At 34.3% G+C, this 144,179-nt stretch overlaps 1 protein-coding gene across 9 annotated transcripts; it reads left to right on the forward strand.

Annotated features, from left to right (window-relative positions):
- Positions 1–3,351: 3,351 nt before the first annotated feature.
- LOC131028643 (uncharacterized) lies at positions 3,352–102,211 on the forward strand. Of its 9 annotated transcripts, none has more exons than XM_059220060.1 (21): positions 3,352–3,840; positions 7,428–7,663; positions 7,917–8,736; positions 8,835–8,957; positions 22,565–22,894; positions 23,037–23,354; positions 23,463–23,927; positions 24,870–25,460; positions 25,639–26,335; positions 26,442–26,875; positions 26,965–27,087; positions 27,309–27,389; positions 28,563–28,616; positions 28,874–28,946; positions 38,653–38,695; positions 38,815–38,905; positions 39,233–39,350; positions 67,191–67,290; positions 97,625–97,680; positions 101,611–101,812; positions 101,976–102,211. In XM_059220060.1, exons 1-14 carry the CDS (start codon positions 3,706–3,708, stop codon positions 28,883–28,885), a joined length of 4,419 nt encoding a protein of 1,472 aa, XP_059076043.1. In that variant the 5' UTR covers positions 3,352–3,705; the 3' UTR covers positions 28,886–28,946; positions 38,653–38,695; positions 38,815–38,905; positions 39,233–39,350; positions 67,191–67,290; positions 97,625–97,680; positions 101,611–101,812; positions 101,976–102,211. The 9 variants fall into 9 exon arrangements, with proteins under 9 accessions (XP_059076043.1, XP_057814954.2, XP_059076042.1 ...); XM_057958971.2 differs by having other exon boundaries at positions 3,353–3,840; positions 28,795–28,946; XM_059220059.1 differs by having other exon boundaries at positions 3,353–3,840; positions 28,795–28,946; positions 101,611–101,780.
- The last annotated feature ends 41,968 nt before the right edge of the window (positions 102,212–144,179 follow it).

Consider the following 144,179-nt stretch of genomic DNA (forward strand, 5'->3'; position numbering starts at 1 on the left):
AATTTGAACCAAAGAAATTTGCTTCTCAATTGGATCATTTTCTTGGGAGATATATGGTGAGTGTCTTGGAGGCGAATTCTTCCCCACCCTTGCATTATGATATACAAATGTTTGGATAACTGACTCAGTTTGGCCTCTATATTTAAGGTTCATAGTAAGGGTTCCATTCGATGCGTCAATGATAGGCTCTCTCAAGAGGCTTCCCAACCTTTAGAATACATGCTTTACGTATCTCAAGGATACCGAGGGAAGGCTATCAATGCACACTACCGTTGGATGTGATTTTCATCATAATCCACATTTGATTATAGTGGGTTGGAATACTTGATGTTAGCCATTCCCCACTTAGGTCGTTCCCCTCTCACCGACCTTATGGGCTTCTCAAGAGGGTAGGCTTGCTAAAGAATTTATCCTAATTTGCAAAAAATGAAAGTGAGTCTGACGTTTTGATCACCCAATTAAGGGGAGAGCATAAGCCTATCACAAGACAAAGAAGACATGGTTTTTTTTTAATCCCTTCATTGCAATGTGATCTAATTGCTACTTGGAGATGTTGCTCCAACAAACATGGTGTTCTTTTTAACCAAGATAGCAAAATGAAGTGTTATTTTTAAGCCAAAAATTACAATAAATTGTCTTGAGAATTTTGGAAACCTTTGTAAGAAAATAAAATGTCGTAGCAAATGGAAATGTGGCTTGTTCGTTTTTACCTTGCAAAAACTGAATTATGGCTTGTCCTTTTTATCCCTCCATAACAAGAAAAATAAAATTTGTCTTGTTCTTTTTAATTTGCACCAAAGGACAATGTGAGCTACTTTGTAGAATGGAAATGTTTGTTTGTAGTTTTTTTTATCCTTTGCAAAATGAAAATGAAGTTCCTTTTATTTGCACCAAAGGAAATGTTGGATTCTTTTTAACTTGCACCAAAATAAAATGTGAGATTCTTTTTAGTCTTGCAATAAAGAAAACTTTTTTTGTAGCTCTTTTCAATCCTTGGCAATAAAGAAAAGGTGAAGTCCTTTTTATAGCACCAAAGAAAATGAAGTTCCTTTTACTTGCACCCAATGAAGTGTAGAATTCTTTTTAACCTTTTGTAAAATGATAACTTGATAAAGTAAAGTGAAAACCTAATCTAATTCCATTGTGCCTGCAAGAAACGTTAGCACATGCAAAACCCTTTGAAATATCAGTCCATATTGTGGGCTCACAAGCCTAAAATTTTCCTGTGTTACAAAAATGTGGTTGAAAGTGTAGTTCTATTGCTATGCAAATGCACAAACTAGAATTGCTATGAGAAAGCTAAGTGAAATGCTTATGCAACTATAGTAACATTGCTCAAATGATTTCTCCTTTGCTTGAGGATGATGATTCCTTTTATAGGCAAAATGGTTGATTGAAGGGTCAAGATTGATCTAGCTTAGCAAGAGCTAGGATTGTATGAGAGAGGCATGATCCTCAATCCATGCTTGCAACTTCCACCAATGCAATGGTGACAAGTGGCATCACGAGAGGGCTTGAGAGGAGAGGGAAGAGGCATTAAATGCTTGAAGAGACATGAGGGTAACCTCATGTGGTTAAGTTATTGGACAAAGTTATTATCCAATGGTAAAGTTATTACCCAATGGGTAAACTCTTGTGCAAGGTTTACTCATGGTTAGGCCTTGACTAAAGGGACAAGATCCATGTGGGGTTAGTGTGTTGAAGAAGGAAAGCTTTTAAGATTTTGTAAGAGTCTTAAATGAGTGAGATGATGGGTTGGGGGTTAATCCACGATTAGGATTGTGCAAGTGACTAGATGGGGGTTTAGGCTAATTTAGAAGGGCTTAAAAGAATCTATAAGAAGGTTAGTGAGCAAGTGGGCTTTGCAAGCGGGTGAGGATTTAGGGATTTTTAAATAAAGAAATAATTTATTTATTCAAAATAATGGTGCAACTTGCATTACAAATGCAAGTGGATGGCAGGATTAAATTAAATAAATATTTATTTATTTAAATAGGGTTTTGATTGAGGATTTTTAAATAAATGCTTAATTTATTTAAATGAGAGGAAAGGGGAACTAAATAAATTTATTAATTTATTTAATAGCTAGATTATAGTTAGTAATTTTAATTTAAATAAATTTATTTAATTAAATTAGAAGAATAGGATTAAAATGAATTAATTAAATGTAAATTGAATTAATAGAATAAAATTAGTTAATTAAAGAAATATTAAATATTTATTTAGTTTAGTGGACAAATTTATATGTCTACAATTATCATTCTCAGGAAAGACTGTATGATCTAATTACTAAAAACAATGCATCTAAATTGCTATTTTCAAAATAAATGAACCAAAAAGAAGTTTTTGAAGCTTTTTTTGTTGTTGTGAAAACCATTATGTCCTTAAATGGTCTAGCTTGTATATGTAGTATCTTCTCCTTTTCTAGCCTTCAGGTACTCTATTTAGGAGAAATGAGAGATTGTGATTAATGAGGAAGATATAATAAGCCTCTTATGATATGTAAGCATTAGGAAGATATTGTTAGCTTCTTAGTACAACTAAACAAAAGGGTTTATGACTGAGGCTATTAAGAGGCATGTATTTTTCTAAGAGTGATCTAGTGCAGATTGGATGAGGGCCTATAACAAAGTATTGTAGAGGCAACCTAATACTTTTATTTTATGGAGGGTGAAAACACTTCTTCAAAATACTCAACAAAGAATCTTCTTCAAAGCTACTCAATTCTTTTCTTGATGAGAGAATGGAGGTTAGACATGCAAAGAAAAAAGCTCCCCAAGGGAAAAATAGGATAACAAGTGAAAGAAAGCTTTCAAGTAGAAAACAAAGTAGGCAATAAAATGTGCTATATCCCATTGAAAACGTTAAGTTTTGGGATGGAAAATGGAGAAAAACAAGAAAATCCAAATGATAAAAGGACACCCTTGTTGGGTTATAGGTCACCCCTATTACCAATGTTGATCACTTGAGCACTCTTGTAGCTTAAGGGATGTATAGAACCTTCAAATGATGTGAACATTAGGAGGACTAGAAACATGAAAAACAAAGAGAAATAATACTTGAAAATAAGAAAGTGAAAAAAAAGTGATTAAAAATGAACATGTTAGGAATCATACATTAGACCACCAAATCATTATTAGACTTACATATTAGCTCATCCAAATTTAAATAATTAAAACAATAACAAAAACTAATCACAAGACAATACTTTGTCTATATTCTGCAATTTCCGGAGACTTTCCCCTCTAAAATCCACATCAAGGAGAACAAATCAAACTCTAGTCAATGTATTTTACCTACGGAAACCCAACTCTTAACAACAATAAACATCCTCAGAGACTAAAAAGATATACGACAGGCTAAAAAACGACTATAAATAGAGCAGAAGACTCAACGAGCATGCGTAATTTCTCTCCTTAGATCTAAGGGAGAACCGGCAGCTTGGTTAGATCTAAGGGAGAAACGATTCTACATTCTTTTTTAGAGTTTGAATTTAAAGTGTTTGTCTTGAGACCCGGGTGTAAATTTGAAGGGTTTCGTTAGAATTCTTCTCGCATTTGCAGAAATACGCAAAGAGAAATTATGATGAATTTATTTTCTCGTTAGGGTTTCGAATCGTGCAAAGAAAGAAACACAAATTGTGTCATGATGGCTGCTGGTTACTTTTTAGGGTTTTGAGTCTTGAAAAGAACCACGAATTATGTGATGATGACCGCAAATTGTATTTCAATGCCGGCCATGGCTGATCGAGTGGCAGGACAATCGTATTATGTTCCGCCATTGATAAGCAATCCCATGACGGAAACTAACGGGGCTTCGTACTCAGAATATTATCCTCAGGTGAAAATTTTAATTCTACTTACTGAATTCTTAATCGAATTGGGTTTTCTTTATGTGGATTTGGTCTACCTTAGGGTTTCGAGCTTCCAGGGTATTTTTTCTAATGAGAATTGTTAGGTGAAATTTAACTGAGATAGTACGATATGTTTTCTTGGAAAATACTTTTAAGATTAAATGAGTAAATGATCTTTTGGTATCGGTTATCAGACAATTAAAGTGACATTCCTTTAAAATATACTAAGGAGATGATCTAGAAAACTTAATATAACAGCTTTTTTTTTTCGGTTGTGGACGATGGAAAGTAAAAGGCTTACATATATAATGTATTTTGATGCTAGCCTTCTGTATAATATTCTACACTTGTAATGAATTACTTTATATTCTGTGCTTGAAACATAATTTCCCGTGGTTGGGAGTTTTAGATCGTGATCCAGTTTGCAGTTTGTACTTTCTGTTAGTAATGTCATTAATTTGAACTGTTAACCAGAATCACTATCATCTACAAATAGGAGCTAGTTTCGCAGTCCCAAACTGAGCAACCTGCAGTGAGTTTTGCTTTTTAGGGCAGGATTTTTGAGTCTGTCATTATCGTTAATAAATTTGCTTGCAACCTTTAATGCTTTCATGGATATATATTTTTGGCTTTTCTTTTAGTGTCATTCTTTTATATTTATTCTAGCAAGATTCTAGCTCCATGGTCGTTAGGCAGCATTGAATGTTTATGTTTTATAAGATAAGACGGCTATTTCTCAAAGAATTTTTTTAATTTAAAAATTCAAACAAGTTTTCATTTTGAACTTGCTTAAATTTACTAAAAAAGACTGAAAATAATAGCACGTTGTTAATAGCCATACAAATTCTCTCAACTTGTAAGGGTGTATGTTTTTAATTGAACTTTACAAATGGAGGTAATGAAAATTGCAGTTTATTGGTCAGCATGTTTTTTTGTGTTGTTCAGGCATTGATATGAACTATCCTTACAGAAATTGTTTTAACAAGATTTTTAAAAACATGAAATGTAGTAACATTCTGTTACAGCAATAAAATGGAGAAATTCGTGGCAGTTTCACACATGCTAAATTCTATACTATTAAATGATTTATCATAACGTTATATCCAACTGTTAACACGTGCAGATATTGAGCCATTTTAGAATCAGTACATAATTCAGTGGAATGAAGTTTATGCCAATCATTAATCTTTTATAAAGACTTTATAGAACTACGCTGAATACTTTTTTTGCATTGTGATCATTGATAGAATGGGCACTGAGATCAAATGGGATCACTCATGGTGTTTCCTTTCTTTAATGTGGTGTGCCACAAGGCATACAGAGATTAGGATTACTAAGATGACAAACATGCAAACTTCTCAAGAGACAATAATTTACAATGACTGAAATGGGAATCTGAGTCTATTAAATCATTAGTTTTGAACTGCAATTAGAAAACAATTAGAAAACAAGCCCATGTCTCTTTCCCATCAGACACATAAGGAATTATTGTTTTACTTTAAATGATCTATACTTAAATAACTGCCTGATATCATTTGCATAAACTTTCCTAGTGGTCTGTGGAGAATGAATCTCTTTGTGAGGCTGAACATTGCCTTGTGCACAAGCATTTGTGGTAATTCAATGGTTGCTAGTTTCTGGAGGGTTCATGATTAATGGACACCAACAATATAAAATGTGCTTTATCACCATTGCAGGGTCAGACCCACTAGTGCTCATGGCATGCATCAATTATTAAGTAAAACGTGTAAGTACTTGTTAAAAGCCATTTTACAACCTGAGGGTCTGAAGCAGGAGGTTTGACGTCATCTAAGTTTAAGTTACATATTTTCAAAATGTTTGCCTGCACTTCCTAAGAAAAATTTGTGAAACTAAAAATTATTTACAACTCATATTGCAACATCAGGGGACGAAGAATATGGCTTAACATCATCCCAAGTTGCTGCTTACAATATTGGACTGCATTACTGTAGTCTTCTTCTTTATAGATGACATGTATATAAACTGAGTTTCATGCATTCCTTGTAAAAGTTTGTGTGAGTTGATTCTTTCAAGACACTAGAAATGTTAACACCATCCTGATATAAGAGAGTAGACGTGGTATCTCAAATCACTGATTTGGAGACATAGTGTATGTCAAAATTAATAGGAAAGTAATTCTTTTTTTGATTTTTGCTAATCTAAAAGCCATTAAAGTTGTTGAAAAATCCTTTCCATCCTCATTTAAAATATTCTTAAAAATGGTTAGGAATACAACTTCTTTTCTCCACATTGAAACATAGATGCCTACAAAGTTAAATAGAATTCCTATTTCAAGATTTCTAAGTTTCAAAAAAGACAAGATTGTGGACGTTATCTAAGTTGTTACTGAACCTCTACTATAAGTCAATATCACTAGCTGAAATTTTCAGGAGCTTTCAAATTAAGAAGCTTATTGTGATGTTTCCCTTGGTCTGCTCTTGGTTTTAGCACTTAGCTGATGCTGACTGCATCTTTTAATGAAACTCATTTTTAAAATGTCAACATGAAATACAGATATTCTCTTTTTTGTCTTATTCATTTTAGATTTTTTTATCTAGTTGATCTAAATCAACAATCTTGAATATGATTTTTTGTTCCCTTTTTCTGCTTTAGACTCTTCCATTTGTATACAAACCTCTCAAATAGCACTTCCAAACGCTAAATATTGTGATCTCTTTTGGGAAATAGATCCAAACACCTTGAGCACTATACCTGTGTGTTTGTATGCACGTAATTCATAATGTCAATGTTTGTTGGATATAGTAAAACTTCTAATGAAGAAGTTATATGCTAAGTTCTATGTATTTATGAAGTTATAGTGGGAGCTTTTTAGTCTATAATATAGGAAATCCACTGGCTTGTTACTGTTGTGAATCATCTTTAAATTTACATGATCAGCTTTTTGCATGTTTTCCATCATAATTAGCTTGTAATACTTGCTTAATGTTTCATGTGTTTTATTTTTAAGAAATATGCATGTTGCAAACCTATTTTAGATTCCTAAATTTTGATTTGACAAATTTATAAAACAAATTAATTTATGCGGTATAAAATATGTGAAAGATATAACTATTATAAGTGGTGCACTGCCCAGAATTGGCATGAAGATAATTTTTTTCAATAATTCATCCAATCAGTAGATATACCTGTAATTTCTTGTACAATGTTCTGTCTTAAATCACTTAATTTATACTATATTAAAATCTTTTGTAAACAAGTAATTTTTTGATGTGTTTCTTCTTGTATGATAAATAGTATACAGAAACTATTTGTCAATAAAATTGTTTAGGAAGTTGTGTGTGCTACGTTATTTCCTATTGGAAAGGTGACACACCTTTCGTATGCCTTTTCCAGTGGAATGGTGATGCCATGTAGTATCTGCAATATATGTCAGTCAATGCCTATTATTTTTGATTGAAATCTGTAACATATTTCAGTCCTGGATTGACCACATGCAAAGCTGTATGATTACAAAGACAGTCTCTGTTTAGCCATAACTTGTTCTCTGTATGATTTGGAACATTTATTCATTTCTATTGTTTTTTTTTTTCAGTTCACATATCAGATTGCAAACAGAGGCGCAAGAGAGGTAAATGCAACTAAGGAAGGTTCTATGGGCTTGAATGCTATTATTAATAGAAGACAAACTGATATAGAACGTTATGGAGATTCATTTGAGGTCAGAAAAAAACAGAAAATGTTAAATGGTCAGGGTCAGTCTTCTACTATTGACACAGCAGGTGTGGGAGATGGTACTACATACACAAATAATCACCATGAAAGCAAGCAGTAAGTGTCTTTATCAATTTTATCCTTACCTTTTTTCTGATGCTTTTGAATTTTCTTTGCTTTTGTTCTTGATTATGGCTTTGGGATGGTAAAATTTGTGCCCAAACAATTTTCTTGAACTCTATTTATTTCACTCTTATCTATTTTGTTTGTCCCGGAAATTTCTTTCTGTTCTGTCAGTTCTTTTTAGCATATGTGCTGGCTATTTATGTTTAGAATATTTAGTTTAAACTTGTTATCATTTTTATTTCAGATATCCCACAAGTGCACATTGGGTTCCATACAAATGTGATACATCTGGAACAACAGATGTGAACTCCTTGCAGGATTCAAAAAGTACATTTGAAAGTGCTGGATGTACCGGACCAGAAGTTTATTCAAATGAAGAAGATAGTAATAAGAAAGACGCACAGTTGGTGACTTCAAGGGGCTGGATGTATGTTAATGATCGAGGACAGATGTGTGGACCCTATACGAAAGAGCAGCTATTCGAAGGCCTTTCAACTCATTTTCTTCCTGCAGAACTTCCTGTTTACATAGTTTTGGATGGAGTACTTGGTGAAAGTGTACAATTGAAGTCCCTATTTCATTCAGATTTTGAAATTGGAAGAACAATAGGCTGGAGCACAGATGCAGTTCAGGGTGTTCATTTCCAAAATTCATCTATACTGTCAACTGCTTCATGTAGTGAAACCATTAAGTCTACGAAGTTGATAGGGGATGTATTGCATGGCAATTATTTTTCTCAAACTGCTCCATCAGAAATTAAATCACAGACAGATATAACTGCTTTTGCTAGCCATGAATTGTTAACTGCATCATATAGCGAAGCCATAAAGTCTACCAAGTTGGTGGGGGATGAATTGCACAGCAATTATTTTTCTCAAACTGCTCCATTAGAAACTAAATCACAGACAAATACAACTGCTTTTGCTAGCCACAAATCTTATACCAATCCACAGGAAGGCTTTGATGTAGAACGTAGTCATGACTTTTCATTGGTGACCCTAATGCAAGAGAAGCAGCAGTACATGCAAGATGCAACTAAAGAAGAAAATACAAGTTTTATTCAGGTGTGTTTTTAGCTTGTTATTAGTTGTTTAGATCCAATCATTTCCTGTTGTGATGTAATGATTTTAATTTAAAGAAAATGACAATTTTCCTTCTGTAGGTTTGTTCTTTTGATGAACCATGCTGGGAAGTTAAAGACATGGATGGAAAATTGAATGGGCCATTTACTATTTCACAACTTTCGAATCAGCACTGCATGGGCTATGTTTCAGGATTATTAGAGGTTGGCTTTGTACTATATAAATATATCATGTGTAAAATGCTTTTTGATGCAAAATTTTTAATCAATGAAAAATAAATGTGGTTAAAGTGACATCAGAATGTAATTTTTTTGTTGTAATTTGAGTAAACATAGATATATGCGTACAAATTGTTTTTTAATAAGTGTTAATATAGTTAGTAGACTCTAATCCCTGTAGGTAGGTATGTATAATACTTTGAATGGCAATTGCTTTCCGCTATTGGGAGAGTGATTTGGAGATCTGTTTGATTAGTTCTTGATGTTGAAGTATTGCACATTTTGAACTTACATAATCATATAAATATAGGGATTTTATCAATTACAATGTCTTGTGTTTGATTTTGTTTACGACTTATGAGTGATTTTAGACCTCATGAGCTGATTATACATTAATATTAATGTTTTTATATATTTTTCTTTGTATTTTTTAATATTAATCACATTGACATTTTTCTGCTCTCTCATATCCGGGGTTCCTGAAAATTGATGTTCGCTGTTCCTGTATTCAGGCAGCTTAGTCTAAGACTGATAATTGAAACATGTTGCATCTTCTAATGTAGATCTAGGTTCTTCCAACAAGGACTCTTTTTGTTAATTGATTGCTTAACCTAGAGTACAATAGATTTCTTAATTGTATTCAAATTTTGTTTGTTGGTAAAGATTTATTTGTTTAGTATAGAGTGCTTCAGGATTCAATTGTGCAATTTTACATTGACGTTATGGATCACATTCATTGGTCAATCTTACTCAAGATTAGTGTGATCTGATCTGTTCAGAGGAGATTGGTTGCCGAGTCTGATCTGAAATGTTGATGCAAAAATACATACAGTTGAATCCAGAAGCAAACAATATTAAACTAATGGAGTGTGGAAAACTCAGGCCTGCTATTAATTTGTTTGTTTGTTGATTGTTTATAAAGTGTGAAATGTATATGCCAGCTGTAGGATATCATGCAGCTCCTAATAGAAGGAAATACTGTAACTTATAGTTTTGGTATTGATCAAGGTTAGAGAACACTCTGTGTGTGTTGCTTGCTAGTTCCTATCATCCAACATTTTCAAGACTAAACAAAATAGGCATCAAAAGTATTGGAAATTTTCCCATAATATTAGACATGATAATTCAGCTATAAAATGTATTAAGGCATATAGAAGAATAAAAAGAGGGACATGGATGGTTTTCTTTGATGGATTTGAGTGATTTTGAGCTTAGTTGTATAAATTATTATTAGTTAAGAATTGAAGATCTCTTTAGGGATGGCTTCATGCAAATAACCACTAAATGCAGTGAATCTCTTTTTGAATTGAAGCTATAGTTTTTCTGCAAGGATAATAATATGGAATCTTAGTTAAAAGCAGCAGAGTGTTCCATACGATATGATAGAATGGAGAGAAGGAAATGTGCATTCTTATTAAGTCACATGAATTTGACTACAGCATCACTGCACTGTGGACTTGCATATTTCTTACCTCTAAATGCACTTTTCAAATTGGCTTCATGAGTAGTTCTTATAGAGTTCTTAATTACTTAAGAAGAATACTAAAATTTAGTTACAAAAATATTAGTTGCCCCCTAGTTAAGACTGTCTTTGGATTACTCTGCTTTATGTTGTAATGGTCTTTGGCGATTTAGTGATATTTCTCTTCTTTGACGGCATGTCAGTTACCTCACAAATGCCTTCTTCAAGCCAACTTCATCAGCAGTGCTTATAGAATTCTAAATTACTTAAGGAAAACATTATATAATACTTACAAAAATTCATTTCCCATCATATGGGTTGGTCTTTGGATTACCCTGATTTTTGTTGTAATGGTTTGTGGCAATCTAGCTTTTGCACAGGAATCATAATAATTTATTAACTTTTTTTTGTGGGCACTACATCTTTGTGAGGGTTCTTCTCTTTCCATTACCCATTTTCTTCTGCAATATGAGTCTTGCTATATGAGGTACATTACATGCCTTGGAGTGGTTGTGACATAGTTGTATGAAGTCATTTTTATAGAATATACTCTTATTTTGTTGTGGGTGTCCAACATCTCCAGCCCAAGTTGGGGTGGCATTTTCTGTGTTCTTCTGGTGAATACAATATTTATTTGTATACTTACATGCTTGTTTATAAATTTTCTAGAATGACACCTTCTTATTGGTGTTATATCCTTTCCTGATTGTTGATCTTCAACACTCCCTCTGCTCTTCTGAAAATGTGCTTATTGGTTGCTTGTGACTGAGAAATGGAAATAGCAACTATGTTGGCTTGTTGGTCAGGCATGTAAGCATTCTTGATGCATCAAATGACCAGCATTGAAACACTGCTATTAATACCAGTCAGTATACTAGTATATATGCCTTACATGCCCAACCTTCTAATATAATTACCAGCTATATAGAGTAACATGAGTCCGCTGCAAATACGGTCCAGAAGCTGTGCCGGGTACAATAACAATTAAAAATGAAGAATCCTCATCTCAATCTTGCTGCAACAGCTCAAAGTGTGTGTGTGTGTGTATATATATATATATATATATATATATGCACAATTATTCTTTATGCGGAGTCATATAGTCTTAATATCCACGTAAGATATCCCTCTCTTCATCACATCTGGAGTCAACAATAATTCCAACCAAGAGGAAAATTGCCCTTTACAATATTTTCGCCATTCAATACCTCTGAACGAGGCATCAAGGGAAATCACAGGAATGTCCACGGGTGGCAATAGAAAAATGGCTCTGCTAAATGCGTGCCCTTGAATGGAAGTACTGCATCTTTATTTTGTCTCATATCATACAATATGTGCCACGCAAATCAGGAGGAAGCCCAGAAAATTAATATAAAATATTAATTTATAAATCATACTCCACTAATATTTTATTCGTGCCAACAATTATATTCGCTGATTTATCTTTGTTTTCCATGATATAGAGTGAAGGTCAGCTTAAAGGATGTCCACGGCAATATGGCTTCGATTTCTCTCTTTGAGATTGGCAAATAAAACAATACCCCAGTATACTGAATATTAAAACATAAACCTTCACATGCTTATGAGAAATAAGTCGAGCACCTTAAGTAATTTTTATGACAATATGAAATGTAATCACCAGTGTCTGCCTTCAAATAATCTCACTACCATACACATGAATATGCAGGAACATAATCTTTGATTCCTTATTTATTCCGCAAATAATAATAACCCCCAGTAAAGCTTACACCAAATATAAATTTGAATACTTAGAATAATATAGTCTTATTTCCAAACTTAGAATATTTACTCTCCCAAGTAGACACACTATTAATATTAAACCTGGCAATAGAACTTATCTGCAAATTTGTCTCCAATGGAGACTTCACAAATTTGGCCCAGCTGCGACCTCTGTCACGAATCTACCCTTTACGAAGAGCTAGGTTTTTTGTCCAACCCTTTTGGCAAACTTCTGAAGGTTTCCATCCTCAGAAATCAGCATCATATAAATTGTTTCATATCAAAAACCATAAATTGAGTCTGCTGCAGAAACCAAACCTCGTTCGCAAAAAAACGGTCAAAATAGACATGCTTCACATTCTCAGGAATTCTATAGATAGGACATATGTTCTCACTTGGGTTAGAGGGAGACATGTTAAAGGGCCATTCAAGGTTGCATGGAGACGGGGGTGCTTGAAGACTCCGGATACTGGTACTGGTACTGGTATGGTTATTTTTGAAAAATAGGAGACGGGGTACTTGGAGACATCATAATTTAAAATAATAATATAATATTATAAATACATAATACATAATAAAATAATGTTAAAAATAAAATATAATAAATATTGTATAAATTAGAAATATTAATATATGAATATAATGTATTTATATTTTATACAGTAAAATATGTGATGGTTTTTTTATGATTTTGTTTATACCATACTGATATTTTAGACTATTTATCTTTCACACAAACTTACAAGCAGAATGAATACTTATAGATAAGGGACTATACGGTGTGCGATATTAAATGTTGTTGTGTATATAATCCTTGTAATATATATTTCTATTTTGATTGGTAATTTCCAATTGGTTCCTCGTTCACTTTTGTTAGAGTTACGAACTAGTGGGTTCACAGTGGGGGACCCCATCCCCGTGGTTACATCTATTTTTTGGTCTGCTGAGGCATTAACACCTCCTTAGTTTGTCTTGTGCTGGACTCGACACTCCTTGATTACTTGCGTGGCTCTGTTGCGCTCCTTATCCCTCCATTCCTCTCCTAATTACTCCGTGCTTCTCCCTATCCTTCCCTCCCTTATGACTCCACATGGCAACCTTATCTCTCTGTTGCACTCCTCCGTACTACCATCTCCTCCTAGCCTCCATGCCATCACCTCCTTCACCATTACTGTTGGCACCTCCTAATGTCCGCTTTGTGTCTTACTCCTCCAACGCGCCATCTTCTCTGCTCGAATTTTTGCCCTTCCGGGTCTACGCTCATTCCCTCCTATCGCCTTCCACTGTTCGATGCAGCCATAGGACTAGTCTGCGCCACAGCCTCGTTAGCCTTGATGGGGATATTAACACCCCCCTTTCGTTGGTCAGTGTGTCACCTTGCCTGGTCAAACATCACTTGCACGAGCTAATAGAACCTGCATCGAACCCTCTGTCCTTCAACAAGCGAGTATGAACATTCGAACCGAGGACCTCCATAATAACATGGAGTTGCAACTTCTGTTGCACTGTGGGGTCATCCCCATCCTTGTAATATATTGTGCATATAGTCCTTGCGATATTAAATATTCCTTCACCTTGTAATTTTTAATATCGACTCAACAAAGCATCAGCAAATCGGGACTATAAGGTGCGTGTAGATTGCAGAGTGTATGAAACTACTAATCACGTTTTTTAAAGATTTTTCAGGTATGCGATATTAAAGAGGAGTTTGCTGGTGTTTTTTCCTTATTTCTGTGTGTTGTGTCGCGTTTTTCCTCTTTCACGTATTTTTACTTTTTTTTTTTGTTGCTTTTGTAGGGGACAATGTTTTAAGGGTTTTTTTCCTGCTTTTGCTGGAGACGGAGGGAGATGGGCGGATATGTTGGCAGGACGTCTCCTCTCTGCAGGGACGTTTCCCACCACGAATTCAGTGTGGGATACATGAGACGCATCCCAGGGGGCTGTGTACGTGTACTCGTGCAACCTTGGGGCCATTTCTTCAGCAGTAACATCCATTTAAAGAAAGTCTATTATGCTCTACAACATTGGAGCATAAGTGTTTAAAAACTTTAGACCACTGGTTAAAACATAGGTTCAAATTCGAACACACTTTTAGATGCCTGGCCACATCTTGGGACTAAGCAAGAGTGCTATATATCTTTTTTGAACTCTGTGCAAATCTGTGCCATCACACCATTTAGCATTGCCAATCATATCAGAATCAAGTCCAGTTTGAACAGGAAAGTGAAATATCTGCATGCATCCCTAAGGACATAGTAAGTACTCTAATGAGAACGAGAAAGATCAAATTCTGCATTTAGGAGGCTCGAGATTTCCACTGCTTATTCCAAAAGATGTTATTAATTCATAATGCCTTTCCTTCTCCAAGATTTAGCAGAGCACCATTGCAGCAAGGCAAGAAGTTTATTTTTATTATGAAGATTCCATTGTATAGATCTTGAAAAGAAGACCTTATTGTCTTTCTTCTTATAATATTCACAACTTATAACGAAGTCCTTGATATGGTCCCAAGCTCTCCAAATGCTTTTAAAAACATTAGAACCAAAGGGGTTGACATTGGAATTACCAAACAAGGAGTCATAGAGGTGAAAACTTTTCAAAGAGTTGGCATGCTTTGGAGTTGCCATCATAATGTTGTGCCTCACTAGAATGTTCCATGGCTCATTGCCACTCAAAACTTTTAGGATCCACTTAACAGCCAAAGAAATGCCATGAAGCTTCAGGTCTTTCAAACCCAGCCCACCTTTAGCTTTGTCCAAACAGCACCGCTCCCACTTCACTGCATCTGTCTTTTTCATATCCTAACTATCTGATTAGAGAAACTATCTAATCCTCTTCTGAATATCATTGATTTGGTAGCTACAAAAAGGCCACGCAAAGTAGTAGTATGGGTTGTAAGAAGAGAGGATTTCCTGACAAACTTGAATCCTCCTTGCCAAATACAGGTACTGTCTATTCCACTAAGCTATTTTTTTTCTCAATTTTGTCCTTAACCCAGTTCCACATTCTTTCACAGATGGGTTTACAGGAAAGGGGTTTCCAACGTACCTAATTCGCCTGTTAGGTCTTCCACACTGAATTTCAAGTTTTGTAAACCAATCTGGAGAACTCTCGCTGTTAAGCATCACTGATTTAGCAGTGGAAAGTTTAGCACCTAAGTCTTTACAGAAAACATCGTTTGTTCATCAAGTTAGTAAAGTTATCTTCTTCAAGACTCACAAAAATTTCAGTATCATTAACAAAATGAATTTTGAGGAGGTCTTCTTTATTTGGCAATGTACTTTAACCCTAGGGCCCATGCTTAGTGCTAGAATATCAATAAGCCTTAGGGCTAGAATTTTTGCTAAAATCTTGTATGAAACATTGAGAAGAGTAATAGGTCTCCAATTTTTAACCAAAGCTTTGTCCCCATCCTTAGGTAGGAGCTATATAATATCCCTGGTGTTATTCCAAGTGATCTTAGTGAGATAGCCTCAGAATACAGTTGTAGGTCTTCATTGATCCACTTTATGTTCCTCTTATAAAATTCTGTAGGTAAACCATTGGCCTGTAGTGATTTGTCATTTTTAAGGGCTTGAATAGCTTTTATAATTATAACCTTAGAAATATCTCTTGCTAACCACTCAGAGTCTTCCCTACTGATTTTTCTTGGAACGATTCTTTTACAAAAGCTACTAGCATTATCACATTCCTCATTAACATCTTCAGAAGAGAAAAGATTCTCTTAAAATGAGTAGAATCACTCTTGACATCTTCTTTGTCACTCAACAAAGCCCATCTACCCACACACAGTCCACGTTTTCTTTAATTTTCTTTTTAATGTATCTAAAGAAAAAATTGCAACCTTTATCACCTTTACAAATACAATTCTTTTTAGCTCTTATTCTTTAGGCCTTCTGTTTTCTTAGTTTGAAAACTTAATCTATACTTAATAGAGATTAACTCATCATCCCTTCCTCATTGAAGGGGTCAGTCTGCAATTCAGCTTCCAAGTTGAAAACTTGTCTTGAACCTCACTCTCAGTTCTCCTACTATTGATAGCTCTCTTCTTCCCAATAGTTTGGAATAGATTAGCCCAACTTCTAACTTTGTGTACCATCTATCAAATGAAAAGAGGTCTTTTAGTAAAAGTCTATCGACCTCTCTGAGAGTAAAAATGTTCTCATTAGAGTAGTCATCTTATACCAAAAAGATTAAGTTCGTTCATCATCTTATACCAGAAATATTTTTCATTACCCTTCCACACCATGTCAAGACCACCCACTTTTTCTTCACTATTCTCAATCATATCTAAGTCTCCTCTCACAATCAAGGGGTGTTTTGCAGATCATAGAGCCATTTCCACAACTCAATTCTTTCTCTATAATTATTGGGAGCATGGACTGAGCATATACCGAATTTCTTATTATCCCTTCTAAAGATAATACACACATCCCTATTGCAAGGAAAAATTTCTTAATTAGTGACAAATTGGAACCATTTATTACTTAGTAAAATAGTAGTATCCTCTTCACCCTTGTCATGATTAGTACAGAATTGGGCAGAATCTTTCTAGATTAATTTAATACTTGTTTGAAGGATAAAGCTAACAACTTTAAGCTCGTGAAGATAAACGATATCAATTTTTCCTATTTTGATTAAAGAATGTTTTAACGATGTATTTTCTAGTCAGGGGATTCCAGTCCCTTGACATTCCAACCAATGCGGTTCAAGATCATCATCAATCAGGGGTTGGTTCACACCTTTACAATTCCTAAACTTATCAAAACATTTAGGCATTTTATCATCTTTCCCTTTCTTTTTTGGGTTAGGCTTACAATCTTGTTTACTCACTTCCATTTCTTTTTTCCACCTTTCTTCCTCAAGCAATTAAGGAGAGTCAACCTCCCTTGAGCAATTTTTCATCTCTTGTGAATGGAGAGCTATCAATTACTAAATTCACGTGTTTCCCCTCTATGACATCTTCATGTGGCAAAGGCCCTCAAGAAGTCCTTTTGGTTCAATAACTTTCTCCAAATCTTGCATAGTTCAATTTCTAGCTTCAAAAATTCTATGTTTAATCTTGTCTAAGATCAATTTTTGGACATTTTTGATTTTTCTTATGTCTAGGGTTGGAATTAGGCAAGATAGACAAGTTTTTCATTCAAATTTATAGATAGACAAATTTATCATTCAAATCCATGGAATCAATTTTATATTTATCTAACATATCAATATCCATTGACTCACAGACATTAGGGTTAGCAGTAGGCAAACTATCTTTTTCAGAATCATTAGTGTTAAGGTCGTTCACTTCTAAGTGAAGTTTTGGGTCACCCACAAGTTTATTTTGAAGATTAGGATAGTTCTTTCTTTGGTGACCTTTTTTGTACAAAAAACAAGCACTCAAGACTCCCCCTAACTTCATTCTTACAAATTAATAGATTACCCCCATATCAACATTAGATTGGTCAAGGATTTCCACCCTTGTGGAGAGGGAGATCAACATTCTAACATTCATGTGTGGAAGAGTAGCCCTTGTCACTTCAACTTGGACCACTTTCTCTATAGAAGACATTAATTGAGTCAAAAAGGCCCACAATTTTGGCGGAACTTTTTTCACACAAAAAAGCCAAGATTTCGTCATTTAAAACATTTGGAGACCATGCAAGAACTTTAAATATTGGAATTCTCTTACATGTCATGGTTAAAAAGAAAACACAACAAATAAACCCTTTTGCACCATTTTACAGATTGAAATCTCCTTGTATGGAGCCTATCACTGTTAAGAGCTGCAAAGAACACAACCACATTTTTTAGTTTATTCTCTTCCTTTCTCAAGGCAATTGACATATCTTCATTAGGTTCAACAACCAAGTTTCTAGGGCTAAAGGGAGGCAGCTTACCTTCTTTTCCTTTGACATGTTGAATTCCATAGATCCCTCCATTCCCTCATTCCTGCAGTTCAAATCTCATCGACTTTAGAACTTTCTCAGGCTCAACTCTTGTCACAACTTCTTTGAAAGGCTTACAAACATCCTTAGGGCCCATAAATCCACCTCTATCCTCCGGTTCCTCAAGCGGCCCACCCGAGGACTCATCTCCCCCGAGCATTGAACCCAAGCAGTTGGGGGAGAAAACTACCAATTCAAAAATTCAAAAATTCGATCTAATTATCAAGTAGATTTAAAAGAAATAATTACAGTTGATTTAAAGTATATATTGAACAAGATGGTAACTGTGAGGGTTAAAAATATGCCTTTGAATGGAAAGTCCCCATCTAACTAAAGATCACAAAGTTATTATTCCCCTCTGTAATGTCCCTACTTTGAAATATAATTTAATATAAATAATAATAAAATTAAAATACAAAAGAATAAATATAAAAATTAAAATTAAAATATAAAATAAAATAAGATAATTAAAATTTGATTAAAGTTAATGAAAGGTCAATGTTGGTGTTGGAAATAAGCCACACCCGGACCGACGATGGACTGGTCCAAGAGGGGCCAGTAGCTCAGTGGTAGAGCACTTCAGCAGCGTATGGAAGGTCCTAGGTTTGAGTCCTAGCTGGTCCATGTCTCAACATGGTATCAGAGCCAGGTCCAGGCTAGGAGCTCCAAGCACACAAGAGGTGTTGCTTAAGGGGGGGTGTTAGTGTTGGAAATAAGCCACACCCGGACCGACGATGGACTGGTCCAAGAGGGGCCAGTAGCTCAGTGGTAGAGCACTCCGGCAGCGTATGGAAGGTCCTAGGTTCGAGTCCTAGCTGGTCCATGTCTCAACAGTCAAAAGGAATGAAATGATAAATTGTGACTCTATCAAATATGAGGTATAAAAGGGAGGAGAGAACTCATTTGAAGAGGGGATAATTTGGGAATGAGAAGTGCAGATCTGATTTAAATAAGAAGTGCAGATCTGATTGTGAAAGGTTGTGTCCCTTTCAAAGGGCAGAAATAATGAAGAGTTGCACTCTTTCAAAGGGTGTGTCTCTTGCCAAAGGGCATACATGATGAAGAGGTGTGACCTCTCCTTCACATTGAGATATATAAAGGAAAGGAATCAAAAGCGTCCTGTGACATCACCATGGATCAGATCAGATCAGAATTGTTATTAAGTTACAATCAGTAACATCCTTGTTCTTGGTGGTATGCATGGGGATGTGTTTAAAAAGTATGCTTAATATATGAAGCCCAATAATGATCTTATGCAGAATAATAGTAATATTAATAGGGACTGCAATTTGTATGACAGTCATACTTAATTTCATATATATACTCATATAATACATAAGAAATTAGTATGCTTATAGTCTAAACCATGTTATTACTGCTAGTATTTAAGAAGATGGGAATGAGATGTTCCAAAGAGGGGCAGAAGAAGATGGGAATGAGATGTTCCAAAGAGGGGCAGTCTAAATCCAAGTAATAGGTTAAGTCCCAAGAGAGGGTGGGGATCAGCGGCCCATAAGCCTTGAGGGTATAGACCCAAGATAGGTAAGGGCTTGGATCTGTAAATTTTGAGGGAACCTATTGTATTTGGTCTCTAAGCGTTTTGGTAACATACATAAACCCTTCTCCCTTAAAACTGAAGTAGTAGCAGGGCCTAATATCTATATTAAGAACTATGAATAATGAAATTAATCATCATAAATTGAAGAATATCAATGACTGGCTTCATGATTAGTCTCTCAATCAATTTTAGTAAATTGAAATCGATAAATTATGGTTAAAACAGGCCTAAACCTAGTAGGGGACATTACACCTTCTACTTTTAGTATCTTTAGTTAGATGGGGATTTTTCATTCAGAGGCATATTTTTAACCCTCACAGTTGCCATCTTGTTCATTATATATTTTTTATCAACTGTGTTTATTATTTTTAAATTTACTTGATGATCATCCACATGGTTAAAATGTATCCTTTGCAATTATTTCTTTAAGTTGCTATACAATTAAGGACTTTATTTAATTTGTAGGTTCTCTCAATGTGGAGTGACATCTGGCTTAGATGCAATGATCAAGTGGCATCTCTAGGTTGGGTTCACCTGTGATTTGCACCCGCCCTTATATGCTATGGCATGCTACAATAATTGAGTTGGATGCTGTATTTTACACAACTTCACTGTTTTTTCATGCCTCCTAGGGATTTTAACCTAAGGGCTCAGTTTTGGAAATGTCAATACTCTACCCAAGGAATCAAATCATGGGAAAAAAACTGTTATAAATTGATACTCACAGCCTACCTGTTTTTTTCTCAATTTTTTCGCTACAGAATTGCCAAAAACTCAACCCAAACAGATAAAGTTGTGATTTTGACTTTTTTTCACAATTTTTTCAAGGCACATGATTTCTCTGTCTCTCTTTTCTCTCTCCATCTGAAAACCCTAACCTGATTCTTTCCTGATTAAATTTGGAATCCATCTTTTGGTTTGCCAATTCATTCCTGAAAATGGTATTTGCTGGTATGATTCTACTGTTTAAGCTCATCCCTTTTAACTTGTCTGCCTAAATAATAAATTCTAATTATATATAGCTTGTCAATATAAGATAAGTTTACTTGCTATTTTTTATCTGATACAAAGTCAATTAAATGTAACACTAATACAAAGTCAATTATGCATTTGCAGATTATTTTGTTTAATAGGTCAGGTTCAGATTTTTACAAGGCTGCCAAAGAATTATAGTTTAAACTTAAAATATATGCTCAAACAGCTTGTATTTTAGACATTATTCTGCTTTTCTAGTAATTTGGAGTCGAGGGAAAGTAGTTCTTTCTAGAAAATGACATATACAGAGTATTCAGATTCTTAAAACATGTTTGATTTCAATATCATTTTCTGTTTTATGTATCAGTAATATTTATGTTTTTTGACTTCCCTATTGTAATTTACTTCTAATACACCTGAATATTATCAAATTAAACTAGTTGCAATGTTGTCTGATGTGTATCTCCTGGATCTGGATCAGTGAATGGATTACATAGTTTCTTTTGTGGTTGAGACTGCTGTGGCTCTACTGCTGTTCTTATGTTGGTTTGCGGCAAGAAAAAAAGCAGTGCCTGCCAATCCTCTATCTGTTTGGGTCTCATATGGGTTAACACATGCCTTAAACTAATTTTGGGGGTGACTAGGCTGGTGGCCTGGTGTTTGAGTTGTTTTTAAGGCGTTTCCATTTTGTTGATTTAATTTCTATGTATTCTTCTCTTTCTCTTTCCAGAATTTTCATAGCTGATGTCACTTGTGTATTGAAGTTTTTATCACCCTGTTATGAACAAACTACAGAGTAGAGCCCTGTATGTTTATTTTTGCATCAATTGATTTGGACTGTGAGTATATAGTTCACATCCCTAAAAGAAAATCTGCTATAGTAATTAATGAGTTGTTGAGAAATCAGTATACATAGGTCTTATCTGATAATAGGTTTTTATGAAGCATTTACCAGTTAAAAACTGCCAGTCCATAAAGCTTATTTGACAATTTATTTAGGAAGTATTCACCAGTCAAAAGCTGCCAGTGCATGAAGCTTATTTGACATTTTATTTAGGAAGCATTCACTAGTCAAAAATGCCAGTGCATAAAGGTTATTTGACAATTTATTTATGAAGCACTTACCGGTATATTTCCCGCCTAGGAGTTTAAAAGGTGGTTCAACATGGATTGCAAGGTGTGTGGTTGCTAAGACAAATGTGTCTGTTTCTATCTTTGTTTTAATTATTTAGGGAGGATTCACTAGTCAAAAACTGCCAGTGCATAAAGGTTATTTGACAATTTATTTATGAAGCCCCGTATATTTCCCACCTAGGAGTTTAAAAGGTGGTTCAACATGGATTGCAAGGTGTGTGGTTGCTAAGACGAATGTTTCTTTTTCCATCTTTGTTTTAATTATATTTAGGAAGCATTCACTAGTCAAAAACTGCTACCGCATAAAGGTTGTTTAACAATTTTTTTATTAAGCACTTACCAGTATATTCCCACCTAGGAGTTTAAAAGGTGTTTCAACATGGATTGCTAGGTCTGTAGTTGCTAAGACAAATGTGTCTGTTCCTATCTTTGTTTTGCAAGCTTGATTTAAGAATTTTTATAGATGCTTATTTATCATTTGGTATATTATGTTATATCAGTTGTATACTTTCTTATATCAGTTGTATGCTTTCTGGGAAATAAAATCAATGTGGAATGAATCTGATATAATCACTGGTTGGTACTTACTTATCTATGTAATCACAGACCTCCGTTTCAAAATCTTGCAGGCAAATGTTTTACATCTTGAAAATGAAAAACCTTGTAGAGCAATATTGTAGAAAACTCTAATATTGTACTTTTGGAGACAACAGTGAAAGTAGTAACATTATTTAAGATATTTTGGGACTATAAAATCGTTTATCTTATATATCATGGATGCAAATGACAGGTTCATCATACTAGCAAGAAGTTTGGCCCATGCACTCTTGAGCATCTCCTTATGACTCAAAAGAATGGCAGAGTGGCCTCTTCTGGGCTGGATAATGCAAATGATAACTGTGATTCCATAAAGAAGGTTTTAGCCGAGATTGTTGAAAATGTTTGTTCAGAGTTACATTCTCGTACCATGAAGAAGGCCCGTACATTTGTTTTAGATGAACCAATCAGTGGTTGTGTGGAAGGATTTTTGAATTCCAAGAAAAACTTGCACCAGGAGAACCTTAAAAAAGGTAGTCAAAGACAAGCTATTAAGGAACAGCCCGCAGACAGGCAGTCAATGGTTCGTTGAAATATAGTTCAATAAAATTATTTTTTATTTAAGTTTTTTACATAAAATAGTGATTTGCTGTTTCCATGTCCATACTATGTTGAAACATACCTAAGTCTTTTGTCACTGTGGAGTCTAATTTTGGGATCTATAGGTTGGCACAGGGGATTTGTCTGTTCTGCTTCCTTTTGAGCAAATTGCCAGTGCAGACCTGTATAGTAGGAGCTGCAGTAGACTTGAAAGTAGTAGGGAAACTTCTCAAATGATAAGGACATCTGTAATTAATGATAAGGAATTGCTTTCGACAACACATAAGCATTTACATTCAGCTTGTATGAAAGTTCTTTGGCGGGAGCTCTTTACTGAGCCTTTCAAAGACTATGTTGGGAGGTGGACTAGGACAAAGAGGTCAGCAGGCTTTTCACAATTAGCAAATATTACTGCTAGTCATGTGTCTATATCTGCTCATCAGGTAAGATATACTGAACTTAGTTTTGATTGCTTCTCAATACTTTGTAATGTAATTTGTTTTTACTCAGTTTTTGTCTAGTGGCTAAATATTTATTGAGCTTTTTAACAGGCCGAATCACAACAATCTTCTGACTTAGAGATGGACTACCCCCCTGGGTTTGGGCCCTGTTCTTCAAACTGTAGGCGTGATGTGAGACAAAATTATTGTCCAGATAGCATAAGAGAAGGTCAGGATGATTCACTTTTGGCTAAGTCAGACTACCCCCCCGGGTTTGGGCCCTGTTCTTCAAACTGTAGGCAGGATGTGAAACAGAATTATAGTGCAGATAGCATAAGAGGAGGTCATGACGATTCACTTTTGCCTCTCCAAAAGAACAGTTCACACAACTCCAAGAGGGTGAACGGGCAAAACAACTTGGGCTTACACAGAAATCTGTGCAAAGAAGTACAGAAGGCTGTCAAAAAAGAAATGCATTCGATAGCACTGAAATCAATTTCAAGTCATCTTGGAGATATTGTAGCCATTGAACTGAAAAAATGGGTCATTTCTCACAGGAAAGGTGTAGAGATTAAGGTACTGAAAGACATTGTTTGCAAGCTGTTTTGGAAAACTACAAGTCCTTTGGTTCTCACTGTTGGAAAAATAGTTTCTGGCTAGGATATATGATTAAGTAATTGGTATTGCAGGTTCAAACTGAATTGGTGTTTAGGTGAAAGATTCCATGTTGTGACAGTGTACATAAAATCTAAAACTCAGCTGATATATACTAAAAAAAACAAACTAAAACTATAAAATTTAAAATATAGCACCATAATGACAGAGAAATAAAGCATATAAATATAGAACAAAACAACTACATTTTTTTAATTTTACTTCGTCAACCAAAAAAAAAATAAAAAATTATTAACTAATTAATTTTTATTTTGCAGAAAATTTATTATTTAATTTTCTAAATATAGAGACATTAAAATAAAAAAATGTATATCAATATCTACAAACGAAACTATTAAAGATAAGTATATAATATTTACTACACAATCGTTTCAAATATTTACTGCACAATATTTGTAAAGTAAAAACGAAAAAGAATTATTGAAATATTGAATGGTGGTTTTTTCAAAAATAAAATTGAAAGTTACATATATATATATATATATATTTTTGATAGGTAATGGGCCGAAGCCAATAAGGTGTACATACCCTACCCCCTCTTGTGAGATTTGAACTTGCGACCTCTCTTTCAAGAGCACAAGTTCTCCACCACTAGGCCAATTCAAATAAAGTACAAAAATGAAGTAAACAATGTAAATAAATTAAAATAATCCGTAACTAAAAATTAAAATTAGTTTGTCAATTTATGTATTTAGTAAATAAAATAGTTTGAAAGTAAAATTAAATAACTTTAAAGTAATTCAAATTGCTTGAAAGTTTGAAACTGGTATTTCTCAGTGTTATATAGATAAATGTATTTAACATATCTATCTTAGTTTATATGTTTCTAAATTTTGGTGGCAGGTTGAGAGCAGCTCAAAACGTGTAGACGATAAGGCTTCTGAAGTTTGTATATTGTCTTCCAAAGAGGCTAACACAGCTATTACTTCAGCTGATTTGGGAACAGGTAAAACTTGTATGGTTGAACCTGCTATATGCAGTCTTAGGGACGTAGCAGGAAAATCAAAGATACGTAGTACTTGTAAGCAGGATAGAGATAACATTTATCATTGTAGATTGGAGGGAAGTTCCAGACATTCAAAGGGCACTAATATTTGCAAGTCCACTTCTGAAAGATCTCATTTATGGGAAAACAATAAGTATAAGGAGCCACCTCCACCTGGACTTGAAGAGGGGCTGAAGCCAGTTGAATATCGTGATAGAGATGGATATCACCTGGTAAAGCCATCTAGAGACTTGTCAAAAATGGATGAGTATGTTGCTCGGACTCTTTTCCGACAGGAGTTGCATAAGGCTGTAGTCAAAGCATCGCGTGCAGCTATTCTTGATGATGCTATTCATGAATATTTAGGAACTTGGCTTGCATCCAAAAAACAAAAATCTATTCAGCTGCTGAATGCCACATCTGGTATTGAGAGTGGCAGGGCATCTCAGGTAATTGTTTATTGTTAATTCTAATGAATATCCCAATAATGTGGAATTGCACGTTGCAGCTTTGTTCTTATTTAAACAAATATTTTTCTATTGTTTATCTTCTTTTTAGGCGGTAAAAGGCTGGAAGTCATTTAGGTTTAGTTTACTTATAATACAGTTATATTTGCATGCTTTGTAGGAATCAAGCAGTCAAGATTCAAGTTCTAACATCAGGATGGAACGGACACATGCTTATTTGAAGCTAGATACAATGTTGTGTCAAGAAAAGCCAGAGCAATGCCTGCAAACAAGAATTCCGTTTGAATCTCACGCGGTAGTTAGTATGAAATCAAGTATAATAAGTGATGAAACAACTCAAAAGAGATCATGGGGTGTATCAATTGACAATAAGTCTTCTGTGGTTAAAAACAGAAGTGGACTATTAAATCAGTACCCAGTGAAACAAAAAAGACAAGGAGACAAATTACAACCATCTATGCATCATTTGCAGGCCAATGTCTCTACAAATTCCAGTTGTACTGGGAGTTCTGTGGGCTGCAGCTCTCCAGATAGTTTTACAGACAAAGTGCACAGTGTTAATACCAAGGAACAAAGAACGGATGCCAAAAAATCTGTGAAATGTAGGGATAATGTGAAATGTTTTGCTGAGAAACCACTTAAAAAGGTTCTGAATCCTCATAAGTCACGCACCATCTCTATGGATCTCTTATTATCTAAGGCACAATATAGCTCTTTGGAAAAGTTGGGAGGTGATGGTATAAATGGGATAAATGGGATAAATGGTAGTGGAAATATTAACCGTTGCATTCCTAGTGTAATGTATTCTAAGGAGGCTAACACACAGAATGTAGCTATTGGAAGTTCATCTTTACAAGGCAAGTGTATATGTGTGGGTAATCAATTTGTATGGCATTTGATATTGTTTTCCTGGTTTTCCTGTAAAAGCATGCTAATCTTTATGTTATTTCGTTTTCTGTGCAGTGTCAAGCTTTAAAAGAAGAAGTTTGAAAAAGAAATCTGTAGCAGAATTGGCAGAGAAATCTATCAATTGTGATGACAATTGGAATGCCCCTTTTCTCACTGGTGTAAGCAAGGATTTGCCTAAACGGTTGAGAAAAAAGAAAGAGATATCTCTGAAGGTTAATGTTAAATTTAAATTCCCTATGTCAGATGGTTGTGCCCGTTCTTCTATCAGTGGATGGGCATGGCACAAATGGTCTCACAATGCTTCTCCTGCTGAGAGAGCGCTGGTGAGAGGTTTTCAAGCTTTTGATATCAATCAGTCTGGTGGTTCACAAGACAAGCCTTCAAAATTGGTGAATAAGAGTCAGTCAGCCCGAACAAATAGAGCAAAGCTTCGGAATCTAGCTGCTGCTGCAGAGGGTGCCGAGCTGCTCAAAATTACTCAGTTGAAGGTTTAAGAAATAATGAATTCAGCTTCAGTTTATGTAGTATTCAGTTTGTATCAATCCATTAAAGAGATCTGACTTATTTTGTTCTGCAGGCCCGAAAAAAGCGGCTGAAGTTTCAGCGAAGCAAGATACATGACTGGGGCTTGGTTGCTCTGGAGCCTATTGAGGCAGATGACTTTGTGATTGAATATGTTGGGGAGCTGATTCGACCTAAGGTAAAATAAGTGAGACTCATGTTTATTGGATGAAACAGTGATGCTTATTCTTTGAAGTGCCTTATTTGTACAGTGTAGTTAATTGGAGGAGGGGATGTGGGTATTGGCCTCCTTCCCTTTTTTAGATATACATGGGCTGTGAAACAAAAATAGGGTTTTGAAAGCTTTGTTTTTTAGAGGTGATTCTGATGACCATTATATTTTTTGTATTAATCTCATAGGTATCTGATATTCGAGAGAAGAACTATGAGAAAATGGGTATTGGCAGTAGCTATCTGTTCCGAATAGATAATGAATATGTGGTGAGTTATCTTTCCTGCGTTTGGAAGGTTTTCTGCATCTTTAATATGTGTATTCTTTATAGATTTTTTTAACCTTTTATAACTCAAGGCTTATGTTTCTGCATGTAATATTGGTAGAATTCTTAAATGCTATTCTGTATGTTATATGTAGATTTCTGAAATCTATAATGATTTGTAATAAATACATTCATATATAATTGCCAGGTAACCTGGCATATAATTTGATAACAAATAACAAATTGTACTGGAAATGATGTAAATGTATGTGCATGTGCATGCTTCTTGGTTGATATTACTGTCGAGACTCTGTTTTTTTTTTCTACCACTATTTTTTCAGCTTTGCAATGTGCCTGTAAGATTGTTTGGTCTATTCTGTAGTCAGTGGCATGCATCAAGTGATAATCTTTCCTTTATAGCAGACTTTATTAAGCATTATACATGAGGCAAATTCCATAAGTAGTGACATCATTGTTTGAAACAAGATTGCTTCTTTTCAAACATTTGCATGTCAAGATTTTATCAGATCATAATTCAAATGAAGTAGCAAGCCCTGTCATTTCTCTTTTTAACTTATGCTGATCAAAGAGATAGAATTTTGTATTGATACATATTGTGAATCTTTTTCTGTTGATGTTGATCTTCTATTTACTGGTATCTGGTTTGGTTTATTGAACTCTGTTTTCTCAGCTTAGATATCCAATACTTGTTGGATATAATGTGTGCTTCTGTTCTCAAACAAAATAACTTGTGAGGGATTAGTTCCAGTTTAGTCTTGCAAACAATTTATCTTGGTTCAGACAAGGATGTTTTTGTTATGTTAAACTATCTGTAGCACAACATTTGAACATGAATTTAGCAGTACTGGCTAGAATATATGAGAATCATCTTTGACGAATTAATCAAATAAGAGGATTCTAGTTTGCAACAAAAGTTGATAAGATGGTATGATGACACTTAAGAGCAAATATGTTTGGTCAAAATAATTTCGGACAACGGACTTGAAGTTGAAACTCTTGTTTAATGCAATTTGAGGAAATTTTTAACATAATATACATCCTCATAGTTGTGCTATGCATTGTTGTGGTTGGTAAATATGATTGTCTAAATGATTTGGTTGTATTTAAGACTTTGTTTTCTGAAATTTCTGCTGATGATGCAAGCTCTAATTGACAGGTTGATGCAACTAAGCGAGGTGGGTTAGCAAGATTTATAAATCATTCATGTGAGGTAAGCACTACAAGTTGACATTAAGTTGGTTTTCCTGTTTCTCGAATTCTTGTATGATGGACTAGACTTCTGGTTTACCTTTTATACTTTTATCTTGTTTATCAAAATTATCTAGATGATTAAAGTTTATAGTTAGCCATTGGTGTGACAATTTGTTATTTAATTTTTGTTGTTTCAGCCAAACTGCTACACTAAAATTATAACTGTGGAGGGCCATAAGAAAATATTCATTTATGCAAAAAGGCTTATATCTGCAGGCGAAGAGCTAACGTATAATTATAAATTTCCACTTGAAGAGAAGAAGATTCCTTGCAGTTGTGGCTCAAAAAGGTGAAGAAATTTTTGTCTGAATAACTATTATAATATTTACATGTTTTGAATCTTGATGTCTGAGTATTTGTCTCGCGACTTTTCAATTGGATTTGAAAATATTAGTTATTTTAGTTTCCCTTTTACAAACATTTGCCACATTATCTATTTTTCATGTAATGGTCAGTCATATCCAAATTTCAATATAATGTGCATTTACTTCCTGCAATTTCCTAGGATGCAGTAAGGAGTTATTGTATTTTGAACATTTTATAGTGTGTTTCTATCAGCAAAGTGATATCCATTTCATGATTACATTGGCCAAATTTGTACTTCTAGCAGTGAGTAGAAAAATCAAAGCAGGCAATCAAGATTCATGGTTGCTTGTTCTGAGAATTTTTCCTGCTGTTGAGGTTACTTCTTTGAACTGCTTTACATTATAATAAGACTGTCAAACTCAAGATAGAAACTCACTATCTTTATAATTCCAAGTTACATTTCTGCACAGAGGCAGGGGATATTTACTCTATTTGTCATATTCTATAGTTGACAATTCTCAGCATACTGTAATCTTTCATTTCGTAGTTTGCAAAACATCCCTCTGGGGTTTGCCTGGTTAGAAATACTAGTAGATACAATGTCATGAATTGGCTATTAAGACGAGGGCTATATTCATCAAGGGCACAACAGTATGTGGTTTATGTTGATTAACTTTGTTCTACAAGTTGGATCCATCTTTCAAGAAATAAGAAATGAGAGGACAAATCTGAATAGTAATTTTAAAACCAGAACTGTAAATAGATAAAGTAAGGGTGGCAGCAAGGTTTAGACGTTTGGCTGCTTTATTTATGCTATGTACCGACCATAATGTGTTCCAAAGCTAGGATTAGGTATCCAAGTAAAATGGCATGTTAATCAAGACAGGCTGGTTGTTACTCTGGTTTATTTGATTCATCTTTAGTATTAATTTGCATATCCTACATCCAAGGATAATTTTCTGTTTATCTTGAAAGCCTTGACTTGGGGTCCATTCATTTGAATAGACAACAAAGTCAGCTGGTATTTGTTGTTCAAAGAAGTAGTTAATGCCATAAGTTGCAAATGTGCCTACACAGTTCTTCTCTTGACGTTAACACCTGTGCTGAGGTGGACTAATTTCAATACAGCATTACATCCATTATTATAACTAGCGATTCGGATTACATTTTGTGGTGTATGGAACATGAAGTCGGATCAGTCATATAATTGATGTCTGTATTAGATTTTAACCTTGCTCAAATCCTTTTAATGTGAAATACAATTTCTGTGAAGATGGAAGATCTATCAGCAGCGGAATCTTAGTTTACAAAGGCATTTTATAAGTGCAATTATGAAGTTTGAATTGGGGATTTTCTTGTTATGATGATAAAAGCAAATTGTAATGCAACCATGTGGAGAGTCTCTCGGACAAGGTTAAGAGTCTAAGACAGTTCTGCTTGTTGCCATTTGAATCAACCCCACCATTTGGATTACATTATGGATGTATATATATCTATGTGTTAGTTTTTAGATGAAGTCGTTCTTTTATTGTGTGTTCTCCGTGCTTATACTCTTTAGAGTGGTGAGTTTGGAAATCTTTCATAGTGCAGGACAGTATACATGATCATATTTGAGTGACTAGATTAATTTTGGTGACAAAGTGGATCATGAAATGTTTCAGTTTCTGGTTTGGATGTCAAAATTCTCTTTTGCATGGTTTATTGTTGAAGGCATGATCAATAAATATACTTTTAGTAAGGCAGAAGTTGTTTTGCATGTGAGTTTGATTTGCAGTTTAAATACCACATGCAATTATTGTATGGGGTACCATCAAATATTCATCAAAATATCCTTTTTAACTGATAAGGAAATTACATGCACGGATCTAATTCGTAGAGTTCTTTCTCTAATCATCTCTTTTTTTGCATTTTGGATGGTGTAACATTTTTTGTGGTTTTAACTTCAGTAAACTTTTAACCTGTCTTCAACTTCATTAATTTTTAATTACCCATTTTGAATTTTATTGCATAAAAGATGCATTGGTAAATTTTCTTATGTATTACCGAAGGAAAGAGATACATTTATAGGCATATAAAATACTGTAGATATTTAATATGCCGACTAACTACTAACCACCTCCAGCTGTAGACATTTAAGATGTCTAACAACCTCTACCTACACATTACAGAAGACATTTAAGATGTCAACTAACTAATTACATTATTGACCATTAACAGTATAAAGAAATATTATTCTGACACCCTCCCTTAATGGTCAATCTATCAAAAACACCAAGTTGCCCCTTGAATTTTACAAACTTATCGGGGCTTAGAGACTTGGTGAGCATATCCGCAATCTGATCCGCCGTCGGAACATACTGCAACTGAACTGATCCGTCTTCTATCAGCTTGCGGATGTAGTGACAATGAAGCTCAACATGCTTGGTACGTTCATGGAAGACTGGATTTCTGGGTAGTTTGAGCACCCCTTGATTATCAGTATACAAGGGAAAAGGATCTGCTTGCGGCATCTGCTCTGCAGCCTCCGGAGCCAAACTGCCTCACATGCGGCCTTGACTGTTCATCGGTATTCGGCTTCGGTTGAGGAAAGAGCCACGACCTGTTGCTTCTTGTTGCTCCAAGTGACAACGCTTGTACCCAAACTGAATACGTACCTAGAAGTGGATTTTTTGTCATCCACTGATCTTGCCCAATCCGAGCTAGTGTAACCAACAGATTTGGATCGTTGGACCTGCTATACAGAATGCCATAGTTTGAAGTGCCTTTCGCATATCACAACACTTGCTTCATTGCAATCCAATGATCAGCTTTTGGGGCCGTCATGAAGCGAGAGATGTAGTTGACAACAAAATTGATGTCAAGTCTAGTGGCAGTGAGGTAGATGAGGCTGCCTACTAGTAGCCTAAATTCGGTTTCATCTACTACAGGTGAATCAAACTTGGCTGATAACTTCAACCCTTTCTCCATAGGTGTGGAAGCGGGTTTGCAATCCTGCATTCAAAGCTTGTCAAGCAAATTGCGGGCATACTTGGACTGTGAAATAAAGATACTGTCATCAGTTTGCCACACTTCAACATGTAAGCAATAATGGAGAAACCCCAAATCTGTCATGTCAAAAGCTTGACACAAGTCCTGTTTGATGGCTGTAATCAAATGTGTTGAATTGCTAATAATGATCAAGTGATCCACGTAGACAACAAGAAAAAAGATATCATCACCAAAGAGTTTGACATACAAATTAGTGTCAGAGGGACTGTGCTGAAAACCATATTCAACCAAATACTGATCAATCTTGAAGTACCAAGCTTGAGGGGCTTGCTTTAGGCCATAGAGGGCTTTTACCAATCTGCAAACTTGATGTTCCTTACCAAGAACCTTGAAGCTAGGAGGTTGAGTCATATAAACTTCTTTCTGCAACTCATCGTTGAGGAATGCACTCTTAACATCCATTTGGTGAAGTTTCCATCCAAATTGAGTTGCAATGACGAGAAGAAGACAAATTGTGCTCATCTTGGCAGTAGGAGCAATTGTCTCCTCGTAGTTAATACCCTCTCGCTGTGTAAATCCCCGAGTTACCAATGTGGCCTTGTACTTATCCAAAGTACCATTTGCATGATACTTGACTTTATAAACCCATTTACAGTTGGTAGGTTTCTTCCCAAGAGGCAAATCAGAAAGAACCCAAGTGTTATTCTTTAGAAGACTATGGTATTTTGTCTGGCCTTGTACTTATCCAAAGTACCATCTGCATGATACTTGACTTTATAAACCCATTTACAATTGGTAGGTTTCTTCCCAAGAGGCATATCAAAAAGAACCCAAGTGTTATTCTTCAGAAGACTATGGTATTCTGTCTCCATAGCCTTTTCCCACTCTGGAATGCCTTTAGCCTCAAAATATGTTTGGGGCTTATGGATGTTGTGGATGTTTGCCATAAGTGCAAAGTTGATTGTATTTTGCTGCTTTCTCTTTTGGCGAACTGATCTATCCTCGAGAAGCTCATCATCATGAAGATCTCCTATTGTCTTGGCCCACTATTTAGGCCTGAGGGTAGAAGTACCATCTTCAAGTATTGGAGGAACAACATCCCCTGTAGTTTTTGGAACAAAGTCATCTGGATGCGAATCCTGTGAAAAATCAGGTGGTGCTAGATCGGTAAATTCCTCATCTTCAAAGTCAGAATGCTCTGAAGCCGTCCCATCATGGGAACCAAGAGGAAGACGAACACCAACATCAAAAGTCTTCACAGACTGAGTTGTAGGACTAGGAGTAGTAGAAGGCATAAATGGACCAGTAGTCTCATCAACCACAACATCACGATGAAAATGAGACGATCTCTCCACACCAATCAACCTGTAGGCCTTGTGGTTGTCACTGTAACTAGTAAACATAAGTGTTTGGCTCTTTGAATCTAGCTTAGCACGCTTAGCGTCTGGAATCCATACATGAGCAGTAGAACCGAAGACTTTCAAATGCCCCACTTTAGGCTTGCGTCTTGACTAGGCTTCTTCAGGAGTCATCTTCTTAACGACATGTGTAGGTGACCGATTCAGTAGGTAGACTGTAGTATAGACGGCTTCAGCCTAGTATTTCTTAGGAACATTGTGATGCTCCTACATAGATTGAGCCATTTCAATAATGGTGCGATTTAGATGTTCAACTACACGATTTGGCTGAGGAGTGTGTAGACATCAAGAAAGATTAAAGTTCTACCGCTTGAGTGAATTTGGACAGTGCCCTTACCACCAACTGTGTACTCTTCTCCTCCTTCAAAGATTATTGAATCTGAGAATGGTTCAAATTTTGTGAACCAATCCCGACGATGAGTAAAATGCCGCGAAGCCCCTGAATTGATATACTATGTAGAAGAGTGTACTGAATCTGCTGTTCGCTTAGCCATAAAAGCATAGAAAGAAGATTCTTTCTACTCAGAGTGTTCGGCAACATTTGTCTTTGGTTGAGGCCCTCCTTTTTTTGTTTAGAGGCCAACTGAATTCGACACTTGGCCTTCATGTGACCAAACTTATGACAATAATTGCACTGAACCTTATTCTTCTTGTTGTCCTGAGAAGAACCAGAGCCTTTCGATTGAGAAGATCGAGCCTTCCCTTTGTTCTTAGCAGAATTTTTGGCAGAGACTACTTGCTCGGTGGAGGTGGAATTGGTATTACTTCCAAACTACTGTTGCCACCGATGTTGCTGTAAAAGCTTGTTACAAAGATCAGGAAACTTCAAATTGACGTCAGTGGAAGTAATATTGAGTGTTTCGATGAAATGCTCATAGGATTTGGGCAAACTCTTCAGTTTGATGACAACCATGTCATCTTCCTCCATTGTGCAACCAATCGTTTCAAGTTGATCACAGATGCCCTTGATCTTTATCAAGTTATCCTCTAGTGGCATCCTCTCGTCCATCATAATCGAAAAGAGCATGTTCTTCAGAAAGAATGCTCTTCAAATGATCCCAAGGTTCCTTAGCAATTTTGCCGGATGGTACCTGTGGTAGTTGCTCGTCTGTGACGGAGAGTTTGATGAGCATGACAGCTTCTTGGTTGTGCTCATCCCATTTGTCCTGATCTTTTCCAACAGTAGTTGGACACGTGGAGACATGCCCAGAACAATTGCATCAAGACATCGGTACTCAAAACATTGTCAACATGCGTTACTTCTAGGTGTTGTAGTTGCTACTGTTGAATTTCTAGCTACTTTCGAGCATAATGTTTGTTAGAGATGCCATCACGTACCTCGAGGTCGAACTGGTGAAGGCACGAATTCCAATGCAAGAAAACTAGTAGATGAAAACAAAGGTTTTTTTTGTAAAAGTTCTGCAATTTAGATTCAAAGGTAGAAACTGAAACCCTAGCACGGCTTTGTTTGCAAAATTTTTTCAGCATCCCCAAATGAAATTGATGACGACCTAGAAAAGGTCTTAAAAACCATGAAATTTTTTCTAAAAAACTCAATCACGAAACCCTAGCTAGGCTGCAAAATTGAAAATCGCGAACTTGAAACCCGTTAGAAAAAACCCTAGGACGTAGCAGAAACACACCCGATCGGAGCTCAAAATGTGTAGATACGACCCCCCCAAAAAGGAAACCCCAACTGCAAGATGAGACAGCTCGCAGGTAGAAACACGATTTTCTAAAAATCGTGGACAGAAAAATATCGGCACAGAATTGAGAGCACAAAACCTAAATTGTGTGGTTGTTTTAGGAGGTTGCACAGGCAGAGAAGCATGAGCTAAGCCGCACGAGCAAAAAAGAATCATGAGTCGCAAGGGCGAAAAACGCATCGAAAACGATGTGAAAACAGGTGCACAGTCGCGAAAAAGAAATAGTGCGACTTAGAAAATCGCGGGCAAAGGAAAAAACAGACACAGGTAGGGCAAAAATGTCCTCGAATAGACCCGCGAACAGTCGAAATCCATGCAAAGATGCAGAAAACCTACGTGAGGTTGTCCAAAAATGGAAGCAAAGCACAAAGGTGCGGGTAACGAAAAACGCGGGCCTGAGAAAATCCACGCAAACTGGGAGCTAGAAAAAAAACTTTAAAAATTTTGAATTAAAGCTCTTCTTAAAAGCTCATGAAATTTTTATGCGAAGATTTTTTTCAAAACCTATAGAAGGCTCTGATACCATATTGCATAAAAAGATGCAATGGTAAATTTTCTTATATATTACTGAAGGAAAGAGATACGGTTGTAGGCATATAAAATACTGTAGATATTTAACATGCCTACTAACTACTAACCACCTACAGCTGTAGACATTTAAGATGTCTAACAACCTACACCTACACACTACAAAAGACATTTAAGATGTCAACTAACTAATTATTTTATTGACCATTAACAGTATAAAGAAATATTATTCTAACAAATTTCAAATATTCTAAGGCTACATATTATCTTTACTGCCCTTAGCTATATCATTGGTCTAACTTTTAGTCAGTTCTAAGCTAAGTCATAGAAATCGGTGATTTTCAAGCATGAAGCTCGATTTTTATCGAATTTCAAACTTCTATGAAAAATTCATTCAAATTCGGCCATAAATTCGGTACGGTTAGGACATCCTTTTTTTAATTAAAGTTAAAATTTAAAAAGCGTTTTTCTAGGGTTTCTGAAAAGCGTTTAGGGTTTTTTTTAGATTTTCGGCAGATTTTCTCTATAAAGTGCTGCTATCTGCCTCTAAACACACAAGTCAGCTGGTTGAGGGTATTCTTTGTATCTGCAACTGCTGGGTCGCGGGTATTCTTTGTATCTGCAAGTTTGCAACTGCTAGGTTGCAGGTATTCTTTGTATTTGCAACAAAATTTATTCGCGGGTATTCTTTGTATGTTAAGCTATTTTGATAATTTATTAGAAGTATACATATATTTAAAAAATAAACAAAATTATATAAGGCAAATTTTATCCGGTTTTTTTTTGAATTTTTCCCTTGTTGAATTTCATCCAAATTTCATGGCCATCGAATTCAAATTTGAATTCGAACCTTGTGACTTAGGTTCTAAGATTTCCATATTTTTTGGTATATTAATAGGGCCCCTTGCTTGAGTGGTTATGCCACAAAAACAACTGAATGCTTTTTACCAAAGTAGATTTAAATTGGTTGAACCTGAATGGAACTCTTTTGTCTTTTATGTGATAACTGTCCACATGGTAGGATTTGAGAGACATCCTTAACATGATGTTTGGCTATGCTGTGTGCCGAAATCAGTCTATTTGCAGTTGGTGACAGTCTTTTAGCTATATGAACCATTGAACAATAGTGCCTGTTTCCAAATTTCATGTTCAACTTCAGTGTGGCTACTTTATTTTCCATCTTTCATTAGCTCTTAAGAAATTACAAATTTAAACTGCTAGAAATATAATGGAGGTAAGATCTTGGTATGATAAAAATAAAATCTTTTGCAGATCTGTTTTAGCCAATGCAACAATAGTTGTCAATGATACAATTTCATCATTAGTATAAATTAAAAATACTCATTGTTGTGGGCTCATATTGAATTTGGCTCACTAGAAGTATGAAGAAAAATACTGTAGGTCTTTATTTAGAAATGATTGTGGAGGGATCCACACATGCTAATAGTCTAAGAATCCTGGTAGCTTGAAGTAACAGTTGATTGACGTTTTACAATGCAAGGTACACAATATCTTTAGTACTAGTTGAATGATATTTTTAATTTTGGGATTACAATGAAAGGTGATGTTGCATTCAAGTACTAGTTGATTGATATTTTGGTTTTAAAGTGGAAGATTTATATATTTTTCCTAATCATGGTCGATGACTTTTGGGGTATGTTTTTATTTTTTTTATGGGTCCATGGTAGTGTCTGCCTTTTAAATCGAGAGATTCTTTAGGAAGAAGAAAAGTCGTGATTGTTTTATTCCTGTGTTGCATGAGTACCCGTACCCAACCCCCTAGAGCGCGTACCAGAGATTGGTACGCGTCTCCCGTACCGGAGACTCGTCAGGAGACATCTCTACACATAGGAGACTCCACGTCAACAAGCCCTCCCGTCTCCACCCTAAATAACATGCGCAAAAGTCAAAAAGTTTGTCGCGATGCATGGCAGAAGCAAAAACCACCGACATGAGCCCCATTTTCAAACATTTGTATGACATTTTGATTTGACTCATTTCACATTTGTGTACTTAAACTTCAAAGTGAATGTTAATTCTTGTTTTGAAAGTTCAATGTCATTATATTTTCAAATTTTCTATAAATTATTAAATTATATTTAAAAACAAATTGGCGTCTCCAAGTACCCTCGTCTCCTATTTTGAAAAAATAGGCATACCGGTACCGGTATCAGTCCCCAACGTCTCCGAGTACCCCCGTACCCATGCAACCTTGTTTTATTCCATGTGGTGGATAAACATTTATCATGCATGGAGTAGCTGAATTTTTTAAAGGATCCATAATCAATTTTCTGCATTTTCATTAAAAAGTATTATGTCATACATTATTTGTATGATTATGAAAAATAAACACAAATAACTTTAAGTTGCATTCATATGTGGCATACAAAAGGAAAGTGTAAGCACTAATAACAGTGATAATTTAATAATTGTTTGCGGTGCACAAAACAAAAGTAGAATGGTGGATTTTTAAGCCACTTTTTTAATTAGTGAGTACCTGAGCTATTTTTTATCTCTTTACTGTCAATTGATAAAAGATGGTCTGAAGGAGGTTGACCCTAGACTGATATATAAATGTTGGTTTAGCCTTTTCTTACCCCAACTATAAGAGTGTGTGTAACACACACACACACACACACACACACATTCTTACCTGAAATCTCCTAATGTCATTTAAGCCTTTTCAGTTTTCTTTGATGTTCTTTGAACTGGGTCAATCTTTATTGTTCAAGGAGATCTATCTCCTCCTTTTGGTTCAATCCTTTTGGCGTACTTCTGCATTTAGACATTTAGGTGTGGAGATTGTGAATGCTACAGGTGTGATTTCTTTGTTGTTACTATTTTCAAAGCGAATTGACACATTGTGTGGCATAATTTATTCCTGATTTGAGCTTTTACCCATATTTTAGTATATCAATAATTATTTTGCGTGAAATTGCACTTTTTGATTGTGGTGGAGATCTGTAGTTTAGGACAGTATGAATTGAACCTTTACTGTTTTCTAAATTTGTTAATCTTTTGTTTCTCATAGTTTTTAATTTGTTCACAGGTGTCGCGGATCACTAAACTAAGATCACATGTAATGCTATAAGGTAGTGTATGCTGCAGGCTCTTTCATTGTGTTGTATTAATTTGTGATGTTGTTCTTGTAGTGTGTGCTTGTGCTATTTATCAACTGCGTATTTCTAAATCAATGATCCAACTTTTGTAGGTTATTGTTGAATTGATACATGACACAGATCTATTGATGGTTGCTTGCACTTCCTAAACAGGAAAGGAAAGGTCTACACATATTTTCACAGGTTAGTTCTTAATAAATAGTATTCATGAAGATAATAATATACAATAATTTATAGTAAATTTTATCTTGCCTGCTTGTATGGAAGTATGTATCGGTGTGTAAGACATACTAAAATAACAACAGACACTACATAAGAATTTACTTCTATCCATTCATTGAAGTCTAACCATAACTATTGAATTTACTGTAGCACAAGGTATTGCTTCATTCCGGTTGATTGAGTGCTTAATTAGAGTATTTTTTAAATTTTTTTTCTATTTGGGTAACATCTTTTTGGTACAAGATGGAAATAGTTATAGTTTTAATATGATTTCATGATTACTTGCAGGTGAAAGATGTGGAAAGCGTGTCCCGTACGCATTACAGAAATTGCTCCCTGGAATGCTTCCTTCTCTGTATGGTGGCTTTTTCAACAGTGAGACAAGTGACAGATGCTTGTAATGCAAGTACTTATCTCTTCCTCATCCTGTAAAAGTGTATAGCAATAAGGCTAATTTGGATTCTTTCATTTGTATGCACTGCATTTATGTATTTGACAGCACCTGCTGGGCGAGTGTTTTATTTCTATGTAACATAAAAATCAATTCAATTGATAAATGTCCATGGAATAGAGAGTTAGTTTCTCGCCTGCATATTTTTATGCTGCATACTATATACATTATTGTTCATTAAAATGAACATTTATAAAGATGATGGTTTGTAGCTGAGAAGCCTGTTGATAGTGAAAACAAAGAAAGGATGTTTTGTTTTTTGCCTTAATTTTTTTTTTTTGCTTGGATCTTGATTTCTGTGGTTAGAATTCTTAATTAATAGGATTTTGAACTTGTATAAAATGTTGTTTCAATACCAGGTACTATGGTTGAAACTCGAACGAATGCAGTTGTCTCGTATTGTCTACATATCTACCAATTTGCATGTACTCTACTGCTTGCTCTTTTTGTGGATAGTTGAAGAGCATGTTAAACTTTGTTATTGCCTAGCACAGTTATTAGAAACTAAGGAAAATAAAAGATCAGTTTTGGGTTCACAGAAGAGATTACAAATAATCTGCTATCATTTTACTTAATTTGGAGAGCTGTGGATCCCATCTGCAGAAAGTGAAAATGGATTTCTCTTGAAACTAAATGCATATAAAACTGTTTGTCTCGCACGGAGGCATCTTAAACAAGTTTAAAAGTATTGGCAGGGAAGATGAAAGAGAATGTTGTGGTTTTATCCCGAAAACACTATGTAAAAATAGATCTAGTCATGTTCAAATAATCCAATGACAACACTATAATGAAAACAAGGGTTTGTTGACCATTCTAAATTTAGAGATACAGGCAAATTATACTTAGCATGGAAAAGTTTGGTGTTTATGGTGACAGTTATTTTTATTGAAGATCTTTTCACGGTTCCTTTTTCCAGGGTCTGATAAAACCAAAAAAAATATTGGCTTGCATAGTTAGGAAACTAAAATAATAATCCAAAGTTCATATTATATGTAATAATTTGCTAACATTAGAAGATTTATATTGTTTCTGACATGCCAAATTTGTTCCATTTTCCCAATTGTTAAAGTAATTGGCACAACCTTCAATTCTGAACTATTAGCAATTTAATAATTTACAGTTTTGGTTATTTAGATATACAATAAGCCAGAATAGGTGATTATAAAATTGATGTTGCACTTGTAATCTTGTAGAGATGCAACATGATGCAGAGAAGGTATATAGTTACAGACCTTGTATGCCTTTGTGCATAGTCGACTTGCATATTATTCGCCAACATTGGAGTGTCTGTTTTGTGGGGAGGTATTCCATGGTTGGAAATACTTGGAATTTATATCTCAATGTCTAAAAGCCCTGCTTTCTATTTTTTACCAAATGGTACTGGGATGACAAAATTTCAACAAAAAGAACAATGTTTCTCCAAGTTTGCATGATGGGGGAATGCAGGGAAGTGGGCTGTGGTTTCAGGGATGACAATATTTTTCCAAATTTTGTTTACAGTGAGGGGGTTGCACATGAATTAATTTAAATAAATTAAAAGTAGCCGAACTTGTAATGACAATTCTCCCTGTAGCTTTCTGTCCTTTTTTTTCCCTCACTAACTAAAAAGAAAATTTATGCACAAGATGGAGCAGGCTTGTCCTATTCAGAACAAAAAGGATGGCCCCTCCAAGGCAACCAGGAAATTTGAAATGTCACCCAGATTCCCGGGGAAGTGTCTCTGTGGAATGGTGCAAAAACACCAACTGCTTGGCTGTGAGATTACCAAGTAAAAGTCCATACATGGCCATTCTAGACAAATGTTTATGGAATGCATAATATTTTGATGAAAATATCTCAGTAGTTTCTAGTACTGTGGATAGGGAATAAGGTGGAGAATATGTTGTGCAAGGAGAGGGACAAGATGGTGCTACAGAGATTGCCATGCATTCAAAGCTGAGGATATGATAGGCAATGCTTGACAATTATTGTTAATATGAAATTTGGCATTTGAACTCCTTAATGATATTTTTTTTGAATGGGTTTTTGAGCACACTGTTGCCTACATTATTAGAAATAGTAGATGAAATTACGAATGTGAAGTTTCCTTGCAGGATGGTGCAGAAAAACCAATTGCTTGGCAACAAGGTCACCAAATAAAAGTTCAAACATTGTATTCTGAACACATGTTTATGAAATGCATGATCTATATTATTAGAAACAGTAGATGAAATTATGAATGGGAAGTGTCATTGTGGGACGTTGCAGAAACACCAATTGCTTGGCAATGAGGTTGCCAAATAAAAGTTTATAGATTGTATTCATGATGCATGTTTATGGAATGCATAATCTATTGATGAAAACACCTCAGATATCTTTCTTACTGAAGAGGATATGAAATAAGTTGGAGATTGTGTTGAGCAAGGAGAGGGCTAAGATGGTGCCATAATTGATTGACTTACATTCTAAGCTGGGAATATGAATGACAATGTTTGTTAATTCTTGTTGATATGAAATTTGGCATTTTGGCTCCTTAATGATTTTTTTTTTGGACGGGATTTTGAATATGTTGTTGTGTATATTATTAGAAACAGGAGATGATAATGGTAATGAGAAAGGAGTTGGAAATGATAAAGAAGGATTCAAATATTTTAGGTTAAAGAAACATTTGTGTTTATAATGTTTTTTTGGATGGGATTTTGAGTATTTTGTTAACTATATTATCAGAAACAGGAGATGAGAATGAGAATTGGAGAAGACTTGGAAACAAGAAATAGGAATTCCGAGGTTTTAAGGTTAAGAAACATTAGTCGTGATGATTTTTTAGATGGGGTTTTTTGGCTATATTATTAGAAATGGGATGATAAATCACAACTGGAAAACAGTTGGAAACAAGAAACAGGGATTCAAAGGTTTTGGTATCAAGAAACATTTGTCTCAAGTTCCTACAAATCAAAATGAGGCATCATATTTGTACAAAATTTTGCAAGCGAAAATTGGGCCGTCTTCATAGTGCTTTTGATTTTTTGCACAAACTTTCTGACATATTCACATTTCCGTTTGATATCAAGTATTCTAGGAGATGTACCTACATGTTGTGAAAGTTTGTCGAGATATTTATTTTTGGAAGAATTCCAATGAGCTAAGTCTTTGTCTCTTGAATGCATATACAATATCTCTGCTGCATAAATTTCTCACAAACATATAATCAGTTACATCCTTGTCCCATCAAAGAAGGGACCAACAAATTTAATAAATGTACAAGTATACTCAACTTGACCAAAATATAGAGAACACAATTATAATCCAAGGATAACTTATGCTAAGAATGGGTAATAAAATGTCATCAATAAAGGAATGGAGTACCGTGTGAGAAAACAATAGATAAGATAATAATGAGTAGAGGAAAGACTATAATGTCTCAATAATAATTTTATTTTTTAACTCTTAATTATTTAATAGCAAGGTTAAGAGGAGACGGGTACTTGGAGACTCTGGAGACTGGTACCGCTACTGGTACGACTAATTATTCAAGAATAGCAGACAGGGTTACTTGGAGACACCAATTTTTTGTTAATATAATTTAATAGTTTCCAAAAAATATCTTGACAGAGAACTTTGAAAACAAGAACAGCGGTAAAGTTTAACATTAACTTTAAAATTGAACAAAAATTGAAATTAAAATCTTATATAGCTGGTACCATGGCTAGTCTAAATGGTTTAGTGAAAGTAAGGTAATATAGGTGTTAAGCACACTCAGTATTGTTGGCTAAATAGTAGAGGCAATTTTTCTTTAGACCATTACAATGACAAGAAATTAGTCATATAACTGTTTATGCCCCTCTTAAGTCTACACTGTCAGTAGATCTGATCAATATGACTTTGCATGGATTTTTGCCTTCCTACGACATGGTTTCCTTATTAGTTATTTCCCTATGACTTTGTTTTGCTGCAAGCTTATTTTATTTATTTGCTTTCCTTTTTATGCCTTCTACTGCATTTTGCCCTAAGTTTTCTGGCTAGAGACGTCAATTTTTGGTCAGGAGACTTTGGAGATGGCAGCCAAAAGCATCCTATGCGTCAAGAAGTTTCTGGAGACATCTCCGTGTCCGAGATGCGTCTCCAGGGGTAGGAGATGGGTCTCCTGCTATAATGCTTAATAGTCTTACTTTTTAGACTTTGGCAGTAAAGCTTTGAAAACATTGTGTATTGACTATTAAGCTTCCTAGAGATTCTGATTTGTAAATCTATGCTATTGATTGGTTGAAAAGTCCAGTGCTGGCATCATCAGTTACTTAATGTCCTTGGATTCTTGGTTTTCTTCATTCGAAATTCGAAGGAAGGCTGCACTTATTATTCATGAGTTCTTTTTGTTCTTTAATGTTTTATATCATGTTGTAGTCTTGATTTTTTAAAACACATTACTCCTTTTCCATGATTGTTAAGCCGTGGAATGTTTTGGATCCCTCTGAAGGGGCAGGAATGGGTAGAAGTGTCTGTCTGTGTGTTCCTGTCCTGTTTTGCGGCTGTTTCAAAATGGGTGGGTGCTCCTCTGTTTATTTGAAAATTAACATAGCTTGTTTGTAGGATAGTTTTACATAATTGAAGTGAATGATGGTGATGGTAAAAGGTATTTAGTTTATGGGGTTTAATAAAAAGAATGTATCTAGCATCATGTGATATGTTTTTAACAATATGAGGAAGAAGAGAGCAGGTGAAGCTTTTAATTTTTACAGTGTATCATTATTTCCGATGTTTGCCTCTTATTTTTCTGATAGCTGTTTTTCATTTTGTTCTTCTAATCATGTCATCATTTTGGTCTCTTGGTTGATCTTTACTGATTTTTTTGCCGTGTTTCTGTTTACATAGCTCACGTTATTTTACTTCTTTTATGCAGCCATGCACCTTAAAATGTCTTCCTAATGTATATCAGTTCTTAAGGAAGCTATGCTTGATTGCTAGATACATTGGTTACGTTCTGTAGTTTTTTGTTTGTGTTTTAAGATGGCAATGCGATAATTGGGGCTTTACTTCTATCTAGTAAGGTATTTTTTTTTTTTTTTGTTTTCTAATAATATAGAGAGGATTCTATCGGGGCATCTCACCTTTAGAATTTGAAAAAAATGATTACGCTATGGCCAATGGTCAAAAGTAACATTAAAAAAGGTAAACAAAGATGCCCAATGCTGGTATTATAGCTATACGACTAAAAGCAACCACCGAACCTGCTAAAATCCTAACATTACACGTACAAATGCCTGTTCAAAAACCATCCACATAAATAAAATGAGGTTACAGAGCACACGAGGTCACCAACCACTTGCACCACAAGAAGCAACAGTCAAACCTCTTGCAACACCAGAGGGTATTGCTCCTCCTGTAGCAACCACCACAACTGGTTTGGGCTTTTAGCCTCCTTAGGTCCTCCGTAACTAGCAAGAGCTCCAGATTTGATTTGATGATTAAATTTTTGTCACTTTATTGCTCATTCCAATGTGCCACCATAACGAGAAGATAATTTAAACAAGTTGGCGACTTAATGAGTTTTGTGATTGTGAAAAATCAATAACTTAATGAGTACTATGATCGTTCAAAACTGACTCAGTGAGAACTATGATTGTGAGAAGCTAACTACTTCCCGTATCCTATGATTGTGAGAACCATGTACAGGTCAAAACAAAAGATTGTGAGGTCTTGAATTAGTGTGATTTTTCCTCTAGAAATTCTTTGCTGAGAACATAACCATTTCCAACTGAAGCTAGCTTACCCAAGAAAACATGGATTGCATCAAACTTAACCTCTCTACCATCCGCTTCTTTAGAACCCACGACCTCAAGGTTTGCAATGAACAAAGCAAGAAATAGAGAATCCATTTTCTTACCTGATTATAAACCATGTCTTGTGCCCAATATCGATTTTTGTGAATTTTAGGAGATCAAGTCAAGGGGGGAAAAATTCTTTCTCCTCAAAAACTCTCCGTAGTCTTGTAAGCTTTATGCTTTTGCATCATTAAGTCCTTGTATAATGGCAGCCGCGCCCACCAAACCAAAGATGAGATCAAAAATCACACAAAGCAATGAAAAAGCACACCGTAAAAATGTCATGAAAGCAATATATGCTAGTATTCAAAGTAATCTTCAAAGCTCACCTGTCAAACTCATGAAAATAATAAAATTGAAAGGAGTAGCTGAGATAAGTGGTGTGGAAATTAAAGGTCTCACAATCCAATGTCACATCTATCGTTGATGAATGTTGAAAATGGGGCTTCATTAATATCCACATTAGTTAAAAAGTCAATAGTCTTGCTAGCTTGTCGAATGTAGTGAGAAAAAAATTCATCCAAGCAAATGGCGATCATTTACTTGGGCACAGACAATAATTCTTCATAAGACCTTGAATAATGTTCATGGAGAAAATATCGAGAACCCAAAAAATATAGGAAAAGAAGGAGAAGCACAATTTGACTTTTTGAACATTGAAACTATGATGCTTGAAATGTAATTTTTTCACATCAATTATATAATCGTTTATTACAATGCACACAATAATGATAGTGGTAATTTCTTCCACTAATGCTTTTGTGGTATGTTGCATAGTTTGGTCCTTCCATTTCTTGTGGAGATGACACTTTGCTAATAGGTAATTTTACAATAGATATTTTGTAAGAGTTGGAGCACTTGAAAAATTCTTGTAAAGATCATTTTAGTAAGAGTAGGTTGGAGTTTGCACCTTTTGATTTGTCTTTAGAGGAGATTTGATAATGTTAAATTCTTGGGTTCAGATCTTTAGTTTTTCCTTTTATCTCAAACACAAAAATTTGTAGCCCTAAAAAAGTTGATTGTGAATTAGAATTTAAAAGATGATTGGAGCAAATGCCACATTATATGTACTTTACAACTCTTTTATACAAGTAGGCCAATGTGTTTTAAAACTTGAGTCTCCTTTTAGATGTACACTTCACATGCTATACAACAAATATTGGAATTGCAAGGTACACAATCTGTGGGCATTCTTACTTCAAAGCTTTCTATCAAATTCTTAGGAATTGCAAGGTACACAATCTGTGGGCATTCTTACTTCAAAGCTTTCTATCAAATTCTTACTTCAAAGTTTTCTATCAAAGAGTAAGGGGCTTACCAATGCCTCTTGATTCTTGACCTTTATTGGGTTTTTGTGTTTGGATTTGTAGAATCAAATGTGATCTAAATATTGATTATCATTAATGCAAAGGATGGGTAGGAAGGTTAGTAATTACAAAGGTTGATATTTATAGGTGCAATGGAGGAGGGCATTGAAGAAGTTGAAGAATTGTACACATGATGTTACTTGTCCTTGATAAAATCTTATTGTAGTATATTGTTGCAAAGGAGGGTATTGAAGAATTTGAAGGCTTGTACAAGTGATGTTACGTGTCCTTACTTGGTATTAGTTGGCTTGCCTAAAACAAATTGATGGAGCAAACGACAATTATGAAATATGTAAGAGAGTTTGACATGAAATAGTGGAGCTTTGGTCAAATGAGGACCAAGTCATCTAATTTAGTGGGAAATCCTCTTCAAGGAGTGGCAAGAATTGACATAAATTATGATGATAATATTAACAAGAGGGTTTCATAGAAAAAAAATAGTATGGTGAATATATCAACCAAATTTTATAATAAATTGAATATTACAATATATCAACAATACTATAGCAACATGTTCACAATTTTTTCAATCAAAATCTCAATTAACAAGGAATTAAAAAATAATTTTCATGATAATATCGAGAATCTTCTTCTTACCAAATATATTATTAAGTTGGCGATATCTATTTGTATGAGCAATTTATGTAACAATAGTCCTTATAATTGAGAAACAATCTCACTAGTATCTACAACCTATGTACTCAACCTACAACAAATACTATATCACAACCCAACCAATTCACATATAGTGCTAACAAACTATTGTCGACATTATTAATACAAAGAAAGCTAAATTAATCTAATATCCTCCCTTAAAGATTAACCTAGGTACAATTTGGAATTCATCTTAATCAAGTGGTTTACATAATTTGTCAACATTTTGTTTACTTAGGACACACATAAATGCAAATGTTTTCATTATCAATCAATTGTTGAATGTAATGGCTTTAGTATGGTAGACTAGGTTCATGACCATTTTGAGTACACTTCAATAAAAGTTGCATTGACGATTTCCTTGTATTTTGCTTCAATTGAATCATGGCAATTATAGTGTTCATTGCGTTGCTAAGAAATTTCTCTTGAATTAAGTTTGAACACATAGTTTGTTGTAGACTTTTGTATATTAGAATTAGTATATATTGCTCACGAAGTCAACAAAGCTTTGATAAATAATGCTGAAGTTGAAAGATACTTTGAGATATCAAACGATCGATTTCGTAGCTTGCTAGTTTTACTTGAGGCTTGGACACAAATTGAGAGAGACAAATCATTGTAGTAAGATAGATCAAGTTCATTGGCTAATGGCAGTTCATTGGTTTATTAGCTAATGGCAGTTCATTGTTAGTTGAAAGCTTTATCCCAACTTCCATAGATGTAGATATAGGTTTTTTTTTTCAATCATCTCTAATTTTTTTTAGAATAGTTTAGGTATACTTAATTCGTGATACCAAAATACTAATGATTAGATTGTGAAAGTTTTACACCGAAATAATATTGAAGTAGACTTAGATTAGATCTAAATAACATAGCTTCTAGTGATGGCAAGATTGTCAAAATAGACAATTAAGATCACACGTCACCATAATTGATCTTGACATAGCGAGTGGGCTGCAGATAACTTAAAAAAAAAATCAAAATACTTAATATGCAATTGCCTAGCCCTAGGAGTTTACTTTCCAACCTGCAAATCAAATGCTGTTTTCTAAGAAATTAGAATTGTTGTCTCTTAAGCCATGTAGATACCTCCTTTGTTATTGAAATGTATTGATTTCAATTGCAAGTTTGAATGCATACCAAAGATATAGGCTGCAAATATTTAGTGAGGATGAGATATTATTGAAGAGGCCTTGGGAAAGAGGGCCAAGAAGTTCTTCAATGTTAGGACCTCACTTGCAAATATTGTCATAATGAGGCAAAAGATGCAAAAATTACAACAACGCTTAAAAGAATAGTTGCTAGCATGGTTTATGCAAATATAAGAAAGTATTTTTGGCTTGTTTAAGGAGTAACTTTTTTAAGAGAAATACTTCAATAAAATATGAAATCCATGACAATCCTTTCCTTTATTACAACCTTGATATAAAGGCTACACAAGAGTGACTTATGTGGTACAACCAATATTGGAATAAAATGATACCCCTACTATCATTTTCTTACATTAAATAGCTAAATTTGATTATTACAATGCTCATAATAAAATGTTACGTTTTAAGGGTCCTAACGCCACAATAACAAAGTGTTAGGACATAATGGAAATAATATGGCTGCTATTGTCCCTTGCAAAGCCTAATATCTAAGTCTTGAAATGTGGAAATTTTTGATTAATTTAGTGAGAGGTTTTGAGGTGGGGTCTTTTGGTTGTAACCTCGGCCACAAGATGAAAACATTTGTCGTGGGTGCATGTTTGGGGTGTGTTTAGAGGCCCGCCTCTGTCAGACCCTTGTTCTGGTGTTTCCACCTCCTTAGACAACCCAAGTAGATAGATAGATTAAAATATAATTAACTAGAATGATAAAATGGTCAAATAGACATGGGATGTGATAAATCCCAAGATGGTCAAAGACGAGATATATAGAATGATAGAAAGATATTACCAAAGAGGCATGAGAAAGCCAAGAGAGTTGCAAAAGATTATTGTGAGAGCTTGAAAGTGTTGTGGCAAGTGAGAGAGAGCAAGAGAAAGTTGTGAGAACCCAAAGAATGAGAGTTCTTTCTTGAGAGAACCCCGAGAAACAAGAGAGAGTGAATGAATGAAAGAGATTGATTTAAATAAGGGAATAGAAGGGGAAGAGGAGGCTGGCGAGCCATTTAGAAGATTCTGAGTTGTTGCCATTGACTAAGATAGGTGACAAGTGTCAAAATGCGCAGAATTGACATTTGAATGTTAAGATTTCGTTGGATGAATGTGTGATGCGCAGACATCTGGACGACATACTAGTGTTTAAACGAATCAAGCAAAAAAATGACAAGCGACAAGAGAAACACACGGCTACCATGAAACATAACCTGAAGGACAACTGCTGATAAGGGTGTCCTGAGCATCATGGGAGGGAAAAGGTTGATGCAAGGGTTTTAACGAGGCTACTCAAATGCTAGGAATTCTGGACACTAAAGTGGCTACAAAAGTGTACGTGGAATCGCAAGTAGAACCCTCTCCCTTTAGAATAGTAGGACAGTTAATTAATCAGCTCACTAGCCCTTTCCCCTTTCAAATAGTAGGGGTAGGGGGGCATGTAATAAAGGACTTGCTCTACTATTCTAAGGCCCCCCCTACTATTTTAATGAGGTGGGAGGGAATGCTACTATAGCAAAGGGTGTTCATGAGAAAGATAATGGTAGGAAATGGTGGGGGGAAGATAATGGCGGATCATTCAATCGATTCACTTGCCATAATGATTTGACTTTTACACTCTCCTTTATCGGGTGGGCCCCTACCATTGTATGACAACCAATAGTCACAGTAGGTCGCAGACCAACCATAATCGGATTCAATAGGGGAATTGCAAAGGGGTATGCAATTTTTGACTCTATATGAATATTAAAATTCAAAGAAGGGAGGAGCAAAACACTACTTGAAGAGGACAATGAAGAATATTCAATGAACAAATATGCACAACCAATGAGAGGTAAACATTCGTCTCGTATTCTTTTTTGTGAAGCCTTCGCTTAATTGTATGTTGTTTCGAAACCATGTTTAACAATCTAAGCAAGATTAAAATTGAAATAAGGGAGGAGCAAAACTCTATTTGAAAAGGACAAAAGAATATTTAAAGAAGTGTATGAATCTCCAATATAATTGGTGAGATTCCACTTTAAAACCAACAATTAGGTTAAAGAATGTTTGGGTAAACAAGGAAAGATTTCGTCTTTTTCTTTAATTGTAAGAAAATAGGTCATTTTGAATAAGATTGTAGATTTCTTGTTCTTTGCATACGTTGTGGAAGAAGTAATTGTTATAGACTTCTGTGAAAAATTAACACTATTAAAGAGCACATGAAGGATGGAAAAAGGACCCACTTACCCATACAAAGCGAACAAAATTTTGAAGACTCACTCAAGCAAGGCACGAGACAAGTAAAGTTGAGAATGTGTAAAACTATGAACCATAACTCTCATTGCAATGTTGGAGTTAGGACTTAGTGTTGGATGCATCATCTATAGCAGTCCAAATTTATCCGTATGAATTGAATAGTGATTAAGTTGCTAACTCTAATTGTAGAGCAAGCATGGAGTATTTTGTATTCACTATGGGTGAACACGGTAAACAATTCTACTTGCAAAACAATAAAGGCCTATCAAAAGAAAAATGTACGAGGTAATGGGTAAAATTCATCCTTGACATTTCCATCTTGTTAGAAAGTAAGAAAGCAAAGTGTAAAGTTTGTTGCATGAGGGATTGAGTCTTCTTGCAATATAAGCAAAATGAGCTACTAGTAAGGAAGTCACTTGGTTTATCAATGATGAGTGCGAGGATAACTAAGGGCATACATGGCAATGGATTTGTTATTTTATTGAGCCTAAAATGTTGGTTTTAATATGTGTGATAAAGCATCACCGCCTTCTATTGCATGGCATTGTTTGTGTTGAGCATTGATTGAAGATGTGAAATTATATTGTAGTGAAACATATATACACAAAGAACACTACTATTTTCTACCCTCGGGTACTCGAGTGTCAAACATCGCTTGGTTTCCACTAGTAGCATGTGAGGTAGTCTTGGCAAAGTGGTTATAAGTCTTTGGGATTTGTAGGAGCATGTACCCACTTATAATGTATCAAGCAAGAAGGGACCATCAAAATCCTCATTGCAAGTTATCGAAATTTGAGAAATCTTGGTGAGCTTCTACTAGGAAGCATTGCCTTGGAGGATGGATGTGTGGAGTCTTATTCTAGTCACTTGCTCATGAAGGTTTTTGAGATAGTTGAAGGAAATTCTTCTAATATTGACAAGTCAGGGTGACCAAAAGATTTCTAAGAAAGGAAGCATAATATTTGTTAGATTTAGAAGAAGAGCTCATTTTAAAATATGACAACACAAACACGTTATATGACCAAAAACAATACTTTGGTGACATCAAAAGTTGATTTTCGAAATTTGAGAAATCTTGGTGAGCTTGTACTAGGAAGCATTGCCTTGGAGGATGGATGTGTGGAGTCTTATTCTAGTCACTTGCTCATGAAGGTTTTTGGGATAGTTGAAGGAAATTCTTCTAATATTGACAAGTCAGGGTGACCAAAAGATTTCTAAGAAAGGAAGCATAATATTTGTTAGATTTAGAAGAAGAGCTCATTTTTAAATATGACAACACAAACACGTTATATGACCAAAAACAATACTTTGGTGACATCAAAAGTTGATTTTTTTTTTACATTTTCACGTTCCTCTAGAAAAATTATCCAATATTAAAAATGGCTCTTCGTTTCACGTACCTATGCAAAAATTATGGCTTCTAGAAAATGTAGGGTTAAATTTCTTAGAGGGGTAGTTCTTGGAAACTTGAGAATGTCTTGGTCTCTTCACTTTCCATTAGAAGGCTTTGTACACAAATAAGAAGTTTTCTCATTTTATTAGAAGCAAAGGGAGGAGGATAATTGATTTGTTGTATGGTAGGAAGTTAATGTATAGTGATAAGCTTCACTAAGTTTGTATTACGTTTTTTATTTGTCTAGTTTGAGCAATACACTTTGTGCAACAACAATCAAATTCCTCAATTCCTCACATTGTTTGCTGTCATTTTGAATTCCTAGTAGAATAGTAGTGTCATTATAGCCAATACTCTAGACTTGGTAGGCTAGAGGTGCTATAACATAATTGAATAAGTAATGCTAAAAAGATAAAGAGAAACAACATTTGTGAAGTAGAAAAAACTTTTTTGATATGAGAACTAGTACAATGGTAGCGATGTTTGTGAGGAGAAATGTATATTATAAGTAATTAAAAATGAAGAGATTCTCCATGAGAGAACTTTAAGAGGTTATAATGACCAACGGTGATGAGCACTGATGATTACTTGACATCAATCTGTAATTAAAAAAAATCCTAAACATTTAAACATTTCGTGGATTGGTAACCATGGGTTCGCTAATTTGTGCATATCAATGTTTCAAATTGGAAGTTTAGCTCAGGTTGCTAGTTGGATGTGATACTAAATCCTTACCATGTGATGCTATTGATATATATAAATTCTTTTTTCTATTGAAGAGTATAATAGGCAACAATTGAACTCCCACTAACAAGTCATGTAGTATAAATTAATTATTTAACTAAACACTATCATAAAACCACTCTATAAATCCCAAGTGAACGGATTTTAGCAGTTATTATTTTGTAGCTAGTGTTCAATATAAGTATTTATAATACATAACATATGTTAGATGAGTCTTTTTGGAAGTTCACATTTTTATTAGGACTTGATGTCAAATAGGTGGCTATGTAGAAGAAATCTTACTCTTAGTTTTTGATCTTGTAACCAAGCTTGAGTTTAGTCACTTGGTTTTCACAATCTATTTGCATTCTAATTCAAAAATCGGAAGATTATTTAAATCTAGCATGAGCATCGCATTTTTTCACACATGATACCCTTTTTGTGAATGAGAGAACTTAACTATTTACAAAAATTGTTTAGTAGTTCGATCTTTTAGTTTTAATCTAATGACTAATCATAGAAGTAAACTTGCTTGTACACCTACAAGAAGTGATGTGATTGTGTGACAATAGATATATGCTTTCTCTTTTTTTTTTTAGGTTATATGCTATTATTGTGAATAATAATAATTATTTCATCATTGATCTATTCGAAGGATTGGTGTTTTTTTATTTTTATTTTTTTCTTTGAACTTGTTAGGATACGAGGGTTTGGTTTGTTTCACAATGCAATTGGATTTAAAACGTTGAAGTAAACTTTGAAATGATTTTCTTAAATCTTTTGAATTTTATCTTAACAATTCTCTTATATGCAAACTTGTTTTTACAATTGTAATTTGTGAAGTTTGTTTTCATTTTTTAGTTTGCCTCTCTATCAAAGTGTTTCATGACTTGGCATGTTTTTTGAACTTTCTATTGAGGTTGGCTATACTTGTGTTGTTTTGGTAGTTTTGCTATACTCTTATTATTTATATTATTTTGCACTTATTAAAATTAATTTGGAATAGTAAATCTTTGTTACCTTTAAATATTATCTATTATTGAAATGAGGTCTTTAGTTTAAGGATCATTATATAAAAAATTCTTAGCTATGACACTAAACTACCAAGCATTGTTGTATGTATGGAATGCTAGAATATTGTTTTTAATGCTTTTATACTTAAAGTAGGCTTGGTTGTTTAGATAATAGTTCAAAGAGCCACAATTTGGTGAAAGCTCAAATTATTGCATTCCAATTTATATAAAATTCAATTACACAACATATGAAATGAGTGTGTAAAATGTTGGGAAGTGTTTTCTATTGAATTTGAATACAAATAGAGTACAAAGCTAAATCAACATGGAAATACAACTCATAAATATGATGATTGAAAATTATCATAAAAAATTTCACGTCCTTAGAAGTTATAATAATTTACAATAGTTTGGGGCCTAGTCCTTGTTGGTGGTTGTATGTCCAACCTTGGTATTTGTGCCTCCACCCTTAAATCAATCACTCCATTGGTCCAACAAAATCATCTCTCATGATGTCATCCAATTCAACTTTTGTTGCTTCTAAATCAATGGTCTCACTTTGTGAAAACATCGGGGTGTCATTCTCTTGTATTGTATGGGACTATATTGACTCTTTAGTACTTGTGTCCACCTTTTTGTATGTGACGAAGGTTGTAATCCACAAGATGAGGTCATTAAGCTATTTTGTGTCAACTTGTTGCACTTGTTTGTGTGAATTACTTCAAACAAACTCTACATGCACTTATGGTTAGCATTATTACACGGTTGAGATAAAATGTAGAGTGCTAGCTTTTGAACATTTGGACAACTCTTCCCACAAAGTAATTGTAAGCAAGCAACAATTGCAACTTGTAAGCAATACTTCTGATTTAAAAGATAAAACCTTTTTTTTTTTTTGAATTGATGCTTGTATGGTACTTTGTTGCCGGAATGGGTTAGAGGAGTTGATTGTTCCACTTTCGATCAATGATCTCTCATATGGGTTAAAATTTTTATTTTTATTTTTTCATAAATGTAATCCATTAGGATTTGCTCCTAGCGTAGTAAGTGCAAAACCTTCACTAAGGATTTGAGCATTTTACAAACAAATCTAAAAAATCTAAATTACAATTAATATAAACACTTTCTAAAAGTGACATTAAAGATTACTTTAAAAATTCTAATTTATGGATGAATTTACCTTTTATTATTATAGCTCTTTATAGAGAGATCATAAAAAAATGTCTTTATGACCATTTCTCTATTAAGCTTCTTTGAATAAGACTTTTTCAAAGCGCAACTGGGATGCGCGAGAGCATGATAGTTCAAGTTCTTAATTTGGTTGTCATCAAATTTGATGAGTGAGATTATAGTCCAATTTGAATACAAGTTTGTTTCTAATTTGGTAGTCCTCAAATTTGATGGGGGAGGAGATTATTATAGTCCAATTTGAATACAAAGTGTGGATTAGTGAAGGAAATTGGTGGGTGGCAAATAACTCGAGAGTTCGATATTCTTCCATACCCCCTCACAAGAAATTAATACATACTCTTTACAAGTAATTAATCACTTAATTAATTTTAGAGGTTTAGATTGGAGGTCTGAAGTAGGTTGGAGGCCTGAAGTAGATTGGAGGCCTGTAATTCAATATAGCTGGGAAGCAACATTACTGACCAAGAAAAATGCTATGGGGTGGTTGAAGCTTTCCATGAATGTTTAGGCACATTTTAACACCTTCGCATTGACATCCTTGTAATACTTAGGTGTATACTCTCTTCATTCACCTTTTAATACTTCTTTATAGAGATACAACTTACAATGGAGTTTGTTAATTTCTTTACTCTTCAATGGCAATTCTTGATGCAGATTTGATGGACAATCCACTCAGCAATACATTAAATTGCAGAAAATTAATGTATCATGAAAGCGAAGAAAAGGATGATCAATTCAATAATATATATGATATTGCATTATAAATGAAAGCTTTATTGAAAATTAGGGTTATCGGTCACAATCTTTAGGAAGAAATGTGAATCTTCTATGAGATGATTATTAATTAGGTTTGGTTGAGAATTTGTTTATGCCTAAACATTAGAAAATGTAACGATTCTTTTGAGAATCTAAAGAGCCATGTCCCATGTTCACCCAAGGAGTACAAACAACATTTTTCAACATGAATCCATTGAAACATAAAACTTCGGTTTTTCATCTATATATACATATTGTAATTTATATGTTTTTCAAAGTGTTTTTTAAGTCTAGTTTTTTTTTTTTTTTTTTTTTTTCAAACCTGAACTTATGCCCAATGGCAACCATTTTTGTGGTTGTAGAGCATGGTCTCTTATTTTTGTTGATCTTGTGATTTTGAATTCCAATTAGCAATCATGTGTCCTGAGTTGTTGCTAGAACCTTTGAATACATTTTGAAGCAATGAACCTGATTGCTTCTACTTTTGGTCATTGATGAAAGGGGAATTTCTTATTATGAAGGTGATTTTATTCCATTTTAATGGATTGATAAAATCATTTTTTTAATTGATTGTGAAGATTTGTGGGGGTTTTAGTAAAATAAGTGCATACAATTGTTATGGAGACCTTGACCGATATCTTGTAATCCTTTTAGTAGATAGAATTTTATCTAGTTTTCTAATGTTTTGGTTGGATTTTGTGTTTTTTAAATTCCAATTGAGTGTAATTATCCTTCACTCGTTGACCTCCTTGTTTATTAGTTATTTGCCCTAATTTGTTGGTTTATTCAGTCCTTGTTGTGAAAACAATGGTCTCAATTTATCAATACAGGAATTTCTGGTAGTCCATGTTAATTGTTTAATCAATCCAAAAAGTCTTTTCAATTGATTATAAAGATTTGTGCACTTGTTAGTAAACAAGCATGTAGAATTGTTGTGGATATTTTGACTATTTTCTATTTCATTTAGTAATTTGAGACCTATTTCTTTGTATTTCTCAAATTTGTGAAATAAACGATAGGTTTTTAGGTATAGAAGAGCTTTTTAATGTCCTTAATTGTGTTTGATTAAGTATGTTACTGGGGCTTGTTTACAACTCATCACATTCTATTTGTAGATTGATGCACTCTCTTTCTCATGTTGTTAAGTTTTAATTAATCTTTAGTATAACTTGGTTGCATTTTCCTTGGGTTGGCAATGGGTGTTGTAAATTGGGATATATTCTTTTGTAATTGTATAATTTTTTCTTGAAGGAGACTGCCAATCATTGGTCCTCATTCCTCATGGCACTTTTCGTTCATGGCTGACTTATGCCTTTTTTGTGGTATTGGAAACATGTCTATTTTCCTCATTCCTCATGGCACTTTTCGTTCATGGCTGACTTATGCCTTTTTTGTGGTATTGGAAACATGTCTCTATTTTGACGTTGATTAGAGATCATGGACTTCTTGGCATTGTCTATAGTCTTTCCTTTTTTTTTTTGGGTTACAGGCCACGTTTAGTAACTTAGGGCGATGATGGCGCAAATTTTCATTTTCTGACATAAAATAACTATGCAATAGATCATCTAAAGACTTTTAGGGGTCCTTTGTCATTGAGCACTTCATCTTGAAACAACTTGATTGTATATGGGGAGGTGGTGATGCTTGTTGATACACATATCATTTCCTTGATTCCTTTAAGAAATTGTGTGTTTTTCAGAGTGGCAAGCTGTTGTTAGAATCAACATCTTGATTATGCCCTCTAATTAGATTGTTTTATTCGCTATTTTCCACCCACATTATGCCTTTTGAGGGGAATCTTTGCTGGTGACGTTAAGAGTAGAAATCTAAAAACTATTATTTTCATTCCCTTTCCCATGATGGGTTGTATTGCTGGTGCATGGATGGTAAGTGTTGAGTTTACGCCTATGCCTTTTATGGAAATATATTCTTCATTTGTGCACTAGTTCCCCGTATAGGAATTGCACGATGATTTTGTCTTCTTTAATTTTTTTTCAGCCTTTTATGATGAGACTTGACTAATCGTATTGGCATTTTATGCCGTCATTTTGCTTATGAGACTTTGATTCCATTGTTATGTTTCAACTTATCTTTAATCTGGATTTTTATTTTAAAGTTGGTGATGCTCAAGCTTCAGATTCTTTCATACACATTACATTCGTGTGTGCTATTGGAATTGTTGCATTTATAATAAATCTAATCTCGTTGACCCGAGGGATTGTCCAATTGTTAAAAACATTTTCTTTGCTGCCACTTGGATCATACTAGTGGTCATCTTTGCTTCTTGGGAAAAGTGTTTTCCCTACATGAATAGTAGTTGTTGGCATACAATTTGTTCTCGTCTTAAGTCCAACCATCAAAACATTTTCATATTGGCCTCTTTAGTTTTGCATTATAGTAATCTTTGATGGCATAACTTGCCGTTGTCTTGCAAGCTGTTTTGAAGACAAAATGATTCCCATTGGTTTTTACATTGCAAGAAACATTTGAAAGTGTAGATGTGTTTTTTTCTTATCGAGGGATCTAGGTTTATTCAATTAAATTTGAATAAATGAAATTTTTCCTATTAATATTGGAATTTTAAATCAAAGTTCATAGACTTGGACTCGGCACGGACTCGGCAAGGCTGATTTGACTCGTGACTCGGCTATGACTTGGGAACGACTCGGTAAAATAAAAAAACCCTTAAAATTTAGAGATTTTTAACGATTTAAAACTTGTTTCATGCACCCATTATTGAATAACGTTTAAAGACACTATAAGATCATCAAATGGAAGCTATTTTGATCACATACATAAACATACATCCATCACATGCGTAAAAATGTAAATTGTGGCTGAAGGAAATAGAAAACATAGATATATAGAGTTATAAATGTTGTCAAATGTATATAAAATCCATGACATCAAATGTTCTCAAACATATATGTAACTGTCAACAAAAACAACTCTATGGCTCAGGCTCTAGCTCATCCTCAGCCTCAAAGTAGTATGTCTGCCTCTTACAAAGGCTTCTAAGGTAAGTGACTGAGTAGCCATAGTCTCCGCCTGTGAGGTGCCACAATGATCAACATCAATTATGCCTGTGCTAGATCGTGCTCTATCCTCCTCCTCTGCCATAGCCATAGCCTCAACCTCTCTATCTGCATGGTCAACCCACTCATGGTCTTCTTCAGTGAAGTCAGGATCGATAGACTCAGTGATCCACTCAGACTTTGGACCAATCTCCGCTAGAGTGATCAGAGAGGAGTCGGTGTCCAAAATCTATCTGGTCCTAAGACAAAGGTTGTAATGAACAAAAACAAGATAATTCTACCTTTGCACAGACAATCTTTTACGCCTCTTCGAGTGGATGTGCTTGAACATGGACCAATTGCACTCACATCCAAAAGCGCTGCATGGCTGATTCAAAATACAAATGACAATTTTTTGAAGGTTTGGGTTGAGGGCCCAAACATTTGCCACCATCTATCTGAAATAACGAAAAGAAAAAATAAATCAGTCTCATTTCCAACTTTAAGGCTAGATTATAAAATCAAAAATTAAAATGCATAAGCCATAAACTTAAGAATCTTAAGTTTACATATATTTCTACCTGGTTGCAATTGTGTTCGAGCCTCTATGCACATGCTGCTTGCAAAGATTGCCCCTTCTTGATTATTATATTTATCCAGTTGGAGCATCGTACTTGAGGCTGTGCCATCAGTACACGACTTCTGTACCACTGTATACATGCCACTAAGAACCTCCTCATCCGCCTTGAAGTCATCACAGAATTGAAATGCTAGATTAAGGTAATACGCTGCTACATGGATGGACCTGTGAAGCTAATTCGACCATCTCCTATCAATAATCTCCCAAATGGGGCCATACTTATCCTCATCTCCTGCATATATGGATCTAATGGCCTCCTTGGCCCTATCCATACCCTCATACATATAGCCCATAGAGGGCTTCTCCCCATAAACAACTCATAGGAGAACTACGAGGGCTCAGTGACTTACACATAATGTTAAACAAAAACAATTAAGTCACAAATTAAATTAAAAAAACCAAAATTACGAGGTTAAATTGTCAATAAATTAAAAGTAAATTACTAAACAGTAGATACTAAATGTTAAATTGTAATAAATTTACTTGCATGATTTCTCCACAAGGGGTTCAAAAACCTGGCTCATCAAAAATGCAATTTACAATATCTATCCCTGCAGTGGTCGTAACATAGGATGAGGAAGTCCACTCTTCACCAACAAACATACGCCTCAAAACCACCTTTGATTTCATCAAGGATTTCAGTGTGAGGAAGTTTGAGGCAAACCTCATGATACTAGGACGAGCCAACTCCTTTTGCCCTGTGTATTGCCTCATAATGCTAAGGACCAATGCATGATTGTAGATAAATTTGTTGATATTTTTGGCCCTTTCAACAATTGATTTCACCCATTCAGGCTTACCAATATCCTCCAACATGAGGTCAAGGCAATGGGCCACACATGGAGACCAAATTTTTTTTGGGTGCCTCTCCATCAAAAGTTTACCTGCAACAATTTTAAATTAATTAGAAATTTTGATGTGTTAAGAAAATTTTAAATAATCGTAGATGCAACATAACTTGCTACATTATCTGTCAGCTCCTGTACCACATTTTCTTCCCCTGCCTCTTGTATGACTTCCTCAATAGCCTCACATAAGTATGTGGCATCTTTCACATGTGAGGAAGCATCAATAAACTTCAAGAACATGGTGGATCGTGAAAATAGAGCAAAATAATTATCAATTATCATGTATCAATCAACAAATCAAAATTTATTTTATTCAATGCATTTACGGAAGTAGAAATTAGAATGATCAATCACCTCCGCAGGAAACAAGAAAATTTAGGAGTGTTCTATTCCTCCTATCCGTCCAACCATTTGTCATGATTGTGCAACCCTTTTGGCTCCAAGACTGTCGGTGGTCCTCTAGCTCAACTTTGATATCCTCAACCATTTCTAACAAGAGGTGGCCACTTAACTCAGCATCAGTAGGAGCTTTAAACTTCGCACCAAAATGGTTAATGCATCTACCATGCCTTGCCAATAAGGAGACCTGTCACAAATGGATTATGATTAGACAAAGTAGAGTTCAACTTCAAATTGTAAATTTACTTTTAAACTTAAAGCAATCAAATAAAAAAGAATTACCTGGCTACAATAAATAGAATGTTGCAAAAGTACCAAAACTTGCAAATTTGTTTTCTTGCAGCATCATGAATCTCCTTGTTCCAACAAGCGAGGGTTGTGCACCAAGAGTACTGCGTGGCACAAAATAACTATCCAACCTAGATTTCTGTACTCTGAGGCCAAAGGTAATATCGCCACTAGGAGGAGTAGAAGTAGAAGCACTAGCACTAGTAGAAGCACTAGGACGAAAGGGAGGCATGAAAGAACCCTCTCCAACATAGCCTGCGGATGTGGATGCGGATGTGGGTGCATTAGAGCCAATAACACTTAACTCTTCCAATTGCGTCTTTTTAGATAACTTTTTCTTGTTCATGTGTTTCTAATTGGACATAACATAAATGTTTTGCCTCAGCAGTTTGTTTTTTACATAGCTCAATATCATGGCCAATTATGCCAACAATATGGTATTAAAATCTATTGATTCCGCCAAAATTATTTTCTTTACCAAAAAAACATTTTGTTTGATTTTTTTGTCTGCCAGGAAACCCTTTAGTATATTTCCAAGCCTCATCCTTTTTAGGCATTGTGAAAAATGAATGTTTTTAATATGTGAAGGCTGCTGCAATAAGAAAATTCTATAAAGTTATAAACTAATAGAAAAAATCAGCAAACCCTATTTTTTTTCTAAGTTAAATACATGTTTACAAAATTTTTCTAAAAAAGTATAGGGTTTGCACTTTGCTATTATTCTACTTCTCTCATTGAAGTTAAAATAAAAAAAATAAAAACATTCAAGATTTGGAAAGTTAACTGTCAAACTTAAAAAATTTAACAAACAAATGAAAAAATCCATTAACATACCAAAAAAAACCAACAAAATCTACAAAGTTTAACACTTATCTCTTTCAAATGAGTTGAGAAGTCTTGCTATGGACTCCTTGATGCTCCCAATAACCCTATGGCCTCCTCAATGTGATTTGTGGTCTCCTTAATGCTCTTTTTCTCTGTTGGTTGTAAACCTATGCCCTCTTGTTTTCCTTCCCGTCTCTCACTTTTCCTCTCTTTTCTCACAACTAGCAATTAGAAGACCTTTTAGGGTTAAATGAAAAAGAAATACAAAAAAAACATGTCAAAAAACACATTGTTTTTTGCAAGTTAAAACATGACCTGATGCGACGCGAGTCCTGGAGCTTGGACTCGGCAAGTTTGTCCATAACTCGCCAGACTCGCGAGTCATGCAAGTTATGTGAAAAACTCGTCGAGTCCGAATCACGAGCTACCAAAACTCGTCGAGCTTCACTCAACTCGCCAATTCAGTAAACTTGCGTGACTCGACTTTAAATTAAATATTAAATATAGAGATACTTGCAATGGAAATACATTTTGATAATATCATTGCAAATCTTCATTTTTGTATTCTTGTTTAGTTAATTCTTGAAGTCCCTATTTCAATGCTTGAGCTTTAATAATGTCATTGGAAGTTGCCCCAAGACAAAAAAGGGGGATATAAGAAATTTTCCTAGTTGTATTGAACACTTTCTACTAGTCTTGCTTAAATTCTCCTTTGAGGTTCCCTCAGAGAAGAGTGTGTGTCCTAGCCAATGATTTTCTACATCTTACTTTGTATCATGGGAGCATATTGTGGCGTGTCTCCCTAAAGATATGGACTTCAATTATTTTGACAAAACGAGGAATTTTAGTTTCTTTGAAAGTTAAATAATAATAACCTTCCTAAATATGCCAAAATATATGCCTTGGAAGTAGTTGTTTGATAGTGAGGTCAATCAGCCACATAATGCACATTTTGAATTTAATTATTGAACGAAAAATCTGTTTAAAAAAGAGGTAGTATTGTTGATCATATCATTAATATTACCAATCATTGACCTTTCTTCTTTCTCATATTGACATCTTATAAGTAGACGATTGCATTTCTTTTTGTCATGCTATCAGAGAGCACCCTGATATGGTTGGTAAAAACCTCTTGTTTGGATATTATCCTATGCTGGTTTTTAATTTTGGATCAAAAGCAAGAAATAACTTGACTTTGAGGATGGTACCTTTATGCTAATCTGGATTGTAGTTTGCTTGAGTAGGAGGATTGCCTCTAAACATTTGGTTGCAAGTTAGTATATTCGCATCTATAGATGATAGAGGGATGCTACCTTCGAAAGAGAGGTAGGAAGTTTAGTAGTTCGCTATCAAATGCAATGGAATTCCATTTTCCAGGTATTGTTTTACGAAGGCATTAAAAATTCATAATTTGATGAAGTAAAAATAATTGAAATTATTTAGAGTAAATCAACATTTTAGTTAATAAGAGAGTTGGGGTTTAAACTGCCCCATGATTGTTTCCTTAATGATTTTTCACTCTTTTATGAAACTTCTAAGAAATATGTTTAGAAATAAGATAACAACGTTTTACACTCTTCAGTTTTTTTGGCTTTTTTTGTTTTTGTTTGTTGTTTTTAAATAATAGAGAAAAGAAGGGATTACTTTTTCACTTGAGATTGGTATTTTTAAGATAGCAAGTAAGCCCATCACGTATTCTTGGAAGTGGAAATTTGTCAACGATTTGCAATCAAAGCCCTTTGACAATATTGTAGTTATCTTAATTCGAAACCCCCTCTCTCCACCTTGCCACATAAGCTTTTTTGGGGTCTACTCCATTTGATGTATATCATTCCTTTAGGGGTAGTGATATACTTATTTATTAGATTGGGAGGGTAGCCAAGATTAAGTGTATGAAGAGTGCTCAAGCTAATGTGGACAACTAAGTATTAGATCAACTGCTGGTTTTTATGTTTATTTAGGAATCTTTTCCAAGTGGTAAGAATTTGAGTCATGGGAAAGGAAGTAAAAATTCTAGCCTAGGAAGCATGGTCATTGGTAGCCTATAATTCTTGAATTTTCAGCAGAGTTAAATTATTTCAAAAGTTTCAAAAATGTCATTGAAAATATAGGTAAATCTTTTGACAATTTAAGGAGGCCCCACTCAAAAATATTGTTCTGTGATTGGGCATGATTTAACTCCTTTCCTACTTGAAGAGTAGTTGTTAGTCAAAATAGTTTTTTATTGTCACTATTGTTCTAGTTTTAATCATAAGAGTTGATTTGTAATAGTTTACATGAAAGGAGAGAGGAGGCAACCTTGATTTAGACCTTGAGATATGTGAAAGAAGTTTATAAGCTTGCTTTTAACTAAAGGGAATCTAGTTAGCTAAATCTTCACCAATACCCAATTTTAATGAATGAAGATAGGTGACATTGTAGTTAAGTTTCTCAAAAGCATTGGCCATGTTGTGTTTGGTAAGCATAAATCCCTTTGAGCATTCTTGCTTGAGTGGCTCCCTACCTAGGAGAGAATTATTTCTTCAAATAGGTGTCACATAATTTGCATTTGGGAATAAGTTTCCACTTGGGAGACTACAGTTATGAAAGAAGAATTATTTTCCCTATGTTATTTATGATTTCAACAAGAAAATTTAGTTACCTTCTAAAGAACAAAGTTGATAACATCATATAAGTCTAGATCCAATTCTCTAGCTAGTTCCTTCTTTGCTTGAAAAGCCAAGCAAATGATAGGAACAATTCTATTATTGTATTATCAAATCCATCTTTATGCCCTTGCTCTATAATTTGCTTTGGAATATTTTTCCACATGTCATTTAAGTTTATTTGCATTTAGATTTTTTGTTTGACTTAAAAGCCAACTCCTAATGTAGATTTGAGATGTTGAACCTGGTTCATTTTTTCTATTCATGGAATGGATGTGCACGAGGCTAGTTGCTTGATTAGATTTTTAAATGCTTCCTTCTTTAACATGATAGATGAGTACTTAAGGAATAGGGCCCCAAGTACTTAGGGCGTGATATTTAGTCGATAGGTTTATGATTAGAGGTGAGATTCATGAGATTAGACCAAGTTTATTTACTTTCACTTTTATAGTGTTTGAGATCCTTTAGATTAGGGATGGACATAAAGTCTTCAACAAGCTCTCTCTATTTTTGATGGGAAACCTCTCTTTTCCCATATTTTTAATCAAGGACAAGTCTGAGATTCCCTCCAAGAATCCATTTGTTCATGGAAATTGGTCTTATTACAAATGGAGTGCCAACATTCTTGTTTGTTTGTTATTTGCTTTGGGGAATAAACATTCTTAATGTTGACCAAAATATTAGAAGAATTTTTTAGTTGTAATTTGAATCAAACTAGGTTTTGAGAAATGGTGTCCTAGGGAAAAATTTGAAGATCAATATGTCAAAACACTACATGAAGTCTCTTTGGAAGAAGCGGATAAACTTGAACTATAAGTCTAGATCTTATTGATGGTATTATGGATTTAACATTTGTTATTTTTATTTCTTGAATTTGCAAAATATCATGTCTCTTGTAAACTAGATATGTTTAAGACATGGTTTCATATGTTTATCCCTAGACTTCTTCTATTCTAGGCGAGTATCTTCACTTCTTATTTGTTTATATTTTGCTTGGAGTACCGAATCTAGTGTGGTTTTCTTTTAGTTGCTTCTATTACATTAAACTCGATGTTTTTTTTTAATTGTTTATCCTTCATTGTGCTTGCATTGCACTTGTTATTGCTATTATTAATGGTATTGTTATTTTATTTTGTTCTTTAAAGTTACCTAATGCGTTTCACATTTTTCACTTTTATGTTTCTTTCTTTAATCACTTCAAGTTTACTATGATTTTGTCGATATTTTTAATTTTTTTTTCTTTTGTTTACATCCTTTCTAGATGCCCATGCACATCCCATTATTGTGCGTAGTTTGTAATCCAACCATTGTGCAAAATTGTCCAAAGTTTTTAAGAAGCAACTAATCAAAGAAATAATAAGTAATAGAAAAATGTAAAAATGTAACATTTTTTCCTGGTCTTTAGGGCACTCCTTTATTATCTAGCACATTTGGTTGGAGAAAAATCGCTGGATTTTTCATGATGTTAGGGTTGCTGTTCAATATGTGTGATGGAAAATTCTTGATTCTCTTCGAGAGACTGTTTCGGCTAAGTGTAATCTGGTTGGAGGCTTGGCTCCTGGGGAGGTTGATATTTGTAACCATTTTAGTTTTCCTCTTCAGAGGATTATCACTATTTCTGGTATGATGAGGGCTAGACAACTTTTCAGAAATAGGTGTCGTCACGTTGTACGGAAGATTGCTAGAGAGGGTCGTTGGAACACTCCTCCTCTGGGTATTTTCAAAATCAATACAGATGGGTCTTCAAGAGGTAACCCGAGGCATGCTGGTATTTGTGGTGTTGGGTGTGACAATTCCGGTCAAGTTCAGTTCCTTTTTTCTATCTACAAGGGTTTTAATACGAACAATTATATGGAGGTCGTGACCATTTTGACGACGTTTGAGCACTGCCGTTGTCTCCAGTGGCAATGGAGTGTTATTGAATTTGACTCCCTGATTGTGGTGACTTTATTGAATTAGTAGAACCTTGATGGTTTTAGCTGGCAACTTTAGATGATTATTCGTTAGATTCTTTTGTTTTGTGATTTCTTTGAGTTAGTTACTTTCTCTCATATTCCTTGGGAATGGAATGGTGTGTCTTGCCAAATGGGCTTCTGGCTTTTTGGATCAACTTGTTGAACATGATAAGTCTTTGTAGTTTCTCTTTTTTGGGCGGATAGTCTTCATTTGTTGTAATTCATGCCCGTTTTGAATAAAATTTTATCCCCTTTTTATTGGCAAAAATTCTGAAATGGGATGTGTGGGAAGTTTACCCAAAAACTACTTAGCTCATTTTGCAAGTTGAAACTTGTCAAAATAGATCATTTTGGGTTTTTGTTATTAGTTTCTTCTAGGCCTTGGGAACTTATTTTTCACTTTCAAATTGTGTTAGGTAGGGTTTACATGACCGTTATAAAAAATGGTTGTTTGTTTGTGAATCTATTTTATAGTGGCTGTCACGATTCTTACTTTTTTGGAAGGGTATTCTTCACATGGTTGAGTTAAAAGGTTAGGCTAAGGAGACATTGTAAGTTTTGAGTCTAGTGAAGTGTGTGTTAATGTCTAGGTTTTAAAGCATTTATAAAGTAAGAAAGCTCAAGTGTCAAACAAAATACGACACTTAGTTTTAGATGTCATCATCAAACATGTTGGCAAATATTGTTAATTATAGCTTTGCAATTGTTTTAAAATTAGTGATTTTTTTTGTCTATCTCATTAACACACTAATGAGTGTAGTTTATTGAAATTAGAATTAATATGCATTCTCTTGACTAGCAATTGCAACTTCTGAATGTAATGGATCTTGAACTTGATATGAATACAAACGTAGTCCAATTGAGGTACATATGTGTATTTATATAAATGACACATGAATGCATTGGACAGGGGATTTGATATCAAGAATACAAAAATGTTCATGTGCTTCGTATTTACGTGCATTGATGCACATGACGAACTCAGATTCCATGTTGCTACTTGGTGTCAGGTACACTATTTGTTCCAAGATTTTGTTTTCATATTTCAAGTATTGTATGATGTTTATTTTAGGAAACTTGTGCTTATGCAAAGTAATTTTATAGAGGAGTTGATTGTTGTCTCTAATTTAGAAGAAAAATGGCAATGAGTGGATTGATAAATTGATAATCATTGAAATTCTTTTGCGCATGTTGTCTCTTGTATATTGCCTAGAAGCTTTAGTACCTCTTTCTAAGAGAAATGCTCAAATGTTTTCATTATGAATCCAAAATATTTGAATTGCTTTGACAACACTTATTTTAGAGAAATAATTTTGATATTAGTTTTAAGGATCGAGTATGCCAAGATATATTATACTTTGAAACATTAGAGAGCAAGAAAGGTATATAAACATGCTCCTTTAGTAGCAAGGAAGGTTGGGTTTTACCTCACTTTCACATGAGTTATACACTATCAATTTATTTTTGTTGTGTTTAATGTATCTTGATTAATAGGTATTTTAAGTTATTGATTTTAGGTGTTCTACCAACTAAGCAAATATTCCATTGTGTTAAATATTTGAAATTGAATTTTTCATAATGTTTTACATCTTACTTTTTCATAAGCCTCACACAACCATGTGTGTGTGCAGACATCCATGCAAACACACATACATATATCACACGTTAATATATCTATGCTTATATTTGTATTTGGATTGTGATGTTTATTACCTTATCCAGACTAGATTGACTAGAACTTAAATTTCCAATCTCTCAAATATGTTTATTACCATAGCTAAACTAGATTGGGTGGAACTAGATTGACTAGAACTTAAACTTCCAATCCCTCAAATATGTTTATTATTTGTATTATGATGTTTATTGCTATAGCTAAACTAGATTGGGTGGAACGTGAACTTTCAGACTCCCTTATTTCTTGTCAAAACTTCCTTGCAATTTGAAGATTCAATTTTTTTTTTTTTGAAGTATAATCATTTAAAAAATCAACATAAATTTGTGCAAATGCAATTCGATTATTGTGTTTATTACCTAAATGGAAATAAATTTGTTTAAAATCTTAAGGCCTCCCAAATGATTAATCTAGACACACTTACCAATTGAGTCAAAGTGCTATTTGAGTTTCAGTTTTGAATATTAAGCTATTATATTATTAACATTTAAAAGAATAAACTTTTCGCAATCAAATTAATATTATATACATTCACTGAGATTATGATGTGTATGACTTTGTATAAGTGCGATAAACAAATATTATGTATAGATATTGAGATTATGATGTGTATTACATATGTATATGCATGCATGCAAGCAAATGTATGTTATCTATATTGATGTATTTTTATATATATATTTATGTATAAAAAATCTATGTGTACATATATATGTATGTGCATTTATGTATATATGTATATGTATATGTGTATGCATGTATGTGTACATGCATATTTATACAATTATCTTATTATGATTATTTGTATATAAAAGTATCTAAAAGATCTAAGGTGCTAGAGAGTCTATTACATTTAACAAACTCATTTAACATATATTAAGATCAAATTTTGCCAAAGATTTGTATTATAAATACATTAAATGTATTCATTTATATAAGATATTTATTTTTTCAATATAAACAATTTATAATGTAAATAGAAAAATTCTCCATCCACCCTCATATGGGAGAGGGGTTGTTTATTAGTTGGGTTGGTACCTTAACTTTGTCACAAGTGAGTATCTCTATGATTAATAAGGGTAACATATTATTTTATCATGAACTAACTAGGATCAGTGTCATAATTAGCATCCTAGTTAACGCTACTTTTTAATAAAATATATATCTTTTATCATGAATTAAAAATTATCTTTACCCTAATAAATGCAACACACCTTTACTTTGTTATAAGCTGAACGAAATCTTGATATTTCAGTTTTATATGTTGTGACTGTGCCTGAGGATTGATTATTTGAAAAGTTTCATTCTCTTATTTGTCATTTTTTTAAATAGTATCATTTTAAATTTTTTTTTTCTATTTGTAATTTCATTTATTGAAACTACATATTCCAAAACTTCAAAATTTTTTAAACTACAATTTCTTCTTTAATTTAATTATTAATTTTTAATTTCTTTAATTTAATGTATATTTATTTTTAAATTAATTTCTATTAATTTATTAATAAATTTCTTAAATTGTTATATATTTAAACTAAGAAATATGTTAGCAAACATACATTTTTTAATAAAACTAATTTATAATAATATTAAATATATTAACAATAAATATAAATTTTTATGATTTGAGATTTTTATTCAATCTCTGTTTTATACTGTATTTTTTTAATTTTAAATTTCATTTATACAAATATTTTATCATTAAATAATATAAAATATTAATATCTTGTAAGTATAATAATCTATTTAAAATTTTAATATTATAATAATTAACAATTTAATTAATTTAAGTTTTTTTTTGAAATTGTTTTGAAGTAGATATTATTTAATATTGGTATATATCACTTAATATTTAATTTATATTGAGGATTGTATTTCAATTCATAAGAGATATTATTTACTTAATAAAACAATTTCATAATAAAATTTTATTACTAAATAATTTTTTATTTAACATTTTAATATTTTAATTAATTTGTAATTTTTATTTGTGTAATATTATTAAATATAACATATAAATATTAGGTTTTTGAAAATGACAACAATTAATATAATAAAATGAAAATATTATACAAAATATAATTAAATCCAAATTGAAAATCAAAGTTATTATTAAAGCAGATTTTTTCAAGTTTACATTAATAAGATAATAATGGAGATTAATATTTATTCAAAAATTAACTAGATAATTTACTTGCAATGTAGATAAACATATAAATATAAATAAGAACATGAGATATTAAATTTTTTAAACACAAGAAATAAAATCTATTTAAATAGAAAATAATTCAATATATATTTTAATCTGAAATATATAGAAAGGAAAACTAAAATCAATATATTTGGAATATTTGACTTTTAGAATCGAATTATTAAACTATATATGCAACATGTATTTCATATATTTTTAAAGATTAAAAATGAGAAGACAAACTATATATGCAAAATGTATATAATATATTATAATCTTTACAAGTTAAAGCAGTGACACCCAGAGGCTGCTACTTGAGAATGAAAAACACAATAGGTTGGGCATCCAGGAGATGGAGATGTTCATAAATCATTTGAGAATAATGCGCTAATTTGGGTAATATCTTAGCTGCAGAGTAAATACACAAAGTCGATCAAAATTTTAAAATCATGTCTTAGACTATTTGCATTATGAGCTGCATAATGATAGAAAATTTCAATTCACATTGAAATGCTCTATTGTACTCTTTATGTGTTTGGTCTCCTAATCATTTTCTTATTATTTAGATCTCCTACTCTATTGGAATCTGTATCTCCATCCAAGATATGATCCCCTGGTCACCTCCAAGGGGTATATTTCATATCCAATCGAGGATATCAAAAAAAGACCCCATCACCGTCAAGGGTGTATATTTTAAATCCAATTAATGATATCCAACAATATCCTATCACCTCCAAGGGAGTATATTTTATGCCCTCTTAGTGATACCAATTGCACATAAAATATCTAGTCTAGTATGAACATAACACAATAAACTTCTAATGAGTTATTTGTGCAACTTTTCATCTATTTGTCTAGTTGTAAAGGTAACTCTTAGTTGATATGAGCTTGAAATAAGCTTGCATTTATCCATCTTCAACTTATTTAATATATTTTGTTTATAATTAACGTGATAAATATCTTCTCTTGCTTTTAAGATCATGTATTCATAATTAATGATACACTAGTCTTGAATTAAATCTTTGGATTCTAAATAAAAGTACTCAATAATAGTATCATAGGTGTAGAGAACTTTAATAAGCATATAACCATTATTGTTTAAAGCATATCATCATGGTTTGATTGATATTTGGTGATGCCGACATGTACATTGAATAAATCAATTTTCTAAGGTTGAATTGTATTACTTGCTTCTTGAACTCAGTCATTGTTTTTTTGCTTTTTTCTTCATATATCTCAATTGAAGAGGGTGGACGTTACATTTTTTTTTGTTTAGCTCCAACTAGAGCACTAACAATGTACACTACTTGTATCTTCACCATAGTCTATTCCTTCCATTTAAGAGATATTCCCTTTGTAACCATACATTCATCACATCTATTCATAAAATGATTTAAAGTGAATTTAGCTTTATATACCCCAATCGCTCTAAGGCATTATTACCTCAAGTATTCAAATAATTCCCATGTATTTTAATTGACATAAGAGTATGTATTCCTCTATAGTCTTTTCTCACTAATGTTCATAAGAGGTATTGGATTTTTGTAAAATAACAAGATAACACAAACTCATTTCCCTTGTCAAATAATGTTGTCTCATTATGTATAATGTCTTTTGTCACATAAGAGTTTGTATCCCTCTATAGTCTTGTCTCACTTATGTTCATAAGAGGTATTGGATTTTTGTAAAATAACAAGATAACACACACTTATTTCCCTTGTCAAATAATGTGTTCTCATTACGTATAATGTCTTTTGGAATGTTTTTGTGGTTGTCCACTGATTCCTTTATTTTGCAGGCTTTAGGCTCTCGAATATAGTCAACAATAACATGCTTATAACACATGGGAACACATAAGTGTAATTACAAGAATTCAGTCACCTCACATCAAATTGTGTACTAAAAGTGTGCAATTCAACACAAATATATAATGCATCATGGTATCAAAGGTGTTGATTTTGTGCCATTCTAAATCCTTTTGTCGAGGATAATTTGGCATTGTATATTGCCAAATAAGGCAATAATAAGAACATAATTTACCTAAGTTTTTTCATATGGCAATTACAAATTCTTCAAAGTAGTCCCAATGTTATTTTGGACCGTATCCTTGCACTTAATGAACTTCTTAAATGTGAAATATTTCTTCTATAGAAAATAAACCCATGAAATAGAAAATTCAACGTATCTTGCCCATGCAACAAACAAACTGTTCTTGTAATATAAATATTAGCAAATTAACTTTAGATTTTCTTTAATATCCTTGCATTTTCATTTTTGCAATTTTCCTTGCAATGGTTCTGATGAACATCACTTGTAGATGCTAATGACGAGAGTAAGAGAAGGAAAAATATGGACTTTATTTATACAACACATCAATTCCATGCTTTTGAACCTCAAGTGTTGTAATCTCGAATAGCAAATGTGTGAGATCTTCACTCGGTTTGGCTACTTACCTAAATTCCATAAATAGTTACTCTTAACATACTATCTAGTATATTATTAGCAACAACTCTAACCTTGCGTTTAGAGTAAAATCACTAGGCCGCAACTCACCTTCTTCCCATGTTGTGTGATTTAGTAGTACAACTAAAATCGGGAAGATGCCAAGATGCTAAAAATATGTTTTTCCCCATTCTTAACTATTGTAGTGTTGAATCGATAATAATATATCCTATTATGTCGTTTGTTGTGTTGTTTATTAGCTATTTTGTGACTAGCATTTTGTTGTAAATGGGTTTTACGAGCTCTTTAAATCGAATTTACCCTTTAGTCCAAAACATATATCTTGTTACATGTTGCATTGCACGATGATTCTTGTTTGTGTATGAATTACAACATTTAAGGGCTAGACCCATGCTAAGGGATGGAGCAAATTATTATCATTAGCCATAAAAGTGGTAGACAAATTGAAATTTGTAAGAGTGAATAGGCAAGACTTTAAATGTACAAGTGTAGTGTTGCAAATTGCACTTGATGTATTTATGACACTTTCATATTGAGCCCGGTGCATTTATGACAATTTATGACCGAGATTTTATGATTCTGACATCATGGATTTAAAAACCGAAGCATTAGCGACCCTTATTCCAAATTTGAGATAGATTGGTTAGACGGGAGTTGGATGCTCAAACATGCCAAGAAGATTCCAGAATCAAATGGGTATATTATGCATGTCTCTTTGCATGGGCATGTTGCCTATTCCGAGCAAAAAAAAAAAATTCTTATTTTTGATTTTCACAATTTCACTTTGAATTTGTTGCTCTCACACTTTCGGCGAAGCTCTATCAAAATTGACAAAGGATATCATGATAATCAACTCTTCTCTTAAGCATAATGACACTATCATCTCAAGAGAGGGGCTTTCCATAACCCTATCTTGTCTCTCTTATCTCTTGTATTTTAATACAATCTTATTTTATCAAATGTAGATAATTGCATTTATCATCTATTTGTATTTATTCATTTTATATCTTGTAATAGGGGGTTTCCTCTGTGAAGCGGGGTTTGTTTTTATTAAGCAATTTGTTATTTTTATTAGTCTATCTATCTGGTTGTACGTGGAGGTAGAAACACCAAAATAGGGGTTTTTACTGAGGCAAATCCCTATATGACCCCCAACATTTTTTTTTGTCTCAGTGTGTAGGTGACAAACAAGCTTGAAGAGAGCAAGTACCTTTTTAGGACGCTTCTTAAGTTTTTTGGTTTTTGTTTGTATGAACTACAATGTCGCACATAGACGTACTTATGGCGTGCTAGTGTTTGAGGTCGAGGCTTGTCGAGTATACTAGTAAAATGTACATCTCTAACTCTTTCTTTTTCTGTAGTCAAAACATTTTTAGCACTTTGTGCTTTCCATTTATTTGACATTTTATATTTGTAAACATTTTTTTATTGTTATGTCTATTTTCTTGTGTATCATCTTACCTAGCTCACCAAAGCAGTGGTAAGTGAGGTAGTGTAGGGCCATTTGTTGCTTGATATCTTGTCATTTGGATGTCAACGAATCCCCTCCTCTATATTTTGGTGAACCTGAGGTCAATGCCATATGTTTGATCTCTTCCTTCAAGGTTTTGATGCATTCAATAAGGTGTTCTCGAAGGATGACTTTGATGTGTTGGATGATGTCCTAGATGACTTCTTAGAGGTGTTTCCTTCTAATCATAAGTCTACTAAACATAATCGACATCTAGACTCTTCTTCTTTGGAGGATGGGAAGTTTGTGAAAGTTATCGTTGTCTCTGCTGCACTTGAAAGACCTAAGAGATTGCTCATTTCGGTTAGTCCTTCTTCGAAGAAAGTTAAGTCTATTAGTGGTAAACCTTTTGAAAGTAACTCTCTTGGCTTGTTCACAAGATTTACTTAATCTAAGAACATTTATTATAATGCTATTGCTCATACATATAATACAAGACGAAATAAGAAAAATGTTGATCAATCTAACACTTGTTTACCACATTCTTAGTCACACCTTCCCCAAGCTCGTAACCCACAACTAAGAAACCTAGTGACTACGACCTTATTGAGCAACTTCATGTTACTCCAACCAAGGTCACACTGTGGGTTTTGTTTCAAACTTCTTTGGTTTATCGGGGTATGCTTTATGAAGCTTTTCAAACGATTTTGTTGCCTTCTTTTGCTAGGCTTGCATATGTGAATGATTTAATTGATTGTTTTTGTTCGGATACATCTAGTGTCACGTTCTATCCATATGAACTGCCACCTTCGAAAGTAAGGAAGTTGGCAGATCTGTTAACAACAATCATTTATGTTAATAGTGTTGGTATTAGGTTGAGTCTTGTTGATGCTAGTTCAATGCTCAACTTTTGTAATCTAGAATTATTATCTAAGATCAAGGTCAATTCAAATTGTCTTATTGCGTCTTTTTATTTATTCGTGGTTTTGATAACATTGTGAAAATTGCTTATGGTGGTGTTATATTGCCTTTAAAGATCGGACCGGTTACTATTGCAACCTTGGTGTGTGTTATGCCTAGAATTTTACCTTATAATCTCCTTTTGGGTAGACCTTGGTTGTATGCTTCAAGAGTAGTCTCATTTGCCCTTCATGGTTCTGATAAGTTTGTCGTTAACAATGAAGTAGTTATAATCAAGGTTGACCCTAATGATTTGCATTTATGTCAAATGGTGATGGGTAGTTAGGCTTCAGTTACACGTACCTTCCAGAACTATATTCCATCACTATCTTCTAATATACATACTAACATCTGCTTATGTGGTCTCCCCCTAAAAAGGAACACTGGGAAAATGTTGTCCATAAAGAAGAATCACTCAAGAAACACTATCCTCCCAAAGAGGGCCCTCCGAATGTAGATCCTCTTGAAGAAGAAAGTCCGGAGTCTACCCTTGCTTAGTTGACTTCTGCTTCATTTCTTGGTAAATCATCTTCTGATTCTTCTCCTAAAGTGAATGCATGTCTAGGTGACGAATGGTGAAGTTTAGACTTTATTGAATTCCACATTGGTGAATATAAGGTAAATCCAGTACACTTGAACATTCCTAAGATCTCATTAACCTTCATTAAAAATGATTATGCATCTATTAAGCTGGGTGATACTATTGTATCTATGGGCTGGAGTATGATCTAATTTTGAAATATGGCTATTGAGTTAGGGGTTGTGGACTTGATGAACAAGGTATTCGAGTTGCTTTAGAGGTTGTACTTCATCTCTATATCGCTATACTCAAATATTGTACCATGTCATGTAAGGCAAAGCCATGGGCGAATGTCAATATGATCTCTACCAAACCTCTACCTCTTAACCTTTTTCATTTGGAATATGTTGAAAAAGGTACAAACTCCAATGCAGGTCCTCTGGATGTCTTCTCTTTAGAAGAAGCGTTAGAAGAATTCTTGGGTGTGTATGTTGATCTACCATCTTATTCTTGTATTGTTAGAAGGGCAAAGCATACTTTGGAGAGTTCATTATGAGTGCTAATAAGGAGGATTCTTTATCTCGTAATGGTGACAATATTTTTGGATTGCATTCTTAAGCTCATAGTACTCTTCTTAAAGGAGATACTACCGATGTTGTCATGGATCCAAATTTTTTTTGAGAAAGTAATTTAGATTGAAAAATGCCTTTCCGTTGAAGTGTAAATGACATTCTAATCTTTTGCATGACTATTATATTTTTTCTTGGTCATATGAACATATGTTTGGTATTGATGAATTCGTACTGGATCATAAAATCATGCTATGTCTTGGTGCAAGCCTCTTAAACAAAAGATTTGAAAGATGAGTCCTAAGGTTGCTTTGTTAGTCAAGACTGAGATAGAAAAGTTTCTAAAACATGGTTTTATTCGTCCTATTGACTAGTCATCTTGGATATCGAATATTGTTGTTAGTAACCTTGATGGCCATATTCATGTGCATTAATTTTCATGATTATAATAAGGCTTCTCTTAAAAATGTTTTTCGGGTTTGTAATATCGAGATGATTTTTAATTGGACTGCATGCCATGTCTTACCCTCTCTTTTATGGATGACTTTATTCACAAAAAGATTCTAGAAGATTATGTCAATGACATTTTGGCGAGATCTGTAACTTGTCAAGATCATGTTAGGAATCTTCATCTTATCTTTGAAAGGCTCCCATTCTATAAGATGAGGCCAAATCCTCTTGAGTTCATTTTTGGCATTGATGCCAACAAACTTTTAGGATTTTTTAATTTATCATTATGTAATTGAAGTCGATACATATAAGATCGATGTAATTTCTAAGATGCCTCCTCTTAAGAACATTTCATAACTTCATAGTTTGCAAGGGAAGATTTAGGCGATTCGTAGACTTATATCTCAATTAGCCAATCACACCCTTCCATTCATATGTTTGTTGAAGAAATATGTGCATTTCAAATGGAATGAAGAGTCTCAAAATGTTTTTGAATTCTATCAAGAGCTATTTGACCAATTCTCCTATCTTAATGCAGACTATGCAATTGTAGATGCTTTTTGCTTTATATTTTAGCATGATCTAGTGCTTTCTCAACCTTATTGCCTTATTATGATGATAATAGTAGAGAGTGGTTTATTACATTAGCTGTATTCTAGTTGATTATGAAACTTGATAATATGCGGTGAGAAGCACTGCCTTGCTCTCGTCTTTGCAATGCAAATGTTAAGGAACTATCTTCTTCATGCAAAAACTCAAGGAATTGTTAAGAATGATCTGTTTAGACATCTTTTCTAGCGCTGACATTTTTGGGAGGTTAGTGAAATGGGTGATGTTGCTTTCTGAGGTCAACTTTAAGTTCGTAACTCAGAAGTCAATCAAGGGTCAAATTGTTGCTGGCCAGTTTTCGTAAGCTCTTTCATTTAAATCGTTTTCTATTTTAGATTTGTTCTTGGATGAGAATTTTTTTACTATTGACCGTGAACCTATAAGGGAAATGTACTTCTATGGATCAAGATGTCAAACTAGTTTTGTAGTAGGTGTGATTTTAATGTCAGCTCAAGGAAAACTAGTTTCTCTTTCCTTTTGGCTAGAGTTTCATTGTACTTATAATATTGTTGAGTACAAAGCCCTTATTGTTGGTTTACGTGTTGTGATTGCCACCGAAGTTATGCATGTTGGTATTCATTTTGATTTTGAACTTATCATAAATCAGATGATGGGAGGATATGGTGCTAAATAGTCTATGAAAAATAAATTGAATGAATGATTCAATAGTCAGATTATGTATTCAACAATATACAAGCGTATATAAAGAGATTACAAGATGACATTCTAAATTAAGAGCAAGTCGTTTAAAGTGAACTACTAAAAAGCTATTCTCATCGAGGTTTTTCCCACATTGGGGTTTACTCGCACATCTGGTGTTATGTGACGTGCTCTTGTGTGTATGTGTTTTCAATTAATTTGCAAGAGGAATATTAGCACACATAGTTAAAAGTTTTTAAAATGCACGTATTCACCCCCCTCCCAGTGTCCATTTGTGTTCTTCATCTATATCACAAACCAAATTATAAGCATACTTGGATCACCTGTATGCCAATTAGTATATGATGGGGTTGCTTTACTACTAGAAGCCCCTAGTGTCTCTATCGTCATGACAAGTGTCATTCTTGTCTATAGTGGGCATGATGGAGAGCACATTGGTGGAACATATGTGTACGGACCTAGAAGTGATTTCACTGAGATGATTAAAACTATTGCTGGGAGACAAGCCAATATTGTTGCCTCGGTCTCCCACCCTCTCCCTCTGCTTGTTGCTCTTGCTATGGGGCACCCTTTGGATATGGGCCTAATGGCCCTTGATCTACACTAAGAATATCTACCTGGAATATGGGGCTGGCCTTGGTATGACCCACTAGGTTGCAAACCCATCTGATGCTGACATCGTCAATGTCCAGTGGGGTTGGTAATTTGTCATGAACGCTCTCCTCTTAGGTCTTCCATGCAGAGGATATTGTGTTTGGGCAACACAACTAGAAGACCTCATATAGGTTACGACTGCTACAGGTAGTGTCTGCACCTACCTAAGCTAATGGGTACACTTTCTCGATTATTATGGTATCATGAAGTGGTTGTGACAATTGGTAATGTGTCGATCGTGCTGCATTCTTGGTAGTTGTAATTGATATGTGGGGCATGGTGCCATGCTATATGAGGCCCACTAGAAGATAAGAGCCTCATCTATCTATTGCGACTCAAAGTGCCATTGTTGTGATCATAATCCGTCGGATAGGTGGTACTTCTATCTGTGCTTGCTCCAGCCTTCGAAGGTCGGTGTGGTTGGTAGCATCTATCACCTTGCCGGTGGGCTACTCATGTCTGTTCTTGAGCTTTCATTGTGATAAGTGCTTATCTAGAGTTATCCAAGGCCCTCAAATAGGTAGACACAAGATCCTATTCATGTCCATTAATTTTACAGTCATCTCCCTTTTCAGGAGATGAAAGGACATTGTATCAACATCCCATATGTCAATGAGATCCATGAACATAAGAGTGTGGAAGTGGAACTCTGACATTTAACGTTTGACTCGTAGGCGCCCGCAGTGGTGTGGTAGTAGATCCTTTGTGAGCTCATGCAACATGGCTAACAAATGTTTGTCAATGTGCTTGTAATCCTTTGTAAGGACTTGCAAAAACATAACTCTATTATCCAAATATTCTAACTTTATTCTACTTAACATTTTTGTATCCTTTTATACTTCATTTCTATGTGTGGGTCTCAAGGCGGCTTGCGCATAAGCAAGATGAGAGTGTGAAAGTTGTCTCAGGATGAGTGCACGGATCCTGAATGTCTATGTGAAAAATTGGATGTATGGATTGTTGAAAAATTTCAAATTACCATAAAAGCAACAAAATATATCACAAAGTTGAGAAACGAAGCCTACCTCGTCCATGGGTTGGCCCTCTTCTACGACGATCCATAGCTCCTCGATGGGCAGGTCAAACTCTCATTTGTGAGGCATTTTCCTTGTGGCTTTATAGAGACCATAGAGGAAATCCTCGCTGTGAATAGTGAAATTGACTATTTCTAGGGCCACTTTCCAAGTATATAGCCAAAATTTGCCTAAGCTTTTTGAATTTTGTGTGTGGTGGTTTTGTGTCATCTACCTTCTTGTTTTTTTACGCCAAGCTAGGGGCAAAAACCCGAGGGGGCATATACTCACTCTTGATCAGTTTTTCCTTTTCAACTTTATAGATGTCTCTTAAGCATTCTTCTCACCGAAGTAGTTTCTTCCAATTTCGACGGCAACCAAATTTCACTTTTGTAGTACTTCAACTTGCACGATAGATGTAATTAATGCATATAATGCATTTCATGAGTTTAATGATTATACCTTCTTAAGGTACTTTATTGTACCTGATACCTTGTGTTGATTAATTGACTGAAATGGGGTGAAATGTATTGTCACAAATTGTAGTTGGTCCATTTATGACAATTTCACATTGAGATCGATCGATTAATTATAAAATTAATGATTGTGATTTTATCATTTTACCATCATGGATTTCAAAGATGAAGCGTTAGCAACCTGTGGTCCAAATTTGGGATTAATTTGGTGAAATGAGAGTGTAACTCGCAAATAGATTGGGAAGATTCCGGATTCCAATGTGTATATTTTGGATTAGGCTTCTTTCAACAAATGTCCCTCTATGTGGGCAGGTTTGAAATAGCTATTCTCGCCCGTTCTCAGCAACAAAACCCATCTTTTCTTTCTCGTTTTTACAATCACACTATTGAATGTCTTGCTTTCACACTTGTAACAAAGCTCTGCAAAAATCTACACACTATATCACAACAACCATGTCTTCTCTTAAGAAAAATCACACTATCACCTCAAGGGAGGGGCATTCACTGCACTATGCTCTCTTACCTCTTTTATCGCTTCTATTGTAATTCAATTTTGTTTTATCAAATATCTGAATGCATGTATCATTTAGTTGCATTTAATCGTTTTATCTTTAGTAATAGGTGTTTTTGTCCATTACATTTGATTTGTTTGTATTAGGTAGTTTGCTATATTTTATCAGTGTATCTATCTGTTTGTCTATGGAGGTAAAAACACAAAAACCATAGTTTGATTGAGGCAAACCCCTATACAATCTCAAACATTCTTTTGTCTTAGTGTGCGTAGGTGACGTCTAGGTCGAAATAGCGCATAGACCTTTCTAGGATGTTTATGAGGTTTTCTAGTTTCTGTTCATATGGACTACAGATCAATGCACATACATTGTCATGTCGCACTGACGTAGAAGGTAAAGGCTTCACATTTTTATTGGTAAAAAATATATCTCTTGGACTTTCTCTTTCTGTAGTTAAATTATATTTATTTCTTTGTATTTTCTTATTATTTGACATTTTATATTTATAAACATATTTAGTATTGTTAGGTTTTTTTTTTCTAGTAACATTTTCCCTAGTTCACTAGAGTTCTAGTAAATTGAGGTAGCGTAGGGCCATTTGTTACTTGAGATCTTAGTCATTGATTGAATTGCCAATTTAGACATAGTTCATCAAATGCTGCCTAACTTTTGCTTTCAACATATAATGCAATTAGAAATGAAAGTATATAAGAAGTCATATAACCGTGGTCATAACTTCAATTGTTTGAGCATCCTTCCTTACATAATGTAGCTAATGTTGAATTTCTGTTCACTTGGATTGTGTGTTTGCTTAATTCTCCCAATATATGATGTATATGTCCTCCTTCCTTATTGGAAAATGTGACAGTTGGAGATACTAAGCATTGACTTGGCTTTCATTGTTGCATGCTCTTTGTGGGAATTGATTTCATAAAATTTGGTATATGGTGTGTTGCAACCTCAAGCCTAATCTATTTTTTGAAAATGTTAATAAACTTGAGTATTATTACGCAAGTAATTGGTAAAAAATTGAATGTCTATTAACAATGAGCAAACACTCAATAAATAGGATTACAAAGAATTGGCAAGTTTATAAAAAGAAATTGCCAAGAAGATCGAGCAAGATCTTATTAAGATATTTACACTAAGTTTACAATATTGAGCATTAATAATAAAATAATAAAGTATTATTCTAATACCCTCCCTTAATGCTCAATCTATCAACTACACCAATAGACCCCCTGAATTTTAGAAACTTATCTAGACTGAGGGGTTTGGTGAAAATATCTGCTGACTGCTCCGAGGTAGGAACATACAACAACTGAATGGATTCGTCTTCAACCAACTGCCGAATGTATTGACAATGAAGTTCTATATGTTTGGTTCTTTCATGGAAGACTGGATTCTTGGCAAGTTTGAGAACTCCCTGATTGTCCGAAAACAAGTGAGTCAGACCTGCTTGAGATATTTGCATATCTCCAAGCATCCGACAAAGCCAAACTGCCTCACAAGCTGCCTTAACAACTCCTGTATACTCTGCTTTCGTCGAAGACAGAGCCACAACCCGCTGCTTCTTACTAGTCCAGGTGACTGCACCAGATGCCAAACTGAACACATATCCAGAGATTGATTTCCTGTCATCCATTGAGCCTGCCCAATTTGAATCTGTGAACCCACTGAGTCTAGGATCATCACTGCTAGTGTAAAGACGTCCATAATCCAAGGACACGTTTCGTTGCTACCCAATGATCAACTTTGAGGGCCGTCATGAAGTGTGAGATGTAGCTCACTCCAAAACTGAGGTTAGTTCAAGTGACAGTGAGATAGATGAGATTGCCAACTAGTTGCCTGAATTGTGTTTCATCTACAAGAGGAGAATCAGACTGCTGTTGGGACGAGGAAAGCTGAAATGGGCCTCGTTCTTCATCAAGGACAACATCACGACTGAAGATAAGACGACGATCAAAGTCTACATCAATTAGTCGGTAAGCTTTATGGTTGTCACTGTACCTTGTAAACATGAGCTTCAGACTCTTGGAATCCAACTTAGTGCGCTTGGCATCAGGAATCCACAAATAAGCTAAAGAGCCAAAAACTTTCAAATCGCTGATCCTAGGTTTGCGACCAGACGATGCTTCCTCAGGAGTCTTATTTTTAACAACATGAGTGGGTGACCTATTAAGAAGATAGACTGTTGTGAACACTGCTTCTGCCCAGTATTTCTTAGGAACGTTTCTATGTTCCATCATAGACCTAGCCATTTCTGTAATGGTGCGGTTACGACGTTCTACAACGTCGTTTTGCTGAGGGGTGTATGGTGTGGTTAACTGATGTTTTATGCCATGTGTATCACAAAAAGTAGAGAAAGCAGAAGAACAAAAGTTCCCCCCATTATCAGACCTAAGAGTAATAATAGAAGAACTAGACTCTTTTTCTACTAAGGCCTTACATTTCTGAAATACAGTAAACACATCTAATTTGTGCTTAAGGAAATACACCCACATTTTACGACTGAAATCATCAACAAAAAGCAAGAAATACCTGCACCTAGTAACAAATGTAGTATTCACAGGACCACATATATCATCGTGGACCAACTACAGTACCTTAGAGGCTCGCCATGAGTCACCATCTTGAACGGTGTCCGGTGCTGTTTGCCAGCCTAGCAAGCTTCACAAACGCGATGATTATGAGTCTAAATATCAGGTAGACCATGTACTAATTCTTCTTGTACAAGCTGTGCAAGATAATGAATGTTCAGGTGACCATATCGCTGATGTCAGAGACTATTGATAGATGAAGATTTAGTTGCGAAGGCATGCTCAAGAGAATCACCTGTATCCAAAAGTCTATATAGACCATGATCCTCAATGCCAACAACTACAATAGTGCTAGAAGCACGATCAACAATCGAGCACTTATGTGTACTGAAAATGACATCTAGCTAAGGAGAATGCCGCATAATCTGACTGACAGAAAGGAGGTTAAGTTCCATACCAAGAACATAATACACATTGAGGAATATGAGATTCCTCCCTCTAGACTGTATCTGAACGTTGCCCTTGCCGTCAACAGTGTACTCTTCACCACCTCCAAAAAATAACTGAATCAACGTTGGGAGAGAACTCAACAAACCAGTCGCGCCTGTGAGTGAAATGACGAGAAGCACCAAAATCAATGTACCAGGCAAAAGACTTGACATGACCTACAGGTCTTTTAGCCATGAAGGCATAAAAGGCAGACTCTTTCTGCTATGTGTGCTTAGCAACATTGGCTTTAGGTTGAGACCCTCCATGCTTCCACTGCTCAGAAGCTAATCTAGTACAATAATCTTTGATCATATGACCAAATTTGTGACAATAATTGCATCACACCTTCTTTTATTAGAACCATCCTCAGACTGAGAAGAGCCCTTCTGCTGAAAGGACTGGGATGACTGAGATTTGCGTTTATCCTTGTGAAAGGATTTGGCAGCAAAGTTATGTTCTGAGGAGGGTGAAGTAGCACCACTACCAAACTGTTGTTTCCAACAATCCTGCTACAGAAGTTTGGTGCATAACTCTGGAAATTTCAGATCAACATTAGTAGAAGTAATGTTGAGTCTCTATAAAGTGCTCATATGGTTTTGGTAGACTTTTCAGAGTGACGACTACCGTATCCTCTTCCTCCATTTTCCGACCAATAGCTTCGAGCTGATCCCGAATGTCCTTAATCTTTGTAAGATGCTCCTGTAAGGACATGCATTCATCCATCATAATGGAGAATAACTGATTCTTCAGAAAAAAGGCTCGACTCTTGTCGGATGTCTCATGCAACTCCTTCAGATGCTTCCAGATTTCGGCAGCTGACTTGCCGGAAGGAATCTGAGGTAGTTGGTCATTTGTAACAGAGAGCTTGAGAAGCCTGACAACTTCCCTATTGCGGTCATCAAATTTGTCTTGATCGGCTTTGGTTGCAGAAGGACGAGATTCTTTTCCCAAGATAAGATCATCTAGGTGGCGATATTCGAAGATTGTCAGCATGTGCTGCTTCCAGGTGTTATAATTTTTGCCATTAAATCACCGACTGCCTTCCAACATCAAGTTGGTCAATGACGCCATCTTGCATGTTTCCCAATGCACAAAAAACGACAAAAAAATGAGAAGAGGCGCTGCCATGGAATTCAAAAAATTCGAATCCCAATGTAGAAACAGAGGCAGATGCAGGTACAAACTTAAAAAAAAATGAAGTACGGATGGCACAAATTTTGAAAATTTTTCTGGCTAACCCCAAAAAATCTGAAGCGAACCCAGAAATCCTTTCAAAAAACTCGGAAAGAATTTGCTGTCAGAATTTGGACCCACTGGCTTGAAAATCAAGGCACAAAAATCGAGGCACCCAAAAATTATGACGACTCAGTTGAGATCTCAAAAAACCCACCACGAATCTATGCACAAAATTTTTTTTCGATTGAATTTGGAGGGTAAAAACCCTAGCCAGAAGTCAAAAAACGCGGGTTTGACCAAGTTGCAGGTTGTAGAAAAAAATGGCGGGTCTGTACTATGCGGAAAAATGCCGAAAACCCTCGTCAGACAGACGGAAACAGGAAAAATTCCGTTACACAAGATGAACACAGTCCTTAACAACCTCAAAAAATAGAAGATTTAAAAAAAACGGACTTTGGAATTTTTTTTTTTCGAAAATCTGCAGCAAAACCAAGAGGCCCGAAAAATCTTAGAAAAGAATTCACAAATTCTTTATTCTGGCTCTGATACTATATTACGCAAGTAATTGGTAAAAAATTGAATGTCTATTAACAATGAGCAAACACTCAATAAATAGGATTACAAAGAATTACAAGAGGGCAAATTTCTAAAAAGAAAGTGCCAATAAGATCGAGCAAGATCTTATTAAGATATTTACACTAAGTTTGCAATATTGAGCATTAATAATAAAACAATAAAGTATTATTCTAATAAGTATGTGAATAATCAATTGAATTATATTTGTTGTGATGCAATCAGGATTGGGGGTTCTTATCGATCTACACAATGTTGCAACCTTAACGTATTACCAATTAACTGTATGGAAATAAAATCTGAAACATATCTTTATTGGAACCTTTAAATGTACATTCACTTTGAAAACCTCAAGAAGAATTACTTACATTGAGGATATCAACAAGAAACACAATTAAGAGTTTCACAAGGGTTTCCAAGACCTCATGCTTGCAAATTGTGAAATCTTCGTCTTTACACATTCTTGGCTTCACTCATATTTTGAAATTGTATTTTTTGCTTCATTATACAACGTTCATGGCTGCCTTGAACACCTACAAAACATATGCAAAATCGTTTTTCTCTTCTTCTATGCCCATCCTTTGTCCAAGCTGATTTTTTACTCTTTCTTTGCAATTTTGTAAAACAACTTGCAAATTCTTTCTCTAACCTTGCTGCTTCTTAACACCATTGAAGGTTGCATTTTATATAGATTAGAACCTTTTTTAGGCATTACAAAGAGGCACCGAAATCTGCTCTTTTATTTTCCTCGAATTGCCTTTTGAGATTCCTCCATATATGCTTGAAATTTATCATTAAATAGTGCCAAGTATGGCACCCGAGCTTGCTAAATTATAACCTACAATATGTTGTTGTAAATGCCTTTGAAAAGTAAAGAAAACCTAAAACCAAATCATTGTCCTTAGGAAATTGAAAATTCAGTAATTTTTTTATTTTAAATTACCAATTTTTCCCTCTATTTATGTCCTTGAATTGAAAGAATAAGACAGGAATGGAATGCCAAAAGGCACTTGTCTTATGAACACTTATCTAGGCATCAAAATTGATAAATTAAATATCAATTCTTTACAAGTTTTCTCTCTGTCATATGTACCTCTTTAACATTTCAAACCTTGAAATTATGCAATAAAATAATATTTAAAATCACATTAAAAACTTCGTTTATCTTTCATTTTTGTCATTACAACACTCTACAAGATGGTCTTGAAGCCCAAGCTACCCGAAAAAACGCAAAAATTAAAAATGAAAGAATTTTTTTTTTTTTTTTCAAAGTGATGTAGGCTTGCTTGTGTAGTATACAATTGAGTTCATTCAATTGTATTGTTTTCTTAGTTTATCCAATCATTGCAAATAATTAGAAATTTTTGAACAAAAATACTAGTCTCGATTTATTTTTTATTTTATAAAATTATTCAAATGTTATTTTTCTATCTTTTTATTGGTCCAAGCAGTATAAAATTCAATTTTTATATTACATATTTCAGTTGATTTGATTCATTACATCTAATCAAATCATTAATGTTTTTTGTAAAAATATTTGATTATCAACTTAAGTTGTGAAATGTATGATCATCGATTAGTTATGCAATGATTAAAACATGTGGTGGTGATAATGTAGGTGTAATGGTGTAATTTGGAATCGGGGTCAATTAAGATAATAAAACGACTAGCAATCCGAAATCAACCAAAACAATGGAAAGAGGATGTCACCCAATAAATCTACCCTTAATGCAAATGAATTGAACATGTTCCTCATTGTTGATTGTCAAATTCCTTAGTATAGGTCTAACACCTGTTTCTTGCATACATAAAAAGAGGGAAAGATGTTGGGAATATGGGTTTACTTAAGGCAAACCTTGGATTTGGAATTAACCTTGAAATTGAATTGATAAATGTAATGTAAGATTGCAATAAAATACTTTTCATTTGAGGGAAAGGCTAAAACGCTTGAAAGAAAGATGTATACCTTGATGAAGTTTTGTTTGACTTTCACACAAAGTTTTTAGGGTTTCATGTATAATGTCTTCATTAAACATTGATCATGGATGCCATATTCATTACTTGAACTTGATTTGACTTCCTCTCAAATGCTCGATGAGTGACTTATTGCTTTCAATTGAATTTCACTAGTGTAATTAAGACCATAGAAGATTGATTAGGTTAGAATTTCAAATATGAGGGGTATACCTCCTTTTATATTTGGCTAATAGAAAGCAAATTAAATTTCCAAAGTAGATCCACACAAGAGCAAATTTCTCGCTCAAATGAAATTGAACATTGTAGGGTCCAACAATGGGTCCTGATTAGGAGGACTACGACATCGAGCTTCGTAGTCTAGAAAAATCAGGAAAGAGCATGAGGGAAGAAGAGGAAATGATGAAAAAGAAGGATTGATAGGGGGCGTGAGTAGAATCAACACAATTATCAAGCATCAGAAGTTGGAATGCCAAAGTCAGGCTTAACGGAGGACGAAATTGCGAGGGCAATTTATAATGCTACATTTAGCGGAAGTATGAGACCAAGCTGACTCACGATAAAGTAGAAAATTACATTGAATTTTTTTTACCAAGATATCAAAGAGACAAGATGCACTAAGCCCCTAGGGATGTTAGGTTCTTTATACTCTAATATTGAGATTCCCTCTGATTCACCATTAGACCTATGATCCATGTAAGATCTTTGATTGCTCACTCTTGACCTACACTCAACAACTCTATGCCCTTACTTGTTGCAATTGAAACAATATCCATCAAAAGTACTAGGCTTGGGACAACACAAAAAAGGGGAAGAGAGAGAACATGATTGTACTAATGTAGTAAGATTTGCTTACTATGAGTCATGCAAAATATAAATACCAAATTAAAAAGCAAAAGGCTTAGTTTGCAAAGACCGAGTATAAGAAACATGTCATGGTGTGTGCAAAAAGTGTAACATCGAACAAAGTGTATGCCCCCACGTTAAATTGATTGCATATACCTTATCAGGAGCAATTGCTTTAAGGTAGTATGCATCCAAAGGACAAGCACGTTACCAAAATTAGATTGCCCTAAGAAAGAACAAATTAAAGGATAATGGTCACAAAACATATAGGAAAATGTACCTAAGGGATACACTAACTGTGGGGTCAATATACTTTTATGATAAATAATTTATATCAGGAATATTTGTATCGAATTGATCTCATTCCCAAAAGGTAGTGGAACTATAAAGACAATAGAAGAAGAGCACAAGTCTCTTTTTGAGTTAACATTGAAGAGACCAAAAGGAGATTTCAATGTTTTCCATCATCCCCAAGTAGAAAACACAAGGAACAACATATATATTAAAGGAGATACAAATAGAAGAATGTCACAACAAATTCAACCTCGTTATTACCTTGCACCAACAAAGTAATAAGGGTCATCCAAAGATAATCTAACGTAACGCAAAAACATATCAAGCAACACAATTAAGGGAAGCACATTACGAACAAACAAACAAACACACAAAAGAGAATCTACTACATGAATGAAGCTAGTCAAGCAAATCACCCCCCTCCCAATCCCGTTGAGCATCATTTAGAGATGGGGGAGAAGATGCAAGAGGAGATACTTCGAGCACAACAAATGGAGTCTTGCAAGTTCCAATGAGGATCATGGTGTAATGATGAGTTAGTTTGTCACTAGGAGCTCAGGTTAATGCTTTTGAAAAATGTGAAGATAAATCATGATTAACGTCAATGAGGTCATACATATCATTAAGATAATTAGGATCAACATTGTTAGCAGAAAGAACATCATTATCCGTATCATCATCTAGATTGATAAAAATATTATCTACTGTGAAAAGAAGTTGAACCAACATTTTTCTTAAGCATTTTTAATCTTGGTGATTTGAGTTGAACATCCTCCCTAGGGATAGGCAAAGGTTGGACAAATGAGATCAAGTCAACATTTCGTATCTTCTGAGAAGAAATGGTTTGGGAAGCAAGCTCAGAAGCCTTGGCATGACGTTTTCATTGACGTTCACTCGCATAACGATTTGTTTTATTTTTAGTCGAGGGTTGCGAAGGCTGGGGATCAACGAACATAAGTTTCTTTTCTTCCCTTAAAGGGGGAGGAATAGAAGAAACCCCACTAGATTGAAATATATAAGATGTCGAGTGCTTTTCTTTATAAAATGTAGGACGCAAAATTGAGGCATATAGGAGGGATAGAAGGAGGAGGAAGAATACCAGGTCCATTATGAGGAGGAAAATCCATAGGTATAGGGTCTTTAGGCTTACTCAAGAACATGATCATCTTGTTTTTTCACATTTGGTAAGATAAGAAAAGGATTATACTTCAAGGCTTAAGAGATTTAGGTTGTTTAGGCCAAAAGTAATCAAGGGTGAAATAACCACACTTTGCTGTAGGTTGGTAAAGGCTATGATTAATTGTTATGATAGCGCCATTATGAGGGTGTTGATGTTTGTAGCTTGAGTTGAATGATCATTTAGAATACATATAATATATGTTGATTAATAATAATATATTATTATGTTATATTATTATTAATCATATAAAATTTAATATTCAATATTAATCTATTATATTATTCTAAATTAATAAATGATTGATGAAACATTATAATATTGATTAAATTATTATAATTAAAGGAGAGACATGTCCATTCAAGGACATGCCTCTCCAAAGGAATATATATAGTATAATGTTATTCAATTTGAGAGCACATAGAATTCCAAGAATGCAAGTATCAGATTGAATTAGATATATACATGAAAATACATCCAATAAAACCTGGGGAAATTCAATAGAGGGAATCTAAAAAAATTGTGAATTGTAGAAGGGATAGCTTTGATGGAAGAGAGCCAATGATATCCCAACTTCACACAAAATTAATCCAATGTAGGAATAATAGTAAAAGTAACGTCTAAGCATTTAGTACCAACATCAATGGTAAGGGTGATAGAACCAATAGTAGGGCAAGAGAAACCATCATGCCCCTTTATAATCACATCAAGTTTATCATATATTATTGGATGCAATTGTAAGATATAAAGATATTCTTCAGTAATGACATTCGCCATACACACTTGATTGATGAGCACCTGTCGTGAGAGTTTGTGTTTGATATTCACAATGATATATTATGGGCTATCAAGTGCAACAATAGTCTCACTAGGATCAAAAGTAATGCATAGGTTTTTAGGAAGTGTAGGTTTGTCAACAAGATTCACAACATTGTTAGATTCTACACCAAGGTCATTCGAAGAAAATGCAAGAAACTCAAAATCGACAACTTTGGTAGAGTGAGAAGGCAACTGATTGGTCAACATTTGGAGATTTTGATTAGGAGGAGCTATGGACTTGTTTCCTTTGTCATTCACACTAGCTATAGATATAGTAATGCTATCAATGAAGTCTTGAATTTTGTTCTTCGATGTATAAGATTTCTCGGTATCTCGGTATCATCGCTAGGTTGAGGGTGATATTGATTTAAGGCTTTGGGATCATGGTAGGGTGGCAATGGTCTAGAAGTGTCGATTGGCTTAATAGGAGGAAGCTTCAACACATATGCAAAGGCTCAGAAAGAGGAGTCAATTATTTTCTAAAGTATTTGGGTAAAGGGGCCACACCTGTTGTTGTGGTTGCCACTTGAGGTTTCCACTTGAGTGTTGATGTTGTCGTTTATCTTGATGTAACCTTTGTTGGGTTTAAATTTCACAGATGATTGTTGGTCACCGTCATTCTTATCAATTGGAGCCATTGAAAAGGATGATTCAAATCGACTCACTTGAAGTTGATAAATATGGAGCACTACAAACAATTGCGTAAAGGAAGTAAACTCAGAAAATAGATGCTTATCTCTAACGCCTTATTTGTAAATTAGCAATAAAAATGATCAGGCACTTGATAAGCAATTTGAGAATGCGAATGTTTATATCTACCAATAAAATCAGTCACTTTTTCATTAACTCCTTGCTTACAATGAATCAAATTAGTGAAAGAAATTTTATGACCAATCATATTTTGAAATTGTTGATTGAAAGCATTAGCTAATTGTTGAAAAGAAGTAATAGAATAACGAGACAAAAAACAACACCATTGCAAAAGTTTATCTCTAAAGGTTCTAGTAATCATTTTATCCAAAAGCCTTTGGTCATGAGCAAAATCAACATACAAAGTTTGAAATGTCTTCACGTGAGTCAAGGGGTCACCTTTTCCACTATAGAACTCCAATTGAGAGACTTCCATATGTCTACGGGGAATTGCACAAACAATGTCATCAGATTGTGGGCTTGCTACATTAAATGTGAGAACATTGAACTTGGATTGATTAATGGAAGTCGATTGATGTTGTAGGGATGTAACAAGTTGGGTTATGTTATTGATGGTTGGTTCAATGGATGGATTGAAATTGGACATGTTGGATTGTGATGGGGGAGTAACTTTATTATATGTAGGTGGAGGTTGAGAGTAAGAAGGTGGAACATTGTGGTATGTTGGTATGGGAGATGGCTGTGAAACAAATGGAAGACTCGTGAAAGGAGGTATGTTAGAATATTGATTTATAGGATTGCTCCCATGATTAACATGTGTAGGATTAACATTTTGTGTGGAAGTAGTCATGATAAAAGATGTAAATGTAGGCACACTAGGCAAGGATGTAGGAATTGGAATGTAATGATTGGCTTGACTAGTGGGTTTAGAGTAACAAAGGAGTCTGATACTACTTTTGATTGACATGATTTTAGTTGCTACAATATGACCAAGACCACACAACAAATCAACATCAATTTTATCACTTTGAACCATTCTTTTTAATCCTTCAAGCAAAGGAATTGCCTCTCTTCGGGTATTGTTGATTCATCCATTGTTGAAGATTTTCAAATTTATTGTCAATCTTCTCCAATTGGTCAAAGTAATGCTAGTTAGTGATTCATCCATATCATGAGAAGTATGAGGAGAATGGGAATAAATGATGCCATTTGTTGGATTAGAGGAATCACTAACATTTTTTATGGAACAAGTTATCCAACGACGGTTCCATATTTGTAGTGTTTAAACCTTGGGATGCCTTAATTCTACAACTTCTACTCATTGGAATATTTTATGTAGGACTTATGATAACGAAAGTCATGCACAAAGGAGGGAAGTTTGAATGCCAAAATTGAAAATTATGATTAAGTAATGCAATTTGTAATAAAATTGACCGACTAACCATTAAATTAAATAATTTGAATTATGAGTTTGAACAATAAATGCTTTTAAAGCATTATATAATAGGTCATAATAATTAGATTTAAAAATACACTTGAAAATTACGTAATCTGTAAGTTTATTTTAGAATAATAAACTAGGGTTTTTGTGAATTTAACATCTAAATTTATGTAATGCAATTGCAAATTTGAATTTTAAAATACATACAATCATATTTCAGACAAGAAATCAGGATTAATCATGAAAGATGTTCAGTTCACCAAAATGTAATGGCTTATTTTGGTATTGGGGTTAGTTAAAATAATAAAACCATTAGCAATCCCAAATTAATCAATACACTGGAGAGATGATGGAACCCGATAGATCTAGGCTCAATTGAAATGAGGAAAGGGTACTTGAGATTGTGATTGGATTGATTAGTTATTATTGGTTATCCTCATTCTTAGTTGAATTTGGATTGTAATTGTGAAATTAGGGTAAAAGTATGAATAATTGAAGTAAATTATCGAAAACAAACTGCTTCAGATATCCGAGAGAGCCACAAGTTGAGATCTGGTCAAAATTAAATGTTAAAAACCTGTTCGTAGATGTTTGGCCTGATTTTTCGAGACCAGATAACGCATAGCCGCCCCGGGCCTTCGAATTTTTTGCCATCGGACGCTGAACTTGTTTGTCATTGTCGACTCTGCTGGAATTACTGAGTACAAGTCCTACACCTGTTTCTTGCACATAAAAACATAGGGAAAGATGTTGGGAATAGGGGTTTGCCTTAGGTCAAACCTAGGTTTTGGAATTAACCATGAAATTGAATTGATAAATGTAATGAAAGGTTGTAATAAAATACTTTCCTTTTGAGGGAAAGGGTGAAATGCTTGAAATAACCATGTAGACCTTGATAAAGTTTTGTTTGACCTTCACACAAAGGTTTTAAGGTTTCTTGTATGATATCTTCATGAAACATTGATCATCGATGCCATTTTCAATACTTGAACTTGACTTGATTATTGGTCCAATGCTTGATGATTGGTTGACTATTTGCTAACTTGAATTTCACCAAAGTGTAATTGAGATCATAGAAGATTGACTAGGTTAGGATTTCAATTGAGAGGGGTAGACATCCTTTTATACTTGACTACTCGGAAACAAATTAAAATTTTGGAGTAGGCCGACTTGGGATCAAATTTCCCACTCATTTGAAATGACCGTTGTTGTGCTCAAAAATGGGTATTGATTAGGAGGACTAGGGCACTGCACATCCTGGTTTTGATTTTTGAGCAGGGTTCACAACGCCTTGGTTCTGAAAAATTGGGACAGAGCACGAGGGGGAAGAAGAGGAAATGATGAGAATTAAGGATTGACAGGGTGTGTGAGTAGAATCAAGACAGTTATCAGGCATGAGAAGCTGAAACACTGAAGTGAAGCCTAGGCGAGGACAAAATTGGAAGCGAGTACAATTTTCAATGTCGCTTACAATTTACAATGCTATAGGAGGTATTAGGAAAATACTATTATTTTAAAAGAAGTTAGGTGTGACAAGTAAATTAACAAGCAAGAAAAAAGCATTGGGGTTATGACTTAACGGTGTCATGTCTTGATTTATACGTAATCATTATGTCCATTTGTTTTATTGATTCGCACACTTCAATAATAATTAATCATAAGACCATTTGCTTAAAATGAAGACATCAATAAGAAAAGCACTCTAGAAATTCAAGTGGCCAATATATATATATATATATATATATATATATATATATATATATATATATATATATATATATATATATATTGGAACTAGTCATGGACTGAAGAGTTGCTAATGCTTGATTAGTTAAGGGAAAGTATATATTATGTTTAGAGCAAAATGGTATATTTACAAGGGTGAAAACTTAATGTTTAGGATTAATTTTGTTTTGTTTAAATATATTTTGGTTTGTTTATTTTGACTTCATGGGGTTATGTCTTCTTGTAGCCAGTAACGTGTCTTCAAACTGCATTATTGTTGCAAAAGCAACTCTAAATCTCTAAATAAATGTCGTAATTGGTTCTCTATTTTGAATAGAATAGAATACAATATTTTTTATCTTTAATATGTCAATGTTGAAAAAGAGCCTAGTGCTCCATCGCTAGTTAGTGTAATTGTCATGCTCAAAATGGTAATAAGGGTTTGATCTGTGAGAAATTTTTCACGTACCAAATCAATGCATATATATAGAAGACAATGGTCACATAGTTTTCATGATTACATATATGATTACATTTACGCAAAACATAGATAAATTTTGTGCATTAGATGAAGTTCAAGATAATTTAGATCAATCTCATGCATCTCAAGATCTATCTACATTATTATCTTTATCAATTCAGAGTTTGAAACATTTATCAAACTAAGATAACAAATCTTTCAAGAAAGACAAATTTATTTCAAGTAACACCTACATCATCTATCCATCATTGATTCTAGAACTACACACGCCTATCCCGTACATACATTGATTTCAATTATCTATCCTAGGTCAAGTATTAGTGCCACACACACACACACACACACAAAGACACAAAGACACACCTTAATAGATTCCGCAAGAATTTTGGGTTTTGTATAAGGTTTCTATACTTTTTCTATAGAAATGAGAAGTTCTCTGTTTACATAATCAAGTATACTTATTAATAATATATACTTCAATTTCAATTATGTTTTTTAGCTCAATTTTTAGATAATTATTTTTATTTCTTTATTTAATCTTTATACAGAATAGATTTTTTATTATAATAAAACTTGATTTGATCTTAATACCCATAAAATGATTTTAAAACATATACAGTGTGGCAAATCATTACATCTATTCACCTTTCATATACTTATTAGTATTATATAGTTTTATTTTAAATTAAGATAAATAATTAAATGTATTTAGAAAATATGTTATATATTTTAAAACTATAGATTTATATTAATTATTACATCAAATTTTTTAATATTTGGGGAGCAATGTTGTCTTTCTCTCATGTTGACCTGTATATTTATATTTACTATGTTATATTTTTAATATTTGTGGGATAATATTGACCAAAAGTGCTCCAGACTTCGCTTCAATTTGTGAATATTCAAACGAATAAGTATCCTTTAATGGAAAGAAGATCAAATTTTCAAATATTGATTTGACAACTTTCAAAAGTCAATAGAAAATAAGGATGCCCAAATACATATAAGTCAACGATATTATTACCATGCCCACACAAGATAGATCAATTTTGTGCATTAGATGAAGTTCATGATAATTGAGATCAAGCTCATGGAGCTTGAGATGTATTTACATCATTCTCTTCATGAATTTAAAGTTTGAAACATTCATCAAATTAAAATAAGTAATCTTTCAACAATGAAGAAATATTCCAATCAATGCCTGCATTATCTATCCATCATCGATTCCACAACTACGTACACCTATCCATATCCATAAAATGTGTAAAAAAAATATACAATTAAATTTTTCTTAATTTTTTTTTAACATAAATATAACTTTTGAACATTAGACAACTCATCATATTTAAGAAACTCTCATATACTTAATATTAAATATAAATTCTATTTATTAAAAAAATTTAGTTGGTATAAAAATGTGTTAGCAAATTGGTTTCTTACACACTATTGTTTTTGATTAAGAAAATATCAAAAACAAAACAAGGGTATGAACCCTTGATACAATTTCCTATAGGTGGCAAAAATAGAGACAACAAAATAGGGGTGCAAATCCCGAATAGACTAAGGTCAGACAAGCAAATGGAAAAAGCTGTCAAACTTGCAATAACCCAAAACCTAACTCAAGGATGGAGAGAAACACCCAAAGCCTTGACAAAGAGGGGTTTGGGGAAGGGGGAAGACTTTCCCTTTCGCTTGCGACAAACGACAGTCTAGGCAATACTGTTATTAGGACCATCAAAAGAGGGATCAAATAGGGAGGACCTCTCAAAGATTTTGTCAACAATTGTAGCAAGTTTCTGCAACAGAACAACATCAGGATCTATCCGTCTATCTCTCTCTATCTATCTTTCGCTACCTTTATTTCTACCTCTTCCTCTTCCTCTCTATCTGTTGAACATGGAGCACTTCACAAAGATTTTGTCAACAACGGTAGTAGGCTGCTGCAACAAAACAACATCAGGAGCTATTGTTTAAATAAAAGCAAAGAACATGTATACTTCTCTCTCTCTCTCTCTCTCTCTCTCTCTCTCTCTCTCTCTCTCTCTCTCTCCATATATACTTTTATATTCTCTCTATCTCTTTCTATGTATCTTTCTCTTTACCTCTTCCTCTCTATCTGTTAATCTCCTTATCCCTATCTCTTTATTTTTATGTTTCTTTCTACCTCTCTCTATCTGTGTATCTATTTTTCTCCATCATCGTCTCCCCCTCTATGTTCATCTCTATTTTTATCTACTCTAAATTAACCACACTAATGGTAGGAACTTGACACTTAGTGTCCCTTTTTTACTTCGTTTTAAAAGCTAGTGTTTGTATTATTTATTTTCTCCTTTTTTAGCAAATTTTATTAAATGAAATTTAATACATGTTGGTTTACTTAGATTGCTTGAAATATGCCACACAAAATATATCATGTGTTATATTTCTATGAATAATATTGGAAGTCCCAATATCATTTATCCATATGCATCTTTTGTTTTATATGTGAGGTTTTATTATTCGTTTTATTTATTATTATTTCTTTAATTCAAAATATGCATTCTTTAGTTCAATCTTATGCTTAATCTTGTCTAAATTTAACTAAGCATGAGTATTGTAGGCGGTTATCAATTTGCAAGAAATTTGATACATGGAAATGCAATCATAGTTGAGTTACTTAGTGAATTGAAATATGCCGCATGAAATATACCATATGTTATGTTTGTATGAATTATATTGTAAGCCCCAAAGTTGTTTATGCAAATACATCTTTTGGTTCGTTTCGAAGGTTTTATTGTTCTTTTACCTATTATTGTTTCTTCAATTCAAAGTATGCTTTCTTTAGTTCAATCTTATGTTGAATGTTTATCAAATTGTTATTTGCATCTTGTTTTGAGTTGTTTTCAAATGAATTGTTTAATATATTTTATCTTATGTTTTCAAATAAAATTTAAAAAAATTAGTGATTGAATCTTGTGTGCAGGTGTGAGTGGAATCAACCATCGAGCTTTATTTGATGATTGGGTTGAGTTTTACCAGGTGTTTTCTACTATATTCTGTTAGTCTCTTTGCAAGAAATATAGATGCAATACTATATCTAATTATATGATGTATCTGAAATTTTGTAATCTTTTAAAAAATGGTAGTTGGAAGCAAGTTTCAAAGATATATTGATTTGAACTTATTTTTTAATTCAATATAAAATCATTGATAGCACAATAATGTATTTCTTTCATGTGAAATGTTGTTTAATATGAAGAATACATAACAAATTCGATTCTTTGAAAAACACATCATGTGCATAGTATATGAAGTGCTTGTGCATCTAATATAAAATAGAATAATTTTTTAAACATGTTAACTCATATATGCGTAATGCATAGTGTCACATATTGAACCAAACATATCATGAGATTGAGCCTAAAAGAACCGTTGAACTGAAATGCATAGTGTCACATATTGAACCAAACATATCATGAGACGCATTACGATGTTATCATAATGCAATAAATAGCTAATTAATTTTAGGGTTCACCCTCACTTCTTCCCTAACCCTAACAAAAAATGGTGGAATTACTGTGCTAGGGTGCTTGAAACAGTCTACATGCGGGCTCCCTCAAGGTTTCTTAAGGTAGATTTATCCATACCCCATCTTGTGGACTTGCCCTCAATGTTTTAGTATACATGACCTTACCCATCTTGTGACTGAATTACTCTGCTTGTCCCTACACAAACCCCCTATCGCTATGTAGGCATTAGCAGAAGACTAAAGGCTGGGTTATATATATAATAGTATTCAATGTACTATGCATGTATATGAAATTAAATATTTATAATCATACATATTGTAGTCTATAACAATATTACTACTAAATTTTGCATAAAAACATTTTTAGGCTTCACATATTAAGCGTACATATTTGACACACCCCCATGAATACCGCAAGGAACAAAGATGTTACTGCTTGTAAGTGAATAACAAATCAGATTTGATATGATATGATCGATGGTGATATCACTGGAGGCTTTTGATTCCATTCCTTTATATTTCTCAATGTGAGGGAGAGGGCACACCTCTACATCATGTATGCCCTTTTACAAGAGAGACATTCTTTCACCATTAGCACCTTTTGCAAGAGTGCGACTCTCCATTTTTTTTGCCCTTTGAAAGGGACACAAGCTTTCACAATCAGATCAGTACTTTTGATTCCCAATTTATCTTGCTCTCAAATGAGGTTCTCTTGTCCCTTTTACATCTCATGTCTGAGGGAGACAACTTTCAATTCCATGTCTTTTGACCATTCATTAACTTTTGAAATATATATATATATATATATATATATATATATATATATATATATATATATATATATATATATATATATATATATATATATATATATATAGTCTTTTATATTTTAATTTAATTTTTAATTTTTATTATTTTGTATTTTAATTTTTTTCTTATTATTTATTATTAAATTATATGTTAAAGTGGGGATATTATAGTTGTGGAGTACAACTTTTATGATTGTTTCTTTACATCCATTGAATTTGATCCATTAGGAATTTCCTTGAGTGTTAACATGTACATTGATTGGTGAAATGCTTAGATTATTCTTGATTTCAAAGAAATCTTGAAGGCTTAAGATAGCTAATTGACTCTTCTTTTGGTTTCAAAATAATTGTAAGTTGGATGAAACGGTATTTAATTACTTGATCATTCGAAGATAATCCCAACATGAAGTAGAGGATTTACTCACAAAAGTGACTTGCAACTTAGTGAGGTTTTAGCATTTGGATGCATTAGGATTTTATAGTCTATTAATTAGAAAGTTTTAGAAATGTTTTTTTTATGGCTACTTTCATGGTTTCTTGAAATGGAAGTCCTATATCGTTTTTTGTATGTAAGTCATTTTTAACCTTGACATTTTTGTGGATCAATTTTTGATCTATTATGGGTGAGTGAATTTATCTATTTTTAATTTAAAATGCAAATTTGATTGCCTAAGTTCCTAAGTTCGTATATAAGGTCATTGAATTGGTCAAATGCCATTCTTGTATCAAATTAGTTTGATATGTTTATCATCAATATTTTAGTTTGCGAATCTATGAATTGGTTGGCAACATGCCTTGAATTGTTCAACATCGCATTGATTGAAATAGCAAATCTTGAAGGCTTGGAACAAATAATTGGCTGGTAGTTTTAGTTGTAAATGCCTTTTATCTTGGACTAGATGATACAACATTGTTCACTTTTCTCTAGGTTTTATTAGGTCATGAAACGAAGGAGGCATATTTGTGTTACTTTCTAAACATCATGCTTATAGAGTAGACTATAGGCAATTGAAGGTTAGATAAAAGCTCATCTTTGCTTGTTTTAGGGTTTTCAAAGAAAAACCCATATTCCTCAATTTTTCATTTGACTCTTTTTAAGAAAGCTTTTTTTTGTGTTGGTTTTGATTTGTTTTGAGATCAATGATTTTTATGTACTGTCTTAAATGCCAATTCTGATAGAGAAATTGATTTCATTTGAGGAGGTGGACTTCGAGCTTTATGACTAAATTCTTTGGGCTAGTTTTTATTAGATAAACTTGGGAAGGGCTCAACCTTGTTAGAAGACAACCACGACGGCAATAAAAACAACAAAAAATTAAAGCTTACAACACGGTAGCATAAGAAGAAAATGCACAACCTATTTCAAGTGTGAGTTGACCTTTCACGCACAACTTGAGTATGAGTTCAGAAAGAGGTATTTCTCAAATTAGTTACTTCAATATGATTGTCAATAATGTTTCTAATAATTGATTGATAACATTCGTTGGAGCATTCTAAATGATTCCTTGATTCACATATCAAATGTTTGGAACCGTGACAAATAGTTGCCCTGCATTTATGGTTTTGAATTGCTTGCATCTCAGACTAAAGTATATAACATTATTTTTTCTTGTTTTTGGTTTCTCATGGCACACTAGGGTAAGTGTTATTGGTGGTGAAAAAGGTAAACTTAGTTGGGTGGCATGTATTGATGGTAATTGAATTAATGTAAAGATTAACAATTATTAATAATTCGCATTTGAGAAAATCATTAAATCAAGTCAAATGTTGTTTATGACATCATATGCAATATAGGATGAATGTTCGAAAATTGGTGGTAGGGGATGATGGTTTAGTTGAAGAGACTCTTGAAGTGTGTGGACTTATAGGACACTTATACCAATATTAGGAAATCTTGAATTATGATGAAAATTATGATTATAATTTTTAGCCAATTTAAACAAGATAATTTTGTATCAACTTTTGGTGATGGTTTTCAGGCTTGAGTTATTGAAATGAAGCACTTAAGTTCAACCTATCATCCAAACATTAATTATTAGACAAAGAGTGAATCAAATCTATTAAGATTGTATTAAACAAATCAACATATAAATGGGAGCACTATCTTCCCTTAGATGGGTTTGTTTATAACAATAGTACCATTTAGCCTTAGGAATATATTTGTGGGGCATTGTACCACAAAAATGTTGGGGTATTGTTGGATGAAATATCATTTATCATACTTTGTTTGGACTTGACATGTTCCATCAAATGGAAGAGGAAATAAAACTAATCAAATGATGATAATTGGAAAGAATTGGTTGAAGAAAGAAGAGATACTGTCATGAATTGTTCTATGAGGTAGTTTTAGGTTAAGAATAATGTTACTTATAGTTTTTTTTTTAATATATTGAATAATGCTTTTTGAGATTTGAACTTAAGACCGCCTATGTAGGTGTTACTTAGAGTTGAATCATATAACTGTTTGAAATGTTTGAAAAATGAACTAGTCTAATGTTTCATTAAATGAGATCTCTCAAAATTGTGAAGTTCATCGATTTTGAGGCTTGTTATCTAGCTTTGCCAGTTTAACATATTTACTCAATGCTTTCCTTATATTTTTGTTAAACTATTGTCAAATATTCTTCTCAGGTTAGATTGCCCATGGTGATATTCTTGTCAGCAATGTTAGGATACTTGATATATAAGATGAGCTTGCTAAATAAAGAAATAATTCATTGTAAGGTTGGGTGGCCCAATATGTTAAGGATTATTCAACTTGGGAGGGCATGGAAGATATAGTATTGGATTCCACACTCTTGGTAAGGATAATAGGAATGATGCACAATTTAGGGTAAGAATGTCATTGACTTTTCACACTCTATTTTTTTTTTTAATTTATGTTACAATTAATTTAGTTTAGTTTGCATAGGAAGGTTAATGAATGTATAATAAATGTTGTGCGTGTGATGTTATTTTAAGATAACTATTGTTTTTTTTTTGTTTCGGTTGTGTAGGGGGTGATCTAATTAAAGCGCAGAGGAAGATTCACTTTTAAAGGACAACATCACAGAGGACCCACACGCTTGCACTCTAGAACACGGTTTGGTATATTTGTTGATGCATCATTTGTTTTATAAATTAAAAGTTATATTTATGTATTGAAAATGATGAGATTAATTGCTTTGTTTTAGTTCCTTTTTAAAGATTTAAAGAGTTTATCTCATTTGATTTAAAGAAAATTGTTAGGTTGCAGATGTCTTTTATTGTTAGAAAATGAGTTTATCATCATTTAAGTAAATTGCCTTTGACTGGGTTCCATTTATATTATGACTTGAACTAATCTCTTGTTGGAATCCGCTCTTAGAAAAATTGTCATGGTTTACCTTATGAGGCTAGATGATGAAATATTTTCACCTATAAGCTAATGCATTTGTTTTGACTAAATTAGAATTTTTGATGCTTAGACCAAAGAGTTTTACCTTTGATTTGAAGTTAATGGAATTTTATTACATATCAAGTTCCCTAATGTTTGTTAATCTTTAGTTATGGAGATTTGTTTTTCATTACATCACTACGAGGTTGTGGTGAAGTTTTGCTTTTGATTTTGATGTCTTTATTTTGAATAAATTTGAATATTGTGTTTTTTTTTTAGGTTCTAGTATTGCATGTAAGTTGATTGGTGGTTCTTAGAGGACGTTTTTTCAATTATTATTTTTCTTTTTGCTTTCAATTTTTTGTAGACATTCAAAATTTAAGACTATTAAAGTAGAAATTTCACTTTGAGAGCAACACTTTCAAAAACATGTAGTAAGGATAGAAAATATCTTTCTTTGGAATAGTTGTTTCCTGACTAATAGTGATGTTTTAAAATAATTTTGGTATGCTTTATCCTTTGTATTTTATTTTACATATTTTAAAATAACTTCTATGATGGTATTTTAATTATTGATCAAATGTGATCCAATAAGGTTCAAATTAAAGATAATTTTCATAAATTTTGGTAAATAATTTGTAATGGTGATTCAAAAAATAAAAGATGTATGTGTAATAAAAAACTTTAGTTTAAATGAAATGAGAGATATGCAATTGAATCTTGATAAAAGACCTTGTAAAACATCTAGAGTATTTTCTTTGTACTAGGTTAATGCTCACTACACATTTTTTTATGTTGATCTTTATTTTTTATTATCTCTATGAGTTGTAGGGTTAAAAGTATAAAAACTCAAAGGTCCATCAATGACCGTGAAATAATTGTTTCGCTAACCTTCATAAAGATGGAGAATGAAAAATGTTAAATAGAGGAGAGAATAATTATGGATAGACTAATATTAAAAACTATTTTAGATACCCAAAGTTAGTAATAAAATAACATATGAAGATTTTAATTGAGTATAAATTATCCTAGAAAATATTTTATCATTAAGAGTACATTAGACAATTCTTTTTGCAAGTGGTTGACAACAAAGTTCGATCTAACCCTTTCAACTTACCGATTCAATGAGATTCTTGTAATATACACCAAATCAACTATAATTTCTAGACAGTGCTATGATTTGGGATCAAGGACCAAAGTAGAGATCTCAAACATATGGAAATAAGCAATCTTGTAATAAGAGAATCCCACATGTTGAGACAATTGTAACTTCGGTAACATTTGAGTAATCTTCACTTGAGTAGAAAGCTAAGGTAGAGTGAAAAATAATATAATATAAGTGAAATATAATATAAGTGAAATATAATATAAGTAATATATGGTTTTATTACACCGACCTCTTTAATTAGATTTCCTACGTTATACTAAACGTGGTTTGACAACTTGTTGCTTTAGGTGCAATAGTCATTTATGCAAATCAATGAACACAAGAGTGTTATCTTTATCTAATGGGATAATAATGGCCATTCAAATTGATACCTAAAGGGAAGTTGTACCACATACAATAACATTTTTATTTTTCCAACACTATATTCTAAGATACCCAAATAATTATTTCTTCAACACTCTATTGTGAAGTATCCATTCTTAGGTAGCTAATTAACTTGCATGGTTATGGGTGAAAAAATGTTTTTTTTGTTTTTGTTTACAAGTGAAACCCATGACTTCCTTAACTATATGACATGGTGTCATGTTCCTCTTTAGTTTTTTCGACACCAATTATTGAATATACAAATAAATATAATAATAATAAGCAAAAATTTAATGAAAATCAAAATTGAATTTTAAAATATGGCATATAGTTGGGCTTGTTTATGTTGAATTTGTACCTATATGTAAACCTTAAAAATCTCGACCAGTAGCTTGGATCTACAAAGTAATTCAACAAACCCTCATTGAAGTACTCTAATCATGCATGCAAAGAACATAGAACTGTTGTGCCTCCACAACTCACACCCCTGTTCTCTTCTGGAGAAGAGAGGGGGATCCCCTTTTTTTCTTCTTTTTGTTTTTTCTTTTGTTGTTTCCTTTCTTTATTCCTACATTGTTATTTTTTCGTGTCTTTCCTTTTTCCTTTTTTTTCTTTTCTTTCCTTCCCATTTTCCTTTTTGTCTTTTGAGGATTGAAGATTAGGCTTTACTTCTTGTTTTCCTTTTGAAGATTCTTGACCCACCTGTTTGTGTGTCTTTCCCATGTTATCTTTTAGGGTTTACGGATGTCTTCATCCTTGACCTCTACTTCTCTAGTCGGGGATCTTCAATCCCCGACCGTTGATGGGCGCCACCTCTCTCGAAGATACATTTGATTTTCCTTTTGCAAGTATAATTTATTGTTTTCACCTCATGTTTACTTACTTGCGCTTTTGTTCTTTGGATTTTTTGCATGCTTTTGTGCTTTTCTATGTTTAATTTCGAGCTTGTGTAGTGTATTTGTGATTAGTGACTTTAGTCATTAGGTCGATCCTTTTTCTGTTCAAGGTAGGTTCATTGTGTTTTCTTTTCTCGTTCTTGACTTTGTTTCCTTTGCTTTCTTTGCATCATTTTAGGGTTTTGATTGTGCTTTGTTTTTGTTTTGTTGTTTTGTTCTTTGCATTTTGTTTTTGTTTTAGTTTTCCCCTTTGTTTTCTATTGGTGGCACTTGCCGCTTCTTGAAACTTGGTTTGGGATCCACGAAAGTCAATCCCCAAATCAGGGTTCTATTTTTCTTTTGTTTTGTGCTTGTTTGATCCATTTCGGGGATTGGGGATTTTCACATCGCCAATTCATGGTATCGGGATCATGGGATTGAGTTTACTCAACCCTCGAAGGAGTTGATCCTTATATGCTTGGGGATTGAGGATGGCAACATAGTTGACCCCTGATATCTCAAAGTATGGGATTAGGGATGGTGAGATCCTCAACCCTTGTCGTTTGCACCAACACGTTTGGGGATCAGACATGTCTGAAGAACACAAGTGATTACTGAGAGGGGGGGGGGGGGGGAAATCAATGTTATTCTATAATTTCAAGTCAAAGTGTGCATACACAAATGATAATTCAAATAGATTAACAACATACACACAAAAAAATAGATCACATAACACAGGGATTTATGAGGAAAAACCCAAAGTGGGAAAGACCTCAGTGAGAATAGCTACTGGAGTCTACTTCTCGAATCCAGCCTCTAAGTGAAAAAGTGTTTACAACTGTTTATGGGCAGCCACTTAGAGAAATACAATTTTTATTGGCACCAACCGAAAGGAGCACCAACCTTATATTTGAGCACCCACTCAGACAACTATAATAAATGAAAAGATTACAAGTTTATTGCACTGTTACAAATGAGATTTTGTAACTCACAGTTTGTTTTCCTTCTTTGCCCTACTTAGTATGGATAACCTTCTGGATTCTTTGCACCCTGGTCTTCTTCTCTTCAACTCAGTCTTCTTCACTCTCTACTCTCTGGTCTCTACACTCTGTTCTCCTCTTTGTTCTCTTCTCTATTTGTTCTTTACTCTGGGCTCATTGCTTTGAAAGCTTCATCTTGTTTTTTTTGGTTTTTGCTTCTCACACGCTAAATGTTAAACCCCGCCACCCACAGTCAAACTTTCTCAGTTTTTTTAACAAAGTAAGTCCACTTTATGATCATCATCGTAACCCTAAAATTTTCCCTCCAACATGGAATTCAGAAAAGATTTTCTCAAGATCCTAAGAAATCTGCCCTACGGGCAGATTGATTGCCATCATTAATTCCCTCTTCTTCCATCTTCAAATTGATCTCTGAATTTAGATTTCTCTCTTTAGTAATCTTCACGTACCTGCAGGTTGATGCTTTGTCTTTTGAAGATATTATGATCTTGATGAGCCTCTGCGAAATCTTGATTACAAGCTGATTGGATCTTCTGTACATTATCCTCAGTTAAATAGCCGTTATTCATAAATGCATTCCCTTGGAAAACTTCTGAATTCAGATCATCCTCTGTGTATAGATTACTAACTCTATTAATGTTTATCTGCCAAATGAGATCTGGTATCCTTCCTTGAGCCACAAAAAAAGTTTGCAACATGGTCACCATTAATGCATTCTCCATCCTTTCTCGACCTGGCCTTATGAAATATACAACTACCTCATTTAAGTGCATCAAGATCATGAACTTCTGCATATTTGATTTACCTTTCTATCAACCTGGATGCCACAAGTCTTCAAATTTGTCATCCAAGTCGTCTAGTCAATGTTAGTCAATTGCCACGTGGATCTCTGTGTCCATTGCGCTGCCAATGCATCGAGAAAATCACCTTAAATGGTCAGAATGATCTTAAACCCTATCGTGTTTTCTGCATCGCAAAGTATACCTGTGGGATGGTGGGATAACACAACATTTTCTATTTAACATGCCCCACAAGATCCTCTTTCCATCCATCCACTTGTTCCGGGATGCTTCACCCATCTTAATTTTTCTTTTTCCTCGCAATCACCTTTTCTCTTATCTTTGTTGCCACGGGATGACGAGGTATCGGTATGAACACTGTGGTTGTTACCCCACAATGCCTTTAGTCTTCGATCTTCTATGTTGCGGGATAGTGGGATTCACCTCTTCCTTCACACTTGTGTTACCTTCCAAGACCATCACCCATCCATTTTACATGGTGCGAGATAGGGGGGTGTTCCACTATCCTTGATCTTTTGTTTCCCCGGGAGGTCATCTCTTTTCGGTTCTCTTCAGGGCGAGATAGCAGGGGCCCTTATTAGGTTTGCGTTTTCTTTCCCCAAGAGACCATTTCACTTCAGCTCTAATCATCGAGGGATAGCGAGGGACACTAGTTGCCTTTGTTTCTTGTTACCCTGCACGATCATTTGTCTTCCATTCTTCATGTCGTGGGATAGTGGGGGATTCATTCACTTTACATTCAGGTTACCTTGTAGGTCTTTTTGCTACCATCCAACATGCCACGGGATAGCGGGGGAACTAACCTGGGGTGTTATTGACATTCCCTATCGCAATTTCACAACACCCTTTGGTCAACACAGAGAGTTGACCATGAGATAGTGATAACACGATGTGTTAGGCTATCCCTATCACAATGTGCGACTAACACGACGTGTTAGGATAACTTCAACCACACTTTTTTTGAGTCAGACAAGGTTGCTCAATGTCTTCCGCACTGTATGGCCTGTGTCTTCTTCGTCCAACTGCAAGTTCCAATAACGCACTTCATGCTTGCTTTCTATATCTTTTTGTGTGACTAACGTTGTGTCTTATGTTGCAGCAACAATTTTTCTTTCCAAATCAATTTACAGTTGTTCTCTATCAACTGTATCCTAACTGTTGACATCAATGCCAATCTAATGCCAACAATGTCATCTTCCCCGAGCCCCACCATTTCCATTATGGATGGCAATCGGGGTTGATGGTTTCCTCGACCCCCGAAGATCTTGAGATTGTTGTATGACAAGGATTGACAATGTTCACATCCTCAACCCTTGATTATTTTTAGATCTCTGGTTTTTGCAAGGATTCTAATAAGATGTTTTCATCAATTATTTTAGTTGGTTTGTGTTATATTTAATTCCAATAATAAGACTCCTAATACCACTTTTTTGGGTGCATAATTGCCAATGTCTGGATAAAGGGTAGTCACGATTAAGTACAAATTTAACTCCTACCTTTCGTCGACGAAGCTACATTATTTTGATCGAGATATTACTAACATAGACATCGGCCACCTGGACCTGAATGAACTTTTTCTTTGGATGACTAGGCTAGATAGGAGGACCACCCGGGCCACCTCATAAGTGAGCTCAAGGCTAGTTGAAGCAACATGGTTCTCGATAGCTTTACAATGTCTTGATCTGACAATGGCTTGTGCTGAGAAGCATAATTTAGATTAAAGAAGGGTCTATGACACACTAGATAACCTAATCCTAGACATGTGTCTTAATGCTATAGAGGATGCTTTTCATACTTGCAAATATGATTCATATGCATATGTTACAGTCACTAGCATAGAACAAGACTATTGAGAGGAAAGAGATACTATGAGCTACATCAATGATAATCTAATGGAAAGGACTAAGAAACTAAGTCTTTAAGCATAATTTCACATGGATGCTAGGGATTATGTCATTCTCCTTGGTAGGGTGGCAAGGCTATCAAATGCAAAAGAATTTCGCTCTTGAATGTTGCTATTCATCAAGGCTATCTTGGGTAGGACAAAATATATTGATTGGGGAAAGATGATTAGTGACAATTTGGATGAACAACTACTACGGGTCATGATTACGCCAAGGTTTTACCTGACCTAATTATGGTATATCTACTTGTAGCTCAAGACACTTACCTTGGGCTAAGAATAAGAGGTTCCCTTCCATATACTTCCGTATATCATCACTATCCTCAGCTTCAATTGGATAGTAGGAAGGATCATCGCATTGTTAATGATTTCTTCGTATTTGCAGTAATCAAATCATTTGATTGAGGCTTTATTAAGAATTTTTGCTTGGAAGTCAACAAGGAGATTCAATGTTTTTGCAATTATTTTACTTAATTCAAAATGTTTACATATATAAGGGTTGCTTGTTGTACCGTCTCTCCCTACAAGCTGCCTTGATATCCTTGTGGTACACTAATTTTATTGGAACTATGCAAACAAGTGGCAAATCCCACGTTGTGATAAAGGGCAAGCATAAGCTATGCTTCCAACTCTCAATCAGTGTAGGAGCACATTCGTGTTCATTTATGAAGGTGACGAAGAATTTAGAGGTTGATCTGCATGAATGTTTTTTGAATCTGTTAAGAATTGATTGAGATAAATTTGATCTAGTAGAAACATTTAAGAAGGTTATGGGTTCCTAGTTTCATTCGTGCCGCATCTTGAAGATCATTGGGCCAACTGCATAAATGACCATGACGTTTGAATTAGGGACTATTGTAGGTTGAGCTTGGATTTGGTGTTTGATGCATCAAATCTATGGGTTTTTGAACAAATCAAAGTAATTGATGACAAAAATGTATTACATTCCTTGTATTAGAGGAATAAAATATATGACATCCCAAATCATAATGTTGATCACCACTTGGTAAACAGGCAGATATTGAGTTGAGCCAAGGATGTACAGTTTTTGACCAAATAATGGATGGAAAATCCTTACTCTATGCATCACAGGAGAGGGCATCTGTAGTTGTTAAAGGAAAGAAAAATCCCAGTGCCTCTTCCTCATTGACATGTTCACCCCCTTAGAATCCAAAGGGTCATGCTAGGCATTATGTGGAATAACTTCCTCAAAGGTGCACCTTCCCGGAAACAAACGAGCACAAAAAAAAAGTTGCACCTTCATCCTATCCTCAATTTAGAAAGAGAAAAGAACAAACTTGTACTCCTATGGTCCCTCTCCCTTGTTCAATTCATCAAGGAACCAGGTTTGCAACTATTAAAGAAAAAGAAAAGGAACAAGCTTGGGCTCCCTCAATGAAAGGCACAAAGGTATTGAAAAGATTGATAAAGCACAAAGGATTACCCCTAATTGACGCCATAAGGGACTGTTAGAAGAAGAGGAAGAGGAAGACCTAGGCCTACAATTGATAAGGAGGAAGCGAGGAAGGGTAGAACCTTGACAACATGAATATGAAGATCCTTCCTCACATACTCTTGATATCTCACAAGATCCAACTCTCTTAAAAGAAGGCCTATTATCCTCATTTGTAGAGCCTTCCTCTTAAGAGCCACCTCATGATACAATCCAAATAGAAATAGATAGCGAGGCATAGCCTGAGAAGGAGAAAGATCCACAACAACAAACTCACAGAGACACACAAGGGGAAAAGCTTGATATTGATGAACTGACACTCAAAGTGCAATAGGGAAACATTGAGATCCTTGCGGCTCAAGAACAAAAGGAGCCTCATAATACTCCTCTTGATACTAAGATTTTTGATAAGGCTATTGAAGATGTACTAGTCTCTATGTTGGGTAAGGGCTTGGGAGAGATAGTAGGAGAAAGTTAGGATGTTCTTCCTCCTAACACACAACAACAGATGGACCAAGTCCAGAGACAAGGGGAACAAGGTGTTGTGAGCGAACAGACACAAAGTAATGTGTTAGAAAAGCTTTGCAACAACATATCCATTCTCTGGAGCTAGCCAAGTGTGATGAGGAGAAGACACTGATAATAAAGTTGAAGTATACAAAGACTTTGGATGTGGATGAGTTACACATGGCGATGGAAAGTTTCAAACAACATTTTCCCACCAATGACTAAATTTGGATAGCAACATATTCTTAAAATAAAAACTTCTAAAACTAGAAGTCAAAAGCTAATAAGAAAGGAGATAAGTTCGAAGTTGAATTTTTTGGCAGAGAACTACTTTTCGTTGAGGCGAGTTTTGATGATAAAGGGGATCTCTCTTCTTTGTTTGTCATGTCAGGATCATCTAGATAACTCCCAGTTGTCCACAAGGAGTTGATAGAAGAAAAGGAGGTCCATTTTTTTGATTTCCTGTGGGTGAAAGACAATGAGTCAGTGGCAGTGCGAAATGGTAGATCCAATTGCTCGTTTGCATGGATTCAACCACCCAAACAAGCTCTTTACTTTTTTGGTTAGAGTTTAGAGGAGTTAGGCTATAGTTTAAACTTGTTTTTCTGTAGTTTTTTAGCTTGTTTTATTTAATTTTGGATTGTACTTTCGCCCAAAAACCCTAGTTATGGGTTTGTTAATTTCTAGGTTTAGATTCTATGTAAACCCCTCTTTTTCTTGTAATAAGGGGTTGGCTATTTTGTATATACAGTCTATTTAGATATTAATATAACTTTTGTGTGATATTTCTGCCAAATTTTGTGAAGTGTAGATGAATTTTGTTCATATTTTGATATTTTAGTTTGTGCTAAATCGTCCAAACAACTTAATAAATGGAATTGTTGATCATTGAATGATTTAAAATCAACGGGTACATTAGCTGCAACAAATTTTAAGGAATCATATTATGAATTCTGTCTTGCATATGCGCATTTATATTGGCTATGCAATGTGATGGGTTTTGAAAATGATTACAATATTGTTTGTTCCTTTAGATGATTGCATCATATTCTTATAAATTGTGGTAATCTAGTTTATGCATATATGGTTCATTGCTATAGTTTTACCTTCCATCCTTTGAATTGCTCATTGTTTAGCATTCTTTGTTAGATTTTTTTATTATTTTGAAATTGATCACTCTTAACCCATACCTTTTGCATTTTTCTTTACAATCTCCAATAGTGTAGAACAATGAGCATAGATTATAGTTTTTTCAAATTTGCATATCATTCATATATCTTTTAAAAATAATAATTTTTTTATGCATTTGTGAAAAGGGTTATTGTATTCCCAACAAAAAAACCAGCAGATCCCTTGTTATAAAACATTTGTTTGTATTGATCTATCCTGCACAACTAAGACCTAGCATTTCTGGAACTTGGAGCTTATGTGTATTTGCTTTCACAACGAGGAGTTTTATTTTGGATGTCCTGCCCTTGGCAATGCTAACACCACAGTCAACAAGAACAAACCAAAATATGCCTTCACATTTACAATCAACTTGTCTCCATTGTTATCTTGTCCTCCAAGATATTGTATAAATGGTGTTTATTGTTTAACTATGTTGCACATGTAAAAGAGGTTAAAGAGGAACGTGGTGTGTTCTTGATGATATAAAAGCTGTGATGCCAAGATGATTGTGATGATGTATGCTAGAGAAAATTTGCCATAATGTAGGTATGATAATAATTGTGGACGAATGAACTGGTGGGATGAAAATGGATGAGTGAAGGATGGAGGCAACTTATTATGGAATTAGATCTAATTTAGTTTTCAAGGACTATCTTGTGATGGGGTAACATGTTTATCCTAGCTAAGGGATTGGATATGGCAGTGCAAGTTGATGTCATGTTGATTTGAATGACGTGTGTTCCGTAGGAATTAACATGTGAACAGGTTTATGAAGGATGTGGTTTGCATTGAATGTCCTTAGTTTTGATCAAGATCAAGGGATTGATGCGTTAAGATGGAGTTTTGATATAAATAGGATAAGCAAGATCAAAGGTAATAATGAATGATATAAGTAACAAATTGATAAGATAATGGATATGGACTAAAGGTGTGTATATGGTGAAGCAAAGAGGATGCATGGTGGTTATGGAGATACTTAACGTTGTCAAGATCAAAGGTGGGAAAAAGAATATGGATGTAGATTAGGTGAATGAGGGACAATGGATATGTATGGGATAATGGAATGGATACGTCAAGAGGTTTATGAAGAGTGTGGTTTTCATTGTATGTCCTTAGTTTTGATCAAGATCAAGGGATCGATGGGATATGATGGAGTTTTGATACAAATATGATAATCAAAATTAAAGTAATAATGTATGATATAAGTAACAAATGGATAAGATAATGGATTTGGATTGAAGGTGTGGATAAGGTGAAGCAGATAGGATGCATGCTGCTAATGGAGATACTTAACCTTGTCAAGATCAAAGGTGGGTAAAAGCATATGGATGTAGATTAGATGAATGAGGGATAATGGATGATGTGGTGGATATGATAGTATGTATGAAACTTATCCCCATGTGGATAATGCAAGAGGGAAATGCTTTAAGCATGATGCTTGTTTGCTAGGTTTTCATTGTGGTACTTGCCCAAGGCACCACCACAAGAGGTGCTTTTAACCATTGGACGAATTATTTCTCTTTACTTTTTTCATTTTATTTCATTTTTTTTGTATTTTTGGACTTTTTTGACTTTTTGGGAAGATAATGGATGAATGGTAGAAGATAGAGGGATGAATAAATTGTCTCATTCTTTAGATGGTACCCTTAAAATATGTGCTACAATGGAAGAAGGCTATTGAAGATATGGTCAAAGACATTAGTTTGGTGATGGTAAAGGAGGATGAAATGGATTTGATAAGACAAAATGTGGTAAAGATTTATGCCAATGATTGAAAGGGAGGGATGGATGTATATAAAATAGGTATTATATAATGGGTTGGGTGTTGGATGATTTGTGTAGGCGTCGATGGAAATGTTGGCAAGATCAACTTTGACAGACACTTGGAGGGGTGGTGGAGTGTTGGAGGAAAAATGTATTTTGGAGTTTGAGATTTTGATGGAGAAGTGGATTTGGACTTTGGAACATAGGGAGTCTAAATGGATGTTTATATTTAGATTAAGGAATGTGGGATTTAGCAGGTATGCAAATTTTGTGAGAGTGAGCTATGTAGGCAAGGCCATGATATTTTGGATTTGCTCTTATAGGAAGGGGTTCCAATATACCTTTGATTGAATGCCTAATACTTTTTCTTTATTATGATTTCTTTGGCAAATATTTTTACCAACGAAATACTTTTGAAACAAGGTGCTAGTCCATTTTGAGGAGGATATTGTGTGGAGGGAATGATAAGCTCATGAAGTAGACTAGATTGGATGAAAGTGAAAGAACCCTTTTGAAAGTAAGGGGTTTGTGAACATGTTGATTAGAGGTGACCCGATCTTGAGGAGAATATGGATAATGAGGGGGGATTGGGAGGGATGTTGGGACCTTGAGATGGATATGGAGGATTATGACAAGGTGATGAAGGGATATTTTGATCTTGACATGGAAGAGGATCTATGGATGGAGTGGAAAGGGTGTGTTGCTCCTGATTTTGAATAGGATAACTAGAAAGGATGGAAGGGATATCATGATATTGCTGAGGAAGTGGATTTTAAATGGTACTTGGAAGGATACTTTTCTCCTAAGATAGAAGGGGATCATCTTGGACAGGAATGAAAAGGGATGTTTGGATAATCTAGGGATTCTAGGGAGATGGATTCTTGGTGAACAGTTGGATATAATGAGAAAGTTTTGGGATCTAGATCTTGATTCATTTTAGGTCTTGTTTCTTCATACTTTGGATTATCCTCTTGACATAGGGTATGAGTTAGGATATGTATGGGGGATTCTTTGTTAGAGTCCATGTGTTGGCATGATGAGGATGAATTTTGAATGGGACTCTCTAGTGTAGGTTTGATTGGAAGGGGAGGGTATGGTGGTATTGGTTATATGATTTTTGAAAAATGGGAGGGACTTGTTGTAAATTGGAAAATTTGATTTGGCAATTTACAACATAGAAGGGAGAAATCACCAAATCAATTTGACTTTGGACCTTTACATTCAAAAGAGGGAAAGGAATTCACTAGATTCAATCATAAATGAGATAAGGACTGAATACTAAGTGGATTGAATTGATTTTGATCTCCTCTTTAGTGAGTTGAAGTGCTGAAATAGATAAAGTGCTGAAAAATGAAGGTAAAACTGAGAAAACAGTGAGCTACAAATGCGGGATTTTCGTGTGCACTTGGATTTGAGCAGTATAAGTCGAGTCGGATCTGACCCTTTAAAAAAGTCCTAAAAATCCAAGCACATGGCACATCACAACGATCCTCCAAACTTTCCGTACGGTAAATGGGGATGATTCATCTCTATGAATAAAGCTAATTCTAAGGAGTACAACTTTGTACATGTTTCCTACATATAGAAAGAAGGGGAAAAAGGTTGGGATTAGGGGCTTGCCTAAGTCAAACCTCGGTTTAGAATCAACCTTGAATGAAATATTGCAAATAGTAAAATAAAATGATGGAAAGATATACCTCAGATCTGCAATGACTGATAATGATGCTTTGCTTCTTGAATACAACCACTTGTGTTGTTTGAAAATTGCATGAACATGACAAAACTCTAATTACACACACATGCTTTCAAATGAATGATGTAATGTTGTTCCACAATGGATAGATGAATAATTTACAACCTTGAAGAACTCTGGAAATGCTTGATGAAGAATACTTCAATGGTTGAATGCTTGATTGCTTGATTGCTTGTGCTCCCAATTTCACCTATCATGAATGTATATCCAAATGAGAGGGGAAGACCTACTTATATACTTGCCCATTGGGAAAACTGATTAAATTTTTTGACATAGATCTACACAAAGAAATGTTTCAGGCTCAAGTTTGAGATGGGGAAAAGGGTTTGAAATGGGTCCCAAATAGGGAGGATCATGGCGTGGCATCATGGTCCTAGTGAGGACCAAGACGCCACGCCCTAGTGCTACCTCAGATTTGGGTGAGAGTTAAGGTGCAATCCAAGGTGGAATGTGATATTGATTCCAATTTTGCATGGTACAAGCATTAATGGGTGTCAATTGAGAGTAGGGATGAGAACACTAAGGTGAGGGCCCCAAATGCGATCAAAATTGCAAAGAGTGCAATTTGAGGATGAGCTTACACAAATACTTACGATAAAGTAGAAGAAAGAGAGATGAAGAAGAGAGGAATGCAAATCAAGATTAAAAGGAGTATAAGACCTCACTAATTTCGAGGAACCAAGCCCCCAATCTTATGATCTTAACTCACTCAATCATATGTAAGGCAAAGAAAGACAAAATGACACAAAAAGAAGCATAATAAAAGCTAAGAACCAAAAATAAGACCCCGAGTCAACTAGATATCAAAATGTCTCAACAATTAATATCATTATTGAAAAATACCATCTGATGAACACAAGTGATCACATAAAAGAGCATGGCAAGCATCATCCATGAACTATGAATAGCAAAGCTATGAGTTCATGAGAAGAAGGAGAGAGAGAGCATGAATACACCCTAGATGTGTTTATCTAGGTGATCCATTAGAAGAATGATGAGAGAGAGAAAAGGGACATAGATACCTTGCCCCTAGATGTTTGCATCTAGGTGATCCATGTTGGGGAGGAGAGTAGGAATGGTCTACCCCTATTCCCCTACTTCCACTCATCCTCGTTTGTGTGTGCAAGTGATGTCTGGTTTCAAGTGTCTAACACCGCATATAAGAGTTTGTTTCCTTTGGTTTCGAGTGTGCTTCAACCTGTTTAAGACAAGTAATGTAAATGCAAATGGCAAGGGGTAACTGTGTGACTTCAAGAACATCTCATTTAAGAGTTTTTCTCTGGTTTCAAGAATGTGCAACCCCGATTGAAATAGATATATGCCTGGTTTCGAGGACATCTTGTGTAAGAGTTTTACTTTGATTTCGATAATGTTTTTCCCCGTCTAAGACATATACCAAATGTTGCGTCTGGTTTCAAGTGTGAAGTATCTCATGTATGAGTTTTGCATTGGTTTCAAGAATGAATAGACCGTTTAAGACATGCAAAAAATGATATAAAAAATATGGTACAATATGGTACAAAGGGAGCGATATGGGTGCCCCTCTTAAGATGTCAACATAGTCCTATGTTGATGTCTTAAGGAAGCTAGAAACATGGATACCGACCTTCGAACACCAAGGAAATATTCTTTATGCAACAATGTCATACATCCAAGCTAGAGAGGGAATACTCTTCAAGCAAGGGTAATATAGTTGAAAAGGAGATAGATTGCAACAAGTGTAAAGGGGATCCTTGGAGGAGAAGAGATCTTTGCTCGAAAGACAACTACCTCCAAGAGGAGCTTCTGGATCAAATATAACATCTTCTACCAAAAGAAGGGAAGGAGAACGAGAATGCTTACCTTGCCCCTATTGCTAGGTGAAAGAGATTCTTGATGAAGGATGACACACTCTTGAACCAATGTGAGGGGGTAAGTTTATGATAGGTGTACATCACCAATTGTCAAAAAGGTTGTAGCTAAGGACTTATAGCTCTTGCATGAGAGATAATCCTTGAGCAAACAACAATTTTAGACAAGGAAATGACACGAAATCATGAAATAAACACCACTCAACAAACAAAAAGTAGATCGATAGAGAGAGAAAAGAAATCATTGCCCCGACAAGTATAAGGACAATGAGAAAAATTACACAAATTCCAAAGAGAGATTGAGCATAAGCAAATGCATAATATACTCACATGAATGAATATCCAATGCAAGAAAAGACATTAATATATGTAAATTGCAAGTCTAACAAAGAGGTAATCTTCAAAGAGAGAGAGAAAGAAAGGAGAGATCACAAATTCCCCTAAGGAGGGATTAATCATTAGAGACATACCTTTCTATGCAAGAAAGATATAGACATATAAAAAATTCTAGCCCCTAGATGGATTGGTGTCAATTAAGTTAACTAATTGTGTCATAGGGTGAGGAGCAATATAAGGGGGAAAGGAAAGCTAAGGCACTACCTTTTCATCAAGAAAGAGAGCAAGATTTGTTGAAAGAAATATATGTGCACTATCGTATTGTTCTTGAACAAATTCCTTAAATGATTTACATTTTCCAAGAGAATGAGAACCACCATGATGAAAAAGACAATATTCACTTCCTTCTTTATGCTTAGTGCTAAACTTTACAAAAGGATAAACATGATTCTTATCATACTTCAATTTCCAAAAGATTCTAGTTGCCAATTTTTCTTGATGGTCAATAGGTATAGGTTTATTCTTTTGAAATTAAGGGCAAGTGTTATTATAATTAGAATAAGGATTGCCATCAATGATTCTAACTTTGCCACTATCAATATGTTCTTTTATTCAATTTTGAAAATTAGGACATCATTAACATGATGGTCGCGCGTTTGATGAAATGAACAAAAAGGAGTTTTTGAAGAAGAAGCACTTTTGCGGGAACAAATGACTTGTTGTTTTGCAAGATGATCCTTAAAGTCTTGAATCCTAAGGAGGTTATCCATAGGAGATTTATTATCATTTCCTAGGCCTTCTGTAGTATTGTGTAGGAGGGTTTATAGGGACTCAAATTCCTTGTTCAAATTTTCCAAGTCCTCATCGTTTAAAACCTTGTTTTGTTATTATGTTAAAGCCACTCCTATAAGAATTTTTTAATTGAGAAGGTGGGGGAACATTGTAAGAAATTTCTTTGAAATTTGTAGTGTAAGGATGTTTAGAAGGAATGAAAGGATCAGTAGATGAAGAAATAATATCTTGTAGATGAGGATTTTCGTTTCTTTGATCATGCATATCCTCTTTAGTAGATTGGGAAGGAAGATCCTTATCATCTAAGGCCTCATCTTTTCTTAATGTTATTTGGGGAGAGAGATCATGAATGAAATGCATGACATCTTCTCTACAAGTGTTTTGATGATTAAGATAGGCTCTAGGAGAATAAGGAGGATCTAGAGAGATGGAAACAATAATATTTTGATTTTGCCCCCCTTGCACAAGGGTATGTGTATGAGAAGAAGATGAGGCAATGTTGCTCTTCAATGTTTGCTCTCCATTAGAAATATCATTGATAGGAGAATTATCTCTTTCTTCATTCACATTAGAAACCTTAGGAGAGGTACAAGTGTTAATGTTTTCCATTAACATCTCTAGGATTGGGATCCACAAAAGCTTTGAGGTGATTTGTATATGAAATCCACTTTCCTAGAAACATCACCATGAAACAACATACATGATACATGAAAGCTTTGAGATCTAATTGATGAAATGGAAGCAAGTTGGAAATCCTCAAAATGCAATATGTCCAAGTGCTATGAATGAAAAGAAGTAGCATGAAGTGAAATGAGCCATTATCTGACACATGATAATAGTAAACATATGTAAAAAGCAATGTAATCATATGTGAGATAGAAAATAAATCAAATCCATTGATTGCCATGATGATTATTTAAATTTAAATGAAAATAAATTAAAATTTTATAAATAAAACCTCTTAATTTATGTAAATTGATGAGATTCACAAATTTGATTTTTTTTAATTAAATTTTGAAGAATGTGAAATGGAATTTGAAAATGAGAATTTGAAATTTGAAATTTGAATGTTGAGATTCGAAAGTTGAAATTTGAAATTTTGAACTTGCAAAATAATTGAATTATGTCGATATCCCTCTCTCCTGTCAGGTCCTCTGTCTACTTTCATAGAACTACAATCTTTCCATCCTTTGCTATTATGACCCTCTGTGACACCTCGATCTATGCATCTTGGGCTTGTATATGTGCTTGTAATGCTGTAATATGTCTATCCATGCCACCCTCTCCCTCTCCTTGATCTTTTCCCCATGTTTGTGGTCGAGGCTCAAAATGATCCCATATTTGCAAAGTTGGTTGTGCCCTTTCTTGGGGTTGTCTCTCTCATCCTCTGGGTGGCCTTGGTGGTAATCCCACTCATGGTGTGGCTTCCTATCTCTGTGCACATGTCCCCCTTGTCCACTATAGTCATCCCCTCCTCTATCACCTCCTACTGTTGCCTCCCTTTGGGCCATCTTCTTACATTACCTTCTTGATTGAGGCCCATCATCATCATCCTCTTAACATGGATGAATTTCACCTGGACCTGTCAAGCATGGAGATGGGTGCATTGCAAAGCATACTGCAAAATCTTGTATCATTTCAAGGTCCACGTTGTCTATGCACATATTGTACAGAGTTGAAATCATTGCCTTGAACTCAACTACTACTACATCATAAGACAAGGTAGGCATCCAATGATGCATCTCCCTGGTGGTGCATGCAAACTCCCTTGAACCTTTTGGCTATCCTTTTATTCGATTGAACCGCCTAAGTACCTTGTTTGGTAAATGCCTCTCAATGACATATGAGATTTGACCTATTAGGCATTGGGTTTGAAAACAATATGATAACTCAACATTGTCGTTCTTCCAGATCTTATAGTTTAGGTAGGGCCTCTAGATAACAATATCAATGCCATCAATTATGTGGTGCCACTACTCAAGCTTATCTAGCTTAGGTTGGGTTGTGATCATGTTATACATATGTATATAGGGTTGGCGTGCTCTTTTGAACCTCATGCAAATTGGCCTTAGGACTGCAATGTGCTCCCATGCCGAGAAATGTATTAGAGTCACCCCTGTCACCATGCTCACTCTTGCTATATAGACAAAAGTGATATAGGTCATGATAGATATTACCAAATAGATAAGGACCAAACTGATTGAGAATTAATGATATTGCTTGTCTAGATAGATGAAACCTCCTATCACTCTGGTTAAAATTGATGGTAGTGGCACACATGATGCCACCATCTCTTCCCAATTGACTATCCCTTATATGATGTGCAACTCCTCACCACCAAACACCTAACACATAGCATCAACATCACCATCACGATCCAACATGACGGAAAAATAAATTGAATGAATGACTCAATGATCGGATAATAACATTGAATGATATACACACATACATATAGAGGTTACAAGATGATGTTATGTAAATAGAACTAGTCATTAAAGTGAAATCAAATAAGGTAAAAAGCTTAAAAAGCTAAATATAGCTTAAAAGACTAAATAATAAAAAACTAACTTAACAAGCTAAATAAGTTGACTAAAAAGCTAAATAACCAAATAAGTCGAAAGCTAAGATGACTGCTAAAAATAGAAGATGACCATTATAGAAGATATTAATATTATTTTAACACCCTCCCTAATGGTCCTCGTACTCAATACCCTACAAAAGACACTGCAGGTGTTTTGATCACAAATGCAAAGAACACTCTACTGCTACAAAAACCCTCCTAGGATTTGCAAAATGTAAATGACCAAGAGCACGGAAATCCATCCAATCTAATGTAGCCTTCACACGCGAATTAGAGATCTGCTACATGTGAATTACTGAAACTTGAAACCATGATTTTGAGGGAAAAATCAACAAACCCTTTTGGAGAAGAGTACTGAGCACTATTTGCTCCAGCAACTCCTAAACAGACTTCAAGATACCACGGTTGCAGATGTTCGCCTTGATAGTGCGACCCAAAACTGACTGCAATAAAGCACAATTTTTTAGGAGAAAAATCGATGAAAACCAGAAAACTTCGTAAATCACAAATCCCACGCAAAAACCAACAAACAATTTTTGAAGAAAAAATTATGAAAACCTAGAAGTCCCACACAAGCTTTGTGGAAGACAGATAATATTTTTAAGGAAAAAATTTTAAACTTTGTGAACAATTTTTGAGGAGAAAAAAAGTGAAAACAAACCAAACACGAAATTTGCCTATCAAAAAGCATAGAAGGTTGACTCTCAAGAATGCTCTGCAACATGAGCCCGCTCCTGTTCCTAAGACTCTCCTAGCCTAGATTGCACGAATGCCAACAATTTCTCACAATCTTTCTTCATATGGCCAAACTGGTGACAATAGTTATACTGTACACTTTTGTTCTTCGAAGACTGCGGATATTGACCTTGCCCCTTTTGCTGGAAGGACTGACCTTTACCCTTGTTCTTATGCAAAACTGTAGCTGTGAATGTATGTTTAGTGGAGGAACTAGCTTTGCTTCCAAATTGTTGCTTCCATCGATCCTGCTGTAGAAGCTTGTTGTAGAGATCAGGAAACTTTAGATCAACACTAGTAGATGAGATATTGAGAGTATCAGTGAAATGCTCGTATGATCTAGGAAGGGTTTTGAACGTGATCACTACCATATCCTCTTCCAGGATGGTTTGGCCTATAGCTTCCAACTAGTCACAAATCTCCTTGATCTTCTTGAGATGTGTTTGGATAGAAGATTTCTCATTCATCATGACAAAAAACAACATATTCTTCAGAAAGAAAGCTCGACTCTTATCAGACGTTTCATGAAGATCCTTCAAAAGATCCTAGATCTCTTTAGTTGTTCTACTTGAAGGCACCTGAGGGAGTTGATCATCTGCGATTGAGAGTTTGATAAATGTGACAACCTCTTGATTCTTCATATCATGTTTGTCTTGAACTTCATTTGCTGTTGTAAGACGAGAAACCTTGCCAAGAACAATATGATCAAGGCAACAATATTCAAATATCGATAACATGTATTGTTTCCAGGTGTTGTAGTTGAGGCCACTAAACTGTTGACTGCGTTCCAACATGATGTTGGTCAAAGATGCCATCACAGAAATCGAGGTTGAATGAGGTCAACTGAGTGAACGCAAGCGACAGAGGAATCTGATTAAAAAAAATCATAATAGAAGTAGTTGTTGAAAAAACATGAAACCCTGGAGGAGAATTTTGGCACAAATTCTAAGGAACAAATTTCGAGGTTTGGAAGAAACCCAAAAATTAAAATTTTCTGCAAACTTAAAACTTGAAATTTTTCTTGAAAATAATAATTTTTTTTTTTGTAGAAAATAAAAAAAACCTTTGATTTAAATTGATTTGGATGACTCTTATATGGTTCATTGAGGGATAACATCAAAGTGCTAGGGTTTATGTTTGGAAGGCGTAGACCTCTCAACCAAAATTCATGTTTGTTTGCAACTCCTTTTGGAATCGTATCAACACTTATATTAATTCCAGAGATGGAGTGATAGTAGATCAGGCTTTCCAGAAGTGGGTGGCACTCATTACAAACCTTTCGCCATGTGTTTCAGGTCATGATTCGGTGCTACGGATGTGAAGAGGGGAGACTGGATATTCTAGATTAAGCAAGTGATTAGGTTGTTGATTCTGCTATTGAAGCAACACCTATAGGACCAACAACATATCCTGTTGAGTCATAATCAACAATAGATTAAGCACACGTTGATCCAACCCTACCTTTTCTAGTGGATGGAACATAAGCAAAGGTAAAGGCAGCTAGAGCACGGGCATATGAGGTAGTAGCTAGAGCATAGGCAAAGACTAAGCCAACAACAACATCAAAGCTAGTTTACCCTGTTGAAGCAGACACCTGTTTAACCTATTGATCCAGTTGTTTACCTTGAACCACCAACAATAGCACACGTTAAAGCACCACCACTAGTTCGACGTAGCTTACCCACTACCAGCTACAACAGATGTAGAGTCAGAAGTTGAAGCAAGTGACTAAGCTGTTGACTAAGCACCAGTAGCAAAGCTAGCAACAAAGGCATAAGCATATCTATAAGCCAGGGTAGCAGAGCCCCTACTATTCTAAAGGGCATATCCATCAACAACCTCTTTATGAGTTTCATATTCTCCGACCAAAGATCCAGACCCAAAGGCAGCAAATAAAGATCCAACACCAGTAGCAACATATTCCCTTAGAATAGTAGGGTCATCATCAATAATAGCATAGTCTATTGTATACCAAAAATATAGACGATTTTGTTTTCCAAAAAAAACGCAAAAATAATAGGGGCAAAAACCTTAGGTCAGATGTACAACATAAACATCACCCAAAAGACACAAAAATTCTCGACGTCCACAGAATTAGCAGAAATTGCAGACTATTTTTAAATTCCAAGGCAAATTTGTTGGTACAAAATTTGAGGCACGAAAAATGAGGCACCTAGAAAAATATGAGACCAACCTAGAAAAGTTCTCGAAAAACCCACCAAGAATTTGAAATCAGAATGCAGATTTGATGTCTCAAGATCGAGACACGAAAAACGATGCATTGAGAAAAATATTACGACGACCCAATTGAGGTCTCGAAAAACGATGAACTGAAGGGTCAAAAATGTTGTAAAAAATTGTAGAAACCTTAGCAAAATTTTCAACCTAGAGAAAAAATCCGCCTAGGAAGAGAAAAAGAACCTGCTCGTTTTATTTATTAAAAAAAATAACAAAAAAAAAAAAACAATTTAAAAAAAAATCTCTTGAAAAAAAACTTTAAAAAATTGTAATAACAAAAACTTTCAAAATTTTTAATTTCCATGCTCTGATACCATGAAAAATAAATTGAATGAATGATTCAATAATCGGATAATAACATTGAATGATATACACGTATATATCGAGGTTACATGACGATGCTCTATAAATAAAACTAGTCATTAAAGTGAAATCGAATAAGCTAAAAAGCTTAAAAAGCTAAATAATAAAAAGCTAACTTAACAAGCTAAATAAGTCAACTAAAATGCTAAATTACTAAATAAGTCGATAACTAAGATGACTGCTAAAAATAGAAGTTGACCATTATAGAAAATATTAATATTATTTTAACACCCTCCCTAATGGTCATCGTATTCAATACCCTACAAAAGACGATATCAAGCATTTATGCAGTTACGAGCCAAAAACGTATGATGACACTTAAAAATTGTAGAAACATTGTTTCTCTGTATTTTCCTAACCTAGCTTTGTACCCTGTTTTCAACACATTAATGACACCGTAAAGATGAAAGAGGTAGGTACATATTGGCTCACCATAGTGCTCTAGCCCCTCGAATTGTTGCACATGCTCAAATTGGTGATCTAGAACTGGAATCCTCACTATCTCTACTGCTACCCTTCTTTTCTTAGCTTCTACTTTTCTCTAGATTAAATTTGCATAAATGAAGGATGCAAATGAGGGTAATGGACCCTTCAACCCTTTAAATGTATAGTAGTGTAACCCTAATTGGTCATGTTAACTTTCACAATCTTGCGTGATCCTTTTAATCCTGCTTTGGTCCAGTTTTCTTTCAAATAAACTTGGTTCCTTGTTGTTGCCACTTAATTTGTGCTTCTCTTCTTGCAAGAGATTGTCCATTTTTTTTTTCCGGTTTTCAGCCCAATCCCTCAAGGGTGCACACCACCTTCCCCACTGGGGCATATTAGGGCAAATATCAGTTGAATTTTATTCTTTGAAACAATGTGATAAACTACAGTCTCAAAGAGAGGCAAAATGTAGACACTTAAAATTGTCCTTATTTGATTACATAGATTATTATTTTTACAATATTTCCTTTATTAATTAAGTAATTATTTTTATTTATTTTATTAATTCATTATCTTTTTCTATTATTAATTAAATAAATAATATTATTTATCTATTTAATTAATTCATAGTTGTCTTCTTTCTAATCCTAGCCCTTCAACTTGTTCCCATGGATCATTATCTAAAATTGTAGTACTATGACAAGTGGCATATTTCTGTTCATTAAGTTTTTCCTTTCTCCAGTGTCCACATCTGTGGAATCTAAAAGTCAACCCACCACTTATTCACATCCCTCCATTTGAAAATAACCTCTTAATCATTTTCACTCTTACCTATCACTCAATCTGCTTCCTGCATCGTTGCCTATTGCTCAATCCTATTTATTCTCTTGTAACTACGTGTTCTGACAATCCTACATCTCTGCTTACTGCTGAATCCTATAGATTGTCTTCAAACTATGTGATCATGGCCATTCATATTCTAACCTTTTAATCTAAGTACTTGATTCTCCCAGAGATTTCTATAAAAGAGGCTTCTTCCCTCTCACTTTACATCAAACAATCACTAGAGCACCTATATTATGCCAGAATGATTCTAGAGGTTACATCATCACAATCATCTTTGCATAATAGCTTTTACATCATCAAGCAACAAGATCCATTCCTCTTTGACCTTTTGTGCAAGTGCAAATAGTTGAGGGCAAACATCATTCAAGCAAAATCTTGGAGGATAGGAGAATAATGGAGACAAGCTGATTATGCATGTGAATATATATTTTGGTTTATTCTATGTTATTTGCAAGCATGATTAGAGTACTTCATTGGTGTTTGTTAGATTAATTTTGTAGATCTAGGTTAGTGGTTGGCTTTATTAGGGTTTACAGATAGGTATTCATTCAATATTCACATAATTAATCTATATTGAGAAGAAATAAAAATAGTTTTTTTTCCCCTTTATGTTGGGTGGCCTATTGTAGATCAAATGGATCCCTCAAATGTTAATTTTTCTTATGCACTGAGTGCTAGTACCATGGAGATTTGGAATGATTTTTGAGTGTTTTACTCGAGTTGTTTAGTCGGGATGAAAACCCTAATTGCAACTTAGCTCAAGTCAGAAACTCCAGGAGTCTTTCCTAGTTGCTTAATTTCAATTTAATTCATAATCAACATAAGGGAGATTGCATATTAGCTTTGAGTTATCTAATATGACTAACATAGGTCTATTCAAGAGATTGGAAGCTATTTTTAAGGTAGTTGTACTTTCATGATGTTGTCTTGGTTTTTTTCGATCCCTTCCGTTAAGGTGTATTAGTTTATTAAGACAAATATTTCTAGGGTTTCTAAACTGTTGTTAGCCCTTGACGATTTTTCAAAACTCTATTTAACCAGGTAGCAAGCCTTTTCACATTGAGAAATTTTCATGTCTTCACCTTTATCACGACTTTCTACATTGGTTTGAAAACATCATTTAGAAGCTGACATTCTTCTCACAACTTTGTGGACCTATGACGATGTTTTCAAAACTATTATAAATCCCCATAAAACCTTACCCTTTAAATTTTTATGTTAACTTTTTCCTTATGTATTAACTCGTCACTTTTTATTTTCAAAACCATGTCGAAAGCTGACGAGGTTTTCACAACCCTATTGATGTTTGACAAGGTTTTAAAAACATTTAAACTTCTGATGAAGCAACCACTTTTCAAAAGCTCAAAGCTCATTTTTCTCTTTATTTTTTGATCTTTAGACACGATTTGAAAATCATTATGGGAATTGACTTAGAACTCACTAGTTAAAAAATGCTGAGAGTATTATAAAGGAAATTCTTGGTGACTTGCAAGATTTGACATCGAAAAGGAGAAAAGGTTTCAAAATCTCTTTAAGAGCCCGATTAGGTTCTTGAATTCCATGAAAAGGCTGCCTGACTTTTTCGAACCATTATTTTCAAAAGTATGGCGCGAAGTATTACTCAAAGGAAAATGTTACCTATGCCTGCAATTAATGGTCTTTGACACATCAAAGTAGTAGATGCAAAAGCATTTAAAAAATCAAATGCACTCAAGTAATTCATTTTAACAAGCATTAAAATGAGATTTTGCTGAAAATGAAAGGGCAAGATTGTGGGTAGCTCACAGAAGATAAATTGAGTTGAAAGATTCAAATCCATACATGAAGGTACGGTTGAATTTCGCTTGCTTGGCTCATTGCATATCTCTCAACTTATTGGGCATCTCGACCCTTCTGAAGAGGATTTTTTTTTACAATTCATACCGAAATCATCCCGCGAACTCGTATCTTCTCTTTTTTCATTAAACTTTATTCATCATAATGTACAAATACCCATGTTATGATAATTTATCTAGATTATATAGTTTTGTGCCTAAAATTGGAGCTACTAGGTTAGGGCATGCTAATCTGAATGACTTCCCAGTAGCTATACAATGCACAGAGATGGTGATTGAATCACCACGATCCAGAAAGTATTGAGAAAAGGACTAATAATAGCAGTCTGTTGATCACCAGAAACATAAATACAATTAGATCATGCTTTTGTCTACCTGAATTGGAAACATACAGACTTCAACTTCCTCCTTTGTCACTAAGAAGGAACATACAGACTTCAACTTCCTCCTTTGTCACTAAGAAGGAATGTAATTGCATGAGAGTGGTTTGCCACTCCCAAGAAAGGGGAGTCATAGTTACCTAAAAGGTTGCATAGATCTCATTTCGTAGAGGAGGTACTCTTGCAATGATTAAAAGGTAATGAGACTGCTCATGCCTTTGAAGAATGTATGTACTTCTGTATTCAGGTAATCATTAATGATGTGCAATACTTGAAATGGGCACAAATTATTAGTTACCAGTTGCATTCAATGATATGTATTTTCCCACTAAACAAATTCTTCTACATATCCTCCTTGTTTTATGCGTTGGCTTGCACTAGGCAATGACTATGTCTATGTCTTGTAGACGTCCATGTCGATATGATCCAAATTTATGACTACCACACCCCACTCCAACTGGGAACATCTGTAAAAGGTTCAGGAGAGTGAATGATGCATTTACTATAAATTTAGTAAGAGAGATACAAGGGGACAAGATAAAGGGGACAAAGGTTTAAGAATATCTTGTAAAGGCGTCTTGCTAATTAAAACGTATGATAGTCATTTTCTTCAATTTCAAAGGTTTACTTGCATAGAGTAGGAGGTTTTTATGGACTTCCATAGAAATTGCTAGAGTATGCATAAGATGATTTATCTTGTCAGAAATGTGCAGACAGGTGGCAGATGTGAATAAAATATGTCAAGAAAGAAAGAAGGTAGGCATCCAATTTTCTATTGGTCTCGACTATTACTATCGTGAATCAATGCACGATGCTCAACATTGAGAGAGATTAGGTAAAGTATTACATGTAAGTTCATAAAATGATATTTCCATTTGATAGTAAAGTTTTTGTTAAAAACAATTTGCAAGTAGGTCCAAGTTTTCATCATATTCCACTTCTAGAGGATAGTTGGGTACATTGTGCTAATGAATATGAAGTGAGAAGAAGTTAGATGAGACTGACTTTGAGGCGAATTGTAACTTTTAAATTAAATTGGGATATATCAGGTGTAGATGTTGAAGAATCTGATTTTGTGGATCATATATACAATAATCATCTTTAGATGTAGCCAATAGTGCTAATTACTTGGAGCATCGAGGAAAGAAAAATGATTGAAATAAAAATTGCAATTGTATTAAAAAGAACATTGGAATGGTTAACAAAGAAAGTTGTTGATAAGTGAATTGTGAAACCACAAGGATCACATGATAATATAGGGCAGGGTGACATAGGTCAAACTTAAACTCCCTCAACTCAATCCTAACTTCATGTACAACTCAATATAAGGCCTCAAGTAGTGGAGGGGGTGATGGTGAGAAACCTCCAAGGAATAAAAATCTTGAGAAGACTTGTGGAGATGCCATGCGAAAGGTAAAGAGAAAGAAAAATAAAAAAGGTTAAGGAAGTTGTCATAGGAGAAGATGTAGATAATACCTAATTCGAGTCTTGGGCCTATGAGTCTCCTCCTCATGCTTCCCTTGACCCTCCACCAAATATGTCACCAAGATCATCACTAAGAGCTGGTCCTAGTCCATCTTCTCCAAATAATAAAATTTCCAAAACACCTCCACTTAGGAGAGATTTGCATTTGGTTTCTCTTGGTTTCAAATTTGTATCAAAATCAAGAACAACCCCTTCTTCCCCTTCAAGTCTTAAAGAAATTGTCTCCAAGGAAAGAAATATAGTACGAGTAAGTCTTCCAGATAGGGGTTTGTGGGGTAACTATTACAGAGGACCCATATGGCCAAAAGTTAAAGATCACGTCCAGGCTAATGGAAGACAACTGCATTGGGAGCTTGTATGTAGAAGTAGCCCATCCCTCTCTACAAAAAGATCCATGACAAGTTACTTGCAGATAATCTTACATAATAAAGATCAATTTGTGGCCATCTAGCAGAGATGAGATGTGCACATCTTTAAGGTAACAACTTCAAAGCTTGTGGAAATGACAACCAAAGATAAACCAGATAATGATGAGTTGAAACAAATGGTAAAAGTTCTAATAGTTATTGGATATGGGACACATATGTCTTGTTTCTAGGTCATTTGGTTCTTTCATTGTGTAGATGAAGAAAATAGATGACACTTTGAGAGTATGGATTGATTATAGAGCTCTTGACTAGAAGAGAATGAAGAATCACTATCTTATACCTTGGATGAATGAGTTGATAGATGAGATTTTGGGTGTGATGTACTTCTCCAAGTTTGATTTATGATTGAGGTTTCATTAGATAAAGGTTAGAGACGAGGACATGCACAAAACATCTTTTAAGTGTTACCATGTGCACCAGGAATTCTTGGTCATGCCATTTAAGTTGATCAATATAATAATTTCTTTTATTGATTTGCTTATATTGATCCAAGCACCCCTTAAAATAGTTATCTATTTCATTTCATCTACTAGGCATTGATATCATGGAGATTTGGTATGGTTTTTGAGTGATTTTCTCATGATGGTTAGCTAGGATGAAAACCCTAGCTGCCAACTTAGATTAGGACAAAAATTATGATTTGGAATCTTGCCTAGTCTCTTAACTTCATGTTAATTGATACTGAACATCAAGGAGAGTTTATCTAGGGTTGAGTTATTTCATTTTGATCAATGTAGGTTTGCTAAAGGGATTATTAGCTATTTTTAGAGTCGTATTTTTCAAATGTGAGTGCAATTGTTGCAATTGATCAAAATTAGGGCTTAAAAGAGATAGGGAAGGTTTATTCATTTTTGCAAGTTGTAGACCATCTATTTCACCTAGTTGGAAAACCCTAAAGAACTATGATAGGTTTCTAAGAATATTAAATGGTGACCTTTTAAATGTGAGTGCAATTGTTGCAATTGATCAAAATTAGGGCTTAAAAGAGAGAGGGAAGGTTTATTCATTTTTGCAAGTTGTAGACCATCTATTTCACCTAGTTGGAAAACCCTAAAGAACTATAATAGGTTTCTAAGAATATTAAATGGTGACCTTTTGACTATGAATGAGCATAGTAGTGATCCTCAACACTCACATGTATACTACTGTTCAAAGATACCTTCATTAACGCCCATATTTGGAGTTGCCAAACTTGGTGCAAGTGTGTTTTAGGTAGTTCTAAGCGCCAATGGGTGGATCCTCTCTAAAGTTTACCATTCTTTCAAGAGTGTTGCCACTAGGAGGTAGTAACATACTTGAGGTGCCCAAGATCCCATCATTCAAGAAAGAAAAAGGAATTTTGCCTTAATGCAGTGAATTTAAACTTGTAGACGTAACCCATCTTTCACACAAAGTAAACATAACTTAAATCTAGTGTGGGTGAGGGTTCTAGTCCATTTTGTTGATTTTTCAATCCCAAGTGCACTCTACAATAAGTTTTTTTTTTGTCTGAAATTAGGTTGATGTTCAATTATGTCATATTAATCTAAATCTTGTACTCAAAATGTTTTAATGGTTGCAACTATCATAAGGGTTTTAATTGTTTTTTAGTATTCCATTTATTTGCAGTGAGTTATTATTGAATTTTGTATTTATAAGAAAATAATTTTTTCTTAAAATGATTAGGTATCATAACACAGAGGCCTCTATTCTCTCTAACTCTTTATCTTTTGGTATTTTGTTTCTGATTACCACATTGCTTGGTATATGGGTTGGACATTCATGACGCTAATGGGCAAGTGCAAGAATATGAGCACCAATTCGGGGGAAGTTTTTTCGTGAGGAAAAATGCCGCTAGGAATGAGGATCCATTTTTCAGAAAACGGGCACTAGTTACGCTTCGGGTGCCCGAGCCAAAACTTCACAAAACGGGGCCTTATATTTTTTAAAAATGGGGCCTTGTTTTTGTGTAAGTATATATATTTTAAAATTTCTACAAACTCATTTTCGCAATTTAAATAACGAGCATCCATTACATTTAAATAATGCGGATTTGTTCTAGAACGTGGCCTCTTTATTTAAAATTTGTAACTTACCTTGCCCCATGCCTCGAGATTTGGGTTGGGAAAGGCTTGGAATGCCCAAGCTTGAGTCTTAGACTTGCAAGTACCAGGTTGGATAATGCCAATAAGAAAATATTGACTTTTGACATATGTTTGATGCCCTTTTTAATAAAATTTTTAGACAAAACTAAAACCCATTAGAAATTATGGTGTGTAGATTCCAAATATGTATTTCTTTAAGGATTTGATTTTTTTTAATTTTTCAATTAATTTGTATTGAATTTGGCCCATAAACTTGAAATATCAAGTTTTATTATTTATCTGATAACTTAAAAAAAAAAATTAATTTCTTTTTTATATGACATCAATCTACACAATTCCTTTTAAAATAAAAAAAATGGAAAATGATAAGTTTAGGTTTAAATATGGTGGCTTTACATGAGGGGATTTTAAAACACCAATTAGGGCTAGTAAAAAATCAATTTAAAAAATATTCAAATTTTTTTATAGAAATGCATCCTCATTAATCTTCAATGTCTTATTTTTTATTTTCCCAAGGGCTCAAATTTTTATTTATTTAGGTCAAAAAGTGGTGGCTGTACAAGTGAATGGTATGTTCCCGGAATAAGAATTTTTAAATAGTGGTTTTTAGAAAATCCCTTTTGCAACTAAATTTATATTATTTGGGTATTAAATAAATTATATATTGGGAAATTAGACTTAGAGTGCTACATTTCATATTACTGACTTTGATTAGGATTCAACCTCTAAGTGCTTCCAAATTTTAGGTCAAATGCGACAAATTCTTAAAACCAGGAAAAACACTTACAATTTTTGTCTATATAATGGACTCAACTTAATGCACACACCCTAATCTGAGTAGAAATAGTTTTTGAAGATAGGTTGTATTTGTTGTTACCCTAAGAATTTGCCTTCCATACTCCTGTTGTTTCTTAAAGTCTCTATTGTTACTTACTACACTCTCACATGACACTATTTTGTTTATTGTGCAATCATTGAGCACTGCCTATTATTCTAAATGAAATGCCTTAGCAATTGAACTGAACTTGCAAGATTGGTGGAAGCAAGAGTGTCAAACCCTATGAAACTATCTTATGTTCTTGTATGTGGCTTTTGTTGAAGGGAATGTTAGACACAAATATACTCAGAGGGGTGGTGAATTAGTATATACCAAATTTAACTTCAACTCCAATATAACATTAGGATACTTGTTGGATCTCACTTTAAAATTAAGGAAGTTATGCAAATGATAAACATGGACGCACATCAACACATGAGAATTCCAAATATATATAGGAAGCTAGAAGAGAAAAACCATAGGGAAAATATTTGCTTAGATCAGCTGTCCAAATCTAGCCTAACAAAGCAAAGAAACAATTTACAATATTTTATAGCATCTGAACACTCTCACAATGTGCATGAGATGTACATTTTAATTCACACACTTATACATCTTGAGTAAAAAATTTGCTCAACTTTTGCCATGATTATCTTCTATTCACTTACACATTGAATCATAAATAATCCATTAATTGGGTGATCCCATAATATTGGGTTACACTTTTTGGCCAAACTTGACACTTAAATCAACATTTGCACCACATCTTTACTTTCTACCACTAATAGTAGCTAAACCATTTATATATATATATATATATATATATATATATATATATATATATATATATATATATATATATATATATATATATATATATATATATATATATATATATATATATATATATATATATATATATATATATATATATATATATATATATATATATATTTTATCCGCAAAGGGCTATAGCTGACAGATAAGTATATTAGTAATAAATAGAGTATACAACAGAAGGAAAGAGTTCAAATGATGAAAGACGAAACCAAAAATTATTACAAAATACCTAGCAAAAGAGCTAGGCCAAACCAGAAGTTCGAGAGTTAAATAGCTAAAAGATCTAAAGATCTATCAGTTCAAACTATCAAAAAAGGTGTAGCAAAACTGAGATAGTTGCTAAAAAAAAAGATTAGCCATCCGAGGATGGAGAACCTGGGATGGAAGGAGAATCCAACACCGACCAGATTAGGATAGCTGGAATGCGTCTACCCCAACCAAGCTGCTTTGGCTTAGGAAAGCACTCAACCTCAGGTTTTGGTTCAGCACCACTATTGGCCCAAATGTCTCAGAGCTCTTTAACCCATTCCGTCATTTTCTCCTCTGAGGCAAACTGAGAAAATCCGAAAAACTCAACGAAATTTGCTATCCAATCATCGCTGTCTATTTTGGTCTACTTGAAGAGAGCCCAAAGGAGATTAGTATTCTCCTCCATAGGAAATTGGTTGTATTTGAAGGCCCTCATGTCGTCTATGTATAAAATTGGGAATCTAGGCAACTTCTTCCCATTCTTGAAAGTATCTCTAAAATCTATTGGCAGAGGGATTGTTAAATCATCATCTATATTCCAGAGGAATTGGTCTAGACCCCTCATAAGATCGGGTTTCAAGGGACTCCTACAAAGGATCTCAACTTTTCTCTTTGGAAGGCCGAAGTGAAGCAAGGTTGCAAGAAAAACTGTTGGAATTTTAGTATTCATTTTGTATTTATGGTTAGTCTGCAAGAAGAGCGCCCAAAATAAGTTCAACCGCCCTAGAGATGACGAAATGATAATGCTTGAGGACCTCTTACATTCTTTTCTCACTATTTTTCCCAATAAAATCCATTTGCCTTTTAGATGATATCAGACAAATGGGAGAATCTATTGGCAAGCGCTTGAACTAGATTTGCAAACAACTAAAAAGTAGAGGAGAGAACCGACCACAAAAAGGAACTAAAAGAGGAAATAATAGCAATACAAGGAATGAAGTGAAGCTTGCGGAGGACGTTAGATACAAAACACTGAGAGAAAGGACTCCCTTTACTTCATCTATCAAATCTCATAATTGCTAAATCTTGTATAGAGAACCCCACCAACTTTGTCGGGTAGAAAAAAACTTATCTATTTTAGTCGCCAATGTCAATATTCTCCAAAGTCCTTAGCTAAAGTAGTGAAGAGCTTCTCTAAATAGAGTAGACTATTCTAAGAGATAGAATAGTTAGCAAAAGGGTGCCCCATGATGGGAGATATAAGAGGGCCGATGGATAGGGCCGCAAGCCAAGAAAACGCCGACGGGAAAGGATGGATCCACCCACTGCAAAATTAATGCATTTTTCTTTCAAATAATACAATATAAGTTTCTACTCGACATATGCCATTAAATGCTCAATGAAGTCAAAGAAGCCTAATTCATTTCAAAAAACATTAACGAGAAGAAGCCTTAATCGAAGAAAAGTTTGAAGCTAACCAGACTTAAAGCCAATGGTGAGAAGGAAAAAACCCTGTTACCTTTAAATTATACCAAGTGAGTTTTTTCAAAATTCTTCTCCTTGCCATCCTCAATGACTATTTCTTTTAGTGTGATATATAAAATTTTCAAAATCTCGTTTGCTCCTCTATTTGCTAAAGCATCTGCCAAAGTATTGGCTTCTCTATAGGCATGATCAATGGTGAATGCTTCAAAGGCCTTGAGAAGCTCAATAGATTTGCTTAGTAATGCATTGAGTTATCTTAAAACATTAATTATAATTGCCGAATCTCCTTCTATTTGAATCATTTTTAAAGTCCAGTCCTCTGCATAAAGAAAGACCCTCTATAAATGCCTAGATCTCTGCCACACTATTAGTGTTAATTGGTAATGGTTTGGATAATTTAGGTAAGGTTATTCCATCTGTGGAATGAACAATGCAACTAACCCCAGAAACACCTGTATTACCTCCAGAAGCACCATCAAAATTAAGTTTAACCCACCCTGCTATTGGAAGAGTCAAAACTGTTGTTCTTTGTTTGAAAGACTCCCCCCCCGTACAAAGGAGGGGATCTTTAACCCATACTAGTTTAAAATCATCTTACTATCCCACCGAAAAAAGTGAGGGTTTTTCCTTTGGAGTTTGAGGAGTCGACTATTAATTGCTTCCACTATAGCTACTTCCAATCTATTTATCAACCTTTCTCATGAAAGTTTTTCCGCTTTGAATACTCTTCTGTTCCTCTCCTTCCAATTTTCCTAGATAGTGATGGAGGGTAAAGAAGTCCATAAGGAATGAAAGAGGCTCGTAGATTTGACAAGCTCTTAAAAACACTCAATATATCATTTGGGAGAGCAGACAACCAACCTAATTTAGCACAAAGCCATTTCCAACATTAAGCAACAAAGGGACATGAGAGGAAGATATGATTGATGATTCTTCCTCTTTCTCACAAAGAACATATTTTGAGGGCCCTACATAACCCATTTTTTTGAACCATTCTGCTGTTAAAATTCCGCGTTGAAGAGATGCCTAAGTAAAAAAAAACTTGCTTTTGGGATGCAACTTTTATCCCAACAACGAGAAACATGGATCTTGGTTTTCTCAAACTTCTAATTCAGGACAATTGTTTTATACCCATCCTTTGAATTATATATTCTTGAATTTCCCCCAAGCCAGATAAATGAATCCAAGCCTTCTTTAAATGTTAAAGATCTCTGTTTGAGGACATCCTTAAGGGTTGAGGTTTCCTTTTTATTAGCCTACAATTCATCAAATTCTTTCCACTTCCAACCTAGAGCTGAGTTCTTCTCATCCTTAATGATGTAGTCTTTAAGATGAACTACCCAATTGTTTTCTGAAATACCTTTAGGGAGAGGGGGCCCCAATAGTAAAATAAGGGCAAGGTATCCACCCCAAGAGTCTATGCAAAATTTCACTTTACTTCCTTCTCTAACATTCCAAGAGAGATTTTTCGAGATCAAGTCTCTACAACTTAGTATGAAGTTGCATACTCTAGATCTTTGAGGAGGGTTGATTGGTTGAAAGATTCCTTCTAGGCTCATATCTTCCAAGTATTTACCTTTCACGATCCTCACCCATTTCCTACTGGGATCACTATATATATCTTCCAAGATAGTTTATTCTGCTAGAGTTGATTCCTTAGACCTACCCCACCATGATTTTTGGGTCTGCAAATTTTATTCCATGCTATCATAACCATTTTCCTTTTTTCAGCTGCCCCTTTGCCAAAAGAAAGATCTCATTTTTTTGACAAGGTTCTCGTTAGCACGAATTGACAATGATAAACATGACATTAGATATATTGGAATGATTGAAAGAACTGTTTTCAACATAATGATTCTACTTGCCCAAGAGAGCCATTTGGATTTGCATAAGTCTATTTTCTTATCCATCTTTTGACCTAGTGGATCCTAGATTTTTGTGGATCTTATACCTTTATCTATAGGTCAACCAAGATAAATGCATGTCAATATTCCTTTTCTGAAATTGAGATGGGCGAGGATCTCAAGTTCCATTTCGTTTTTTACATTGAAGAAAAATATTTCCGATTTCTCTTTATTCATCACTAGACATGATGTAGAAGCATAGGCCCTCGAAATGATCTTAAAATTGATTGCTTCTCTCTTCGTTGCTTTACCAAACAACATAGTATTATCTACAAACTGCTGAGGTGTGACTGCCTCCACTACATTTGTAATCCTAATCCCTGAAATACTTACTGCTAGTTGATCTTTTTGAAAAGCCCTTCCCAACAATTCAGCCAAGATGAAAAGGAAGGGGGATATTGTGTCTTCCTGCCTTAGCCCTCTCGAAGATTCAAAGAAACCATATGGAGATCCATTAACTAGGATTGAAAATCTAGGTGTTGAAATACAATAGAAGATTAGGTTTATCCAGCTTTTTGAGAAGCCAAAGGCTTCCAGACACTTGCAGAAGAATCTCCAATCCAATTTGTCGTAAGCCTTGTTGATATCTAATTTTATCAACATACTAGGATGTTTGTTCACTTGTAGGGAGTGAGTGGCTTCCTGAGCTATAATCACTCCATCCAAAATGGATATGCCTGGGACAAACCTAGTTTGTTATATCGAAATGAGTTTAGGAAGAACATCCTTTAATTTGTTTGTTAATTTTTTTGAAAATATCTTATAAAGGGTGTTACATAAGGAAATAGATCTGAAATCTCCAAATTTAGAGGCCTTCTCTTTTTTTGGAATTAAAGCTATACAAGTGTTATTGATTTCCTTCAAAAATCTACTTGAGTTGCTCATTGTTTCTAAAGAATTTGTAAGCTCCTGACCAACAATCGACCAACATCTCTGAAAAAAACATGCAGGGAAACCATCTAGCCTAAAGATTTGTCTGGGTGCATCTGATTAAGAGATTTCTTTACTTCCTGGAAAGATATCCTTTTGTTGAGCTTAGAGTTTTCTTCATCTGATAAAATCTTTGGAATGTTTCTCATAAATTCTTGTGAGCGCCTAAATTTGAACCCTCCTAGTTATTTAAAGTGTCTACAAAATAAGCTACCATTTTTTTTGAAATTTCTACCGGGTCTCTATGTTAAGGGTCAGCGTCGAAGTTAACGCTACTTTTTTAATCAAAAACACCTTGATCATCCTCAATACTCACTATTTTGTTGATTGCCCTTCTTTGTTTGGTGCTGTTATAAAAGAAATTTGAATTTCTATCCCCTTCTTTAAGCCAAGTATCTCTTGATTTTTGCCTCCAATAAATCTCTTCTTTTACTAAGATTTCTTCAAATCCTTGTAATAACTTTTTCTGCTTATGAAATCTAGTTTGATCCATCCCTAACTCTAAAACTTCTGAATTGAGGAGCTCAATTTCTTTTTCTACTCTGAGTTTTTCTTGAAAAATATTTAAGAAGTTTTCTTTATTTCAAAGGAGAAATTTTTGCTTAATCTTTTTCAAGTTTGAGTTAAAACTGAACAGTTTTGAACCATCAAAACTTTCTCCATTTGACCATTTCTTGATTAGTGAATGAAGAGCTTGGTCTCTCATCCATATTTTTTCAAATTTGAAAGGGCAATTAATTGGTTTCCTATCCCCTAGAATCAAGAGCTGAATTGGGTAATGATCTGAGCCTAAGATAGGTAATATTTTTGATTTCATTGTGAAAGAAACTTTAGAGAGGTCTCCTTTAAAGAAGAATCTATCAAATTTCTCTGCTATGTAACTAAAATCTTGTCTCCTATAATTCCATGTGAAAACTCCGCTTGACAATCAAATCTCTAGAAGATTATTTTTGTTAACCCAATCTCTAAGGTCTTTTTGAGATTTGGGATTCCCTATGAATACCACCAAACTTTTCTGAAAGATGGAGAATTGCATTGAAATCTCTTCCTATCACCATATCTTGATGAGGGCTATTTTTCATAATCCTTTCTATTTCCTCCCATAAGGCTAATTTCAAATTGTTTTGGATGTGCCCATAAATGATGATAATGTTGATACTAATATTCTTCTGAAAGTTGACAATGTTTCCATGAATCCAATTTTTATCCTAGGAGAGAAGTTGAAAAGAAATTTTCCTTGGATTCTACAAAAGAGCCATCCCTCCCGCTGCACCTATGGCCTCCACTGAAGCCTCCTCCCAATAAGCTAGGTTTTTCATGAAAGAGGAAATCTCATCTTTGTCTAATTTGGTCTGTTGCAATAAAACCGCTTCTGGCATGGTCCTTTTTATACTTCTCCTAACTAATATTTGTTTTAAGGGAGCATTAATTCTCTTGACATTCCAAGAGATTATCTTCATTATTAGGGGAAAAGGGAAGACCCTTTATCTTTGGTCCAAAGATTTTAAAATGATAATTGATTCCAAACTTTCCCATCCAAATATTTGAGTGTTTCCAAAGATTTCCTACCCCTTCTCTTCTTTGGGGACTCACCACACTTAGGTTTAGGTTTTTGTTCAGAAGAATGTTGTTGCATGATGCCGAAATATTATAAGGCTTCTTGCCCATTGAGGATTATCCCTGCCTCTGAATATGTTGGGATAATATCTGTCTCATTCTCAATTGTCTCACTCATAATCGAAATTTTCTTAATGAGATCTTGTTTCTGAAGCCAGGATTCCTCATATTTTCCTGTTTGTGGCGAAGATATACCTAAGAAGTTACAAACTACTAGCAATTCTCTAGTCAAAGGAGAGGAGGAAGCAAAGTTTTCCTTATTTGAAGCCAACCCTCAAGGGGGGCTCAAAAGGGGAAGATGGTCCTCTTAAGACTCAAGGATATTTGAGAAGTCGTTAGAAGGGCTTTCCAAAGCCTTTGAAGTGCTAGAATGTTTAAAGGAGGAGCTTTTAGGAGGTAGAGATTGCAATCCTTTCAGATTTTTTTCCCCTAAGATTCTCTTTGATATTCTCTTTTCCATTTTGAGGCTTGAGGGCTCAATTTGTGAATTAAACTCTTCTTCACGTTTTTGCCCTTTTTGAGACTTGGAATTGCCCCAAGGTCTCCCTCTCTTGGGAATGGGAGGAGAGGATAAATCCAAGTCCTTTATACATGGAAAGGAGTCTGAGCCCAAAGGGCTAGTAGAGAAAGTAATTAAGACCGAAGAACAACCCTAAGCAACTTCTATGGTCAAAGGAAGCTTTCTCTTATTGCTCTGTATGAAGTGCAAGATCTAGAGGATGATTTGTCTAACATACTGAACCTTTTGATGGTATGTAGGAATATTTTCTCTCTACTTATTGAATTTCAAGAAAAACCATGTAAACAAGACTTCTATGTCTTCCATAGGGCACATTTCCCCTCTAAATTTTGCTCTTGAACCTTGGGAATTCCGGATTCTGAACTTGTGAGAGAAGTATTTGGAAATGAGTTTGTAGAATTCATATATCCTAGGTGTCTTATGAATGTATGACAATGATTTACCTCCAAACTTAGAGAAAAGGGGAGAAAAGGAACTTAAGCTTGGTAAAGGACAGTTGAACGAGATAAAATATTGCAATCCCCTACTCATACTTAAACTTAGCCTCTGAAGCTAAGAGTCGGAAACACAGAGGGTATTGTTGTTGTGCTCTACTACGCCTAGAGAACTTTGAGATACAATGTCCACTAAGAGTGATCCCACTTGAATTCAACCTAAAACTTGATCTGCTATTTTTGTTATTAGCTCTACTTGAGTTTTTTCAATCTATTTTTGAAGGATTGCTTCAAGATCTGTAGGAGGAGAACCACTTCCATTAGGCTCACCTATATCCAAGACAACCAAGGAGGGGGATTGAGATTCCAAAAGAGAGATCTCTTGAAAGAGGTCGGAGACTTGAGGCCTAATTTCTAAGTTGGACCAGTTTGAGCCAAGACAACAATTTTCAACCCTACACTAAGAAACCTCTGTAGTTGAAGAATATTCTGCATCTAGACAATCTATATCTCTGTGACTTGAAAGGTGACAAATTTTTGCAGACAAAATTAGGGCCTTCACAAAACACCTTTTCTGACCAACTTCCATTTTTCTAAGTGATATTAAGAATGGAGGGAAGATTATTAGAGGTATCCATAAGAAGGCAAAGTCTGATAGGCAAATTCGGATTTTCAAAAAAGTTTACATCCACTTTGAGGAAAATCCCCAAAGAATTACCCAAAATCTCTATGATATCTAATTCCTTTCATTCTAAGGGTAGGTTGAAATTGAATCTAAAAGGGGACAAATTTCAAAATGATAGAAGAGGGATTAAAGTTAGGATACCATTTTTCCATATACAAGCCTGAGGATTCAAGACACCATGATTTAATCTTGAAAACACTATCCCTATCTTCTTGTCTAGAATCAAACAAAGTGATAAAGAAGCCATTTCCATTATCAACTATAAAACTTCATTTACCCCTACCCAATTATTTGAAATCCATTAAAATAGTGTTCTTTTTTCTATTGATCTATTCTAGAATTTACAAATGATAGCTTTATGGTTATATTCTACAATCTGCAAGGAAAGGGAATGCTTTGCAAAGGTAACATTTACCTCATCGCCTTTCTCACGAGTCTGCAGATCGAAGCCCTTGTCCAACTCCCTCGAAGAGCTTTTAGGAGATGAATGTGAGGACGATGCTACAAGACCTTTCTTTTTTGTTTCTTTAGCTTTCTCTACATAACTTTTTCCTTGTTTTTTCCAAGGCTTTGGTTTCAATCTCTCTGTCTTATTTTGCTCTGTTGACCAAATTTGTCCCATTTGATTGACTTTCTCTTTTCCTTTGTCCGAAGGACAAAGAGAGTTAGAAGTCATGTTATATCAAACTTCTGGAATCCATTGAGGGTTGTAAAATGACTTCCTAGGAAACTGACAGTTCTTTCTTTTCTTGAAACTCCTATTTGTGTGAGAGAATTTCAAAGGTCTATAATTTCCTTTAATAGTAGATCTCCTTCTTCCTTGCTGAAGAGAGACAAGGATATTGTTCAAGAAAGAAGGAAAGGAGTTGGGGGGATGAAAAAAGCTAAGCAGAAGTTGATGAGGAGATGGACTTCGAGGATTGAAATAATGAAAATGAGGGCTCCTACCAGAAAACTTTTGAGCTTAAACTATGTTTTATCTGGCCCACACTATTTGCCAATGCTTTTGAGACCATGCTTTCTTCTGTAATGGCCGGTTGATGGGCTTCCCAGAAAAACCCAATGGAATAATAGGGATGTTGTTCATAAATGAGCTTGGGCCAGACAAAGAGGGAGAAGATAAAAAATTAGGTCTTGGTAGCTTACCTGTAATAACCCTTTGAGAATCATAACGTCTATTTTTTTGGGATATTCGGTTGAGTGCATATTGGGGAAGAACTTGGCCTCGATTTTGATTTTTGTTTACTATTCTCCAACGATTGTCGTTCAGCTCTGAATATTTGCTCTTCCAACGAGCCATTTCTATTTTGATGCAATGGTAGTTGTCATTCCTAAACCATTAGTAATTTGAAAATGAACTAAACTATTGATTCATGATATTTTTCATATAAGTTTTAAATATATTTTTTTACAAATAATTAGAAATGATTGTCCATATTTTTTACAATTTGTCTTTATTTTTCAAATCATGTGTGAAACACAATCCTTAATGTTCGATGAAAAACCTATATTCATAAGAAATAAAACATGAATATATTAAAAATTATACTATTTGTAAAGCTTATAATAAGGACTACATACTTAAAGAATAAAACTTCTAAATGAATTCATTTGACCCCGCAAAAGCTAATGTAAAAGTGATTTTTTATTAGCTTTTCAATAATTGTGAAGGAGACTGCATTGTAGGTATGATTTAAGAGTATAGAGGTTCTTTCAAAGGGATTTTGATCAAAAAGGCTTTGGTATAACTCTCTTTAATTGATTGCTTCAAATGGGACCTCTCGAGGATAAAATCGTTATATATATTTTTTAAAAATGTATGATTTCAACAAAAAATAAGATTCACATCTAACTCAATATTGTGGGATCATCACACTATCATATGCATTCTTACATTAATTACATCCTTAAGTTAATCTAGAACTTATTTACATGATCGTCAAGTTGCCCTAGAACTTATTTACATATGAATAAACCTTAAAGGAAACGTGTAATAGGTTGGTCCAAACGTCGACACATTACACAAGGAGTCGGAACATGTTATGCGCTACCCAACACTAACTCAATTGGTTGCAATCAACCTACACAAACTTCCTCCAATTGATATGTGTTGCAATACTTTGGCGCATTCATTAGGAACATTGAAATATGGTTGGCTAACTACCATAGTGAACGCTCTATCACTTCTAACATTCCATCTATTGAAGATCCACTTTTGAAACTTTAAAAAATAATACATCATATGCAACTTTTCTTTACTTCTAAACCACAAGCCATAACTTTCAAATGTGGTGGAATGTGGAACACAACAACATGATAGTGCAACTAGGTGCATATACAGTCTTAGCGAAATAGTACAACAACGACAATACTCCTTTCACATCAATGACAACACTCCTTTCACATTAGTGACAACACTATTGCTAATATGGAAATTGCAACTCCACCGAGCTTTTGTAAGGTATCACCCTACTTAGATGGTGAAATCTTCCTCCCCCCCTTAATTGTTAGTTAGGCAGTAATGGTTTCTTGTCAACTTTGGCTACTTGGTAGTAGTAGTGTATCAGTACATCAAACCTGCAATGACTTCTTACTACATTTGATCATTGCTATTATTTTTTTGGCTATTCCCTACCATACTTATTTTAAATATGAAATTTTATAGTTTGAATAGTGAAATTCACATTCCTATGCTAATTGTAATTTCATTTGTGCCTATTTTTTTGGAAAATATTAACCATAAAGTTTGGTTCATGGCTTAATCACTATACAACCTAATTTATTCTTACACATTCCCATACATTTTTCATTTATTAGGTATGCATTGTACCAATATTTGTAGCGATGTCAATAAATTCAATCTTATAATTATACTAATAATTTGTTGTAGCCAATTGATTTTCATGTGGTGTGGGGTTAACTTCGTTGAGTGTGAGAGTGCTAAAACTTTAATTTGAATATTCAAAATTTGAATTCTAACATTTGTACTATTTTTCTCCCATTTTTTATGGTTTATTAAAATCAATCATTCTAATAACATTTTGATGTGATGTTGAAAAAAAATAGAATACATTATAATCAAATTAATGTATTTTTATGCAATTTTTGATAATTTCTTCATAATTTGAATGTCGGTCCATTTAGCGAGGCGATTGTCCGAGGAGAAATTGACCCTCATGATTAAAATTTTTCCCTAAGGGTGTTAGTAAACACTTGCTTGTAATGTCCCAATCTAAATATATTGCTAGTGTTCCTTCATTACTCTTGCAAATATATATGTTTTAA

This window comes from Cryptomeria japonica, chromosome 4 (assembly GCF_030272615.1).
Source record: "Cryptomeria japonica chromosome 4, Sugi_1.0, whole genome shotgun sequence".
NCBI lineage: Eukaryota > Viridiplantae > Streptophyta > Pinopsida > Cupressales > Cupressaceae > Cryptomeria > Cryptomeria japonica.

Bases quoted from the DNA above. Each gene is read 5' to 3' on its own strand.
- LOC131028643 (XM_057958971.2), top strand. From the start codon at position 3,706: ATGATGACCGCAAATTGTATTTCAATGCCGGCCATGGCTGATCGAGTG. The intron at 23,928-24,869 runs GTACTGAAAGAC...TTTTGGTGGCAG, and splicing joins GGAAAGGTGTAGAGATTAAG to GTTGAGAGCAGCTCAAAACG. The intron at 26,336-26,441 runs GCAAGTGTATAT...TTTTCTGTGCAG, and splicing joins TGGAAGTTCATCTTTACAAG to TGTCAAGCTTTAAAAGAAGA.